At 38.0% G+C, this 144,179-nt stretch overlaps 3 protein-coding genes across 4 annotated transcripts in view; 2 read left to right on the top strand and 1 right to left on the bottom strand.

Moving 5' to 3' along the window:
* Window positions 1-6,769: 6,769 nt before the first annotated feature.
* LOC121401550 (tetratricopeptide repeat protein 24-like) lies at window positions 6,770-22,497 on the top strand. Its single transcript, XM_041586762.1, has 5 exons — window positions 6,770-7,432; window positions 8,663-8,878; window positions 9,692-9,820; window positions 16,079-16,200; window positions 22,061-22,497. Exons 1-5 carry the CDS (start codon window positions 6,775-6,777, stop codon window positions 22,124-22,126), a joined length of 1,191 nt encoding a protein of 396 aa, XP_041442696.1. The 5' UTR covers window positions 6,770-6,774; the 3' UTR covers window positions 22,127-22,497.
* A 30,080-nt stretch (window positions 22,498-52,577) lies between these two features.
* Window positions 52,578-126,925, top strand: lipc.L (lipase, hepatic type L homeolog). 2 transcript variants are annotated; one of them, XM_041586761.1, is made up of 10 exons: window positions 52,578-52,639; window positions 55,016-55,128; window positions 99,711-99,901; window positions 100,176-100,355; window positions 106,618-106,735; window positions 107,924-108,148; window positions 111,342-111,584; window positions 121,146-121,266; window positions 122,349-122,567; window positions 126,707-126,925. In XM_041586761.1, the coding sequence occupies exons 2-10, from the start codon at window positions 55,047-55,049 to the stop codon at window positions 126,822-126,824; spliced, it is 1,497 nt and encodes a 498-aa protein (XP_041442695.1). In that variant the 5' UTR covers window positions 52,578-52,639; window positions 55,016-55,046; the 3' UTR covers window positions 126,825-126,925. The 2 variants fall into 2 exon arrangements, with proteins under 2 accessions (XP_041442695.1, XP_041442694.1); XM_041586760.1 differs by lacking the exon at window positions 52,578-52,639 and adding an exon at window positions 54,818-54,844.
* A 14,580-nt stretch (window positions 126,926-141,505) lies between these two features.
* The window catches only part of LOC108711361 (disintegrin and metalloproteinase domain-containing protein 10-like), an 83,845-nt gene continuing 81,171 nt past the window's right edge, over window positions 141,506-144,179 (bottom strand). The window contains exon 16 of the mRNA XM_018253026.2: window positions 141,506-144,129. Within this exon, the coding sequence (XP_018108515.1) occupies window positions 144,035-144,129 (95 nt within the window). The 3' untranslated portion in view covers window positions 141,506-144,034. The remainder of the gene's footprint in view (window positions 144,130-144,179) is intronic.

Genomic DNA, 144,179 nt, shown 5'->3' with positions numbered 1-144,179 from the left:
AGTAACACTGCTATGGAAGGTGTATGCCCCCTTGATTGCTCTGCTGCATAGACATTCAACTCAATTGGTAAAATAAATGCAGTAGAAAAACTATGAGTAGGGACTATCCTGGTTGAGTTTGTTTTCTCTAGAGAAGAGACATTTGGTATGGGACATGATAATTTTTTACAAAAACGTAAAGGTCATTATAGACAAAGTATAGCAGGGGAATTTTCTTACTTATAAATGAGCAAATGAAAAAAAGCTACCCCTTTAAACTGAAGGAAAGGTATTTTCACCTGAAGCAATGCAAATATTTGTTTACATGAGGGCAATGAAGCTATAAAGTCCTCTAACTTTGGTCCATTTCTGGGGGTAATACTGCCTGAGGCTATTGCCCCTCTCCTCTTACATACCTCGTGCTCTGGAAGGGTTGAAGTGGGGGCAAATCACTAGTGTGGACAGCACAATTGCTTTTTCTGCATTAGAAAAGTTAACTTGTCGGTTTAAATATGTAAATATACAGCTTATAAAGTTAATAGGTGAGATTTTGGTGCACATTTTTCACCTTTCCTCATGGCAGAAACGCCTTCACTTTAACTGTTTTTTTGCGTTCTCATGCTGTTCCACTAAGGCATCAATTAAACCAAATGGCTGCATCAATTGTTGCACCACCTCAATTGTGTGTTTCCTTTTGTCACTTTTGTGACTGTGAGTTTGTCCATAGGGAATGTAGGAACTGGCACTGTGCTGACAGGTATTCTACTTTAAGCCTTTTTCTATGCATCACTTAGAATTGCTTGTTAGACAAATGAATCATGCAAACACAGCATGGCCAAAATTAGGGGTAAGCAGAAAAGGCTTCTGTCTTGGGTAGTGAAACGCTAGGGTGCCCATCTTCTCCTAGCCAGAAATTAACTGTATTAGCAATAAAATAAATATTTATTTTAAGCACCTGCCTGAAACCCGGCCAAGGAGCACAAGTGTTTGCTTGTTCTACTGATTCTTCGTCTTATACAGCTTGTTTTGCAGCTGTTTACCCATTAGTAGAAACAAGTGCTTCTGCTCCTTGGTGGAGTTTCAGGGGAGCTTAAAGTAAAGATTACTTTGATAGCAAGTCAGGGGGTGTGCTGTTGTTGCAGGTGAAAATTCAAGGCAGAGCCAAGGGGTGTCAGTTGGTGACGTGGGTGCCTTGGTGCCATAGCACTTTGCCCCTTTGCTGAAACACAGAAACTTGGTACATAAATATCCAACTTTGTCTATATGTGTTTATGTTAAATCTGCCTTTTACACAAATGGATTGTTCACAAAATATACTTTTTTTTTTTTTTTTACTACTGCACTGGTTGTGGTTAATTGTTGTACAGATAATGAACTACAAGTCCTCCAATCCTCTAATTGCTATTATTGCACCATAGCAAAGATTTATAACTTTCCCTAAAATAAACCAAAGTACTTTGCTACATCCCAGTTCACCTATCTGACAAGTATGTTTGTTTTGCTCTTGGCTCATTACAATGCAGAGCAGCTAGAAAGTTGCTAAGGGAGCTGTCATAAACATTTCATTAATACTACAAATGTGGAAGCTGTTTCACACAGAGCTTTACAGTCAGGATCAATGTTATGGGTAATAGTAGCGTACCTTAAGGAGAGTTAAATGGTAAGTATATCTCAATGTTAATTAGCATAGATGTGATCTTTATGTCTTGTACACAGTGAAGCATGTTAATTTTGTTTAGATGTCCATATCCATTTTTTTACAGTAACTGCTCTTTCCATAGGAGACAACAGCCAACCACATGCTAGCAACAGCACTGTGATTCACTGGCAATAGCTAGGGAGACCCAGCAGTAGTCACATCCAGTACAGATTTTTTTTTACTATTTTATATGTAGGCCATATATGTATACCATGTAACATTAATTCCCCAACCTCCATGGAAACAGTCACATTATATATTCAGTAATACCTGTATAGCACTGTGTAATACATATATTCAGATTTTACTTTAGTGTCAGCGCCTGTTAAGTGGCAGGTTGAGATCTAACTAGCATGATCCATACAGCTATTTATAGACATATAAATCCACCCCTAATCTCTGTATTTTTAGCCAAACTGAACAATGAAACGGTAGTTTTGCGATATGCCAGAATTTAAAGGGGTTATTTATCAAAGTCCTAATTTATCTCAATATTTTCTGCTACAAACTCTGATCAAATCCGCTCGCGATTTTTACGCTTATTTATCATTGCATTTTCCTGAAAATTTGCTTTGCAGGAAAAAAATCAGATTTTCAGGATTTTTTCAGATCTTTCAATCCGATTGTCACGATTTTCACGATTCACCCGAAAATTATGGGGTAGTGCACGAAACCCAGCGCACATCAAAAAATCAGTGGGACTTCTCCCATTGGCTTACCGGTATATGCAACCTCACTTTCAAAGGAAAAAATAAGGATTTTGGAAATTCACTCCCATTGCCGTTTTGTAACCGTTCTCCAACCGGTAGAAATATACAAACAAATACAAAAACCTGAGAAATGTACAATAGTTTATACGGAGCACTTGGTGTATTAGTTAAAATCTTAATTTATTGAATATAGTTTAAAGCATAAATAAAGCTCATATGAATGTGATCAATATCCCACGCTTGACGCGTTTTGTGGCCTTTCACCACTTCTTAAAAAGCATAAGATATTCAAACCCCTCTACCCAGTAGAAATAGAATGTCTAAGTGTATACATGATAGCACTGGTGTAATTAGCACCCGTGGTTCAGGTGTCGGTGAGTGCTCGCTATTTGTGTTTTTTGCCTACAAAAACTTGAGAAGCCTTTGAAGAAGTCGGAAGTGACAAAACGCGTCAGGCGGGGCGGAGTGATGTCATCCAGGGTGCATCCAAGAAGAAACAAGGGAAAGTTGTGCTCACCACTATTTTTTAAAACCATTAGGCGGGGGTGCAATGAGGCTGTGACCACAAAATACAAATAGTCAAATACAAGAGTCCTCTGCACTCAACCCATTATCAATATATTTAAGACAGCGACATTTTGTGCATACTGCTACTAAAAAATGCCTTACCCTTTAAACAAAACAGGGATTGTTTGTCCATATATTGCAATATATTTAAGCTGGCCAACTACGTCAAAGTCATCCCATATCTGGCCAGTCCTATGCTCAATTTTATCTGATTCATTAAGAATTCTATTGCTTCATTATACATTTTACAAAGGGACTAGGTATTACCTGCAACTTAACTTGCTGCTTTCAAAGTAAACCTCCATACTTGGCTGCTCCATACTTGGTCACAGCCTCATTGCACCCCCGCCTAATGGTTTTAAAAAAATAGTGGTGAGCACAACTTTCCCTTGTTTGTTATAGTTTATACAGGAGCAGTGACCAGCCCCATGTTGTAGCTCCCACCCTTCCCAGCTATAGTCAGGTGATCCCACTGGTGTCTAATAAAAGGGCAGCCAAGTATGGAGGTTTACTTTGAAAGCAGCAAGTTAAGTTGCAGGTAATACCTAGTCCCTTTGTAAAATGTATAATGAAGCAATAGAATTCTTAAGGAATCAGATAAAATTGAGCATAGGACTGGCCAGATATGGGATGACTTTGACGTAGTTGGCCAGCTTAAATATATTGCAATATATGGACAAACAATCCCTGTTTTGTTTAAAGGGTAAGGCATTTTTTAGTAGCAGTATGCACAAAATGTCGCTGTCTTAAATATATTGATAATGGGTTGAGTGCAGAGGACTCTTGTATTTGACTATTTGCATCCAAGAAGAGACATTCTGTGCGAAACACGAGATTCCGGCCATTTTTCTCTTGTCCATCCCTGAGCTTCTGTGAGAAGCGCTGTTTCACAGGTTTTTGTATTTGTTTATATGCAATCTCAACAGGTCGGATTTTTAGATTCAGACTTTTCCATCCCCGGGGTTTAATACATTTCAAAAAATTTGTGGTTTTTTAAAAGTCCAATTTTATTAAAAAAGAACGTACTGAAAAGCCAAATGATACATGATAAGCTTTTCTAAGTATGGTGTAAATTGGCCTGCTAGTAATATGAAATTAAATGTACTGATATGGGAAAATTAAATATGATTAATTTTTTTTCACATATTTTCCTTATTGCTTACAGTATATGTGCTCAAACAAGTTAGTTTGCGATTTAACACTTTTCTTCAATACATGCTCATTAAAACTTCGGTTAGTAAGTTTAGCCTGCTCTGATGATGAATTGCCACCTCCAGAAAACCCTACAATTAACACCTGGTTTAATGGCACTAATCCCAGGGTTCCCTTGTTGGGTTTAGTGATGTATACACTAATGCTGACAATGACATCATGCCCCAGTGATGCAATATGAAAATATCTGTGCCACAACTTACAAGCAACTTACAATATCAGTATCTTATTTGTGTTGTATGATCTTTTGCATTTGCCTACAATGTCACTTTAATTTTGAGGGAAAAAAACTGTATGGTGGGTAAACAACATGGCAATTCATGTTTGAAATTCGCTCATCATATGGACCACTGCGTCAATAAATGAGCCCTCTAGTGTGTTAATTATACTGCTATGGATATTAAAGAAATGCAAAGTGCAAAACATTGGTGCAGTTCCCAATATTTTTACCCACTATGCAACATTATTTTACAGAATTCCATATTATTATTATTAATTAATATTACTCTTAATAATATTATTAGTAAATTGTTAGTATTATTAGTAATTAGTATTATTAGTAAATTGGACAAAAATGGGAACAACTTGTGCCTGTAAGAGAACTGGGCTGACACACCATTTTATTGCATTCAATTCATCTGGAACAACATCAAGCATCTATCTAGGGAGCTTACCTACTGGACAAAAGAGATGTTGCTGTAAGTGCAACGCTCCCTTGCACAAAGGCATGGTACATTTTGTGCCTCGTGCACCCAATAAGGTAGCAAAAATGTAATTTTTTGCTGAAGACTATCCATAGAACACATAGCCTATTTTTAGCAATGTACTTAATTTACCGCATTTCTAAATTTGTATTGACTCATTGTATTGATTCCCCGATGGTCATTTGCTTTTGAAAGAAAATCAAAGACAAAAAACAACTAAGTGAAATGAAGATGAGGATCTTCTCTTAGCAACCAATGTGTTATGTTGACCATTTTAAAACATTTTGTAAAGATGCCTGCCCCTTAAAGGAGAAGGAAAGCTCCAAGACAGTTTATTGTCAACAGATTAGCCACAATAGTGCAAGATAGAACGCTATATTTATTCTGCAGAATGCTTTACCATACCTGAGTAAACAGCTCTAGACACTGTCTCTTTGTTTAGGATAGAAGCTGCCATATAAGCTTGGTGTGACATCACTTCCTACCCGAGTCTCTCCCTGCTCACTTACAGCTCTGAGCTCAGATTACAGCAGGGATGGGAAGAGGGAGTGGGAGAGGAGCAAACTGAGCATGCTCAAGCCCTGACCTGGAGGTTTATGCTGAAAACAGGAAGTCTGATACAGAAGCCCATGTGTACACAATAGAAGGAAAGAAATACTGTGTTTCTTTTGACAGAGGACTCAGAGCAGCACTACTTTGAGGGTTTACTGGTGTATTTATATAGACCTTTCTGATAAAGTTTACTTAATTTTAGCCTTTAGTGATGGGCGAATTTATTCGTGTGATTCGCCCATCACTATTAGCCTTTCCTTCTCCTTTAATGTGCTCTTTGTAAGCATTATTTTTATCCACAGATTCTGTGCAATGCAGCTTTGCTTTTATACCTTTCCCTTTTAATGCCAGGGGATCTCTACCATACCTCCCAACTATCCCATTTTTCGCTGGACAGCTCAGCCCAGTCCCAGTTTGTCACTGATAAGTCCTGAGTATCTCTTTGAATAAGTACTGAGTATCTCAATTACAATGTTTCTGAAACTTAATTAAATAAGACACTTTTGGCAGATAGCCCAGAATGCACCTGAATTGCTACTATTTAAGATAATCAAAGATACAATTGTAACTATTTAAGATAAGCAAGTCTCTTGGGAGAACTGACTTGCAGCTTAAAAGAGAATCTCACCTTCATTAGAAAAACTGTAATAATGCATAAAACATGGCCCTAAAACCCCCACATTTTGTAAAATGGTTATTTAGGGGGTGGTCATAAAATGGGAGTGGTCAAACAATTTTTATGGCAGATGTTTTGGCTTACCATTAGTGATGGAGAATCTGACCCATTTCGCTTCGCTGAAATTTTGTGAAACAATGAAAATTTGCTAAAATGCATTGAAGTTTAGGTGCGTCAACAATTGTTTTCACCCATTAGACTCTATGGGCTTTCTTTTTATTATTGAAACTTGCTAAAAAATGTTGCTCATCTTGACTTTTTAAGCCACATTCCCTGCACTGAACTTCACTTTAGTACTGAAGATTAGCCTGAAGCACCTTAGAGGAAGAAAAGCAGAAGACATATTCTGTGCATATTTTAAATATCCATGGGTTGTGATAGAGCTGCATGTGTAAGTGAGAGTGAACAGAGAAAGTAATTTCCAGTAGTATTCTAATTAGTGGTGCAAAGTGTTCACTACATACTGTAGCATCGCCTTTCTTTATTAATAAATGGGTTGAGCCCATAACTGATTTTTTCATGGGTGGTGGCTGCTGTCTGTCTATTTTCTCCCCCATCCCCAGGGTATATGGCTATTGCTCATACATTTCTTGCATCAGTTGCACAAGTGATATGTATGTACCAATACCGTTTTATTTATTGTATTGTATTTTTTCTATGCTCAGAAAATTTAAAATGGAAGCCTCCATAGCCAAGAACCTCTCAGACACAGGCTCAGTAAACCGTGAACAGGATGAAATACATTCCTTGTGCAAAGTTGCAACTGAATCTTTCAAAAACGATGACATTCAAACAGCACTGGGGAAATTCAAAAAGGCGTATATGCTATCCTGTAAGGTGCCTGACAAAAAAATCCAAAAAGTATGTTTATTTAATCTTGGGGCAGCCTACATTTGTGTTGGAAAACCAAAGAAAGCCCTAAAGTGTCTTCTTAAATCAACAACTGACAGTGGAGCAGAAGACAGAACTGGTGATCTGTTTTTCAACTTAGCGGTCGCCTATGATGAAATGAAAGAACATGGAAAAGCAGTGAAGTTTTATGAAAAAGCCATCAATGAATATGGATTGAGTGAAATAAATAACATTTCAGATGCGCTGATCAAGCTTGGTTACTGCTTTGTCAGCCTTGGGAACCTTCCCTCAGCAGCACATTCATTTAGGCTTGCAGGTCATTCATATCAAAAGATTGATTACATGGAAGATACTGCAATGGCCATGAGAGAGGCAGCAAATTATATGATAAAGAGCAAAACCTTTTCAAAGACTGAAATTCTCCAGACCTTGGATTCTTGTTTAGTGTGGTGTAAAAGACTGTCAGACAAGCAGCTACTGGGTAAGTCTAAATAAATATCAATATTATTTAGTTATTCGCCAAATGACATTCGTGTGTTATTCTTGGTAAGTAATTTTAGTTTTAGTTCACAACTTTTTTGAGGAGTCAAGTGCCTTTTCTAGCTGTCTACATGCCTAAATTTGAAACACATTGTTATGAAAAATAAGATTGTTGCTTTAAAGGAGAAGGAAAGTCTTCTTGCACTTGGGGGTGCCAAATGTTAGGCACCCCCAAGTGATTGTATTGACTTACCTGAAACCCCAGGGCCGGTGCTCCTATCAGCAGAAAACTGCACCTGGTCAGGGTTATTCCAGTGAGCACCACGGAGCGATCCACTTCCATTTTCCTCTTTCTTTGCACTGCTGCGCACGCAAAGTAGAACGAAAAGCAGAACTTTAACGTAAAAGTCGACTATTTCGTTCTACTGAGCATGCGTCTACCCCAGGAAATTTGAAGAAAGAAGAAGCCAGAAGAGGATCGCTCCTAACATTTGGCATTCTCAAGTGCAAGACGACTTTCCCTTTTCTTTAAATAAATACTGCACAATAATAATAATAATAATTTCCCAAGTTAAAAAAAGTGTAGAAATCTTTTTTCCTTTTGGTTTTGCCGGTACCATATGTGACTCCATATTGCTTACATAGTTGTGATGTAAATGATTAAAGAAAATACATTTGCAATACATAAATAGACACTCCACACCATAGAATTTAAGAAATTGTTCTTATGCTCTGCCTTTTATTTATTGAAGTGTAAGTGCACCAATCCTCGTTTTGGTTACGGCTGTCCTGATAAAAAGTGGTTGAGGCGAGCACTCAGAGAGCAGGACTGCCGTGATCAAGTTTTTAATTCATGACTGCATAATTATGTAACCACTTTTTATAGACACTTCACACCATATGTGTAATATACTTAGTCAAGTTTATTGCTGATTAAGTTTTCTATAACATGTAAACTTACAATGTACTACCATTCCACTCTAATACTACTTGTTCTTTCTCTGTACATTTTAATAAACAGAATTGAGAAAAAAAAATCTGAAACTGTTCTTTTTTACCACTTGAAAAAATAAAACCAAAATCCTTTCTAGCCCTAGACTCAATGCTTTGATTGAAATTCCACCAACCAACCAGAATTTACACAGCAAAATAGTGTGACTATGAAATGCATAAGGCCTAAGTATTTGTGTTTGCGTGTGCTATTGTAGCTTTTGTTTGTCTTGTGCTTTAGGGATGCTTTATAACCACCTGGGCCTGCATTATGCTGAAACGGATTGCTTCAGCCAAGCCAGAAAATGTTTCTATGAAAGTATGAATCTGTGCAGAGGTACACAATTCTCTGTTAGAAAAATGGCTGTGTTACTGCAAAACCTGGGAGCAGTGGACAATGCTCTTAACCAGTATGAAAAATCTCTCAGGTGCCATGCAGAAGCTGCAGATATGTATGGTAGGTACTCAAATCACATTCATTATGTACTATATGTTGTTACATTTAAAGAGCCCTTTACCATGTGTTCAGTTATGAGAAGTATTGCAAATTCTGTTTTTAAAATAATATTAAAATATATTAAATCAAGGTTCTGCTTTTTATAGACAATAAAGGAAACTACACAGATATCTGCAAACTAATATGTACCCCAATGGGCCTTATTTCACTTTGTATACAATTTGTATACATGACCATAGGGACACAGAAGGCCCCATATTCTGTACTTCATTACTTATTCAGTTCAATTATTATAATACAAATTCATTGGCTATACAGATAGATGTTAATTTGGGAGATTTTTTGAAATACAGGAAAATAGTACATTGATTAGTCCTAGTGAAAACTGAACAAGAGATCAGAGAAAGAACATTAGTACTGATCGGCCAAAATGGCAACCCAAGACAGCCTTTGACCCCACTAGCAAATGCATTAAGTCATGCCATAGTGTTCCTTATGTATAATAAAAATGTAGTAGAAGAACCTTTTATCACAGTCAATTACTGTGTTTATTTAGAAACAGTTAGCCTTTGGACATGCATGTCTTTTCTCAGGGATGAGGCCAGGGTGCTCTGAGAAGGAGTAGAAGAAGGTAAAATGGTTAGCATTCCGTAGCATAAACCATACTAATCTGCAGCAGTGTTGTATGGATACTGCCAGTACAGCATGGTGTAGTATTGGTGACCTGCCATGAATAAAATTCATAAAATAAATAAATGTTATGCTCTGGTGTATGCATTCAGCTTTGTATCCGATATGTTCTTTTTTATTTAGGAACTCTGGGTGAAAGAAATGCACAGGGACAGTGCCTATGCAACTTGGCCTTTGCCTACAGCCAACTGAGAAACTATAAGATGGCAGAATTCTACTACCAACAGGCAATGAATGCATTTGTGGATGCAGGTAAAGTTGCAAGATATTAGTCAAAATAATACTCAGAAGCTGCACTTCTTAATAAATTCATAATTCGTGTTATAGATGTTAACATTGCATTCATTTTATTAAGACATCTGTTTAAAGGGATTCTGTCATGATTTTTATGATGTATTTTTTATTACTTAGGGGCAGATTCACTAACTTCGAGTGAAGGATTCGAATGAAAAAAATTCGAATTTCGAAGTATTTTTTGGGTACTTCGACCATCGAATTGGTTAAATTCGTTCGAATTCGAACGAAATCGAACGATTCGAACGAAAAATCTTTCGACTATTCGACCATTCGATAGTCGAAGTACTTTCCCTTTAAAAAAAACTTCGACCCCCTACTTCGGCAGATAAAACCTACCGAAGTCAATGTTAGCCTATGGGGAAGGTCCCCATAGGCTTGCTAACCTTTTTTTGATCGAAGGATTTTCCTTCGATCGTTGGATTAAAATCGTTCGATTCGAAGGATTTAATCGTTCGATCGAACGAAAAATCCTTCGATCGTTCGATCGCAGGATTAGCGCTAAATCCTTCGACTTCGATATTCGAAGTCGAAGGATTTCAATTCGAGGGTCGAATTTCGAAGTATTTTTAACTTCGAAATTCGACCCTTAGTGAATCTGCCCCTAAATGTCACTGTTTACACTGCAAATAATTCACTCTAATATATAAAATGTAATTCCTGAACCAGCAAGTGTATTTTTTTTAAGTTGTAATATTGGTGTGTAGGCAGCCATCTCAGGTCATTTTGCTTGGTTATGTGTTTTTAGAAAGAGCCAGCACTTTAGGATGGAACTGCTTTCTGGCAGGCTGTTTTCTCTACTCAGTTTAACTGAATGTGTCGCATTGGGACCTGGCTTTTTCTATTGAGTGCTATTTTTAGATCTACCAGGCAGCTGTTATCTTGTGTTAGGGAGCTGTTATCTCGTTACCTTCCCATTGTTCTGTTGTTAGGCTGCCGGGGGGGAGGCGATGATATCACTCCAACTTGCCGTACAGCATTAAAGAGTGACGAAGTTTATCAGAGCACAAGTTACATGACTGGGGGCAGCTGGGACACTGACAATATGTCTAGCCCCATGTCAGATTTCAAAATTAAATATAAAACAATCAGTTTGCTCTTTTGAGAAATGGATTTCAGTGCAGAATTCTGCTGGAGCCGCAATATTAACTGATGCGTTTTGGAAAAAATATTTTTTGTCCCCTGACAGTATCCCTTTAATATTAGCTTAGTCAAGCAGCCAGTTATTAGTTCATTTTGTGCAAGTATGTCCTTATCCTCCAGATACAATGGATTTATTTAGCATCATCATGATTGGTTCAGGTCTTCTACATATTTAGCACATAATTTTTTTTCTGGGTTAATGCCATCTGGAACTAGTCCAAATGCTTTTTATTTTCTCAAAAGTGTTGTGGAATAAAGCACACTGTCAAAAATATGTTCTTACCTTTAGATAAGTTTTACTTTATGACTTTATGTTACTTCTTTCAGTATCTGCTATATAAATGAATATCAAAATGGTAGACATCAAAATGACCCCATGGCTATCTGTGAAAATAACTAGGTTCCAAAGGCACATGCCATATGTTTTGACCAGTCAAACTTTAGTAATAATAGAGATTGTTCTTTGTTGTCAAGGAGAACATCTGAAGCTGCCTTATTTTCACAGCAGTCTATGTGGAGTAAAATATATGTATGGTATAACTAAACAAAATTCATAATATTTAACTCTTGGTTGTTGCTGTTCTTGATATGAGACACAGAAGAGGGACTTGTGACTCACTACAGGTAGCTAACCTACAACTTCTGTCAGTCCCTAGCAACCAAATGGGAGTTCCTGGTTTCAGATAATATTATCATAAGAGAAACGCAGAAGGAGTATTTGTCAAGCTGCCTATCTGACTCATTTGTCCTATAGATTCGATTTATCCTACATGAAACACACATAGGACAAACTGAAATAGTCTTGAAATCCCCCTGAGCTACATATCATTACCGTAAGGCCTATGCTACACATTGAAATTATAAAATGTAATTTGTCTCTCTGTAAGAGCATAAAATACTGCTTGACACACAGAAAACAATGAAATGTATCTCTAGCCATGTGAAAGTGTCAGCTATACATCGTATGGTGTCACATAAGGCTTAATAATCCTAATAGAAGTTACCAAATTCTACACCTAAATCTTTTTATGCCCCCCAAAACTCTGATATGATGTATTCCTTCAGTACTAGCACATTTTTATATTGGGTATAGTATTTTTTTTCCTCAAGGGTCACTTGTATTTAAAGGGGAACTATAGCAAAAATGAAAATATAACATACTGAAATAAGAAACTTTCTAAATACAATCAATTAAACATTCTGTACCATTTCTGAAATAATCAGGTTTGTCTTCACTATTCCTCTATCAGCATGTTTCTCCTTGTTCTGTCATTCAGGAGTTGGGTGTCAGATGACTGATCCAATATATCTTATAGGTGGGCTCTTTTTCCTAGAAGATGTATTAGAGCTCACTCTATTAAAATCACCAGACCAATTTACTTACCTCTGAAGTTGCGACAGCGTTGACTTCATCGCACTTCGCCGCACTTCGCCAGGCGTAGATTCGCCATGGCTGCGCAAATTCACGAAGATCCGAAGTTGCGCACAAGTTACAGATCTTTTGCGAAGTTGCGCTAGCGATGTTATGATCAGCAGTTCGAAGTTACGCTAGCAATTTGGAAATTTGCGTACAGCTTGCAGTTAAAGTACAATGGGCATATATGCAGCAGCAAACACATTACACTTCACAAGGCCAGGAAACTTTAATAAATGTTTTCTAATGCCCTACACATGTGCCCACAGAATCATTTAGGTGCCACGTGTTATCAAATGTAGGGGGGAAGGAGGGTACCCTAAAAAAATTTTCGATCTTCTTCAGCCTATTACCCTATAAAAAGTAAAAGATGCCAGCGTGTTTTTGGGAAAAATTTCAACTTTTTTTTTAACCAATCCCTATCTACTCTATTGCAAAGCCTGGTGCAAGAGGTAACGTTCACGTAAATCCTCAAGTTAGTGAATTAGCGCAGTTACGTCCCTTCGCCATATCGCAACTTCGTCCGGCGTAAGGGTGCTAAGTAGCACTAGAGTAGGTCCCCTTCACTAGCGAATTTACGCCAACACCCGTTGGCGTAAATCGGCGAAGTGACAAAATGACATCATGCTGGTGAATTTTCCCTAGCGTTAGCCACTTCGTCCTTTAGTCAATTTGCCCCCCAATTTGCCCCCTACAAGCAGAATTTGTGCAAAAGGCAGTTATTTTGTTAGATTTTGTTTACTGGAATCAGGTATTGAGTGAGCTCTAATACATCTGTTAGGAAAGGGAGCCTTCCTATAAGATATATTTGGATAATTCACCTGACACCCAACTGCTGCATGAAGAGAAAATGAAGAGAAACAGATGCTGAGAGAGGAATAGTGAATATAAACTTGATGATTTTTAGAAACAATTAATCATTTTTAATTGATTGTATTTAGAAAGTTACTTACTTCAGTATGAGGAAGCTTATATTAAATTTTCATTTTTGCGAAAGTTCCCCTTTAAGGGGCCAACTTCCCTGTGACTAGTAATGGTGGTAATAAAGGAACACAGCAACAAAACTCAAACCAGTTCAATTTTGCTCTCATTCACCTTCTCTTCTGTTTTGTCCCTTCCTTCACCTTCCTCTTGTCTTTTCTACCCTCCTCTCCCATATGTTATGCTCTTCTCATTATATTCTGCTTCTCTCCTACTACTTTCTTCTTGCCAGGAAAGGTGTTTTCCATCTAAATTATAGGGATCCTGTCATGAGTATTGTGGTGTAGTTTTAATAAACTATGTACATTGCAATAAATTGCAATAATTTTATTCCTGAACCAATAAATATATATATATATATATATATATCATCATCATCATCATTTATTTATATATCGCTGTCAAGATGCGCAGTGCTTTTATAAATATATATATATATATATATATATATATATATATATATATATATATATATATATATATATATATATATATTCATATTGTCTTTAGGCTCAGTCAGCTATTATGTTCCTATTATGTATTCTATGTAATATTGGTAAGTAAGCAGCCATCCCAGGTCATTGTGCCTGATCCTTTGCTTTCAGAAAGAGCCAACACTTCACAATGGAATTGCTTTCAGATAAGCTAATTTTTCTCCTACTCAAATTAACTTATATTACTTGGGTGAGATGGATTTGGGTGTTTTTTGAGTGCTGTTCTCATATGTACCACTAGGCCATGGGAGCATTTTTAGCAATCAAGGAGCTGTTATCTTGTTACCTTCCCATTCTTCTGTTGATAGGCTGCTTGGGGGAAAGGAAGGGGAGTGATTTTACGCCAACTTGCAGTACAGCAGTAAAGAGTTACTGAAGTTTATTAGAGCATAAGTCACATGACTAAAGGAACCCAGGAAACTAAGAACATGTCTTGTCCCAAGTCAAATTTCTAAATTAAATATAAAAAAAATAGTTTTCTATTTTAATATATGGTTTTCAATACAGGATTAACTAGTGATACACCAAATCCACTATTTTGGATTCCACCGAACCCCCGAATCCTTCACGAAAGATTCTACCGAATACCAAACCAAATCTAAATCCTAATTTGTGTATGCAAATTAGGGGAGGAAAGGGAAAAACATTTTTTACTTCCTTGTTTTGTGACAAAAAGTCACGCAATTTCCCTCCCCACCCCTAATTTGCAAATTCAAATTAGTATTCGGATTCGGTTTGGCCAGGCAGAAGGATTCGGCTGAATCAGAATCCTGCTGAAAAAGGCAGAATCCTGTCCGAATCCCGAACTGAATCCATGATTCGGTGCATCCCTACTACAGATGCATTTGATAAAAACATTTTCCCATTGCAGAATCCCTTTAACCATAGGCCAGTGCAAGACATAATGTCATAATACAAAAATATAATTTGACAATGATAAGCCTATGATATAAAATTGCACTACAGGCATAGGAGGATACTTTCATGGTCTATTAAAAGGCCTGCCTTTTGGGAAAAAAGTTTTAAAAAGTACTAGAACCCTCTGGATCAGAATCCTCATTTTCCTATTGAGGGGATGCACCTGAATGTTACACAAGAGTGACATCAATAATTGTTTATTTTTCTGGTGTCCCACAAAGGGTCTTTATAAATCCACATAAACCAACCTCAGGGGCTGCTTTATGTTTTGTATGCAAAAAGTGTCCAAAACTGTAAGCTAATATACAGTTAAGCATGCAGAAGAGAGCAATGTACATTGCTTTCAGAAAGAGCCAACACTTTACAATGGAATTGCTTTCATATAAGCTAAATTTTTTCCTAGTCAAATTAACTGAAATGACTTGGGTGAGATGGATTTGGGTGTTTTTTGAGTGCTGTTCTCATATGTACCACTAGGCCATGGGAGCATTTTTAGCAATCAAGGAGCTGTTATCTTGTTACCTTCCCATTCTTGTGTTGATAGGCTGCTTGGGGGAAAGGAAGGGGAGTGATTTTACTCCAACTTGCAGTACAGCAGTAAAGAGTGACTGAAGTTTATTAGAGCATAAGTCACATGACTAAAGGAACCCAGGAAACTAAGAACATGTCTTGTCCCAAGTCAAATTTCTAAATTAAATAAAAAAAATTGTTTTCTTTTTTAATACATGGATTTCAATACAAGATTCTGCTGGAAGAGCACTATTAACTAGTGATACACCAAATCCACCATTTTGGATTCCACCGAACCCCCGAATCCTTCACGAAAGATTCTACCGAATACCAAACCTCATTTTCCTATTGAGGGGATGCACCTGAATGTTACACAAGAGTGACACCAATAATTGTTTATTTTTCTGGTGTCCCACAAAGGGTCTTTATAAATCCACATAAACCAACCTCAGGGGCTGCTTTATGTTTTGTATGCAAAAAGTGTCCAAACCTGTCAGCTAATATACAGTTAAGCATGCAGAAGAGAGCAATGTACATTGCTCTTAAACTCTGGGAAGTGTAAGCTTAGGTGATCCACAACAGTAATGGTATAGACGGAGAGCTTTGGACTATGAAAAAGAATCGTAATTTCTGTTGTACAACGTAGATCTATATTAAATGGCTCATAATAGTGCACACCAGTATATATAAACTGTAAAAGCTGAGTTAACTTCAGAGAACATTTCATCATCGTAATACTGTTTGCCTTTTTGACAGGTGATTTGCTGAAACAGTGTCAAGTCAGTGAGGGACTGGGTGCCACACATTTTTGCCTAGGTAACCCAGATCAGGCCATATTCTACTACAAACAAGCTCTTACTCTGTTTGGAAAGTCAAAGGTAATTTCTGTTTGCACAACTTGTTTGTTTTGCATAGTAAACAGTAAAGATTGTGTGAGGACTCTGATGCAGTGCATTTTATATTTCGAGAAAATTGTTTGCTGACTTTCGATCTAAATATGAATCTATTGTGGGCCAATGCAGTAGTCCATAAAAAATATCTAGACTGGTCTGGCCTTTCCACATATGCTAAACCTTATGTATTTGTCATCTTTACAATACGATATTTAAATGCGTGAAAATGTATGTGATCTTAAAAGAGAAAATACGTGCATGATTCAGCTGGAAATCATTGCCATTCACATTAATTAATGATCTTTCACATATTTGTATGCTCCTGTTTATTTTAAAAAGGCTGGCTGAGTGCAATCAGTTTCCCAATGAAACAACTATTACCTCCCATTGGTGTCCTTCTCAGACGCACAAACAGGAATTCTGGATGCCAGGAGTACTTGAACCAATAATAAATGATCATTTATCCCACAAAATAAAGTATTCACATAGTATCACTGATAGAATTGAGAAAAGAGGTCACAGTAATATACAGTTGCAAAGCATATCACACACTCCCCTGAGGACAGACTTTGCAGGAACTCACTTCATCTCTGTGACACCCTTTAGTGAATTTGTTCACCTCCAATTTTAAACTCCAGAGAAATTCTCTGATCTGATTTCATTTTCACCATAATCCCTACATTTACAGGAACTGGGAGAGATACTTCCAATCTATCACTCCTATTTTGGAGCTCAGAATTGCTATTTATAGCTCAATCTATCTGACTATTAGGGCTTTAGCACTTGGGCAGATTCGGGGAGATTGTCGCCCCGAAGAAGTGGCGATTAGTTGACAGGCGACTAAATCTCCCCGAATCTGCCCGCGTGCTAAAGCCCATTCCTAGAGTGTGCTAAAACAAGAGCTCACCTACAGATGAAGCCACTTTAGTTTGTGTGTTTTTTTTAAATTTGGGTAGTTTATTGAGTGAATAAAAGCAAGTAATTTACAACAAATAAACAAAACAAGGGAAGATACAGTGTTACATGTTACACGTCTAAATATAGCAAAGAGAAAAAGGCATAGCATACATCAGACATTCCGTCATAGCTTGACTTAAACTGCTATAGGTTGCCTTGGGTGTTGGGGGTAAATGTCGGTCCAGGGACCCCAAATTCTATCAAATTTGGTGGGGATTCCCTTTTTTAGGTACATTAAAAACTCAGTATTGCAGGTGTCCTGCATTATCACTTTCCAAGTAGAGAAGGTAGGAGGAGTCACAGCTCTCCAGTTCTGAGTGATTAATCTTTTAGCTAGTAATAATGCCTCAAGGAGAAAGAGTGTCTGGTATTGATTTAACTTAAGGTCTTGTATTATGGGCAAGACACACATTTTAGGTGTTCTGGAAATTGTCACCTGTAGCACCCCCTCTAAAGTATCTAGTACTTCCCTCCAGTATAAAGTAAGTTTAGTTCAGCTCCACAGCATGTGTATCAACGTTCCCCTGTCCAAAGCATACCTAATGCAAAATCCAGGGTGTTGGCATTAATCTAGTGGAGTCTGACAGGGGTGTAGTAAGCCCAGTGGAGAATATATAACTGAATCAGCCATAACCTATAATTGGGGGATACTAACTTCTTGCCATTCCTCATCTAGGATTGAGCCCACATCCACCTCCCATTTACTTTGTAGCCCATCTAGTTTCTGTGCACTTCTTGTAGCAACTTAGCATATAATATTGTGACCAGACCTTTTGTATGTCCCCTCTTGATGTATACCAAAAGGGAGTGTGTGGACAGTGATATGTCGTGACACTTGTGTGTGACACTGAGTGCACGGCTGAGCTTGTGAAATGTCTGCCATTGATTGTGTGGAATCTGGAATTGGTCTTTCAATTTGCAAAAGAGATTAGTTTACCATCGTGCCACACATCCCCTAAAGTAGTCACACCACGGTCTGACCAAAGACTCATTGGGCCTAACTTTACCAACTGGGGATAGTCATGGTTATTCCATATTGGCGTAAGTGGGTCCGTGACAGGGGATTTAATAAGTGTATTCACCATTTTCCACACCTTATGGAACCTTAAGGAACTGAATTATGCAATCCTTCCATAGTTTGTGTGTTTGACACAGAATAACGAAACCCTGATATCCCACTTATCCCATTTAACACAGAAAATTGTGTCACAGTATACCATCTAATTATATAGTTCACCATTAGTGAACAATGGTGCTTTGGTATGCTAATGAAAAAGTTAAATGCATTAAATGAGTTAAGATGACTGTAGATAACACTGTTTCTTCTTATTATTTTGAGTCATGACGCATTTAATATACAAATCCAAGTGGCTTCATCTGTACCATTGTCTACATACGTCATTGATAGGGTCCCTGTTCCCTGACTTCACTAAGGGATTAACTCCACTAGGGCCTTCCTTTATTGGAGCCTTGCTGTCCCAGGCTCCCCAGCTGCATCCACTCCATCCTGAAGTGGAAGTCCAAAGAGGAGAAGCAACCTGCTCTTACTTATTATATCAAAGTCAAAATAAGTTTGTCACAACCCACCCAGATCCGTAGGGAACACATCCCAACCAGGTATCAAGGATATAGGTATTAGTACTTCCTAAAAAAAATACAATAGAACCCCCATTTTACGTTTTTCAGGGGACCAGAAAATAATTATGTAAAATCCAGGAAAATGTAAAATGCATAATATATAGGTGGGACCACAAAACAACAATGTAAAATGAGGGAAAACTTAAAATCAGGGGATGTAAAATGGGGGTTCTACTGTAGAGGGATTTCCCAGTCAGGGCTAACACTGGGATAAATTGCACCAAAATCCTGGTTGCATCTGCTTTATTTGGTGCATGGTGCAAAGTATAAGGCACAGGGATGTCAGCGAGCCCTAGAATAAACACCTGCCTTCAGGAGATATTACACAGGACTGCTTTGCACATATTGTATCTCACACTAATGCCTTTTCAGTTGATTCAAGCATCACCACACCAGAAATGACACAATTCACAGCCACACTGGCACAATAGAAACACAGCTACACCTTGATTTACCAGCATATCAGCATTAAGTTGCTTGCAAGTTACAGCCATATTACTTGGCCGGTACCCACAATTTACTATAATTTGGGGAAATATTGCTTTGTTGAAAAAAAAAAATGGCACATTTAATTTATACTTTTGTGATGAACCTTTGATGCATTATTTATTACTGATATGTAATTGAAATGCACAAGTAATGCACCAATCGTAATGCACTTTGTATATCCATAGTATACAGTACATGAAAATTAAAAGCATTAGCTGCGAACAGTGAAGTGCTATTATTGGCCCAGTACTGTTATTTTCTGCTCTGCATCAAGATACTCATAGCTGGACTGGAAGTTTTATTTCCATAGTGGTAGGATTATTAAAACACAAATTAACCTATTGTAAACATTTGATATCCCTGAGTACCTAAGCTTTGTCCACAATAGATTTGTATATTTAACCATCTTATCTGGGTGATAACAGGCCTACTGTGGTGGGAATTCTTTTATGCAGCAAACTATACGCATTGTCATTTCAGATAAATCATACCTAATAGGATTGTTATGAATTAAATGTATCAGCATGCTATCAGTGTTATGCCTAATCAGCCAGCTGAAAATAACAGTATCTCAGCAGCGCCACTTACTTTGGCACTCTCAGATGAATGGCTAAGAATACCATGACCTCATAGCAAAGCATGTTGGTTATTACTGGGCCTCGCATTGCAGCAACTCAACAAGAAACAATTCTACAGAGGTACTGTATATAACAGATACATAGAAATAAACACCTTCCTGGCCCAGCAAAACAACAGTATGAATTCATATTATTATTTTTCTTTTCACCATCTCAGGGCTAAGCATAGCTTTTATGTCTGTCTTTTTAGATGAAAAATCTAGGAGCATTATAGCAATTTATTCTCACATGTCTCTTATATGCTGGTTTTCCTCAGGGTGAGGAGAAGAGACTGGAACCAGTTATTTTTAAATTCCAAACTAGGGGTTTCATACATACCATGTGTTCTGCCTAAAACCCTTTTTGTAAAATAACCCCCATTATACACTAAAGACTGAGACTTACCCACTAGGGGCCAGAGCACTATGTTGATTGGTTTTCCAAATGCAGACTGGCTTTACACTTATTTGCGCAAAGTGTTTTCCAATCAGCATATATAGAGCTAAAACAGATCCACTAGAAAATCATTTCAGTTTCACAGGGCCACGGGGTTCATCACCCTGGAAACATGAATGCACATTTAAAATTTGGCAGGAGGCCATTGTTGCTCATGATCCCAAATTCCAAATCCTATTTTTTGCAATTTCAGGAGACTCTGCTCAGCAATGTGCACTCAGACATATTGACAAACCATCATCTTCTTGTATTACTGAGAATAACTAAACTAAAATGTGACAATTACCACTAGAGTTTAACAGTCCATAATGGGGTATTATATGTATTATATATATATAATTCCATAATGGGGTATTATATATATATATATATATATATATATATATATATATATATATATATATATATATATAAATATATATATATATATATATATATATATATTCATATTGTCTTTAGGCTCAGTCAGCTATTATGTTCCCAGTAAACAGTGTTCCCAACTTAAAGCTTTAAAATACATAACTGCCACAAGAAGGCACACTTCATACAGTTCTCTTTGAATATGAAGCTACTGTATGGAATAACACTGTTTATTGTGTAAGCCACCAGATATCTTCTAACTTTATTTCCCAGCAGATAATGAAATATATTGCCTTTAACTGATTATGCAGAATGAGATGTCACAGTTTTCATGTATGGCCCGAATGTATGAGGCAATAAATTAGCTGTATCAAACAGAATGACAGGTCTGATTTATTTGATACAATCATAGAGGACTTTCACTAGGGAGCAAGGGGATTACTAAATTAGTGATCCAGTCTCCCTAAAGGTGGCCATAGACTCATCGCCAAACGAGTGGATCTTTCCCCGATATGCCACTAACGGCATGACTATATCGGGGGTAATTCGAACGTTCGGCCGTATGGCCGAACGATCGAATTACGATGCGCCAAGGGGCACCGATGGGTCGGTCGGTTAAAAATCAAACCTTCCCGATCGATATCGTGGCCAGATATCGATCGGGAAGACCCGTCAGAATCCCCCATACACGGGCAGATAAGCTGTCAAATCGGTCCAAATGACTGATATCGGCAGCTTTATCTGCCCGTGTATGGCCACCTTTAGACAGAAAAATAAGTTTCCTAGCTAAAGTCAGTTCACATTACATGGTATTACCAATACAAATGTATTATAGATGCAGAACACACACATCTTGAATGTTAAGCCATGGCACAGAAATAAACATAAAACGATGTATTATCCAGAGCTTTATTTAAATTCCTCCATGCAGTCCATTAACAACCTTCTATATTTACTTATTTTCTCGTTTGCCTCTTGCTTTATATGGTCTTAATATTTAGCTATATAAGTAACAGTTTCATCTACCGATCCTTTGATGAAAGTTCCTGGAAATTATAGATGACCTTGACAAAAAAAATGTATTTTAAAGGGTGAGTGTTCGATTCACTGTTTAGCCTATAACCTCAAAACCTTTAGCAATAGTGTCTGGTATCTGTACAGTAATCGGCATAATCTGTACCAGGTTTAATAACCTATATAGCAACCAATCGGATGTCTAAAGGTTTGGTCCGAGCAGTGCTTTATAGCGTACACACATACAGCTTCAATCTAGATATTTATTGATGAAGTCAATTTTTTATATGATTGTGAGATTCTTTATTTTACAGGAAACATCTAATATTCCCAGAGAGAGGATTTTGGCCAAACTTACAGATGCCATTAAGTATAAATGACAAATGAACATTCAGCATCAGAGTGAAAACATATCTTGCACAATAGCAGAAGCGAGTCAAAGGTTCTGATAACATGGCTGCTGATAGAAGCAATAAATTAATTTTGATTTTTAGTTCCAGTGAGTGTTTATACCATCACTTACAAAGGACACTGGATATCCCATTATCCATATGATTTAGCTGTCCATTTAGGCAGTGCAAATTTTTGCCAAGATAACCATTCACTAGAAAAAATACTTTATGCTGAGCAGAGCAAAACCGACTCAATGTGTATATATTTGAAGCAAAGCTCATTTGCATACTTCATACTCATTTTCATACTTTTGTACAGTTATGGGACCTGTTATTCAGAATGCTGTGGACCTGGGGGTTTCCAGATAAGGGGGTTTCCATATTTTGGATCTTCATACCTTAAGTCTACTATAAAATCATGTAGATATTAATTAAACCCAACAGGCTGGTTTTGCTTCCAATAATGATTAATTATATCTTAGTTTGGATCAAGTACAAGGTACTGTTTTATTATTACAAAGAAAAAGGAAATGTTTTTTTAAAAAAATTGAATTATTTGATTACAATGGAGTCTATGGTAGTCTTTCAGTAATTTGAAGCTTTCTGGATAACAGGTTTCTGGATACAATTATAAAGAAAAAAGTACCCCGTAGGTAACGCCTTAATCAATATCCAGCATAAGTTAAATCTCTTAGATTTGGTTGAATTAATTAAATAACTTAGTTAAAGTTCAAAATTAATTAATTGATCAACTAATTGGTTTTAAAACAGTTCATAAGTAATATAAAGTGCCAATTAGTGCATAATATCCATTGAGTGTTTTAACCAATTATCACTCTCAAATTAAATAACAATTCATGATTGAGCTCAACCAGAAAAAGTTAAAAAGTTAAAAATGACAAAGTTCATCTAAGGAGTGCAGTCAATTTGGAAAAGGTGCTTTAAATTAAGTGAATTAATATTTAGAACACATCAGAAAATTATACTAAATTAATAAAGTGCTAATATTTGTATAATGATTGCTAGAAATTACATTAATTAAAAAGATCCAATTAGATTAAAATATGACCACAATTGGGTGAGAACAAAACCAATGCTACGGTCAGCAGAAAAGAGAGAGGATATAATGAAATATAAGAGGGTGGAGTTGTCCCAAAGCTAACTGCCTGTTGTTTTCTAAGTCTGGGACACCACAAAGAGGAAGGCAGGACAGGGTAACCAAGACTGTGGCCTTGGTATATTAACTTGCCCTGATCTTAGAGAGACTAAGTTGACCCTAATAAACCACAAATCACCGGCCCCTTAGAATGGAAGGATGATGAATAAGATTAAAAAAAACGTAGCAATAAAGATTAAGTCCAATCCCAGTAAAAACACCAGGAAAAGTGTGAAAAACAAGAATTTAGCGACTCGCCAACGCGCGTTTCGCTTAATAGCTTTCTCAAGGCGAAAAAAAAAAAAAGGTTTCTGGATAACTAATCCTATACCTGTAATTGTTTATAAAATCCCTGAGCCAGTTCCTAGTATGAGCTGGTTGCATAGTTTTCCAAGTCAATCCACAGCTTTGAGCCAATATGGTGCAAGATGCAGTTCCAACTTGTTTCCATCTGATTGGAGGGAAAGGGTTAAAATAGTTGATATCGTAAAAAGATGTACAGGTCACTACTTTATCTTACTCTCTCATGGCCATTTAATCCTGAAAACTTTGGATACTTTATCTATAATTTCATTTACTTTCTTTGGGTGATAGAAACCAAAATTCAATATCTGTCTTTATATAATGAATAGTATTGCACATGCAGCCAGGAGGCAGACAACTCAAAAGCAGTGTTAAGTAAAAAAAAATCTGGCATACCTGGAAGGCTGACTTTGGACACAAATTTATGTGCAGTAATAAAATTAACTCTTACAGCCAACTTTGCTTTGAATATAATGTTTACATCATTTCACACCAGCTGAAATGACACTCAGCTCCTCCCCTCCATTTTTTTAACCCTTACATTTTATTTTAGTTTGTAAGCTCTAAGGGGCAGAATATGTTGATAATAAGTAAGTGTTTATTATTATTATTATTAGTAGTAGTAGTAGTAATAATAATAATAATAAATAATAATAATAATAATAATGCCCGTAATAATTTTTAACTTGCGTGTTTATAAACTAACGGCATTTACATTCAGTTTGCTGGAATTATTGGAAATTGTACAATTATATCTTTGTAAGATGTATCAATTAATACAAACTGTTAATTTTATGAGAAAGTAATAAAAGTAATAAAATTAAATATGAGTGCTGTTTCTATCCTTTTCTGTATTTTGATTAAAAATGAGTGTCTTCACAGGATAAATATATGAATGTAAATTCATCAGTTTAATTGATGAAACTCTCACACTGGCCAACGCTGATTAAATCGAATGTTCTGCCAGCTTACACACCAGTGAACTAAATATACAATATTCACCAAGGGTGCAGTAAGTAAGAGGTCCCACTATCAACCAGTTGTGGCAGTATTTATTATATTGACTGTGATGGACAGCAGAAAACTCCCAAGCCAGCAGCAAAACTAAGTAATGCCCCAAGGTATCCTCAGTTCTCTAAGAACAGATGTCTACTATATAAGTGCAGGGTTTAAAGATATGAAGAATCATATACTGTACCCAGCAGCACTGAAGACCGAGAAGCTTGGTAACATGCAATAAATAATTGACCCTAAGTAACCAAGTATAAGAAACACACAAGAACCCTACTTTTACTTCTCTTTTGCATGTGTCATGCTACTCTTTTCAGTGCTGTGATTATTATCTCTTGCATCATAAGTAAGGTGAAGCCTCACAGTCAATGTGCGTTTTCAGTTGCTGAGTAGGTGCAGGACAGAAAGGCTAATCATTTGAAAAAACAAAACTTAAAAAACTATGCTCAAATGGAAAGGTGCTTGGAATAGGTCAATGTATAATGTACCACGTTTTAAATATGTTACAGTTTCCAGTAAGAATGTAAAGTACCTTGCACAGCTCTCCAGAATTTCACAGTTCAAAACCCCAACCCAATGTCAAACCTTTCATCTGTGTTACAATTTAAAGGCACTTTGTGTGCCTTTGTTACACTGCACAATCACATCTGCCACCCATTTCATATAACATAGACTTTTCTGCCGTCATTACATTGCATATACAGCCATACTTTCCAGACAACCTATCTGTATATGTTAAATAGCAATGGCTGTTGTTGGCTAACCCTTTCTGCATAATGGGCTAGTTTTTAAATTATATTTGTCCCTCTGGCTGAAAATGGAACTGCCAGTGGTTTGTACTCTGTGCACAAAGTGCAAAAAATAATGCACAAAGACAAGGTTTACCTATACAGCTATGGGATCTGTTATCCTGAAACCCGTTAACCAGAAAGCTCAGAATTATGTAAATGCTATCTTCCATATACTCCATTTTATCCAGATAATCCAAATTATTACAAAGGTATTCCCTTTTTCTCTGTAATGATAAAACAGTACCTTGTACTTGATCCCAACTAAGATATAAGTAATACATACTGCAGGCAAAACCAACCAGTTGTGTTTATTTATATATAAATATATAAAAGTATGGAGGAGTGTGTGTGTGGATGCTGGGTTTTCATTTGGAGGGGTTGAACTTGATGGACTTTGTCTTTTTTCAACCCGATTTAACTATGTAACTATGTAACTATTTAATATTTACATGATTTTCTAGTAGACTTAAGGTATGAAGATCCAAATTACAGAAAGATCTATTATCCAGAAAGCCCCAGGACCCGAGTATTCTGGATAACAGGTCCCATGCCAGTAAATCCCATCCTGCAATTTACCAAGTAGAACAAAACAAGCAGGATATTCCACTTTTTTTGCATAAATGCTGATAGCATTTGCATATTACACAAATGTGTTGATGTCAGTTATAGATTTTAGTATTATACTCTTTGAAGAAGTGCAGAACAGAACCTCTGGTTTACTTAAATCACTGCAAATACGTTTGTTCTGCAATTCAGGAGCAGTCAGACAATCAATCTCCCACACAGACCCAGTGCAGGTAGTATAATCCTGATACAGTAGTACAACTCCAATTACTAAATGATTTGCAAATAGCATAAGAGAGAGAACAATGACAAAGTCTAATTGTATTTAATACAGACTGCCAAAAGAAATTGCTTTTCTATAACAATCTCCTAGCAACTGTGTTAGTGATGCCTACAAATCAGTCACCTCTCAATATTATGAATGCTGGTGAGTTACTGAAGAAACACCTCGACAATACATTTCTCGAAATGGCAGGCTTGGAAGTAACCTTGAGATTTACAGTCTTCAGCTCCACATCTCAAATTCCTAAGCCACAGAAGATCAACTTTGATTTAAAGTTTCAAATCCACCAGGAGTTTTTTATTTTTTTTGGTATAAAAGTGGTCTTAGTTCAGTTTCCATTGTACAATTGGAAACCCAAGCAGATTAAAGGATATGAGATATAATCAATGTATTTTAGTGCTGAAACAGCAGTTAACCTAGAATCATACACTGCAACTCTCCATAATGACCACTAGATGTCACATTCAATTGTTTTGTGATGGCACCTGAGATGGTCTACTTGCTTATATTAGAAATAAAAGCACAGTTCTCAAACTCTTGCCGCTATTGAATATGTTTATTAGCACATAAATGCTATGATTCAAATGCTGATTCCTTCTTCAGTCATTATTTCATATTTAAATGGGGTTTTCGCTTTTAAATCAACTTTAAGATTGATGCAGAGAATGATATTTTTAGACAATTGGTTTTCATTTTGATTGTGGCTTCTGAGTTATTTAGTAATATTTAGTTATTTAGTAGTAGTTTATTTAGTAGCTCTTCAGTTTGCAATTTCTGCAATCTGGTTGCCAGGGTCAAAATAACCCTAGCAACCATGCATTGATTTGAATTAGAGATTGCAATATGAATAGGAAGAGGACTGAATGGAAAGATGAGTAATAAAAAATTAACAAAAACACTACAGCCTTTACAGATTACATTTTTGACCAACTAACTATATTAGAAACATTTATATTTCACACAGTGTATTTAAAGGGGTTGTTCACCTTTAAATTAACTTTTAGTATGATGTAGAGAGTGATATTCTGAGACAATTTGCAGTTGGTTTTCACTTTTTATTATTTGTGGTTTTTCAGTTATTTCGATTTTTATTCAGCAGCTCTCCCTTTTGCAGTTGTTGCAATCTGGTTGCTAGGGTCCAAATTACCCTAGCAACTATGCACTGATTTGATTTAGAGACTGGAATATGAATAGGAGATGCCTGAATAGAAAGATAAGACATAAAAAGTAGCAATAACAATAAATGTGTAGCCTTACAGAGAATTCGTTTTTTAGATGGGGTCAGTGACCCCCCATTTGAAAGATGGAAAGAGTCAGAAGAAAAAGGTAAATAAATCAAAAGCAATTAAATATAAATAATGAAGACCAATTGCAAAGTTGCTAGGAACTGGATATTTTGTAACATACTAAAAGTTACCTCAAAGTTGAACCACCCCTGTAACCAGTTTTGTTTTTACACTGAACTGTTCCTTTAGGGCGAGGTCACACTGGGCGTTTTTACGTTGTGTTTTTAAAGCCACATATTCAATTGCAAATAAGTACAAGATGAAAATAATGGAATACGCACTATATCGATTCCCATGCATACGAGCAAACATCTGCCACACGACGCCAGTATTTGCGTTTTTCAGCAGAAACTCCAAGGAAATGCAACAGGAAATGCAGGTTTGGAAATACACTTCGCTTCACATATTTTCAATTTGACTGTCAAACTCTCATGAGATGGATTGCGCATATGTGTATTTGCGCGTTGTATGCTGGTGATGTAATTATGTTGCGTATTGACAATCAGTCCAGCTACATTTTGCATGTCAATTGGTTTTCCGCTTGGCTTTTTTTAACAAAAGTTTACCAAATTCTTCTGAGCGGAATTGTGGGGAAGGAGAAAACCCAGAAATTCAAGTTGGGGAAAAAAACACAACAGGTTGAAAAGCACATACTATCATGCGCATGTGGTTTCATTGGCGAATTTACGATTGTTCGCGAGTTTTTAAAAATGCTGCATAAAAACGCCCAGTGTGACCTTGCCCTTAAACACACTCCTAAAATAAAATAACATTTATTAAGAAGGCTTGTGAACTAAAACTGTGCATCACTCAGAAGGCCATTGGACCCTCTAGTCTAGCTCTCAGTATTGCTATGCCCATGGTTCCATTCATAACACTATACTGGGCTCCCTTGTGCTCCTCTATTCTGTTACCTCAACTTTAAACAAGCATTATTAGGGCCTTCTTAATAAAACTTGGCCCTCTGCAGACACCTAACTGATGTTTAGCTTAGGTGTGGGCCTTTTTATGGCTTACACATAATTGTTGCAGATATACCCCACAATTTGTATCCCTTCTTTATTCATAGGAGACCTAAATAACACATTCTACACATCCTGATTCTTTTGTGAAAGATTGGACAGAATACCAAATGCAAACAAGGGGGGAAAGAAAACCACGTGGTTCAAAAATTTTTGACTTGTTTGTGTGACGAAAAGTCACGTGATTTTTTTGGATTCGAATTTGGTTCAGTCAGGCACTTGGATTTGGCCGAATCTGAATCCTGCTGAAAAAAGTAGACTTTTGGCTGAATCCCGAACTGAATGTTGAATGCTTCAGGGGAATCCCTAACACGTTCAAATCAAAAATATTGCAGATTGAGCAATACTTGTGTTTGATTTAGGGGCCGTCCTTTTTTACTAATTGGAAGGCACACTGATGTTGCAGCTATAAGCTTTACATTACTTTAGACAACTGTTCAGACAGTATAGATTTGTATAGTGCTATACAGTAAAGCAAGCAACCAGCCCTGATCAATAAATCTACTGATCATAAATAGAATGAAGTCATAACAGTATGATGTAATAAAGGTAATGTAATCCAGGTCTAATAACACACAGCAACCAAAAGGAATTATTTCAAACAGCAGACCAGTATTGGTTTGTCTCACAGGGTGTATATCATCCTATTAATTACAAAGTATTTAAACACTTAACCATGGCTTTATTTACCAGAATACTGCACGATCCTTCTATAGGCTTGAGAACTGATTACATTTCTACTCCAGCCTACAGTGGGATCAAGAGATGCCCAGCCCCGTGTGACTGAGGGGCCTATTTATCATGCTGTGTAAAGAAACAGCTATAAAATACACCACACATCACCAGGCATCACTGTGTAAAAAACTTTGTATTTGTCAAGCAGTGTATTGATTTTCAACGATGACGTCCATCTTTGTAAACAGAAGTAGGCAAAATATGGTGTTCATCCATTGCAATTTTCCTGCCAGTACTTACTTGCTACTTGGATTTTTCCCATTGATTTTAATGGAGTACACAAGGTCTGCAGTGGCGTCAAATATATAGTTTGGGAAGTGTAAAATAAAACACACACCTTGATAAATTTGCCATATGTTTAACACAGCTTTTTACACCATTTTTCTGGTGTCGATTGTTTTACACGTTATGATTTATAGGCCCCTTAGACCCTTAGAAGTAACTCTGGACAAGGAGCATAAGGGAGAGATTAAAATATACAGTAGCTGTCTTTATCAATGACAATATTCTATTAATTTAGGAATGTGTCAGGTTAACTTTAATAAAGCACTAAAGAGAGAAAGTCAGGTGTAATTTTTGAAATTTAAATTTTATTGATTTACTACAATACAGTATAGAATGCAAAACATGGTCCATCAAGGAGACATCAGCATATGTAACAACACTGAAAGTATCGAACCAGCATATTATGATATTTAGTCTCCGTGAAGAGGCTATCCCAGTAGAAGTGCTAAAGCGACTGTATCGTTAAATAACAAGGGGGGGAAGAAAAGGAAAAAAGATAAGAAGGGGACAGGAAAATGGAAAAGAAGGAAAGGGAGTCGAAAATAGCGATAATGCGTTCATCTATTTACGTACATCAAATGTGAGGCAGCATACCCTGCGCAACCCATGGGCACTATCTCACAGCACAGCAGCTGTCCCCGTGTTAAGCAGTTCCAGGTACTGGGTCCAAGGATGCCACTCCAACTCCTCCTCATAACACCTGTCCAAAAGTCTAGCTCGTATGGATTCCATCGCTCTGATCCAATTTACTTTGGTAATGAGTGCCTGTAGTCCTGGGATTCGTGTCTGTTTCCAATTTGCTGCTAGTAAAGATCTTGCTGCCTTTAGAACATGTGTAACCAGCCTGTGTGAACTTTTGGAATGTATGGCTTGGATTCTCATGCCTAAGAGAAACGTGTGTGGGGAGGCCTGTATAGAGAGGTGGAGGATCTCGGAGAGCAGAGTGGCTACCATCCTCCAAAATTCCTGGGCTACTGCACATGTCCACCAAGTGTGTAAGAAAGATTCCTGTCCCCCACATCCCCTGAAACAGTGTGCATGGTCGGGATTACCACTAAGCTTACTTATGCGCATTGGGGAGTCAGGTGTAATTTAATACCATAGTGTCATAGAGCTGAGGTGCACTTCTATCAGTGCACTACCTCTAGGAAAAGTAAATAATTCAGCTCTGAACACATGCTACCTGCTTTCCCTTGTGTGCAAGCATATAACAATGTAGCTCCCCCCAGAGATGTTTTCCTGCTAGCTCATATGAACAGGCCAGCCCAAATAGCCAAGGGCAGCAGTACACGGTTGACTTGGCCAGGGCACAGAGCTTAATGATTTTCTTTTCACAAAGCAGGTCTTGTAAAATTATATATAAGCTCTCTGACGAAGGTTCATTATAAAGCTTGCATTTCTACAGTGGTTTTCTTGCAGATTTAGATACAGGCTGACAGCTTCGCCACTTGATTGTGCAAAGGTACAAGGACAGGATTGGACATACAGCATGTGTAACCTATGCCCTTCCTAAGCATGAGGATAATAACTTTTTATTTACAGGTGTTTTATAGATATACATACAACATAGGAACACTTCTGTTTGTGGGCATTTTCTCTTTGTTATGTGTCTTTGTCATAGTTTGTGTGTTCCTTCTTCATTGCTCATTAGCAATGATCTACTTCTTATTATTGACTAAAGAGAGTGACTACAACTTAGTATCTGGTAGTTATTGATCCACAATGTTTTCTCCACAGTTATAAAAATATGAATATTTGCAACAGAATTGATTTTGGAAACTTGAAGAAACTTCAATGAAACTGTGTAAAGTAGTGGGTACAGCACACAAAAATTCTATTTATACAGAGCACAGGGATAATATTTAACATGAATAATATACTAGCAATGTAAACATAAAAAATGACAGCATAGCCCTTCAGCAGATATGTTGTGGACTAACACAGTAGATCCATTCAAACATTCAACAGTATATTGAATATATGTATATGGTAATTTCAAGGCCTAAAAATGTTCAAACAAGCATTAATAGGCATGCTAGATGGACCAGCTGGTCCTTTTCTTCATTAATTTCCACATAATTAATGTCTCATGGGATACTGCAGAACTCACTTGTTTTGTTTCCAAGCGTGGTTATATATGAGAAGAGCTAAGTACTTAGCTGTAGACCTAGAAGTTTAACATCATTTAAAGAGCATGAAGTTCTACTTTTATGGGAACACATTTCTATTTATGCTCTCTAATACCTTGGAGATAGTGTCACAATGTAGTGCATAAGTCTGCTTTTTTTAGCAACCTCCTCACCGAATGCAGTCTGCTTTTTAAAAATATAGTTCTCCGTCACTCGTCACCAAGCTACGAATCGTGCATTTATTATGGTGGTGAGTCATAGCTTGAAATGGCCGTCTCTGCTGCTGCTGCTGTTGGCACAATTTTTCATTAGACTCGTGCTGTGACTTCTCTATATTATATTAATAGCATGACAGCTACTTTTTCTGGACACATACAGTCACATACCCACATGATGTAGTATGCATTTTTAGCTATGTAGAATACTAGCTGTAGGAGGAGGATCGTCAGAAGGATGCCTCTTGATGCCTCTTACAGTATTGATATATTTAAAGGATCAGATAGAGCCCATATTTTATAAAAATGCTATCTAGAGGATGCAAAAAATCTAAAACCATTGATGATATGGGATCCATTATCCGGAGACCCATTGTCCAGAAAGCTCTGTATTAAGGAAAGGCCATCTGTCATAGTCTCCATTTTAATTATATAATTTCAAGTTTTTAAAATGTTTTCCTTTTTCTCTGTAATAATAAAACAGTACCTTGTAATTGAGCCTAACCAAAATATAATTAATCTTTATTTGAAGCAAAACAATCCTATTGGGTTTAATTAATGTTTAAATATTTTTTTAGTAGACCTATGGTATGGAGACCCAAATTACAGAAAGACCCCTTAACTGGAAAACCCCAGGTCCTGAGCATTCTGGATGTGTACACTGTGACAGAATGATATGTTAAAAATATAGCTAGAAATGTTAAGGTCTCCATATACTATAAGATCCGCTCATTTGTCGAGGTCATCAAACAAGCAGATTTTTCCCCGATATGCCCACCAAAGGTAAGGAGATATCAAGCTAATCCGACCATTCGGCCCTAGGGCCAAACAATCCAATTACAATGATGGGAATAGGCACTGACGGGATGTGGTCCTCGACCTCAGAGGAAAATCAAATCTGTCCAATCAATATTTGCTCAATCCACTTCACATTATAGGATTTTACATCAGAATGATCCTTATCATGATATACACAAATTAATCCACAGCAGATGCAGTTAAACAGTCTATTTATTAACAAAGGAATGAGTACAGATATGGAACACTCCCTTATTAGTAAATTCCACTAACATACATTAGTAAAGTCCTCTATGGAACAGCAATGGTCTTTACAGCAGGCAATTTACTCTCTTTTCAGTCCACAGCACAACAGAGGCCACGTTTCATCCAGTTATTACTTCCTCTTCCTACTTCCTTCTCTTCTGGCAAGTTGTTTATTCACAGCCCTGAATGGGAGCAGCACACTTATGACCTCACCGAGCCAGACAGTAACCAGCAGCCCTCTTGGGTACAGTAACTCCTGCAGGTAAAACATTGGTACACACACACATACAAAATACACTCAGTTGAATCTGTTTGGTCTAATTAACATCATTATACAGAGCAAGATAATTTGCTGATTGATTTGCTTCACTGATTATGAATTCCCTGTAAGGTAAGGCTTACAGAGACTTCCCCCATTTTACCAGAATTTCCTCTCTGTCCCCTAGTCTCCCGTCACTCTGATGCATTCCCCTGATTTCTAACAATCTCATGTAGGGCTACAGAGGGTCAATTCCCCTCTGTTCTTGAAAATCTGAACAACATGGTGGAAATCCCCCCTGAAGATAAAGCAAGCTGCAGGTGCTTGGTTAAAAGGACTTCATCGCTGTGGATGCCTGTTCCAGCTCTGTGTGAGCTTTCCCATCTGTGTGAATCCCAAGGGTGGGTTGTGCCTGAGGGAGGGTAGAAAAAGAAAAGGATCCAGCGGGTCTCCTGTTGTGATACAGGCTTTTTGTGTGCCTGCCATGTGGGAGCAAATACCTTGTCCAATGGGAAAGTTATTTGGGCAGCTAGAGCTACCTGGGGAGTGGGACACTGGTAATCTTTTGGGGAAAAGGGACTGAGGCACTTTGTCTGCCAAAGGGAGTAGTGCGAGACTTTGCCTGACAAGGAGGTGCCAGAATGGACTGCCACAGGTTCCCAGGGTAGTGGGTCATTTATGTTGATATAAATGAAGATTAACTTTGCCTTTAAATTTTGCATAAAGTTATATTTGGTACACAATAAAGTGTGTGTTGAATGTTTTCCTAATGGGGCCACCCGAAGGTGTATTCCCGGATCCCGTTAGGTGGAGGCACTGCCAGGAGAAGACATTCCTAGTACCCTTTCACTGTGCAAAGGGGGGTCGCCAAGAGGGTGTTACACAATTTCTAACATTTTTTATGCACATGCGCACAACATTTAAGTTACATCAGTGGAGCAATGTGCACATGCACAGAGCAGTTTCGGCAGCTTCAGGAGAGAATATAAATTTCTTTTGAAACTTGACAGCTCTGGGCTTGTGATATAAAAAATGGGATAAATAAAATGTTATCCCACCAATGAATAATACACATGCAGAACTATTCAAAAGTTTCTTTGAACCAAACTACTCAACTGTCAGTCTTTAACTATACGTATATATGACTTTTTTTTACTTATATTATTATATTCCTTCAAAGCAGCATTAAAGATCTCAGCTAGATGGTAACAGTGTCATTAATAGAGACATAAATTAGTAGCAAAATCTAGCCTTGCATTATATATCTTCTGCTCTGCACAAACATAAAATGCTCACTCCAGTTATAGGGATACCTAAAATATATCAGAAAATGAAGGGTATTAATAATAAAACAGCATTTTTACTGTACTGTGTGTGTGCTTCGGCTGCAAGATTTTGAAGAAAGAAGAAGGGAGGAAGAGGATTGTTCGCTCACATGTAACCCATGTTGGTGCAGTTCTCTGCTAACAGGAGCACTGGTCCGGGGTATCAGGTAAGTGATTATGAACCTTGGGGGTCCTTTCCTTCTCCTTTAATTGTTTGTAATGTATAGGTTTTAATTTATTTTCCTTTTTTATTTTCTTCTTTCAAGCTCTCAGCCTCTGGCACTGACCCTGGCAGCCTAAAACTATTGCTCTGTGAGGCTACAACCTTATTGTTACCTTTTGTTACTTATTTTCCTATTCAGGCACTTTCCTATGTATCCTCCAATCTCTCACTCAAATCACTCCCTGCCACTAAATAAACTTGGATCGTAGCACCAAATGCTGCTGAAAATTCCAGACTAGATAGTTGCTGAACAAAATTATATATAATTCAAGAAACACAAATAATTGAAAGACCAATTGCAAATCACTTTATATTACAAGTAATATAAATGCAAAATAACCCTTTAACACTTTTTATTGCGCCTTCAGCTAAGCATTTGACATACAACTCTGATCACTCATTGGCAGCCGACAGTGTTGTAAACTGTAGTTCAGCAACAGCTGAAGGGCCAAACATCCACCAGTACTATTTATACCACTAACCTTGGACATTGCTCCCATTTGCCTCAAAGCAGGTGCTTATTTTTGAATTCCTGGCTTGGAGGCAAGTTTTGGTTGCATAAGCATAATACTGCCAAACAGAGTCTACTGTAGGCTGCCAGTCCATAAAGGAGCTACCAATAGTCAATCACAGGCCATAATTGGTACTATCAGGTACTTTTTGCATGCTAGTGTTGCTCTCCAACGTTTTCTACATTTGAATGTGGCTCATGGGTAAAAAAAAGGTTGGGGATCCCTGATTTATACAAGTAACGGGTACACGTAAAATCTGCTTGGTCATGGTGCCACAACCAATACATCCAGTACCTTGGCAAAAATACGTGTTTGTAATATTAGTATAAGCAATAATAAAAGTGAATGCCCTAAAGTGCTGAGATGACATTATCAGTTCCCTAACTGAACAATACAGTAGAGTGTAAAAGGTCTGACAGTGCAAACACTAGTATATCGGATTGTTACATTGCTTAAGCCCTCCTGTTATAATTACCACTGAGAAAGGATACACAGTGCTGCATTTATATGTATATATTGCATTAGCTATGGCTGTTTTCATCAAACATTCATAAGTATGACTGAACCAATAGTACAACCCTCAACATTTCTTTTCACTTTCTCCCCAAGGACTTCCATATAAATGAGTTTTTTTTTTCTTTTCAACATCCTGTTTGGCAAGGAGAAAAAAAACATGAATTCTTCAACAATTCAGCAAGAGGATACAAGAAACTACAAGTAAAAATACAGCATAGTACAGAAATAAGCAGACAAATAACGGTGTTAACTTGGCAGGACTGGATAATATTTAAAGTGTTGGAATAATACAATATTTCTTAGTTTATACCCTATAAATAGTGATGGGCGAATTTGCGCCGTGTCGCTTCGCCGAAAAATTCGCGAATTTCGCGCGAAATTTGACGCCGGCGCCCGTTTTTCGAAAAAAGTTTTTTGACGCCGGCGAATTTTTTCGGCGAATTTTCGCTGGACGCGAATCGCGCAAATTCGCCGCGAATTCGCGCCTGGCGAATAAATTCGCCCATCACTACCTATAAACTGTGAATTGTTTACTCTAGACTAAACTGGATAACAGATTTCCCCCTAGACTGTCAGGAAATAAACCATGACAAAAGTCACACCATCAAAATAAATTAGGTCCAATATTTTGTTGATGTCACCCTTGACATCAAGTCACATTATATATAGCATCTGACACTACAAAGTCATTTCCTCAATGTGTAGTAGATTACTGTCACATATCGTTAGCCTCTGCTTCACTTCCCCGAGATACAAGAAAGCTGACTTAAAAGTAATCCTGGTGATGAACAGGCTCCAGGAATTCTTTAGGTGAAATGTTTATTAATGCAGCAAGTGGATTCTAGCTATGCAGCAGTATATAATAAATATTGCAGTAACATAAAATGAAAGGATTTATTTAGTTAGAACTACATTGAACAATGTGCAGTAATGGCGTTTTACATTTGTAAGATAAAGGAAAGAGTGATCAATTCCGTTGATTTATTAATTATTATTCCGCTGAGTACTTCCTTAGACTGAGGACACTAAAGTATATTGCTAGATGTCTACCTGTCCACAACCAGGGCACTAACCCTGCTTTTATAAGCTGTTGTTTCTTTTGGCTACACTTTAATTTTGCCATTTCCCCATTAATATTTCATTGCTCATCTTGTTTATCTCCCATGTTATCTCTCCTTTATTCAGATTTTTTTTATTTCTTCTTCTCTCTTGCCAGCCTTCTATTTTTCTTTCAACCTCCATTCTTTTTTTCTTTGTCTCTGGCTGCCATTTTTTCTTAATTTGTGGCATTAATGTCTCCTTTTCAAATTCCTTTATTCATACAGGTATAGAATCCGTTATCTGGAAATATGTTATCCGGAAAGCTCTGAATTATAGAAAGGTAGTCTCCCACAGATTCCATTATAATCAAATAATTCAAATTTTTAAAAATAATTTTTTTCCTTATAGTAATGAAACAGTACTCTGTACATTATGCCAACTAAGATAATCCCTTATTGAAGGCAAAAAAATACTATTGGGTTTAATATTTTAAAGATTCTTTATTAGACTTAAGGTAAGGAGATCCAAATTACGGAAAGATTCCTTATCCAGAAAACCCCAGGTCCAGAACATTGTGCATAACAGGTCCCATACGTACTGTATTTTATAGATGTCTACCTATGCACAACCAGGGCAATAACCTTGCTTTTGGATTTTCCCTTGTACTTCATTTGATTTCTATTAATTCTACTTCTTGACCTCTGCCTTCTTGATGTAGCTTTGTGATGCGAGACCTGATCTTCCAGACTGTGTGGATTCTAGCTATGCAGCAGTATATAATAAATATTCTAGTAACATAAAATGAAATGATTTATTTAGTTAGAACTACATTGAACAATGTGCAGTAATGACGTTTTAGATTTGTAAGATAAAGGAAAGAGTGATCAATTCCGTTAGAGTTATTAATTCCGCTGGGCCCGCCCACCCCAGCCCCCAAGCCCCATCCCAGATCCCACCCACACAACAGTCAAAAGACCACACAGACAACAGCGTTAAACCCCCCACACACACACATAAGTTATAAAAAGCCATTGATGGTTGGGGCTCCCTTATAAGTAAAAAGAAACTGTGGCACCAGGGCCCCCCATAAAAGTTTTTTTTAAAAAATTGGTGGTCAAGGCCCCCCTACAAGTTAAAAACAATAATTGGTGACCCAGGCTCCCCTATAAGATAAAAAAAAACATTGGTGTAAAAAGTTTTTTAAATATCTTTGGTGGTCAAGGCCCCCCATAAATTTAAAAACATTTTGGCACCAGGGCCCAACATAAAAGTTTTTTTAAAAAAACATTGGTGCCAGCCCCCCCCCTTACAAGTTAAAAAAAACATTGGGGTCCCAGAAAATATTTTTTTTTAAAAACATTGGTGTCAGGGGCCTATAGAGTATTAATACTGTATAAAACATTGATAGCTAGGGGGTTTAAAAAAATGAAAAAACACACATTGGTGTTCAGTACAACTGAACTTGTGGCTTCAGGACTTCAACTTCGGCTCCTGTTGTGACTTTTCGTGGTTTTAGGACTTCAAGTTCAGGCTCCATTCGTGGCTTTGGGACTTCAAGTTCGACACCTTTTGTGGCTTCAGGTCTTTTCCCGGCTCCAGGACTTCAAGTTCAGCTCCTTTCATGACTTTGGACTTTCGGGACTTCAGCACAGCCAGGCCCCCCTTTAGGCTTAGGCCCGGTACAGCAGTACCCCCTGTTCCCCCTGATGGCAGCCCTGTGTGTACATATACAGCTATTCCCTTGCCTTCTTCATTCCAAACTCTGCCCTTTGAAAAGCTCCTGCATATTTACATTTTAAAAGAGCTGACTCTGTTTCCTTTTCTTATATACGTTTACTGTAATAAAGAAGCATGTAGAGAAAGAAATTTTCACTTTAAATGCTTATAAACATCAGAATATCTTAACAAGAAGAAAAACTGCACTGCAATTTCTTTTCCCTTGACTATGTACAGAGATTCACTCCAGCAAGCACAATTTATTCACAGCTAAAATCTTCCATTCCTCATGCAGCAGGTTTCTTTTCAATTTAATGTCAGCGTGTTGAAGCTTTGTAGGGAAAAAAATCTCCTTCCAAAACTAGAATAAAAATTGTATTTCACAGGCTATAATCTCGCTAAACATTCTTCATTCATTCAGTTTTTAAGAAAATGTATGTTCAGCTTCAGAGCATTTTAAATGTACATTTCTGATTATCCAAAAAATGGCCTAAAAATGAGAACTGTATGTTTTATTGGGACTATTTCAGCCAAGGTGTAAAACCTTTATGAAGAAGAAGTGGCAGGCACCCTCCTGTATTCTGTACATCAATGTGATCATCACTTTTAACACTCCACAGATGACAGGTTATGAAGTGTAACTACAGTTAGTTACAGAATGAATGCTTCTAATACTGATGATCCACCACTGCCGAAGAAGCTTTCTTCTGACTTAAACGTTCCTTTCATTTTCTGGCTTAAACATCATTTTAAACGACAGTCCTCAAACACCCCCTTGTGCTCTCACCTAATGGTCCCTTTCACGGGCAAAGTCAAAGGTGACATCACGCAAAGTGACACTTGGACAGCAGAGAGACTGAACACGGAATATAATAGCAAGATCACAGAATTGACCATTAAGTCGGATATCGGCTAGATTCTTTTGTGGAACTTAACTTTACTTATTTAGATTTTAAAATCTAACTATTCACTAGTTATGCAATTACATAATTATTGTAACTTATTACAATAATTAATGCATATTAACAGCAAACAAGACTAGAATTAACCTCACATATTTATGTGATATAAGCTGTATTTAAGGTTTCTATTATACATTAAGGGGCCGATTCACTAACTTCGAGTGAAGGATTCGAAGTAAAAAAACGTAGAATTTTTGTGCTCCTCGACTATCGAATTGGCGTAAATTCGCCTGAGTAGAATGATTCGAATAGATCGAGCGCAAAAACGCTGCCACTATTCGCCATTAGATAGTCGAAGTACTGGATCGAGCACAAAAACGCTGCGACTATTCGCCCATTCGATAGTTGAAGTACTGTCTCTTTTAAAAATACTTCGACTGCCTACTTCGCCACCTAAAACCTACCGAATTGCTTTAAAAGCCTATGGGAAAGTCCCATAGGCTTGTTTTCCATAGGCTTGTTTTCCAAGTTTTTGATCGAATAAAAAGGCATTCGATTGAATGAAAATCCTTCGATTGAATATTCGATCGAGCGCCTATTCGCCTGGCGAATAGTCGCCAATTCGACTATTCGCCAGCGTGTAAATTCGCCCGAATTACATATTCGATTCTATTCCCCAGTCGAATTTCGAGGGATTTAACCCCTCGAAATTCGACCCTTGATGAATTTGCCCCTAAATTTAAGGGTACAAGATTGTGCTTTATAGGTTAACTCATAAGCAAAATCTTGTTAAAGAGATTAAAAACCTTTTGTATTTTTTTGGTATTTTTTTTACTATCTAGAATAACATATTCATTTATATGTAACACTGCCCTTTTTTAAATTATGAATATATGAATAGATACTGAGCCTTTTAGTGGACTCATCTCTACAACATAAATGTGTTCATAAATACAGTATGCTTCCACTCTAGATAAACTATAAAACACTGGAGCGAATTGCCACTTTATGATTTTTAAGAATTTGCTGCCACATTTTGTGCAACGAAAAATGAAATGTGAGAACACCTAAAAGAATCACCTGACACTTATAACATATATATGCAGTCATATGAAAATGTTTGGGAACCCCTCTTAATGCTTTGGAGTTTTGTTTATCATTGGCTGATCATTCAAAGTAGAACTTCCTTTTAATATATAACATGCCTTATGGAAACAGTGACATAAAGTTTATTGGATTAACAGAAAATATGCAATATGCATCATAACAAAATGAGACAGGTGCATAAATTTGGACACCCTAACAGAAACATTACATCAATACTTAGTTGAGCCTCCTTTTGCAAATGTAAAAGCCTCCAGACGCCTCCTATAGCCTTTGATGAGTGTCTGGATTCTGGATGGCGGTATTTTTGACCATTCGTCCATACAAAATCTCTCCAGTCCAGTTAAATTTGATGGCTGCCGAGCATGGACAACCTGCTGCAAATTATCCCATAGATTTTCAATGATATTCAAGTTGGGGGACTGTGATGGCCATTCCAGAATATTTTACTTCTCCCTCTGCATAAATGCCTTTGTAGATTTCGAAGTGTGTTTAGGATCATTGTCTTGTTGGAATATCCAACCCCTGCATAACTGTCATGAACAGCACCCAAAATCCAGAATCAGTGCTAAGTTCCCTGGTCTCGGCTCTTGCTTCTGCCTTTAACAGCCGCTTTTCACCTTGGGAGGAGCCCTCGGCTAATTGGATGCAGCCAGGTCTTACTAAGAGAGGAGCAAAGCTACAGGTTCTGGATGAGCAAAGGGGCACGATCGTCTCACCAAGGATACTGCATGGAAAAACACAACGTGGAAGGCAGAAAAGACAACTCAGCGTGGATCAGGCAGGCCGGGCCAGCACAAGCAGAGTTAGAATAGTCAGACATGACGGATCAGGATTGGAGAGTGTAGAATAGTCAGACAGGCAGGATTCAGCTTGGAGAGCTCAGAGTAAACAGCCAGGCAAGGGTCAGAAAAGCAAGGGTCATTACACAAAAGATCAGGCAGGTTTCGCAAGGAATAGCACCAGGAACGAACTAATTGAACCTAACAACGGGCAATGTGTTTAACTACAAAGTCCCTTTAAATAGTTTACATTTCGGCGCCTCCGCATGCCAACAGGTAAGCCACTAGACCACCAGGGAAACTATTTATGGTTACAATAAATTCAACTTCAACTTTGTGACTGATGCTTGAACATTACCCTGAAGAATTTGTTGATATTGGGTTGAATTCATCGGACCCTTGACTTTAACAAGGGCCCCAGTCCCTGAACTAGCCACACAGCCCCACAGCATGATGGAACCTCCACCAAATTTGACAGTAGGTAGCAGGTATTTTTCTTGGAATGCGGTGTTTGTCTTCCACCATGCAAATCACTTTTTGTTATGACCAAATAACTAAATTTTTGTCTCATCAGTCCAAAGCACTTTGTTCCAAAATGACTGTGGCTTGTCTAAATGAGCTTTTGCAAACAACAAGAGACTCTGTTTGTGGCGTGAGTACAGAAAGGGCTTCTTTCTTATCACCCTGCCATACAGATGTTCTTTGTGCAAATTGCACTGAAATTGTAGAACAATGTACAGATACATCATCTGCAGCAAGATGTTCTTGCAGGTCTTTGGAGGTGTCTGTAACCATCATACCTCATATGCCGCTCCTGTATTTTTCTTGGCCTGCCAGACCTGGGTTTTACAGCAACTGTGCCTGTGGCCTTCCATTTCCTGATTACATTCCTTACAGTTAAAACTGACAGTTTAAATGAAAGACATACAACTGGTTTTTGTTGAAAGTGGAGTAAATTATTATGCAGGCTGAGAGGGGTTCCCAAACTTTGTCATATGACTGTATATTACCTGAAAATGCACTTTTATGTCACATTGTATGCCTGCTAAAAGTTTGGTGGCGAAATACCTCGAAATTGCCCACTTTTATAATTTTATTCATACAGGGGCTAATTTATCATTGTTCTGTAGTTTTTGTTTGCATTAGCTTTTATAAGCAGTTGTTTTTTATTGGCTACACTTAATTTTCCCATTTCCCCATTAATATTTCAGTGTTCATCTTGTTCATCTCCCATGTTATCTCTCCCTTATTCAGATTTTTTTTATTTCTTCTTTTCTTGCCACCCTTCTATTTTTTTTCTACCTCCATTCTTTTTTTCCCCACTGATCTGTCTCTGGCTGCCACTTTTTCAGATTTTTTGGCATTAATGTCTCCTTTTCAAATACCTTTATTTCTAAAGGTCTAGCTTAGTTATCTGGAAATCTGTTATCCAGAAAGCTCAAAATTATGGAAAGGCAGTCTCCCATAGATTCCATTATAATCAAATAATTCACATTTTTAAAAACGATTTTTTTTTTCTTACAGTAATGAAACAGTACCTTGTACTTTATACCAATTTAATTGATAATAATTCCTTGCAAAACAATCCTATTGGGTTTAATTCACATTTAAAAGATTCTTTATAAGACTTATTCAGAAAACCCCAGGTCCCAAGCATTCTACATAACAGGTCCCATACATGTACTGCATTTCACATCTCCTATAGTTCTATTTTCTTCCTTTCTCTGGATGTTGCTTAACTACCTTCACACTCATCACGTATCTCTCTTTATCCATATGTCTTTATTTCCACCATTTGGAACATCCACATGGCAGGGTATCTGGGACCTTGCAGTCTTGAACCTCAAAGAGGTGCTAATATATGGCTACAGGCAAACCTCAACTTTGGTTCAAAAGGAAGTGACCATTTCTCGCCCCAATGTAACTAAAGGGGATGCCATTTGTAGTTATCAGGAAGTTGCTATGCCTCCTCTTCTATTTCTGTGTTGCATAGACAGGGTCCTTTCCCTCTAGTCCATACATTTGCTGCATTTTAACCCATTACAGATATCAAAACTATATTACTCCCAATACATTTTTACCAAGCACTTAATGATTATTTTACACCTATTGCATATACTGCAAGCATGTGGCCATTTGAAGTAAGTGTTTCAGCATAGATTTGGTCTTAAACTAATTTGTTCAGCCCTGTGTAAAACTGTATCTTGAATGATGGTACATACTGTTATTATAATAAATCCTAATAACTATAAAGAATGGTGGCAGAAGACACTACATATTAATCAAACCTGGTCTGGGATTTATAATTATCCCCATAACGGATTGCTCATCATGGACATCAAAGACTCTCTACCTCTGTGCAGAGTAATTTATTGCATTTAATTCTTTACCTTTCATTAAAAATGAATTGTATATGAAACATCTCCAGTTACCTGACAAACCATGTATTTCTGCTTTTTATTCAGTGCAATCTGGAAACTGTCTGAGCTCAAGGACTTAATCTGTGCGGCTTTACAAAATAAATTAAAAAGAAAAGTGCCCATGTGAATAGACCTGCATTGCAAGGAGCAGAATTTAATCAGTTAGTCCATTGCTATAGGTGTAAAATAAATCTAACTGGTATTATAAATCAAGATAATTGAACTAGCTGAGTTTTTCTGTTGGGATGCATGAACACCGGGAAGGATTTATTGCTTTCATGTAACTGACTTTTTTGGTAACAGGCTCAAGACCTAAAAAATGTGCACATAATTCTTTATAAGTAAATAAGTAATGCCTTAAAAAAGAACAGATTTTAGGCTGCTTATAACACATTTTACAGGCTTCTAATTATCAACATTGTATTAGGTTTTGCAAAAACAGTATTACTTAAGCCATGGAGAATAAATAATGAAGTTGAAAGGTTGCTTAGAATTTGCCATTCTATAAAAGCTAACCTAAAGATGAACTACCCCTTCAAATATGTTCTGTAATCTTCACTCAATCTCTGCTCAAGCAGAGAGAACTTCTGCCCAGGGTTGAGCTGTGCTCTACCTATATCTTTCCATTTAGCAAAAAGAAATGTATCATTGACTAGCAGGACCGTTATTTGCAATAAAATGCCAGTTGCATTTGGGATTTTTATATATCGTTCTTCTTAAATAAAGAAAGGTGTTAGAATTATTCTTCCAGAAATCTATGAATTCCAAGCGTATATTATTAAGAAGAATGGTTATGCTCTACTTCATATGTGATTTACATGACTCGCTTGAGGAGGGCTGAGATTCTATTTTATTTTTCATTTTTTCCTCTTTGCATCTTTATTATTGGCTCAAGCAATAAGAGCAAAAGTGGATTCAGATATTAAGTGGCTCCTTATCGTCTCAGGGAGATTCTTTGAAGAACTCCCATTCCTCTTATCTGTCCTTTGAGCTTATTTCTCTCTTTAAACACCAGAGCAATGGTCTTTTTAAGCCAAGTGATTATCTTTATGAGGCTTTATCCACATGCCTACTACAATCATTAAAGAAATTAGCATTTCTGGCAAATTCAAATGTACTGCTCAGGTATTTAATTCTAGTTTAAAAATATCTCCTAAAAAAACAGTGATAAAGCAGAGACATATTTCAGTAATAAATATAACACCAACAGTTTGAATGGCCCTTAAAACATTTCCTTTCTACAAAAATTGTGTAAGGATAAGTGCTACATTTTAAAGGGCTAGTGTAACCAAAAAGAGAGTCTCTTTTATGCAGTGGTATATAAAGGCAATGGCATATCGTTAGTTTAGACTCCCCACCAATATCCATCAAAGCAACAAAATGCTCTGAATCGCCTCTCTTGCATGTCTGTCTGGACCAATAAATGTACTCACAGGTCAGGTGATTGTCCCATTATGGCAGGGGTCCCCAACCTTTTATGCCCGTGAGCCACATTCAAATATAAAAAAAATTTGGAGAGCAACACAAGCATGAAAAAAGTTCCTGGGGGTTCCAAATGAGGGCTTTGAACAGTTATTTGGTAGCCCCTATGTGGACTGGCAACCTACAGGAGACTCTGTTTGGTAGTACATCTGGTTTTATGCAGCCAAAACTTGCCTCCAAGGCAGGAATTCAAAAATAAGCACCTGCTTTGAGACCACTGGGAGCATCAGTCAATGGGGTATATTTATCAAAGTGTGAAGTTAATAGTGAAGTTCTGCCACTAGAGTGAAATTCCGCCACTCTCCATTCATTTCTATGGGATTTTTATAGGCGTATTTATCAAAATCCCATAGAAATGAATTGAGAGCTGCGGAATTTCACTCTAGTGGCGGAACTTCACTCTTTGATAAATTTACCCCAATGAGTTGTGGAGCAACATGTTGCTCACAAGCCATTAGTTGTGGACAGATTTCACCGTCTCCAAAATGTAACATTTTTTAGGATTTGAAAAAAAAACTTTGAAAAAACCTTTATGTTAACTTATAGTATGTTATAGAATGGTCAATTCTAATAAAAATGTCAATTGGTCTTCATTGTTTATATTTTCTATATATCCTTCTTCTGATTCTTTCCAGCTTTTGAATGGGGGTCACTGACCCCATCTAAAAAACGAATGAACTGTAAGGCTACAAATGTATTGTTATTGTCACTTTTTATTACTCCTATTTCTATATAGCCCACCTACTATTCATATTCTAGTCTCTTATTCAAATCAATGCATGGTTGATAGGTTAATTTGGACCCTAGCAACAAGATTGTGGAAATTGCAAACTGGAGAGCTGCTGATAAGAAAGCAAAATAATCCAAAAACCACAAATAATAAAAAATTAAATCAGTGTTTTTAGCTTAGAAGCTATCACCATAAAGCATTAAGCAAAATAAAAAAAGTGTAGTACAAAAATAAAATATCATATTGTTATGTACTCTGCACAGTTGAATATCACTTTTTAAAGACATGATTAGTTGAGAAGATTTTTCACAAATAGCTTTTCCAGTAAGAAATTTTTCCTCTCCATACACTGTGCAAAATAGAACGTTATAATATTGTTTCTAAATTTGTATATTTCATAAACATTAATAAACTAAAAAGAAAAACTGTTTTCTCTTCTTGTTAATGCCTTTTATTACTTTCCTACAAAAGCAGACTGCCTTCTGGAAATGTTCTTAGATTGGACAATTGAGTTTTTCTGAAATGGCTGTTTTGGTTAAACAAGTCTACTGCTGATGCTTTCTATCAGTGACATTGAATGAGGCTATATACAGTATTAGAATCTATTTCCTGGGGCTCCTCTTAATTGAATATTTGTGATAAGTGGTTTTTTTTTGGTATCACAAAATCCAAAAGAGCACATTTTCTTGTTGGAGCTTCTGCTTCCTGAGATATGAACTGCTCCTGCTGCAAACTGGAAAAAAATGTCTTTTTTTCTTTGATGTGTTAGCAATTTCATAACCCCAATTAAAATCTTGATAATTAAAGTGCCCCATGAGTAAGATTTGGCCAAGTTGTACAATCTTTGTCTAAATGCTAAAGGAGCTTTGCCTCCTTCTCTTCATTAATTTGATATGGTCTGAAAAATACTCCTACAAAGTAGTTTTCTTACATCCTGACTAAATTGCTCCCTATAAAGATTCATCTAACCAGTCACAATTTATTTCTCTGTTTAAATGAATGCATATTGGAAAGTTAGAATTACATTTTCATTCATTGTTAAAAAAAAAAAAAAGTTTTAGGGTAAGGGCACACGCTAAGATTCTGGGAGATTTAGTTGCCTGACTTTTTGGGGAGATTAGTCGCCTGTTGAAGAGTCGATTTGTCTCCGGGCGACTAAATCTCCCCAAATCTTAGCATATGCCCTTACCCCAAGGGCAGATTTATCAAGGGTCAAATTTTGAATTTGAAAAACTTCTAACTTTTTTTTGCGATGAAATAGGTCCGTTTTCGATCGAATTCGAAACATACAAATCGAAGTAAAAGCGCATTTGATCGAATTTGATTTGAAGTTTTCCAAAAAAAAAAAACTTTCCACCAATTGGCTCCAAAAAGGTTCCAGGAGGTCCCCCAAAGGCTAAAACAGCAATTCTGCAGGTTTTAGATGGCGAGTAGTCGAAGTTGAATTTTTAAAGAGACAGTACATGATAAATTTCGAAATTCACATTTTTTTCAAATCAAATTTGGACTATTCCCTAGTCGAAGTACACATAAATGGCTCAAAATTCTGCCCCTTAGTGTGGGTTTTCACTTACAGGGTTATTTACAAAACCTAGAATTTATCTGGTCAGGCTTTTTGTAGCAAAAACTAAATTTTTTGTGGAAAAAATACACCAATGCTGCGAAAAAAAAGAATCCGAAAATCTGCCATTTCAGACCTATCGAGGTCCTGTATAAGTCAATGGGAGAGGCACCTATCTCAATTTGAAGTTTTCGTGGTCTGCACTGGGTTTAGGCTGAAAATATGACTTTTTTAGGGTTTTTGGGCAAAAAATCAAGCAATTTAGGGAAACAGCCAAAAAAATTCTAGCGATTCTGGTTTTTGCTCAATTTTATCGAGTTTTTACTCAATCAGACTAATTTGGGGTATTTTTAATAATAAATAAGGTCTAATTAAGGATGGGAGTTTGGTTGTGTTTTGTTTTATAAAATAAAATATGAATTCATATTTTAGTAAGTAACCCCCTTAATATTGTGGTTTCTGTATAAACAAAGGCATTTTGTATTGAGATTGTTTTTGTACATTGATATAAAATTGGCTGAAATATTGTTTGTAGAGCTATAATCTTGGACATTGTGCTGGGGGTCACCTAAAAAGTGCCCTTACACCTTCATTTTATTTACCTATTTATCTGTAATTAAAGTGAAATTGTTTTTATGCCGTGTTATAGTTTACCACTAGCAATCTATTAGGTTGGCATTGGGAAGGCATCATATAGACTGAGTTACTGGGAACCAGGGCTAATTAGCATGGATAACTGTCATCCAATCAAGAATATTAGTGGGGAAGTTACTCTTTTGAATGTGTCTGACAATGACAGTAGAAGAAATCATCATCATCATCATTTATTTATATAGCGCTGTCAAGATATAGAAATAGAAGAAACAAATGTAGACACCATAAAAACTAAGAACATTTACGGTGAAAACATGGGTTGCAATGAGCTATAATAGTACCATAGAGAATGCAACTGGAAAGACAATTCAAAACAACGTTTCCCTTAGCCAGATAAGTCAACACTCTGTACAGCATTGTGTCTACAATTGACTCATTATCAGTATTTAAAGACAGTTGAATGAGCAAAGTGCCTGAAATTGTGTTCAAGCAGTGTCAACTGTATTACTAAAGCTTCATACAGAGCCACATAAAACTTCAGTCAGTGTGTACTTTTGCAAATAAATTTAAATCCATCCAGATTTAATAAGGATGAGTTAATCCTCCCACTCTCGATGTTTATCAGCGCTTTTCATTTGGTTTTCCAAGGACGACATCAGACTAAATGAAAAGTGCAGAATGAATTCAATATTATCTTGAAAACGATTGAGAGATTTGGTGTAATTCTGTACTTTTTGCAGCTACAATGTCTGCCTTTAGATATAAATATATGTTTTAGAACCATATAAACACAATTTGCTAATATCATAATAACATCATTTTCTTTTGTCCTGTGAATTTGCCCTAAAGACATTATTTGGAGGTATGTATTAAAATGTCCTTTAAATAGTTTTTATAATAACTGCGCTTCAATATGGCTGACCAGAGAACCAAAACATTGCTTTTTTAACCTGAACTAGTTTCTAATTATATTAGTCTTTGCATAGTAATCTCATCTCAGTGATGCTGATCAATATCTGTGCAGAAGTTGGTGTTGCACATACATGTTAAATCTATAACTATTTTTGGACCCTGTGCTATCGCATTGTTTTTTTAGTGTGCAGTCCTAAAATTGTATTTTGTAATCTACTTAATTAGCCAATAAAATGTACAGTTCCTCTTTTGATCAATTCATGTTCATTGTATGCTGAATGAGTGGGCTGGGGATCAAATTGTAAATGCTTCTATGCAATATCCTTTATTAACATTATATGCTGGTATTGAGCCACATAATAAGTGATGGTGAGAAGTGTTTGATGTATGTATATTAGCACCCCAAATAGCTACAGAAGCACCAATATATTAGCTAGAAGTCATTAATTAAATTTGCTTTGCTAAGGGGGTTAATTATCAAAGTCCGAATTTAACTCAATATTTTTTGTTACAAACTCCGATCAAATCTGCTCGTTTTTTTACGCTTATTTACTATTACATTTTCCTGGAAATTTGCTTTTCCGGGAAAAATCTGATTTTCACGATTTTTTCATCTGATTTTCACAAATTTCAAGATTTTTCGGAATTTTCAACCGAAAACACTGAACACTTTGGGTTATTGCACAAAACCCAGAGCACATCAAAAAATCATTGGGACTTCTCCCATTTACTTATATGCAACCTCGACAGGTCTGAGATGCTGGATTTTCCGATTCAGACTTTTCCATCCTCAGGGTTTAATGAATTCCGAAAAATTTGTGATTTTTTTAAAAGTCTGATTTTATATAAAAAAATCACATATTTTTCATGATTTTTGCATTCGGAGTTTAGTAAATAACCCCCTAAAAGTCATTCAATATATAGATGGGACAGGCCTTCAGTATCTCACACAGTTCAACATGTTGCAGATCAACATCATTAACTACAACAGAAAAAAAGACTATACCATGTTGCCCTATGCTGGTGTAATGCACTATTAAACACTACTTTATCTCTCTATATTTTTGGTTTAAACCAAATTGTTTTGCAACAATAAGCCATGGAAAAATAAAATTAGATTAAAGTTTCACTGTCAGCTTTACCCTCTATTACCCTGTTTCTAAATGTGCTCCCAGATTGACCGGAGAGGCCAATCATTTTAATTTAGCTGACTGTGTATTGGGTTTTTCAGAAGCTAATTAATATAATCCAAAATCCAGAAAGAAGATAAGAAAGAAAAAATGGCACCAAAACTAGCATACTTCTGCTAAATTGCAATAAAAAAGTCATTTTCCTGTTTTTATGAACTGATTGATGTGGTATCAAATCCTTGACCTTTCCCCCAACAGCTACTTGATATGTCTTATTTTGCAAAAACATATCTTCATCGCCTTTTACACAACTCCTCACTCCGTTGGATAAACTGTGTCCTTAGAAACCCTCAGTCTTTATTGCACCTTAGGGGGCATGTCTTGTCTTGTGATTGTCCTTAAATGTCCAAACCTCACTAAAATAAATTAAGGCATGCATGAAAAGTAAAGTCTTGCCTAGTCTATAAGGCAAATAAATGGTAAACAAATCTGTATGTTTGCTAATTAAAGGAACAGTTCTGTGTGAAAATAAAAACCGTGTAAATAGATAGGCTGTGCCAAATTGTAATGTATAAAGGCTGGAGTGACTGGATGTCTAATATACTGTAATAGCCAGAACACTACTTCCTGCTTTGCAGCTCTATAACTTTGAGTTAGTCAGTGACTTAAAGGAAAACTATACCCCCAAAATGAACACTTAAGCAGTAGATAGTTCATATCATATTAAGTGGCATATTAAAGAATCTTACCAAACTGGAATATATATTTAAGTAAATATTGCCCTTTTACATCTCTTGCCTTGAGCCACCATTTCGTGATGGTCTCTGTGCTGCCTCAGAGATCACCTGACCAGAAATACTTCAACAGGAAGAAGTGTGGAAGCAAAAGACACAACTCTGTCTGTTCATTGGCTCATGTGACCTAACATGTATGGTTTGTTGGTATGTTTATGAGTACAGTGAATCCTACGATCCCAGGGGGTGGCCCTTATTTTTTAAAATGGCAATTTTCTATTTAGGATTACCCAATGGCACATACTACTAGAAAAGTATATTATTATGAAAATGGTTTATTTACATGAAGCAGGATTTTATATATGAGCTGTTTTATGCAATATCTTTTTATAGAGACCTACATTGTTTGGGGGGTATAGTTTTCCTTTAAAGGGGAGCCACATGGTACATATCAGTTCAGTGAGTTTGCAATTGATCCTCAGCTTTCAGCTCAGATTCAAAAGCAACAGATATGACCCATGTGACCCCCTCAAGTCTCTGATTGGTTACCGCCTGGTAACCAGGGTAACCAGTCAATGTAAACCAAGAGAGCTGAAAAGCAGGAAGTAGTGTTCTGGCTATTATGTTACACATCCAGTCACTCCAGTCTTTACACATTATATTTTTGCCTAACTAACTATATTAGAAACATTTTTTATTTTGCACAGCCTATCTATTTACCCAGTTTTTATACTGAACAATTCCTTTAAGGCAAGTGTTTCACATGCGACTGTCTCCCAGTGTAACCAGTAAAATCACCAATTGTACATTAACCCACACCCAGCCACTTATGGTTTTGTGAAAACCGTCATCTTAATTTTAAAATGTCTGAAACCAAAGTAAACAATTCGCCTATATGCCTCAAATTATGTATCTTCATTAATTGCTTCAAAGATAAGGAGAGTCTCATTTGTTAGGCGCCCCAATAAATATAATCGTTTACCTTCCACCCACCCAGGGAACACTTGGCTGACCAAGGTGCAGCAAAAATAAATAATAATAAATAATTAATCTTTGAATATTTTAGGGTGTTCTAAAACGTTATTTCTATTTATTCCACTACCTGTGGTACATGGTAAGCATACAGAAGTGTATATTGAGCCTCCAGGCACTGCACTTTGTGTATCTTATGGCCCTGAAGATAAGCTATGGTTCCAGAACCCAAAATTTTAATTTTTATTGAATGTGGAGCTGTAGCTTGACAAGTTATGTATCTATAACCAGGGCTTAGAATAGGTCAAATTAACAATATTTTGGGCCCTAAATTGAATTTGCCATAGGGCCTAGTAACATCTAGTTATGCCACTGTCTATAACTGGATAATAAAAAAAAACTTTTATCTATTTCTTTTGTGTTTTATCAAGCTAGCTTCCAGTATCCTGTGTTTGGTAGGACAGTTGTTATTATATTTTTAGAAGAAGCTCATGTAATATGTATGTATCTGGGAAATATTTTAATTAAAACCAGTTAATATTTTATTCATAATGACCACTTTACATAGAACACAGTAATGTACACCTTTGATTTTAACTTTGCAATAATCATAAATAAAAGAATAGTCTGTATTTGCATGTATTCTGTTTGTAAATTAAATATTCTTGCTTTTCTTATATTCTGCAGGGCTCGTTTGGAGAGGAACAGCTTGAAACATGCTCATTATTTGATTGTCTCTATGAGAGTGTACAAATAAAACAGGTAAATCCTTTGAACCCCTGTGGCTATGTTTACCTCCAGTGAAACATCTGAACTACAATGAGAGACATGGAATGAAAATGGTTGGAAATGTTTGCAATGGAATAAAGGCCATTTGCATTACATGAATATTGCACATTTGAGCTTCAGGTTTCCACATCACTATGCTGCAAACCCATTTCACACATAAAGCCCAACTGCTGACTATATCAAGTTTTTTCTTTCTTAAACTGTGTGGATTAACTCATTGACTGCTGAGAGCAGCCAGTCTATTACTCTAAAAACAGACTTCAGATTTCACCTTTTAGTTGGCCTCCATGCTCCATATACATACAGTATACTGTATAAAAGCAGCACTGGCACTGATATCACATTCATTTTGATTGATCACTAACCGGAATAATTATTAAACAGGTGATTTAATATACATTAAGTTAGCCACTGAATAGTAGATTTTAGCAGTAGTAGGGGTTCTTTGGTCTTTTCTGTAGAAACGTCAGCTCAGGGCCTACTCTCCTGTGACTGTCAATTTCACGGAAATCAATGTATTTTCAGAACTACAAGCAGACCAAAAATACAGAGCAACTTTCCTCTTCCATCCCTACCCATCCTATTACTTGAGAGCAAGTTAAGCATGTAAGTTACAGGGCACTGGTGGGTGCAGGCTACACTCTGTACCACCTCTATGTAAAAAAATATAGGACAGGGTGAACAGTGCAAAATTTGCAGGTAAATATTAGTTAGTACCAGCTGGTGGGAAGAAACTGGGAGATGGCCCATGAGTTCTGCCTTGGCACCCAGGAGAGGATGTTTAAGACTTAATGAATCACTAGAACCAGCTATTTTGGATGTAAAAAAAACTAGTGATTGGCTGCAGCAAATGTTACTCCATGTAAACTAACCATTTGGGAACATGTCTGACTTGGATACCCATAGATGTCAAAAGTGATTTAAACTAATAAATATATATAAATATATATATGAATGGTGATTTCCACAAGATGTTACAGCTGACTGAGGAGTAGACAGATATTTATCCCACTTTATTGTGTGGGGAACATTTTTGGTGTTCACTATTCATATTTAGACCAAAATAAACTCAATTCAGTTCAGTAATAATATGTGAAAATAATTTGTTAGAAGTAGGAGATCTTAATCAATGACATCAGACATCAAGTTTTTTTTTACAAGATGGTTTTGCAAACAATGTTCTAGAATAATATTTGATTTCAAGATGTTGGTATATTTATGATGCATCAAACTTAGATTGATTGAAAGCTTCATATTCCTAGATTCGATCTACAGAGACAATATGTAAATCAATGGGAATTTAATATTTTAGTTTTTATCAGATTTTTTTCAGATTTATAGAAAATGTCACTCTTTGCTTTGTGACTCCTCAAATGAGTGGAGAATGTTGGAAATGCAATTAATTATACTGTAAAATCACAACACACATCTTTAACCTTTTCCTATATAATTTCTTCAATTGACCTCAATCATTCTCGAGATTTTTTCAAACCACGAGAGTGAGAAAATGATGCACATCACTCCATTTTTGAATAAATGTTCTTTGTGTTTCACAAGTGCATGTCTAACCTTTTAGGGTTTATATCTCTGAATAATGACTTGTCATTCAAACAAATAATTTTATTTGTGACCATTTTATGAGTATAAAGACACATTTTCTCATAAAGGAGATATACCATTTTTTTTTACGGTTATTACTTATTATTTTTCAAAAAGGTTAAATTTTTTCATATTATTCAGTCTAATAATATGGTGACATTTGAGTAAATTAGTGCAAACTACCCTTTACCCATACTCCTTTACCAGTTTCAATGTTATTTTTCAACTTGAGTGATTTTATAACAGTATTCCCCAAAAAAACAAATGTCCTGCATGTTAAATTTTATTTTTATTTTTTTAACTTAACAAAATACTGTCCTGTGAAACAGAGTTTCTTCACCCTAAAATAGGCGAAAGATCATCGTTCTGAAGCAAGTTAAGAATTTTAAAAAAAATACAGAATGCATTATGTGAACTTTTTTCCCCTAATCATTGTGTCTCGGTTTGGCAATGTCACAACAGAATCAGAGGAAACCATTGGTCAGTCAGCCTCCAATCACATGACTAAAGGCTAGCTTTTAAAAAGGCTTGACACTATTTGTCTTTCTCAGAACTGAAGCTTTCTACTTGGAAAATCAGGTATCTCCAGTTAGAGGGGTAGAATCAAATGACTGCCGTGTAGGTGTATGATGAAGCAAATGTACAAGGCAGACAGCAGTTTCCAAAATCAGGGTTAAGGTTATTTATTTAATGGTTAATTTTTAACATGGCAGTGCTCTGACTGATGTACATCTCTCTTTCTTTACGTAGATGCCTGACCTCTGTTCTCAGCCTCGTCATTATGGGAAGAATACAGCTTTTGCCATTTTTATTGATTCTGCTTCTTACTGAGCAGACATTGACTCAAAAAGGGAAACAGAAATGTAAGTAAAGTTCTACTTTTGTTCCATCTAAGGTGTTTCCCTACAATGTACAGAATTCCTAGTAGGATGGGCAACCTAGCTGTGACTCCAAGCCCACGACCTGTATTTAAGGTGAACGTTTTTCATGACCTTTTATCTTCTGATGTATTGCATAAAGTTGATTTTATTTCCAAGTATTGTGGACTTTTCTCAATGTACCAAGATTTCTAGGAATTGAATGCACATTTGCTGCATTTGTAATCAATGACAGTCCTATGTTACACTTTATTGTTATAGGTTTTCTTTATGGAGTATTTTTGTGATTCTGGACTATATGTCATTTCTAAAAAGATAGATAATTCCTAATTAGCAATAGCTTAACATGTGCAGTCCATTATTAAATGGTGCTTAAAGATAATATAATAAATGCACTCATGCTATTTGAGTTATATTATTATTAGGAATGCACCGAATCCACTATTTTGGATTCGGTCAAACCCCAAATTCTTCATGAAAGATTTAGCTGAATGCTGAACTGAATTTGCATATGCAAATGAGGGACGGGAAGGGAAAGAGTGTAAAAAACTGTTTTATTCCTTGTTTTGTGACAAAAAGTTAAGGGATTTCAATTCCTGCCCCTAATTTGCATATGCAAATTAGGATTTGGATTGAGTTTGGCCAGGCACAATGATTCAGCCCAATCCTGCTTAAAAAGACAGAATCCTGGCCGAATCCCGAACTGAATCCTGGATTTGGTGCATCCATAATTATTGTCTGACTGATATATACAGATATTGGTAATAATTATGCAGAATTTTAGATTATGTGCATTTAGGGCATACTAGAAACAATACACATATATAATGATGCTGGCTGAGTATATGTAAGGCCATGATGAAAAAAGACATGCGTTATGTACAATAAAGGATATTTATTTGAAAAATATAGGTTGTGGAGCTGCACTGGTTCCATTACAGCCCTATAATGTGTCTTGTTATTTACTATACTAAATAAAAGCAACTTGGGAATAGCCCAACAACAAAAAAAAGTCAAAAGCTAACCTCCTCCGTTTTTCTATGATCATTACAAATTAAATTTATGGTGAACATAGGCTTGATGGTACCAGGTTGTTTGACCTGCAGTTCACTACTGTTTGCTGTTGTATTACGTTTCCTGACTTCCTCCTGGGGGAAACTAGAACTTGCAGTAAAACAATTTGCAGTTCTCCGTGCCTGAATATTTTTTTCAGGATCTAGAAAATAGCTTGTTATATCTAATAAAAAATAAAATTATGCTTGCATTGTAAAATGATGTACTTGAGCATCTTTACAAAAGTGCCTATAGTTTTCTTTCTACAAGGTGCTGTGTGTGTTACAGCTATAACTTTATTTTTTTTATTCTATGTGCATTTATGTATTTTTATATAGAAAAATACACCCCCAAACAAAATCCTAGTTCCTACTGTAACCAAAAAAAATTATATGATACAAAAAATATTATATGATCAAAAATTAAAATATATACATATATTTCTACTGTAAGCAATATGTTATACTTATTGTGTGTAATCTTTAGCTCAGACCATACACTTTCTCTGTATTCCAATAGCAAATGAGCACAAGGACAACGGTGTTTGCAATTGGTATTTGTACATTAATGGCATCAGAAAGTGTCTTATATGTACTACCCAAAAAAAATATATTTGTGATGATTTACTTCATGTATCTGTTCTTAGCAGATGCTGTTTAATCAATGCACCAAAAGCCTGCTATGGCACATTAATTTGTAGAATATCTCAGTTACACTGCTGGACACAATAGGCATCTAACATTCAGTACAATGCTTGAGACTAAAGAGAATAATGGGCAGGTATAAAAAGTAAAAAGCAAAGTTAAAATAAAATCCCCTTGCTTTCAGATGTTCTTCCCATTGCCCTTTCTATAATTGTCTTGTTGTGTCTGTTTGGTTCCCAATGGCTACGTGATTTGAAAAGTACTTTTTGATCTTGTTATTACATGTTATGCTGCTTAAAAAAAAACCTATTTCATAAGAGACCACTGCAGATCGATATTTGAGAAGCCTGATTTGAAAACAATGAAAGATCCTTTGGAAAATAAAATACTCTGGAGAGCATTGTGTAGAAAGCATTGTTGAAATCTACTTTGAGTGACTTTAGCATATCAGAGAACACTGCCTTAGTGAACAGTAAGATGGCTCACAATACAAAAATCAATAGTGCTGTTTCATATGTGTAAACATGCTGTGAATGGAGAGGAGAGATTGTAAGACATTTGGCTGGCCTTTTCCTATCCACTTTATAAACTGTAGTACTATCTTTGCTTTGTATACTAGTTAATGCTGAATTTAATTGACTCTCAGGGGCAGATTTACTACGGGTCGAATATCGAGGGTTAATTAACCCTCGATATTCGACTAGGAACTAAAATCGTTCGACTTCGAATATCGAAGTCGAACGATTTAGCGCTAATCCTACGATCGAACGATCGAAGGATTATTCGTTCGATCGAACGATTAAATCCTTCGAATCGAACAATTCGAAGGATTTTAATACAATGATCGAAGGAATATCCTTCGATCAAAAAAACGCAGGCAAGCCTATGGGGACCTTCCCCATAGGCTAACATTGACTTCGGTAGCTTTTAGCTGCCGAAGTAGGGGGTCGAAGTTTTTCTTAAAGAGACAGTACTTCGATTATCGAATGGTCGAATAGTCGAACGATTTTTAGTTCGAATCGTTCGATTCGAAGTCGAAGTAGTAGTCGAAGGTCGAAGTAGCCCATTCGATGGTCGAAGTAGCCAAAAAAACACTTCGAAATTCAAAGTTTTTTTAATTCGAATCCTTCACTCGAGCTTTGTAAATGTGCCCCTCAGTATTCGTACCTCTGATAAAGAAGAACCCCAGCTCGTTGCTTAATGAGAATTGTTACTGATTCTTCCAAGAAATGTTTTTTTGATAATTAATTTCTTTTGACTCTTGTACCTTTGACTGCTACACGGCATACATTAATCACTGGTACAAATTATTATGATTATAATGTTTACTTGTACCAAACTATAATATACTGAAGAATATATAATCTACAGATATATATATATATATAGCTTGATATCAAGCTTGATAAAAGGCTGCATTGCCTCAAACGTTGCTGTGATGCCCTAAAGCAATAATAAAGGCTTTTAAAATAAGAAGAATACTCTGCGGTGCTGTTCTAAAGAGTTCCTACTCGCAGGGGCACATTTACTATTGGTCGAATATCGAGGGTTAATTAACCCTCGATATTCGACCGTCGAAGTAAAATCCTTCAACTTCGAATATCGAAGTCGAAGGATTTACCGCAATTTGTTCATTCGAACGATCGTAGGAAAAATCGTTTGATCAACGATTAAATCCTTCGAATCAATTTAATCCATAGATCGAACGATTTTCCTTCGATCCCAAATTGCCTAGAAAGCCTATGGGGACCTTCCAATTTTTAGTTAGAATCGTTCGTTTCGAAGTCGTAGTCAATTCGATGGTCGAAGTAGCCAAAAATTCGAAGTTTTTTTCCTTCTAATCCTTCACTCGAGCTAGTAAATGTGCCACGTAATGTCAATGAAAAGTGGCCACTGAAGAACATGCACTACCTCTACAAAGAAGTGATAACCATTGTGCTGACTGCTTGTTTGTTATACTTATGTTTCTACATGTGCATATCACCAACCTACATAAACTAGTTCCACTAGACGCTATGTGAAAATTGTTAGAGAGGCTGGTTGGATTTGATTGATGCCTGTTTTTTCCAAGCTCAAAAACTCTATTATTGTATTAGTCTATGTATTATATGGTAATGATTGTTCTAAAAAGAAACATAGGGGGACATATAAAATGTTAGGGGCCGATTCACTAACTTCGAGTGAAGGATTCGAAGGTAAAAAACTTTGAATTTCGAAGTTTTTTTTGGGCTACTTCGACCATCGAATGGGCTACTTCGACCTTCGACTACGACTTCGAATCGAAGGATTCGTAGCAAAAATCGTTCGACTATTCGACCATTCCATAGTCGAAGTACTGTCTCTTTAAAAAAAACTTTGACCCCCTAGTTCGCCATCTAAAAGCTACCGAACTCAATGTTAGCCTATGGGGAAGGTCCCATAGGCTTGCCTAACTTTTTTTGATCGAAGGATATTCCTTCGATCGTTGGATTAAAATCCTTCGAATCGTTCGATTCGAAGGATTTTATCGTTCGATCGAAGGAATTATCGAACTATCTGCACTAAATCGTTCGACTTCGATATTCGAAGTCGAAGGATTTTAATTCCTAGTCGAATATCGAGGGTTAATTAACCCTCGATATTCAACCCTTAGTGAATCGGCCCCTTATAGTCTTTAAAATACAATGGTGCAAAAACAGTAGCAAATGTCTAGAATGTTGGTTTTAGACTTTCATAGTCTATTTCTTTTTCGTATCCTTTTTGTAGCTATCAAGAGACAATGTAATAAAACAACATTTTCGCAGATATAATATCCCATAGCAACCAATTAACAGGAAGCATTTACTGGTTACCTGTCTGACACTTTGCAGGGCATTTGTTTTTTAGATGGGGTCAGTGACCCCCATTTGAAAGCTAGACAAAGTCAGAAAAAGAAGGCAAATAATTCAAAAATTATACATAATAAAACATGAAGACCTATTGAAAAGTTGCTTAGAATTAGCCATTCTATAATATACTAAAAATTACTTCAAAGGTGAACCACCCCTTTAAGCTAATATATTAATATCTTCTGCAAGTAATATTTACATGGTGTATGTCACTGATGTATGTGGAGGACTATTTATCAAAGGAAAATTTGATAATGGAAAAATGATGCTGAACGATGCACTAAAAAATACGAATACCTTGAAAATTCTGAATTGATTTAAAGCGGTCCAATAGGATCAGCGCAGCTCCCACTGACTTCTATAGTACCTCAACAACTTTTACCTGACAAAGTGGTTTCATGGTTTTGGTGGTTTTTACACTTAATACATATCAAATTGTTAGAGCTTTTTTAAAAAAAAATGAAAACCACACATTTTTAGAGATTCATGGAAAAAAAATCTAAAATCGTTAGTTAGGTAATGGACAACTTAATGTTAATGTTTCAGTACTAACCGCCTATTTCAATAACTCAGATGGTGCACACTAATAGCCATTACTGTATAAATCCTATTTCCAAAAAAAGTTTTAGTAAATATCCATAATATTTTGGGTACATGTAGTAATGACGGCATGAGTTACATACAGGGAAAATTGTTTGGTTGAAGAGCACAGCAATATCCCATTTATATCTCTAGAAGTATAAGAAACAAATATTAAACATATTTGCAAAAAAAAAGATTCAGTAACTATTCACAATATTTTGGGTACAGGTATGGGACCTGTTATCCAGAATTCTTGGGACCTGGGGATTTCCAAATAACAAATCTTTGCATAATTTGGATCTCCATACTTTATCTACTAGAAAATCATTTAAACATTAAATAAACCCAAGGGTTTGCCTCCAATAAGGATTAATTATATCTTAGTTTGGATGAAGTACAGGCTACTGTTTTTTTATTGCAAAGAAAAAGGAAATTTTAAAAAAAGTTTTCCGATAAAGGATCCCATACATTTCATTCTCTTATTATTACAGAAAATAAGGAAATAATTTTTTAATTATTGAATTATTTGATTAAAATGAAATATATGGGAGATGGCCTTCCTGTAATTCAGAGCTTTCTGGATAACGAGTTTCCGGATAACGGGTCCCATATCTGTACATGTTTCTAGCTATAATTGCTCCAATTTAAATTGTTTTTTTTTGGAGTAGTTTTTAGTTGATATGGGGGATCTACATTAACATGAATCTATTATAGTACCTGCTCATGAATTTAAACCCGGTAAACAGTAAACATATACTTCTCATTAGTAATGTTCCACAAAACTGTACATTTCTTCAAGTGCAAAATAATGAACGCTATCAGCCTATCTCAGGACTGAGTGTTTTATTATGCAGCTTGCAGTCTAGACTTTTGATGCAGTTTCCTGCATTTTATTGCCGCCTCTCAGATAATTATAAGGCTTAGGGAAATGCCTAGAGCATGCATTGTTTGTTGGGGAATTATATGTAAAAGTACTGAAGCATTTAATTGGATATTATATATCCACAATAAGTATGTTTTTGCCTTAAAGACATGTTACAGTGGTGGATTCAAAAGAATAAAATCCTGTCAAATTAAGTGTGGAGTCAATCAAAATTTAGATTACTTGTAAGGTTGTTAAATGAAATTGGATTTTTGTAAGGTTTATTTCAGGAAGCTACACTTTGCTTATAAAAGCAATTATAATAAACAGGGAGACCAATAAAGCAATCCTTGACACCTACACAATTTGAGTTAACATGTGCCTGTTGTTATATACTGGAGCAGCTGAAGCATTTTGCAGCCCACTGAACTTGCTTATCCAAAAAAAGACTTGGCAGTATGTAGACATTGTGTATTTAAAGAAGAACTTAAAGGAATTCTGTCATGGGAAAACATGTTTATTTTTATCAAAATGCAACAGTTAATAGTGCTGCTCCAGCAGAATTCTGCAAAGCAATCCACTTTTCAAAAGAGTAAAGAGATTTTTTAATATTTAATTTAGAAATCTGTCATGGGGCTAGACATGTTGCCAGATTCCCAGGTGCCCCCCATCATGTGACTTGTGCTCTGATAAACTTCAGTCACTCTTTATTGCTGTACTGCAAGTTGGAGTGACATCACCCCTCCCTTTCCCCCCAGCAGCCCACCAGCAGAACAATGGGAATGTAACAAGATAACTGTCAGGAGTCAAGGCGAGTCCGAAGGTAAGAGCCTCCCCCACGCTTCCCACTGAGCTGCGCCCTGAGGGTTGAGACAGGACGTTCCCAGATAAGGAATAGCAGGAGTGCTAGATGAGCCCACAGAAATAACAGTTCGTAATAAGGGCTAGCACTTATCTGCAGGAGACGAAGCGAAGTCTGGAACAGGCCGGGTCATACACAGGAAGGATCAATAAGCAGGTACCAGTTGAGGGAAATCCAGAAGAGTAGTCAGAAAAGCCAAGGTCGAAGTCAGACGAGCAATACAGGAATCCAGGGATAATCAGAAGAGTAGTCAGTAACAAGCCGTGGTCGAAATCAGAATAACATCAGTAATAAATGCTCAGTGTCAGTAAGACGATCACCTCGCACTGGGCCTAGGTCGGAGTGACCTTTTAACCCCAGGACGCATGTTGGCGTCAGAACGCGCGCCTGCGTCAGAACGCGCGCGCGCACGTGAATGCGCGCCCGCGTCAGAGCGCGCGCCCGCGTCAGAACGCGCGCGCGCACGTAAATGCGCGCCCGCGTCCAAACACACGCACGCATCAGGACACGCGCTCGAACCTGCAACAAGCGCCGGAGTGGAAGCACAGGCCTGGGGAGATGTCGGCTCAGCTTGAGCCAGATCTTCTGGATCCCGACATTGCCCCCCCTCAAAATGCAACCTCCGGGTGCATGTGGAAGCCGGTCTGTCAGGATGAGATCTATGAAATAACTCAATAAGTTGAGGAGCATGTAAATTACTCATGGGTTCCCATGAATTCTCTTCTGGAGGAAAACCTTTCCACTGGATTAAATATTGAAGCCGACCTCGCCGGTACCTAGAATCCAAGACGGCCTCCACTTCAAATTCCTCAACACCTTCAATGGTTACTGGAGCTGGGGGACTGTGGTCTCTTCCCGAAAAGGTGTTCTTCACCACAGGTTTCAATAAGGCTACATGAAAAACAGGGTGGATTTTGTAAGTAGCAGGTAATTTAAGTTTGAAAGTTACCTCGTTCACCCGTCGAATAATGGGAAAGGGACCCAAAAATCGTTGACCCAGCTTCTTAGATGGACACGGAAGTTTGATGTGCCGGGTAGACAGCCAAACCAGGTCTCCGACTCGAAACTCAGAACCCTTCCTTCTCTTACGATCAGCAAAATCCTTGAAGTTGTTCTGTGCTTGGGCCATTGCTTGTTGGATTCTTAGGGTATTGTCCAGAAGAAAAGAAAGTCTTTCTTGAACCGCGGGCACCTCTATACCTTTAGGAAGATTAGGAAGCACGTGCGGATGGAAACCATAGTTAGCGAAAAAAGGAGTTTGCTTGATGGAGGAATGAAGGGCATTATTGTAGGAGAACTCGGCCAATGGTAACAGCTCACTCCAATTGTCCTGGAGGAAGGATGAAAAACAACGTAGATATTGTTCCAACGTTTGGTTAGTCCTTTCCGTCTGCCCATTGGATTGTGGATGAAAAGCCGTGGAAAGAGCCAGCTTGATCTTTAAAGCTTTGCACAATGCCCTCCAGAATTTAGATGTAAACTGTACTCCCCGATCCGACACAATCTCATCTGGAACTCCATGGAGTCTGACGACTTCCTTAATAAACACCTCAGCTGTAGAAGGTGCAGAAGGTACTCCGGAGAGGGGAACAAAATGTGCCATCTTGGAGAGTCGATCCACAATTACAAAAATTGTATTGTATCCTTGCGAGGGAGGAAGCTCTACAATAAAATCAACGGAAATGGAACCCCACAATCGAGTAGGCACTGGTAAAGGACGTAACAGCCCCAGGGGTTTAACATGTGAATCTTTAAACCGAGCACAAGTCTCACAAGAAGATACATAATCCTTGCAGTCCTTAGCCATGTGAGGCCAGAAGAAAAACCTTTGAGCGAGATCTAAAGTCTTAACATATCCCATATGACCCGCCAATGGGTGATCGTGAAGTAATTTTAGGGTCTCTAAACGAAGTGTTTCTGGAATGAAGACTTTGTCCTTCAAAAAAAATAACCCATCACAAGCTTGCAACTCCCCGTGTGGAGATAAAGAAGAGGATGCCTCCTTGATCTTTGAAAAAAGTTCACTCTGAAGAAGAAAGAAATTCTGGGGACGAAGTATCGTATCCGGGGGCAAAAGTTCCTCTTCTTGACTGTGTAACCGTGAAAGTCAGCTTTCTTGTTCTTAGAGCCAGGCCTATAGGTTATATGGAAATTAAAACGGGAAAAAAACAATGCCCACCTGGCTTGTCTTGGTTTGACATTTTTCAGTAGCAGTATGCACAAAATGTCTCTGTCTTAAATATATTGATAATGGGTTGAGTGCAGAGGAATCTTGTATTTGTCTATATGTATTTTGTGGTCACACCCTCATTGCACCCCCGCCTAATGATTTTTAAAAACTAGTGGTGAGCACAACTTTCCCTTGTTTGTCTTGGTTTGAGACATTTGGCGGTTCGTAAATACTCCAGATTCTTATGGTCTGAAAAAATAATGATCGGATGTGACGCTCCTTCTAACAAATGACGCCATTCTTCAAACGCTGCTTTAATGGCCAAGAGTTCACGGTCAGAAACATCATAATTCTTCTCTGAGGTGGAGAGTTTCTTAGAAAAGAAAGCCACAGGATGAAGAGCATTGTTATCGCCGGTCCTTTGGGATAAAATAGCACCAATAGCAGTTTCAGATGCATCAACCTCTAGAATGTAAGGCAGAACAGGGTTAGGATGCTTTAAGACAGCAGCAGACGTAAACAAATGTTTTAATTGCTCGAATGCTTCTTGAGCTTGTGTAGTCCACTGAAAGTGCTTAGTGGAACTGGTTAAGTCAGTGATAGGTGCGATGATCTTAGAAAAGTCCTTAATAAACTTCCTATAAAAATTTGCAAACCCGACGAAACTTTGTACTGCTTTCCGAGAAGAGGGAACAGGCCAATCAAGAATAGCGGACACCTTCTTCTTGTCCATGCAAACTCCGTCAGAAGAGATCACAAACCCCAGGAACTCCACTGAAGACTTGCAAAATTCGCATTTCTCCAGTTTGGCATATAAACGATGAGTTTGCAGGCGGTTAAAAACCTTCCTTAGTTGCATCTCATGGTCCTGTTCGGAGGAAGAAAAAATTAAAATATCGTCTAGATAGACAATCAGAAATTGATCCAAAAAATCTCTGAAAATATCATTAACAAAATGCTGAAAAGTCGCAGGAGCGTTGCACAAACCAAATGGCATAACGAGGTATTCATAATGTCCAAAACGGGTTCGAAAAGCCATCTTCCACTCATCTCCTTGCCGAATCCTTACCAAATTATACGCCCCTCGCAAGTCTAATTTAGAAAAAATCTTGGCCCCACGAAGGTTTTGGAATAATTCAGGAATAAGGGGTAAAGGGTAACGATTTTTTACAGTGATCTGGTTCAAGTGTCTGTAATCAATGCAGGGCCGTAAGGAATGGTCCTTTTTCTCTACAAAGAAAATACCTGCCCCTGCAGGTGAGGTGGAAGGACGAATAAACCCTTTCTCCAAATTCTCGTTGATATAATCTTTCAAGACTGACAGTTCGGGCTCAGACAGAGGGTAGATACGTCCGAATTGGAGCCCCTGGAAGCAAATCTATAGGACAATCATAAATTCGATGAGGAGGTAGTGTGTCAGCTCCTTTTTGATCAAAAACATCTATGAAGTCCTGAAGAAATGAAGGGATAGCCTGTAAACGAGGATCTTGAGATGAACACAAAGCAAATGCTTTAGAAGTGGTCTTGGGCATGAAGAAATGAGAAATACAAGCCACAGACGAAAATTGTAGTACCCCAGTGCTCCAATTTATTGAAGGATTGTGCAATTTCAACCAAGGAAACCCAAAAATTAACGGGAAAAGAGGAGAGGACACCACATCAAAAGATAAAGTCTCAACATGATTAGAGTCAGTGATAACAATAAGTGGTATTGTCTCTAACAACACTGGTCCGGAGGAAAGTTGGGAGCCATCTGCTTTCCTCACCAGAAATGGTTGCGTCTTGGGTCGGGTCGGAATATTATGAGCTTTAATAAATTCTTTATCGACAAAACAACCACAGGCTCCCGAGTCTATGACGACTTTACTCTCTAGGAACCCTTGGGGCCACTGTAGAGAAATAGGGACAATGAGCATAGGCAATTCTCGAGAGGAGGAGGATGGAAAATAAGTCGGATGAATATGCTTACCCCCTGGTCGGGTAGGACAGTTCCTCAAAAAATGACCAGACAGACCGCAGTAGAGGCATAAATTGTTCTCCCTTCTGCGGGACCTCTCCTGGGCAGAGATAGCTGTTCTTATAAGTCCAATCTGCATAGGTTCAGGAGCAGTAGTTATAGAAGCAGGGGGGGAGATGGATGACGAAGTTGCAGAGACGTATGAAGACAGAGGGGCTTTAGGAAGTACCCAGGATGCTCCAAAAGAAGGTGTTGCAGCTCTCTCTGCGCGTCTCTCCCTTAGACGACGATCAATCTGTACACACAGGTCGATCAAAGACTCCAATGAATCAGGTACTCCTACTCTGGCTAACTCATCCTTCAGAGTAGGACTCAAACCCAAGCGGAATTGATGTCTGAGGGCCTTGTCGTTCCACTCGGTGTCGGTGGCATAAGTGCGGAAATCCGTCACATAATCTTCAACTGGGCGTTTGCCCTGACATAGAGTCCGGATTATAGTTTCAGCAGTGTCGGACCTCTTAGGATCGTCATATATCTGAGCCATAGCTGAAAAAAATATGTCCACACTAGCCAATAGGGGGCTTTGGGTTTCAAACAGACGATGAGCCCAAGTCTTGGGTTCTCCGGATAATAGGGACATAATCACTCCCACCCTGATCTGTTCTGTAGCATAAGATTGACTTTTCAAGGAAAACATAAGTCGACAGTCATTTTCAAAAGCCCTGAATTTAGCTCGATCTCCAGAAAAGCGTTCAGGGAGTGGTATCTTGGGCTCGGGCGTCGGATGTGAGGACGAAGAAGCTACTCTGGGAAAGCAACCGAAACTGGGGGTCCAGGAGGAGGAGCAGCAACAGTCATGTCTTGCATCTGGGTCTGTAATTGTTGATAGCCCCCTTGTAAATCTCGAACAGCCCGAGTAAGACCAGCTAATTGCTGAGCAACAATTTCTAAAGGGGAAAGAGCTGGTTCTTCGGACTCCATGGCGAGGTGATACTGTCAGGAGTCAAGGCGAGTCCGAAGGTAAGAGCCTCCCCCACGCTTCCCACTGAGCTGCGCCCTGAGGGTTGAGACAGGACGTTCCCAGATAAGGAATAGCAGGAGTGCTAGATGAGCCCACAGAAATAACAGTTCGTAATAAGGGCTAGCACTTATCTGCAGGAGACGAAGCGAAGTCTGGAACAGGCCGGGTCATACACAGGAAGGATCAATAAGCAGGTACCAGTTGAGGGAAATCCAGAAGAGTAGTCAGAAAAGCCAAGGTCGAAGTCAGATGAGCAATACAGGAATCCAGGGATAATCAGAAGAGTAGTCAGTAACAAGCCGTGGTCGAAATCAGAATAACATCAGTAATAAACGCTCAGTGTCAGTAAGACGATCACCTCGCACTGGGCCTAGGTCGGAGTGACCTTTTAACCCCAGGACGCATGTTGGCGTCAGAACGCGCGCCTGCGTCAGAACGCGTGCGCGCACGTGAATGCGCGCCCGCGTCAGAGCGCGCGCCCGCATCAGAACGCGCGCGCGCACGTAAATGCGCGCCCGCGTCCAAACACACGCGCGCATCAGGACACGCGCTCGAACCTGCAACAAGCGCCGGAGTGGAAGCACAGGCCTGGGGAGATGTCGGCTCAGCTTGAGCCAGATCTTCTGGATCCCGACAATAACAGCTCCCTGATGCAAGAGAACAGCTCCCTGGTAGATATGAGAATAGCACTCAATAGTAAAAATCCAAGTCCCACTGTGAATCCTCCAGTTACATTGAGTAGGAGAAACAATAGCTTATCTGAAAGCAGTTCCATAGTGCAGCACTGGCTCTTTCTGAAAGCACAGAATCAGGCAAAAATTAGATGACCTGAATGGCTGCCTACACACCAATATTACAACTAAAATAAAATACACTTGTTGGTTCAGGAATGCCATTTTATATGGTACAGTGAATTATTTGCAGTGTAAACAATGTAATTTAGAAATAAAAACTAGATCATAAAAAGCATGACAAAATCCCTTTAACAAACATTCAAGATAGAAATGCTAAACCTTGTATTTTGGGATTATGTATAAGAGCAAAGCCACCACAGTCCCTTTATAGGAAAGATCTGTGCCTGAGAAATAATTAGTATTCATATTGTGTGAAAGCAAATTAAACAGGGCATTCTGCAAAAGAGATGATTAACCAACACTGTAGCATCAGCTTCTGTGACAAATGTAATCTCATTTTCTGTCATTGTTTTCACTGTTTCCCATGACCCTTAGGGTGAAAGCACACACATGTTTTGTTGCGCATGCTAAATCTCCTCTAGTGTGGATGCCAGCAGTAAAATATATGTAATGTGTAAGCACCAAAAAATGCTACACTTGATACAGGTTTTGCCTTACAATATGTTGTGGAGATGTTGTGGACAACTTTGTAGGCATGGATCATTACAGAGTAAGTATATAAAATACAGTATTTATAGCCAGATTCATTATTATTTTATAGATTATAGCATATGGGTCACATAAATGCAAGCAACAGGATCCATGTCATACTTATTTTCCACCCCAACACGTGCAGCAAAATATGAATACACTCCATCCCAGTCGAAAGCAAAAAAAAACAGTTTTCTTCCCTTCTCTTCTACCTATGAAATTAAAATATTCATGTTCTAACCCTTGCCTAACTCACCACAACCAGCATAATATTCATATTATCACGGGGACTCCTAAATTGTCCAATATCTATTTTGTTTGCAAATAGTATGAACAACTTTCTTATGTCTAAATATTTGCAGTCTTTGCAGTATCACTTCTCCCAGGTATTTTTTTCATACATTAAGGGGCCCATTTACTTAGCTCGAGTGAAGGAATAGAATAAAAAAAACTTCGAATTTCGAATGATTTTTTTGGCTACTTCGACCATCGAATTAGCTACTTCGACCTTCGACTACGACTTTGAATCGAACTATTCGAACTAAAAATCGTTCTACTATTCGACCATTCGATAGTCGAAGTACTGTCTCTTTAAAAAAAACGTTGCCACCTAAAACCTACCGAGGTGCCATGTTAGCCTATGGGGAAGGTCCCCATAGGCTTTCTATCAATTTTTAGGTAGAAGAAAAATCGTACGATCAATGGATTAAAATCCTTCGAACCGAACGATTCAAAGGATTTTATCGTTTGATCAAACTATTTACGGTAGATCCTTCGACTTCGATATTTGAAGTCGAAGGATTTACATTCGGCAGTTGAATATCGAGGGTTAATTAACCCTCGATATTCGACCCTATGTAAATCTGCCCCTATGACAAAGCAACGCAGTTGTATGGTGACACAAAATCATTTATGGTCAAAATGAAATACCCTTCGAACAAAACATCTTGAAATGAGGGGAAAACATACTATTTTAGGTCAAGAGGAATCAGCACAGCCAGTGCACACCTTACTAGAAAAAACATCTATTTTCCTGTCCCAGTCCTCTTACTGAATCAGCCAAATCCAACAGTATAACAAATACTTTGTAAATAGAAAAAAACTTAGCTAGGGTATGGTAATATGAAAGGGTCACTATACAATCCTACAGTCCACGGAAAAATATCTAGATGTTCAGGGAGTTTTCCTGCTCATAAAAAGTGCCATATGCAGCCCCATTCAGACAACCACTACTTGCATTACAGTGTATTATTAGCAGGAAAAAGTACTTCATTGGGAGTGTGAGTTTGGGAAAAATATTCTACTGATTAATAACAAACAAATGCAGCAGAGTCTATTGCAAGTTACTTTGCAATGTATCCTTGAGCTTAAACATGCCCAAAACCTCTACTGGTATATAATTTGTGATGTACAAGTAGGTGTCCCTGCAGGGTCAAGTCACATGTTATCTACAGGGTTCCCTTACAGCCTTGAATTCTATGCTAGGTATTTCAATTCAGTTATGGAGCAGAATCCAGCTGCACTGGGGGTATAAATGTGCAATGCTTATGTGCATGCACAAATACACACGTTTCAAAACATTGCTAAACAATCTCCAAAACCAGACGACTATATCTGTAGTTGTTTGGATGTAAATATCTTTAATCGGTGCCAACATACATTGTTGTATTGAAGGAATAGCAAATATTTATCATGATGATGATTAATATTATTAGACATTAGGATGAAATGCTATTTGCCCTCTCGGTTTATTATGGGGGTTATTTACTGAAACTCAAATTTTTCTCATCATTTCAATCAAACAAACTCGACAAAACTTCCATCCACAATTTTACCGTATTTTTTAATAAAAATTTGGGTTTGGTCTCAATAAAATCGAGCGAAAACTAGAATCGCACGAGTTTTTCAAATTTGACGGCCCTAATTGCTTGAAAAAACAGAAAACCCTGAATTTTTTGGATTATGGTACGAAACCCAACGCAGATCACGATATCTTCAAATTGTAAATGGGGCATCTCCCATTGACTTACACATGACCTCGACAGGTTTGAGATGGCAGGTTTTCAGATTCAGACTTGCAGCTTCTGGGTATAATAAATCTAAGTCATGTCAAGTTCACAGAGACCCAAAACAGCCCCCCCCCCACTTACTGTAGTCACCGAAGCCATCTCTAGTTGCATTAAACAAAACATACAATCTCCCACACAAAGCATGGTGTCACTTTGGTCTGTATATCTATTTAGCTTTCTTTGAGCAATGAAGTGTTATGAGGCATGTTGCAGTCCATAAATAAAGGTGCGTCTCTAATGTTCTCCTTCTTTCTGAATGGTAAAACTGAAACACTGTCGGACAGACTGTAAATCTTGTTGCCTTCATTCAATTAGTTTAAATGTACAATAAAGTGTTTGATCATAAATAGCTTGTGCAGAACTCTATTTCATTTCTATCAGTGGCAGCCTCAATTAATGTAAAGCGGTAATTACAAATAAGCTCTTGGAAATAAATAAGGGGAGTGTGTAATGCTGCCTCGGTTTTGGATAATTAAAATTCATGTGCAATAGTAAAGTGTGTTAGTAGTCTATTCTAAATCCACTGCTGAAATTGCAGACTGTACAATAATTCTCCCAATAGCTCTGATTCCATTTAAAATACCTTCTGCCCCTTATACCAATGTCTGTGAGCTATAGGTAGATTTAAAGGATATATAATCATAATCAAAATTAATTGCTGATTTGCTGGTATGGGCAATTGCGCTGGTACAATTTAGTAAGTGAATGAACCTGTATATCTATAATGGCTAAACATAAATTAGAAAATGCATGTTGGGCAATTCATCTGTTACACAACTCCAGTCTAGATCAGTGTTTGTCATGTTAAAACAAGGACAAGCGTAACTTCATTGATGAAAAGAATGACCCTGCAAAACTTGATAATCTTGGTTAAATAGGATTAAATAATTTAAAGGTCTTGTAAAACCCTGTCCTGGGCAAATATTGTGAACTATAGAGAAATGTACAGATTGCACAGCAGGAAACTTGTGGGCGCACAGTACGTTTTGCCATCAAAATGTTCTATGTATTTACCTGCAAAATAACTAGCTTCACCTTAGCTGATAATAGGGTAATTTTCCATTTCAATGAATGTTTTAGAAAATCACTTTATAAACAATGGTTGAAAATCTGAAGTCCTGTACAGTTCTGCTCAGAGAGACTTGGATGCGAAGAACGGGACAAGAGTTGTGTCAGCTCAAGCCTCTGTACAAATCAGAGGGGATATACTGTATTTTTGATAAGTAAATATATACCCCCCTTCTTTAGGTTTTGAGTCACACCTTTAAGAGACACCACAGGGTTAACTATCCAGAGTTGTGGGCTGGACATCCAATGGGTTTTCTAATGAAATGAGCCTCAAGATGAATGGGTGAGAGAGAGAAGGAATTCACGTGGTTGTAACTTGGTTTTCACTGGGGAAAGATTTTCTGAAAGACAAGATTATTTACTCCCTGCATTCTGGACACTGTGGGGCTCATTTATAAACAGTGGGCAAATTTGCACCTGGGCAGTTACCCATGGCAACCAATCAGATTATTGCTTTCAGTGCCCAACCTACAACTGTTTGAAAAAAGCTAATCACTGATTGGTTGCTATGGGTGAGTGCCCATGTGCAAATTTGCCCAGTGTTTATAAATGAGCCCCACAATTTTGCTGAAGTGAGCTATTTTATATTTTGAACTTGTGTTGCTGAATTCAAGCCTATTTTTCTGTTGCCATTTTACTGCTACTGGTAAAGTTCTTTTTAGTTAAAAAATAAACAGATTGTTTTTCCTTCACGCTGGAGTGGCCTGCATTTATGGTGCAAATCCCAGGGTGATCCACCGAAATTTCACACCTCACACAAACTTATTACCTGTCCGGGAAAACCATAAATTTAGAATAATAATAGAAGTATGTCACCCAATACTATACTTTTCTAGGGGAAAGTACACCACCTCATTTTCTAAACTATTGGTAAATTGAGTGACAGACCATTATGAGGCTTGGAGGGAGCAGTTATGGCATGATTCTTTCATCCCAGCTGCCAAGTGGTTCAGGAAAGAAGAGTTGGCAAGAGTCCCTCTTCTCCCAAGCTTATGCCAATGTCATGTGTTTCACGGCTGTCACAACCTGCTTTTTCACCTTTTGTGATGATACAGTTGAGTATTACTTCACATTCTGGCAACTAGGTACAGTGAGAGATGGTATCATTCTACCTTTCCCTTGTTTATTTTGTAGTACTCCCATTCCATCTACCAAGAGGGTCAGGGAAGGATGGTACACACTCCCATGGATATATAAATATCAGGTATTGCTGAGAGTGTCACAACATGCTTCACCCTTAGTGATCTAATGAGCATCAATACAGCTTATTTTACTCTACCTTGCACCTTCTTACCATATACACCCATATTATTTATTTTCTTTGAAAGTGATTGTAAAATCACATTAACTAGTATGCCATGTTTTTATTATTTACATGTATTTTACATGTCATCTTCTTTCTACATATATAAATTGTAAATGTATCGACATTATCACTGCTGCTGGAATACAGAAAGTCATATAGAAACAATTTTTAATGTCATAATGGTACCTTCAATTATAAAATACTTCAGAAAAATATAAATAGTAACATGGGAGTCCATGCCACCAAATAATCTCTACATGAAGGTGTGATCAGATTTTATTGGGGTTAGATTATACTGTTAAAACATATTCTAGAACAGTAATTATGTGTAACGTAGCTGATCCATGGGGTTAATTCCCCTGTGCCCTGGGTGTGAAAATGTGTTTAGACCATGAATAGATGAATCTATAATAGCACATAGTGTGTAGTTGTTCCCAGGTTGGACTCACTAAGTGTAAATAAACAGTTAATGTGGTTCCAGAACCACTGGTGCCCTTCATTGTTTTAACACAAGCTTCTTCTAACTCCTTCTTTGACCTTAGCAAGGACACACAGGAGAGAGAGTTGTAAATGTAATGGTGTTCTGCCTCAGAGCAGCTGGAAAATTACACTTCCATAAACTGTAATCACTGGAAATTGAAAGTAAGCTGGATTCATACAGGCAGATCTGCCTATGACCCAAAAAATAAGCTAAGAGACTATGGGCCATGTTTGGCTAAATAATTTGATCAAGTGGGTAATGTTTTCCATAACAATAATCAGCCAAATGGATTTTCCAAAACATCCAAAGTATTCCTGCACAATTTTGTTGATTCTGTTTGATATCTGTGTAAACCAGTTGTATAAACCAGTAAAAAAAGGGGGGCAGATATACTCCAAGTTGGTCAAAAATTGGCCAAATCGACTATAATTATTCATCCTAAAATAATACAAAGAATCACATATATGTAACACAGCATAGTTTAAAATCCAGAAGGAGAAGTATATACAAAATGGCACCGTAAAACCATTTAGGGGCAAATTCACTAAAGCACGAAGCGCCTAACGGTAGCGCAAATTCGCCAGCGTCATGTCATTTCGTTACTTCGCCGATTTACTAATGGGCGCTGGTGTAAATTCGCTAGCGAAGTGGACCTACTCTAGTGCTACTTCGAACCCTTATGCCAGACGAAGTTGCGCTATGGCAAAGGGTCAATGTAACTACGCTAATTCACTAACTTGCGCATTTTACTGAACGTTACCTATTGCGCCAGACTTGCCTTCGTCACCTCAGACCAGGCGAAGTGCAATAGAGTAGATAGGGATTGCTTCAAAAATCGCGTTTTTTCCTTTTTTAAGGGTGATAGGCTGAAAAAGATCGTAAATTTTTTTGGGGGTACCCTCCTTCCCCCCTACATTTCCTAACATATGGCACCTAAACTATACAGTGGGCACATGTATAGGGCAAGATAACAACTCTATTTTATTTTATGAAGCTTTCCCAGGCTTGTGTAGTGTAATGGATTTGCTGCTACATATACGTCCATTCAACTTTAACTTGGCGCCGTATGCAAATTAGGCATCGCTAGCGTAACTTCGCTTTGCTTGACGAATTAACGCTTGCGCAAATTTGCTACCGTTCGCCTCCCTAAGTGCAACTTCGGATTTTAGTGAATTTGCATAGCGCTGGCGAAACTACGCCTGGCGAAGTGCGGTGAAGTGCGGCGAAGTGCAGCGAAGCTGTCGCTGGTGCAACTTCGGATCTTAGTGAATTTGCCCCTCTAAAAGGTGTTTTCTTTTTGTACTTTGTTTCACCTTCATAAAGTAGCACAAAATACATTGGATATTTAGAAGCCTGAGAACAAGTTAGCTGTTCAAAATAAACCAACAAGATATTGTTAGATTTGAACCTGACAGTATGAATAAAGGGTACTGAGAATATAGCAGGTCGCTAAAACTGTCTGATACAAAAAGAGACCTTCTTTACACACTAGATTTCACACAGACATTTCCTTCCCTGGAGTCCATGCAGCTATTAATATAAGTGCTAACGTACCACAGGATTGTCAGGCAGAACTGTTTAAGAGACATCTCTCAGGACAAACAAAAAAATAGAGAAAAAGAGAGCAATCAAAAGGAAATAGAGGTGTTTCACTCCTATTATGAAAATCATTGATACAATATTTATGAAGTAAAAAATATTGCACTTGCAGATTTTGGCAAAATAATTAGCATATCAAGTCCAGATAGGTAGCCCAACGTGTTTCCTCTTGATTCAGACTGAAGCTCATGTTGATTCCACACTCTCTGGTATAGCGCCACTTCAAAAATATCATTATATTATCTTATTTGGGTTTATGGCCACTTGGTTGGACTTAATTGGTCTAAAACAGTATTTCTTCATCTTTCATGACTCAAAAAATTGTTTGTGAACATGCCATTGAGATTATTATATATCACAACTAACTATTTTCTATTGTACGAAAAAAGACCACATTATTAAAGGGGTTGTTCATCTTTAAGTTAACTTTTAGTCTGAAGAAGACAATTCAAAAACTATAAAACGGAAAAATGAAGGCCAATTGAAAAGTTGCTTAGAATTAGCCATTCTATAACATACTAAAAGTCAACTTTAAGGTGAACCACCCATTTGAAGGGGATCATGGGGATCACAACACAATGGGGACCCATTTAAATTATAGGTTAAAAATCCCTGTTCTAAAAGAATTCTTCTGTGCCACCTCCTCAAAACGTCATCTAAATGACAGAAGCTGAACAAGGTAAGCAAGTTGATGATGCATTCATTAATCTATCAATCAAGCACCTACACTCCTGTACAAATATGCACTCACATTGCAGTTATGCAAAAGAAATGGTTTTCTTCAATGGATATTACAGGATTTCCCAAGAATGTTCCAAAAAAGTGTTATCTGCAGTAGAAAAGTACAATTTGCAGAGATTTACTATTATGAAATTCCTGCAGTAACTCATTTACACAATCCTGGCTAACAGCCACTGTAACCCCGATCACCTACATACTAAGAATTTCATGATGAAAGATTCCTGTTAGATGTTACTAGAGTATGGGATCTTCCTGAAACCCTTTGTCACATAGGCCAAAATCAATACAGTCAACACAGTTTTCAAGACACTTCTATGTATTCTGCTATTTAAAATATTGTATGTAAATATATTTATTAATAAATACACAGATTTAAAGGGACCCAATCACCACAATAATGACATACACTAGAAAAAAAAATAGAGTTTCATTAGATTAGTAATTAAAACATTTTTTTACAATGAAATGTATGGGACCCTTTATCTGAAAACTCTTGTGCAGAAAGCTCCAAATTGCGGGAAGGCGGTTTCTCATAGACTGCATTTAATCCTAATAATTCAAATTTTTTAAATTTCCTTTTTCTCTGTAATAATAAAACAGTACCCTGTACTTGATCCAAAATAAGATATAATTACTCTTTATCCTTTTTGCACTTTGTGATGTCCTCAGCTTGTGCTTTTATATGGTTATGGAAGTTCTTGGAGACTTCTTTACACAAAAAAGTATGGAGTGATATATCCCCTATTGTAGAATACAGGTATGGGACCTGTTATCCAGAATGCTCGGGACCTGGGGTTTTCCGGATAATGGATCTTTCCAAAATTTGGGTCTTCATGCCTTAAGTCTACTAGAAAATCATTTAAACATTAAATAAACCCAATAGGCTGGTTTTGCTTCCAATAAGGATTAATTATATCTTAGTTGGGATCAAGTACAACTACTGTTTTATTATAACAGAGAAAAAGGAAATCATTTTTAAAAATTTGGATTATTTGGATAAAATGGAGTCTATGGGAGACAGCCCTTCCATAATTCGGAGCTTTCTGGATATTGGGTTTCCGGATAAGGAATCCTATACCTGTATAAGAATATTGTATAATAGGGAGTGTATGACACCTTGTGTTTTTTTTCTAAAGAAAGACAGTTGTGTTGTGATATAAGAGAATAACAGTTTTTTTGGGTGAAGGTGGCCATGCAAGGCTGACTCCTGACTTGGACACTCTTAATGGAGTTGGTGTCTTAAAAACCTGTGTAAGAAATTCCCCAGCTGATTCTCCAATCTGATCAGTGCTCATTTACATATTGACCAAGGACAAATGGATACAAAACTCTCCTAAAGCACCTGCATGATCCCCATATGTGGTCCAGTCTCTTATACTGGGGCCAAATATTTAGATCCAAATGAATGAATCTACCCAAGTACAGCCAGCTTGGGACTGAGCTACAATAACGTGACTTGAAAAAAAAGTAGGCCCAACTTTACCAAGAAGAAAGAGCAGAAGTTACATCTTTTTTAATATTTATGCTAATTATTGACTAAACCATGCATAATATATAAAACAAATGATTGTTATTTTGATGACAGCATACTTTTTAACTGTAGACAGGTATTTGGAAAATATAATAGGCCAAGTGCTTTTAACTTAAAATTCTTTTGAAACATAGTATTTGTTTCTGCCCCTAGCCTACAACTCCATGTCTGCCAGTGATCTTCTTGAACTTGTCGCCTGCCAGAATTCCTTTACTGAAATACTCATTAGTAGTCATCTCTTGTGTTTTCTTCTAGAAGCAACATATCACATGGCCACTTTGATTACTCATTAGTTTACTGTCAGCTACATTTAACGGCTATTTTATTGTACCTCCCTCCAATATAAAAAAATTAGTGTAGTTTAGGGAAAAACTGGTTAGTTTAAAGAATAAAATGTGATCATGTGTTCATTCTGGCAGTACTGTCTGTAAGTATTTGTTCTGGCAGGCAGCTACTATTTAAATGTATTTAACAGCAAATTATCCTTTATATCAAATGATATTCAATACTGGAATTTCATTTGCAGCATGTCATGGGAGTGTGTTATTGGAACTGTGGGAAGTTCTGGCAGAAATGTTGTGTTTTGTGGTTGTTACAGTATGAGCAGGGCCCTCTTTAATTTCTTCTTCTGTTTTGTATTATTATCTCTGTATATTTCCCAAGGTTTTGCAAATGTATGTAGCTAAACATCTACTCTATATTTTAAAGGTTCAGCCTCATCTTTATGTTGAGCAGTAGCTATTACCCATGGACACAAGCTCCAGCAAATGTTAAATGTCTTTTTTTTAACATAAAGCAGTAGCAGATGATTAGTTAGAGGACTTAAGGTGGCCATACTTATTTACATACATTATTTTTCCAGGAAAGATCATTCAGTTTAATACACACGTGTAAAGCTGAATCGTCAGATATACAGGTAGAAACAATAGTATTCTACCAGTTTCTTACGATTCAGCACTAACAATGGCCGATGTTCTGGTGTCAGCCAGCCTGATTGACGAGCCAAATGATATCCAAGTCTTCTGCTTATATCGGTCAGCTCGTCTCCCAACATACACGCACTGAATACCTTTTTGTGCTTTTTGTACAATATTATTGATGCAACTATGGCCACATAGACCTATGAGTGCACTGCTAATTTGATTGCAAGAACCAGGAGGTTGGAAATTTTCCCAATTTGCTCGGTTTAGCTGAAAAACCCCATAAATTGTTTTTAATTAAAACAATAGAGATAACCTATGACTACCACAAGTCTTATTCGTTGAATTCATGCTGAGCTAGGGGACTACTGGCCTTTTAATAGCTACAGAGCTATTCATCACTTTTGTCTAATTTTTAGCTATTGCTCCAACCGACCCTGTCAGCACAGCATTCATAATGCATCATAGGACACAATACATTTCCACATACACGAGCCAAAAGACTTATACTTTGGGAATTGTATGTGTCCTATTTATGTTTTCCAGAACAATAACTGATTAAATAATCCTTATTTAGCCTTGTGCCAACAACTGTCAGTGGGATGCTAGAAGCTGGGAGCCAACAACATCAAAAGGGCATCACGTTGTCTGTCAATTTTAGGCTATGTGCTTGAAAGTACAAGATAATGTATTCTTACTGGGTCAGCATCAGGTTTGCAAATAAATGTGAAAAATCCAAAATAAAGTCTAATTGAATGATAACTGCCATAACACATATACGTTAACAGGTATTTTCTTAATATTTTCTGAGAAAATTCAGTGTAAAACTCACATATTTCCTATATTTTTCCATGTTAGTTTCTTATACAGAAATCTTCTTGGCCATGGTGCCTTGCTTAAAAATAGATTTTCTTTAGATGTTTGGTGATATGTTATCTAATTGCTGTCCATAAATGAGCAACAACCTTTGGACCTATGTCAAGTAGTAATTACAGAATTATGTGTGTGTGATAGGAACTCAATGTTTGACCAGAGGAATAAGGGACAGGTTGAATCTAAATGGAAAAGTGATTCTTCTAGCACATCCCCAGAACTACCCAGGAGTTGTACACAATAAGAACAGCATGATGTGCTTTAAGGCTCAGCCACAGTGTTTGGCTTTTTCAGAGCAGGACCTGGGGGATTTTGCAACCTAGGTGCTCCCCTGACCTACTGAAATTACAAATATCCTACTTGCCCTACATTCAGAAAATCTTTTACAATGACACATGCTCAATGGGAAAAGCTTGTCTTGCAATGAACTTGCTACTTCCATAGCCACAATCACATACATATAAAATAATAGCAAAACCCAAGATACGCCTATTCATATGTTATTCTATATTTCACATGAATGTCACACAATTACTTGTTTTTTTGGAGAGATGCATCACCTTCCTTTCCATGTCTTAGGGAAACAACATTTTCTGTGCACACAATAAGCAATATGTTATTGTCTATTGCAGTGATCCCCAACCAGTAGCTCGTGAGCAACATGTTGCTCTCCAACCCCTTGGATGTTGCTCCCAGTGGCCTCAAAGCAGGTGATTATTTTTTAATTCCAGGCTTGGAGACAAGTTTTTGTTGTATAAAAACCAGGTGTACTGCCAAACAGAGCCTAAAAGTAGGTTTACAATCCACATAGGTGCTACTAAATGGCCAATCACAGCACTTATTTGGCACCCCAAGTTTTTGTTGTATAAAAACCAGGTGTACTGCCAAACAGAGCCTAAAAGTAGGTTTACAATCCACATAGGTGCTACTAAATGGCCAATCACAGCACTTATTTGGCACCCCAAGAACATTTTTCATGCTTGTGTTGCTCCCCAACTCCTTTTACTTCTGAATGTTGCTCACGGGTTCAAAAGGTTGGGGATCCCTGGTCTATTGGATGCGCTTTCATGAAATACCAAATTTGTATTGAATGATAATCATCTATCATGAAAGTGCCCAAACAGTTATCTAGTATACAGAGGAGTAATTTTGTGGTCAGAAATTCAATATATGGGGATGAACACGTGTCCTTCTGGGACCCCCATCCGTTTGGCCCAATCTACAGTTACAGGGTCTGTTCCCTCTGTTGTTATCACACTGTATTTGCTATCTGTCTGGTTTTACAAACCATCTTTAGTAGATGCTGCATGGTTTCTAAGCGCAATCTTGAGTGCAGGTATACATGCACTGGTGTAGTGTCTTATAAATCAATTATAAATCAAGTGCCAGGAAGTACCTTTAGCTATTTAATTATACATTTTCAGGGCAAAAATTGGGTCTCCAGCTGGACACATTGCAGGCTCTTGGATGTACTTTTGATGTACTCTTCTGATGTACTTTGATAGACTCTTTTGATGTACATTTTGGGATCCTAGGTGATTATAGAACATAATGTATCCATTTATTGAAGCTTCAGGTAGGTTTTTAGGCACTTCTTTCATATTCATGTGTAGATACAAATCATTATTCAATAACTTATTCACTGTAGTGTATTGTCACTGTGTTAAATGTGCACTTTAAATGGAAAAAGAAAAAACTAGAGGCAGTCAGATCTCAACATCACTGTTCATCTGCCTACTGTTGGGTACTTAGATGCTCCTTTGCTAAAGTGATTCTTGTGATCTCCTTTGGCGTCTACTCCCCATGTAGCTCCCGAGTAATTCCCAGAATTTATTGCGTTTATTTTTGTCACTTGCAATATAGTATTCCCCATGTCACATCTTTGTCTGCCAACTCCTAGTTATATATGGAGGTGATAAAAGTGTGCTAATGTTTTATCAGGACTTGAGATCGTTTGTGGACTAAGCTTAAGGCTAGAACAGCTGTTAACTAAATGGCACAATGTCGTTGCTGCTTTGCATAGCAAGGCGCTGATCTCTCTTCATGTCGACACCAATTTAGCACTAGCAACACAAATCATATTCTCTAGCCCATTTGTTTATTGACATATTTTGCATAAAGACAGACTTCAAAGAGACTGCAGGTGGCAGGCATAATGCAAAGCTTAGGAACTTATTTATTAAATATCCTATATTCAAGTATTCCAGCTGGGTAAATTGACAGTATCATATTTAAGCTCATGCTAGGATTGGCCTGCGCAGCTGCCCGGAAACATCGTTTCTGTGGGTGAGTAGACCTGGTCACTTTGTACTTTTATTGAGACCTGAATTTGTGAGAAGGTCTGCTAGGGTGGCACAATTTTAGCGGTGGTATGTTGCCCAGCTACATCTGTTTTTTTCTGGAGCACTGGGGAATGGGTGAGCAGAAGTGAATTCCCCAGTTCTCTAGGATCGAAGAAGGAATGCTTGTGAATGTGCAAAGCCAGTAGGCAGTGTGTGTCTAGGGAGGAGCAACTGTCCATGTAAGCGGAAAGAGGTTTGCAGTGTAAGGCAGCCAGCCTAGAGGCACACTTGGGGGGGGGGGGTATTTGCTAAAACTTGAATTTATCTCAATTTTTTTATTAAAACAAACTTGACCTAACTCTCATCCACAAAATCGTACGAAAATTTGAATCGTACTACACTTTGACACTCAAACCGCTCAAATTTTTGGAATTGTTGCCCTGAAACTGAGAAATTTTGAGGTTATTGTAGGAAACCCAGGACATCTGCCATTGACTTCTACATGACCTCTGCAGGTTTTAGCTGGAAAATTTCGATTTTTATTTTTTTTTCCTCTAGAAAAAAAGTTTTCCCCTTTAAAAACTTGACCAGAAAAAAATCAAGCTTTAATAAATAGGCCCCTTATTGTAAATCCAGGGCTGCTTTTACTATATTACCCAGTACTCATAGGTGCTTAAAGGGCACCAGTCACCCCCTGTTGCTTTTGACATCCACAACGATTTAGCTATCAGATAGCACTGCTGTTCTGTAGTAATGTAGTACAAGGTGCAAAGTTGGATTCACATTCTTATGCCTCTTAAATGCCTCTTAAATTAAAACTACATCCCTGAACAATGAAGGTCTCTATAAAAATATATTGTATAAAAAAGCTCCAATTTAAAACCCTGCTTCGCGTAAATAAACCATTTTCATAATAATATACTTTTTTAGTAGTGCATGCCATTTTAAAAAAAAAAGGGCCTCCCCTCGGCATCCTAGTATTCAAGGTGCACACTAACAAACCAAACATGTTAGGTCATGCAAGCCAATTAACAGACAGTTAATTGGCTTGCTGTTAGAGTTGTTGTATTTCTGGTCAGGTGATCTCTGAGGCAGCACACAGACCATCACAAAATGGAGGCTGAAGGCAAGAGATGTAAAAGGGCAATATTTACTTAAATATAATCTGTTTTGGTAAGATTCTTTAACATGCCACTTAATTTGATATAAAATATCAAATGCTTAAGTATTAATTTTGGGGGTATAGTTTTCCTTTAACAACTGTGGAGCTGAGATTCTAACATAAGGCCTGCTGACACTGGAACTTTGAGTTGCTTTACCAGCCATCCTGCTTATCAGACCCCCATCTCCAGGAAGAACTGACTAATTAGAAGTCCTCAAGAGACTTTGCCCCAATAGATCCTACCAAACCCAAAGAGGGTTTTGCTAGCATATAGACCACTTCCTGGAAGTGACATCACTATAACCCAAAGCAATGTCATGCTAGGAGTCTGGATTGAAGTCATTGGTGTTTTAGATTAAACAGAGGACCTGTGCCCATTATAACTCCCTATGCAAGAGCATGCTCAAGAAATCATGGCTTTTCTTCTCAAAACAAGAATTCTTTATGGATAATTCAGTGGGTACCAACCCAATACAGAAAAAAAAATTGAATGCAAGCTTTACCAAGGCAGGGACAGATATGAAAGTGAAGTGTCGCTTGTAAGATATTAATAATAGTGTTCAGCATCCCTTATGAAAATCACTATTCAGTTGGTAAGCATGAGGCCCAGTCAATGTCAAAGATTTCACTCGCAAACAATCGCTTTTGCTCTAGACCAGTGCTACTGTTTCTACCCTGCAAATAAATCGGCTCTGGGCAATCTGTTCCGCTATAGTGTAAAGTAGCTTCACTCGTGCCATTCACATTATTCTCTTTCTAAACACAGAAGCCTACCTGGGTTAGCACAGTCGTGTTCTAATGAGAAGGTCAGATTAGGTTCGAAAATCCAATTAACGATATTTATAGAAAACACAGTTACAATGCAACAAAAGGCTGGTTTAAAAAGCTTCAAATGTTGCTTAGCGGGGTAAAAGCAAAGATAATTAGAGGAATTAAAGGGTCACTTCATGCTCAGAATATCAGTGGAAATGGACTAATATAAATACACACCAAAGTAACGACAGTATTTGATGACAGAAGAAAGAGTGGCTGCTATAATGAATGTAAAGACATGATTCCATTTGTAGTTCTGGCATTATTGAAAAATAATGATTACACCTTTGAGGCAGCCAAGCATATCTTTATATAAGAAAGATAAAATTCCTAGCGTGCTTAGAATTAATTAATAGAACTTGGACTGCCTCTTAGGATGTCTTTGCTATAAAATGAGGTGATCGGCTTTAATGAGCTGATTTGAGAAAATGAGAAGGATAAAGTATGTTATGACTAGAAATACCATTTCTGCTTAATCATATTGGCTATTTAGCAATAACAGGGCTTTCTCGGGATTATTATTATACCCTCTGTCTCTGCCCTATAAATGCAACTTTAGGTATACAAGGGAGATTCTGTATTTCTACTGATCAGTGAGAAAATAAGAGTAAGTGATGTCAGTGATAAGCCTGCTCTGTAAAAGATATTAGGGCTCATTATAAGCCTGCTCTGTAAAAGATATTAGGGCTCATTTTACAACTGCAAATGCAGTGAGCAAACTGCAATTTCACACAGTTGCCAAGTTTTTCCCAACAATGCAGCATTTTGTGGGCAAAAAGGAGAGTTAAACCTGGCTCTGGAGTTGAAACTTTGCTTCACTGCAAATTTGGCGCAATTGTGCTGAAGTTGTCATTTCTGGAGTTCAGTGAGAGTGGCATGTGCACCCCATTCTTTTGGCACAACTGCACTCCCACGATTGATAAAGGGCACTGTGGGAACCCTGAAACTACAGCCTGGTTAGAAGGAGGCAGTAGCCCCAGACTGACTATGAATGGTATTTCCCAGCATGCCCACGAGCTGACAACTGTATTACTATGCTGATTGCTGTAGATTACAGTAATTGCATAGTAACAGCATTACAATACTGGAGTCCTTGGTTCAATTACAGCCAGGCTACTATTTATGGGTATTATTTGAAAGAAGCACTTATGTTCTCCCTATGTCACATTGTTATTTTGTTGGTTTTTGTGCTAACAGTAAGCAAAGTTTCTACTAAACCTGGCTAATGCATCTAGTCACTGATAAATATTAGTCAGTTATTTACGTTAAAACAAATGTATCTATGAGCCAACCCAATAGAAAACATAATTGCAACTCTGCTCTTCCTCTAAGCAGTTCTTTTAGCACTGGTTTTACACTCAGAATGCTGCATGGTGTTTGGCTACAGAGAAATAAATTGAATATGACTATGACTAGTCCTCTAGCTTTTAATAATCTGTAGGGCAATCAATCAAGGAGGGATGTGTTTGGGCAATTTGATAACATGACTCAGTAGAAGATCTTAAAGTCTTTCTGACTGCAGTTTGTCTTCAGAATGACTTGACGATAAAATCAGAAAGGCAAAAATAAGTCTAGAAACTGAAAGCAATTTATTACAGAAGGGGTAGGGTCCCAGATGCTAGAATGAAATAATACAATTTAAAAAGCTACCCAAGGTGATAAATGAGTTTTTCACATGATGTACACAAGTGACGATTGGAATGAGAAATGTGTTATATTTTTCATCAGTTCTGTTGATTCCTATTTCTCTTACAGCTTAGTGCACATCTCTGAAAGATCAACCAATGGAAATCACATTGTTTTCTGCTGCCCTCCTACTCTAATAATATTCTATGACAGACAATTTATTCCTGACTCCAAGATGGATCAGACCAGTCCCTGGATCAACTTTGTTTTAACAGTTAGGGGCAGATTTGTCAAGGGTCGAATTTCGAGTGTTACAAAACCTTCGAATTCGATCCTCGAAGTAAAATCCTTTGAATTCGAATATCGAATTAGAAGGATTTTAGCGCAAAAGCTTAGATTGAAAGATCGGATAAAAATCGTTCGAAACTAATGATTCTAACGATTTTAAGTGATTAATGATTTTTATTCGTAGAGAAGTGCTCTGGAAGGTCCCCATAGGCTAACATTGCATTGCGGTAGGTTTAAAGGGACGAAGTATGAAGTCAAAGTTTTTTTCAAAGAGACAGTACTTCGATTATCAAATGGTCGAATAGTCGAACGATTTTTACTTGGAATCGTTCGAATCATTCGATTTGACCAATTCGATGGTCGAAGTACCCAAAAAAATACTTTGAAATTCGAATATTTTTGCATTCGAATTATTCACTCAAGTTTAGTAAATCTGCCCCTTAATTTCAGTGACTTTGTATTTCTAAAAAAACATACAAGCTTTTCTTAAAGTTATCTAATGTATTTATCAGTGCACCAGCCTAGGGGAGAGAGTTCACAACTTCACAGCCCTGACTAAAAACCCCTTTCTGCATATTAGGTGGAACCTTTTTTCTTCTAATCTGAATAGATTAGAAACCCCTATCTGACACCCTCCACTGGCACCCCTCTCTGCTTCCTCCCCACATAGTCTTCTACTAGAAAAAGTGTCCCTGGCAGCAACATTTACCTATCTATGCAGTAGTAGTGCAGTGGAGGCGCCATCTTCAGTAGCTTCGGATTTCTTTGTGAACTGACACTTTTGGCGCAGGCCTGGACTGGCAATCTGTGGGTTCTGGCAAACTGTCCCATAGACAGTCACTATATAGTGGGCTGGTGGAGGACTATTTGGGCCTCTGAGTACTTGGAATGCCAGGGCCTATTTTGACTCCCAGTCCAGACCTGTTTTGGCACATGCGAAGTTGGAGCCAGTCTGTATTAGTGCCAACTGGTTATTCACCGGAAAGCTCTGTAAATTACAGAAGAGGATGTGAAGATACAGAAGCTAGCGAATATGGCTCCCATGAGCTCCGCTGCTCTACTTCACATAGATAGGTCAGTGTTGCTGGCTATGAGGGGAGAAAGCTGGGAGGGGGCCAGTGGAGAGTGGCAGATGGAGGCTTTTAACTTTAAGGGGGTTTTGTTCTCTTTTAAGTATCTCTTCTACATCTAAAACAACCCAAACAAGGGCAGTTTTTTTTAATAACCAAGACTTTCCATTCTTTAACTTTACTTTAACACCTTAGTTTGTTGTGTTCTCTTGACTCTCTCTAATGCAATAAAATCCTATTTGAGCACTGGAGACCAAAACTGCATGGCATATTCTAGATGGAGCCTTACCAGTGCTTTTTAAAAATAGGCAATTACCCTCTCCTGCTATGAATCTGTACCATTTTACTACGGGTGAAAATATCAGTTTAGGGGGTGCACACCCTAGAAAACAATATTGAGGTGCTAATCCATAGTAGGCTTCCCATGTGGGTCTCCAAACTACAAAAATCAAGTGAAGGATTGCAGACTCAGTTTGAAAATGAAAGAAATATTTATTGCATCAAGAGGAAAAAAGGTTACAAAAAATACGAAAATAAATAGTGAGCCCTCACTACCTATTTTGGTATTTTTTTGTAAACTTTTTTCCATTTTAATACAGGACATTACCTTGCAGGCCATTTGCATTACTTGCTACCACTAAGATTATAATCCACCGGTAACCCCTGCTCCTTCTCCAGCAAGGATCTGTCTATTCAGTCATGTTAAATAGTGTTGTAGTCTAAGATGCTCCATAAATGTTTGATGACAAACTTCTAGATCCTGCTGTTGGATATATGACTGAAGCAAATTGTGTAACTTCGAGTTACAACACAGGCATCATAGTGTCTAAAATAGACACATACGTTATTCATATGTATGGATCCATTCGTTTTACCTGATGATGTGTAAAATGGCTTCAACTGGACTGTACAACATTAGTACACTTTTTAAATGCTGCAATGTGCTACCAGTAACAAAGCACATATGTGTGTTCATTCTGCAAGAAATATATATAGTGTACACTGATCCTCTCTCCCCAAGCATCCAAGAAACTCATAAGTTAACTTTCTTTTATTGCTTTCCTCTTTTATGTACTTAAAATAGTTACATTATTTTCCAGCTGTAGGGCGTCATTGGCTTCTAACTTACTTTACTAACACAGGCTACCTTTTTCTTTACCTCCCATTACCCCTGAACTCACAGGTACACCAGGCTGTGAGAAGCACATAAACATCTACTGTAGTTTGAGCCTTCCCAACTACATAATCAAAGCTGTAAATATAAGGAGTGAAAAATATTGTTTCATTGTGTCAGACTTTCAAATGGGAAAATGTCATGGACTATTGGTCAGCATAGAAGTGGCTTTATTTTGGAAGCACAAATGACATGTCTTCAAGGAGTTGAAAATGAAGAACAGACTTAATTCATATGAAAAACAGTTCTGGGTCTAAACCAGCTTGCATGTGCCGAGCGAGAGCTTATTATCAGCATGAAATACTGTTCCACGGTGATGGAAAATATCTGCCTGTTTAGTTAATGCCACACCAGCTTTCCTGCAGTTTTTATGTCATAGTATCGAAAAACCAAATACAGATCAAGTCGCAAAGCCTATTTGACATCCCATTAAATGGAGCCCTAAAAAAAGGGGCCCATAATTGCATTCACAGAGGCACACAAAGTCGTTCTGTTGAAAGACTGCTGAGCACAGAATTTGTCAGGGAACTGCTGGAGGTTCCATTTATCACCTAAGAAACCCTACTGTTTATACACTGCTAAGCTGCCCCTCTTTCAAACCTAGCCAAAGCCATGCTTTGTTTTTAAAGATTCAAAGAAACAGATAGGCATATAGCAAAGTGCTTACGCTTCTGATCACCGTATATCAGTACTGTCGCCTTAATTACCAGCAGAATAAATGCACGTGAACACTTGTTGCTTTTAGCAATTAAACACTCTTTACTAGAGATGTCGCGAACTGTTCGCCGGTGAACTTGTTCGCGCGAACATCGGGTGTTCGCGCTCGCCGGAAGTTCGCGAACGTCGCGCGACGTTCGCCATTTTGGGTTCGCCATTGTTGGCGCTTTTTTTTGCCCTCTCACCCCAGACCAGCAGGTACATGGCAGCCAATCAGGAAGCTCTCCCCTGGACCACTCCCCTTCCCTATAAAAACCGAAGCCCTGCAGCGTTTTTTCACTCTGCCTGTGTGTGCTGAAGAGATAGTGTAGGGAGAGAGCTGCTGCCTGTTAGTGATTTCAGGGACAGTTGAAAGTTTGCTGGCTAGTAATCGTTTTGATACTGCTCTGTTATTGGAGGGACAGAAGTCTGCAGGGGTTTGAGGGACATTTTAGCTTAGGTAGCTTTGCTGGCTAGTAATCTACCTTCTACTGCAGTGCTCTGTATGTAGCTGCAGTGGGCAGCTGTCCTGCTTCTGATCTCATCTGCTGACTGCTGCAATAACAGTAGTCCTTGTAAGGACTGCTTTTATTTATTTTTTTGTTGTTTTACTACTACTACTACTACTACTATAAGAGCCCAGTGCTATTAGTCTAGCAGTGTTGGGGAGTGGGACTGGTGTGCTAATCTGCTGCTCCTAGTAGTTCAGCAGCACCAACTTTAATTTTTTTTTTTAATATTCATTTTTTTTTTATTTTACTTTTTTTTATTTTACTACCGCTGTAGTAGTGTATAAGTTGACCTTTTAGGCATTATTTGCCCTGTAGGCATTATTTGCACACTGTTTTCTTCAACCCGCCATCTAGCTGTGTGACCTTGTTCACATTCTGTCTAAATATCCATAATATTACCGTCTCCAGAAAAAACACCGGAGTGACTTTTTTCAAGCAGCCATAATATATTTTACGTAATCCGTATCCACCGCTGTAGTAGTGTATACGTTGACCTTGTAGGCATTATTTGCACACTGTTTTCTTCAACCCGCCATCTAGCTGTGTGAGCTTGTTCACATTTTGTCTAAATATTGATAATATTATCGTCTCTAGAAAAACCACTTGAGTTACTTTTTTTCAAGCAGCATTCATATATTTTACGTAATCCGTATCCACCGCTGTAGTAGTGTATACGTTGACCTTGTAGGCATTATTTGCACAGTGTTTTCTTCAACCCGCCATCTAGCTGTGTGACCTTGTTCACATTCTGTCTAAATATCCATAATATTACCGTCTCCAGAAAAAACACCGGAGTGACTTTTTTCAAGCAGCATTCATATATTTTACGTAATCCGTATCCACCGCTGTAGTAGTGTATACGTTGACCTTGTAGGCATTATTTGCACACTGTTTTCTTCAACCCGCCATCTAGCTGTGTGAGCTTGTTCACATTTTGTCTAAATATTGATAATATTATCGTCTCTAGAAAAACCACTTGAGTTACTTTTTTTCAAGCAGCATTCATATATTTTACGTAATCCGTATCCACCGCTGTAGTAGTGTATACGTTGACCTTGTAGGCATTATTTGCACACTGTTTTCTTCAACCCGCCATCTAGCTGTGTGAGCTTGTTCACATTTTGTCTAAATATTGATAATATTATCGTCTCTAGAAAAACCACTTGAGTTACTTTTTTTCAAGCAGCATTCATATATTTTACGTAATCCGTATCCACCGCTGTAGTAGTGTATACGTTGACCTTGTAGGCATTATTTGCACACTGTTTTCTTCAACCCGCCATCTAGCTGTGTGAGCTTGTTCACATTTTGTCTAAATATTGATAATATTATCGTCTCTAGAAAAACCACTTGAGTTACTTTTTTTCAAGCAGCATTCATATATTTTACGTAATCCGTATCCACCGCTGTAGTAGTGTATACGTTGACCTTGTAGGCATTATTTGCACACTGTTTTCTTCAACCCGCCATCTAGCTGTGTGAGCTTGTTCACATTTTGTCTAAATATTGATAATATTATCGTCTCTAGAAAAACCACTTGAGTTACTTTTTTTCAAGCAGCATTCATATATTTTACGTAATCCGTATCCACCGCTGTAGTAGTGTATACGTTGACCTTGTAGGCATTATTTGCACACTGTTTTCTTCAACCCGCCATCTAGCTGTGTGAGCTTGTTCACATTTTGTCTAAATATTGATAATATTATCGTCTCTAGAAAAACCACTTGAGTTACTTTTTTTCAAGCAGCATTCATATATTTTACGTAATCCGTATCCACCGCTGTAGTAGTGTATACGTTGACCTTGTAGGCATTATTTGCACACTGTTTTCTTCAACCCGCCATCTAGCTGTGTGAGCTTGTTCACATTTTGTCTAAATATTGATAATATTATCGTCTCTAGAAAAACCACTTGAGTTACTTTTTTTCAAGCAGCATTCATATATTTTACGTAATCCGTATCCACCGCTGTAGTAGTGTATACGTTGACCTTGTAGGCATTATTTGCACACTGTTTTCTTCAACCCGCCATCTAGCTGTGTGAGCTTGTTCACATTTTGTCTAAATATTGATAATATTATCGTCTCTAGAAAAACCACTTGAGTTACTTTTTTTCAAGCAGCATTCATATATTTTACGTAATCCGTATCCACCGCTGTAGTAGTGTATACGTTGACCTTGTAGGCATTATTTGCACACTGTTTTCTTCAACCCGCCATCTAGCTGTGTGAGCTTGTTCACATTTTGTCTAAATATTGATAATATTATCGTCTCTAGAAAAACCACTTGAGTTACTTTTTTTCAAGCAGCATTCATATATTTTACGTAATCCGTATCCACCGCTGTAGTAGTGTATACGTTGACCTTGTAGGCATTATTTGCACACTGTTTTCTTCAACCCGCCATCTAGCTGTGTGTATTATCGTTTCCAGAAAAACCAACTGAGTTTTTGTTGTTGTTGTTGTTTTTTTAAAAATAATGCCAGGCAAAGGCAGGCCGCCACGCAGAGGCCGTGCTAGGGGCCGTGCTGCTATGCAATCCTGTGGCCCTAGCAAATTGCCCAGTTTTAAAAAGCCAATGACCCTGAACTCCCAAAATGCTGAAGAGGTAGTTGACTGGCTTACACAGCACACCCCATCCTCTACCGTTTCTAACTTTACCACAACATCCTCCTCATCCTCCACTGCTATGGCCACCCCACGTAACACTTCCTCCACCACCGGTGCCCCTTCTTCACTGGGGTCAGAGGAGTTATTTTCCCATGAGTTTCTTGAACTGAGTAATGCGCAACCATTATTGCCAGAAGAAGATGAAGGAGATGAGGACCTTACACCAGATTTAATTCTGGCAGAGAACACGATAGAGATGGACATAATGAGTGATGAGGAGGAGGTCCCCGCTGCTGCTTCCTTCTGTGATGTGTCAGAAGAAATTGATGCATCTGAGGAGAATGATGATGAGGAGATTGATGTTTTGTGGGTGCCTAGTAGAAGAGAGCAAGAGGAGGGTAGTTCAGATGGAGAGACGGAGAGTCAGAGAGGCAGTAGGAGAATAAGACTTAGAAGAAGCAGGGAGGACAGCCCGCAGGGATCAGTAGGGCAACAACATGTATCGGCACCTGTGTTCAGCCGGCCAACGCACCCGCCATTGCCGCCAATGCCGCCAACTTCTACTGTTACCGCCAGATCGCACACTTCCAAAAAGTCAGCAGTGTGGGATTTTTTTAATGTGTGTGCCTCTGACAAAAGCATTGTAATTTGCAATGAGTGCAGTCAGAAACTGAGCCTTGGTAAGCCCAACAGCCACATAGGTACAACTTCTATGCGAAGGCACATGAGCGGCAAGCACAAAGCACTTTGGGAGCAACACCTCAAAGGCAACAGGCAAACTAAAAGCCACACTCCTTCTGGTCCAGCATCTTACTGCTCTACCTCTGCTCTCCTTGACCCGTCTGAACCACCCTCCACTCCGCCTTCCACCTTGACCACCTGTTCCCATTCCCAGTCATCTGCCACCAGCCAAGTTTCTGTGAAGGCCATGTTTGAGCGTAAGAAGCCAATGTCTGACTGTCACCCCCTTGCCCGGCGTCTGACAGCTGGCTTGTCTGCCCGCCAGCTTTTACCATACCAGCTGGTGGACTCTGAGGCCTTCCGCAAATTTGTAGCAATTGGGACACCGCAGTGGAAGGTACCCAGCCGCAATTTTTTTGCTAAAAAGGGAATACCACACCTGTACCAACATGTGCAGAGCCAAGTTACCGCATCTCTGTCACTTAGTGTTGGGCCAAAGGTCATATGACTACTGACGCATGGTCCTCCAAGCATGGTCAGGGCAGGTATGTCACCTACACTGCCCACTGGGTGAACTTGGTAATGGCTGGGAAGCAGGGAATGGGTAGCTCAACAACAACAGTGGAGTTGGTGTCACCGCCACGGATTGCACGCGGTTCTGCCACCACCTCTACTCCTCCATCGCTCTCTACCTCGTCTTCTTCTTCTTCTTACTCTGCTGCTGGGTCCTCCTTCTCCTCCTCCACACCTGTGCACCCCCAGCTCCCCCTAGGCTATTCGACGTGCCAGGTACGCCGTTGTCACGCTGTCTTGGGGATGACGTGCCTGGAAAGCAAAAACCATACCGGGATCTGTACTCCTGTCATCTCTGCAGTCACAGGCCGATCGGTGGCTGACCCCACACCAACTGCAGATCGGAAAAGTGGTGTGTGACAATGGAAGCAATCTGTTGGCAGCGTTGAGACTAGGCAATTTAACACATGTGCCCTGCATGGCACATGTGTTAAATTTAATAGTCCAACGTTTTGTCTCCAAGTACCCAGGATTCCAGGACGTTCTCACCCAGTCCAGAAAGGTGTCGGCCCATTTCAGACGTTCCTACACAGCCATGGCACGCCTTGCTGACATTCAGCAGCGCTACAACATGCCAGTCAGGCGTTTGATTTCTGACAGCCAGACTCGCTGGAATTCAACGCTCCTTATGTTGGAACGTCTGCTGCAACAACAAAGGGCCGTCAACGAGTACCTTTTGAACTGGGTGGTAGGACTGGATCTGCACAGCTGGGGATTTTTTTCCCCCCTTACTGGGTGCTTATGCGCGATGCCTGCAGGCTCATGCGACCTTTTGAAGAGGTGACAAATATGGTCAGTCGCACCGAAGGCACCATCAGCGACCTAATACCCTTCGCTTTATTCCTGGAGCGTGCCGTGCGACGAGTGACAGATGAGGCTGTAGACCAGCGTGACGAGGAGCTGGAAGCGCACGATTTCTGGTCGGAATCACCAGAACGAACCCAGGCACCTGCTGCAACGCAGGGAGAGGTGCCAGAAGTGGAGTCAGAGGAGGAAGGTGGCTTTGTGGAGGAGGAGGACCAACAGGAGCAGGCTTCCCAGGGGGCTAGTGGTGACCTTTTGGGGACCCCTGGTCTTGTACGTGGCTGGGGGGAGGAGACCGTGGATGATGCAGTCCTTGATAATGAGGAAGCGGAGATGGATAGCTCTGCATCCAACCTTGTGAGAATGGGGTCTTTCATGCTGTCATGCCTGTTGAAGGACCCCCGTATCAAGAGGCTTAAGGAGAAGGACCTGTACTGGGTCGCAACGCTACTAGACCCTCGGTACAAGCATAAAGTGTCAGAAATGTTACCAACATACCACAAGTCCGAAAAGATGCGGCATTTACAAACCAGCCTGCAAAACATGTTGTACAATGCTTTTAAGGGTGATGTCACTTCAGGAACTCATCAACATTCCAGGGGCAGAGGTGCCAGTAATCCTGCCACGAGCACACCTGCAAGGACAAAGCCCTTTGGCCAGTCTGTAACGTCAGACATGCAAATGTTTTTCTGTCCAAGGCAGCGCCACAACCCTTCTGGATCCACCCTCAAAGAACGCCTCGACCGGCAGGTAGCGGACTACCTGGCATTAACTGCAGATATCGACACTCTGAGGAGCGATGAACCCCTGGACTACTGGGTGCGCAGGCTTGATCTGTGGCCAGAGCTGTCACAATTTGCCATGAACCTCTTGTCTTGCCCAGCCTCAAGTGTGCTCTCAGAAAGGACCTTCAGTGCAGCAGGAGGGATTGTAACTGAGAAGAGAACTCGCCTAGGTCACAAAAGTGTCGATTACCTGACCTTTATTAAAATGAATGAGGGGTGGATCTCGGAGGGTTACTGCACGCCGGAAGACTTGTTCTGACTTCTATGCAGCTGTCCTTCTCTTCAAGCCTCATGACTCCACACACAGCTGTCCTTTAGCGTCCTCCTCCTCCCTCCGCCACCGTTACAAACTAGGGTGCAAACCCTACTGGTTTAATTTTTTCTGGCCTCTGTGCTTCAGTGGCTGCAACCAAAAAACTGGGCAAACAATGTCTACAAGGTCAACGTATGGCAAAAAATGACTATTTTCAGCATTTATATGGCATATTTTTTCTGGCAACTGTGCTTCAGTGGCTGCGTCCAAAAAAATGCATATTTTCTGCATTTATATGGCATAATTTTTCTGGCCTCTGTGCTTCAGTGGCTGCAACCAAAAAAATGCATATTTTCAGCATTTATATGGCATAATTTTTCTGGCCTCTGTGCTTCAGTGGCTGCAACCAAAAAAATTTATATTTTCAGCATTTATATGGCATAATTTTTCTGGCCTCTGTGCTTCAGTGGCTGCAACCAAAAAAATGCATATTTTCAGCATTTATATGGCATAATTTTTCTGGCAACTGTGCTTCAGTGGCTGCGACCAAAAAAATGACTATTTTCAGCATTTATATGGCATATTTTTTCTGGCCTCTGTGCTTCAGTGGCTGCGGCCAAAAAAACTGGGCAAACAATGCCTACAAGGTCAACGACGTTGACCTTGTAGGCATTGTTTGCCCAGTTTTTTTGGCCGCAGCCACTGAAGCACAGAGGCCAGAAAAAATATGCCATATAAATGCTGAAAATAGTCATTTTTTGCCATACGTTGACTCAACGTATATGGCAAAAAATGACTATTTGCAGCATTTATATGGCATATTTTTTCTGGCAACTGTGCTTCAGTGGCTGCGACCAAAAAAACTGGGCAAACAATGCCTACAAGGTCAACGTATGGCAAAAAATGACTATTTTCAGCATTTATATGGCATATTTTTTCTGGCAACTGTGCTTCAGTGGCTGCAACCAAAAAAACTGGGCAAACAATGTCTACAAGGTCAACGTATGGCGAAAAATTACTATTTTCAGCATTTATATGGCATATTTTTTATGGCAACTGTGCTTCAGTGGCTGCGTCCAAAAAACTGGGCAAACAATGCCTACAAGGTCAACGTATGGCAGTTGTTTAAAGAGAACAGTAGATTACTAGCCAGCAAAGCTACCTAAGCTAAAATGTCCCTCAAATCCCTGCAGACTTCTGTCCCTCCAATACAGAGCAGTATCAAGCAGATTACTAGCCAGCAAACTTACTATCATCTGTCCCTGAAATCACTAACAGCTCTCCCCCTACACTATCTCTTCCAAGCACACACAGGCAGATTTTTCAGATACATTTTTGCCCTTGATCCCCCTCTGGCATGCCACTGTCCAGGTCGTTGCACCCTTTAAACAACTTTAAAATCATTTTTCTGGCCAGAAATGTCTTTTCTAGATGTTAAAGTTCGCCTTCCCATTGAAGTCTATGGGGTTCGCGAACCGTTCGCGAACCGCTCGCGTTTTTGCGCAAGTTCGCGAATATGTTCGCGAACTTTTTTTCCGATGTTCGCTACATCCCTACTCTTTACTACTAGTAAATTGTAACTCTTGTCTTATTACTAGTAAATTGTGGCTCTGAGATTGATAGAATCCTGATATTATTGTGCAGCTATTTAGACATACCTTCCAAAGTCACCTAGTATAAATGTATGAAATCAACTTCCATTTAAGATTTATGAACATTAATGGCAGAGGGGAATTTTAAAACAGAAAGTGTCACAGATAAATAAATCTGAAATATGTAGACTTACCTTAATACACAGAGGGATTGATTAATTCCTTGGGAGATAATCATATAAGCCTATTGTTTTCTTGCCTTTTCTTCCTGTGGATTATGTAATAAGATTGTGTATATAGTTATTGAGGCTGAGACTAGGGTCTCTAGCTGTCTCCCTTCAGAGAAAAAAGAGACACCCAGGTTGAGATGGAGCACAGCTTTTATTAAGTTACATAGCAATAAGGATTAATTCTATCTTAGTTTGTATCAAGTACAATGTACTGTTTTATTATTAGAGAGAAAAAGGAAATAATTTTCAAAAATTCTGATTATTTGGATAAAATCGATTCTATGAGAGATGGCCATTCCCTAATTCAAAGCTTTTTGGCTAACGAGTTTCCGGAAAATGGATCCCATACCTGTAATAGAATCATAAGATATAGTATGACTAAAATCATTATAGTATAACATAATGAATAAAATGTATACTAAAATCATCCACTAAGTACATGATGAACGCTAAGGCCAATGATACAAATAAGGAGACAACATCTTCTTGTGGAAGGCATCCTACATTGCATGCATTTCAGAAGAATAAGGTCAGAAGGCAACAAACATGGCATAAAAAGTTAAATAAGTGTGTTTAACTGTATTTAACTGCCCTTCCTTGCATTTTTTAACACATTGTCTGCCTTGCAGCACTGGGGTCCTGAGTTTAATTCTGGCTTAGGCAACATCTGCAAGGAGTTGTATGTTCTTTCTGTGTCTGCATGTGTTTCCTCCCACACTGCAAGAAATATACAAAAAATATACAAATTAACTTTTGGCTGCATTTAACTGCGACAGGAACCTCAGATTGTAAGCATCACTGAGGCAGGGAATGGTATGTAAAGCAATGTGTAAATGTGACGGTGCTATATAAATAACAGATAATAATACAGATACAGGGGAATGTAATAAAAGTCGCAAAGAGCAAAACAATTTGCACAAATAAAAATAAAAAATTGCATTTCACAATGTAATACTCTTCCTTAAGTTGTTATTGCATTGCAAACATAACTTTTTCAGTAAGAAGTTTTATTGCATTCACTGCACACTGGTGCTAAATATAAAATTCGCAAACCTTCTTCCACTGTCGGAAGTCACAAAAGCTATATTAAATTCGCACAAAGGCTAATTTGTTCGCACAGAGGCATAACTTTTCGAATTGCGAATATTTTTTCCATAACCGACTTTTATTACATTCCCCATTAGTGTCTTTGGGTTTGCCAAAGGGGATAAGTTAGCAACATGTATTAATTATGAATAACCACATTGTTACTGGATTGAAAGTTTATATGGCGTCGTGGCTGGAAAATTAGGTAGTTGAGTACTGCAGCAGACACAATAACAACATCTCTGAATAGCAAATTGGAGAATATAATAAAAGTCAGTAATGGAAAAAAAATGTGTACAATGTGAACTCTTATTTCTTTGTTTATCACCAGCTTTGCAGATCTTTAGCGCCTGGTCCGCCAGCAAGAAAATGTTTTACATTTCATACTTTGTGTCAGATCATGCTGTATGTAATCTTCATATGGAAAAACACACAAAAAAGATATTCCACCTACAAGAATGTCTTTAAAAAATGGATATGTACAATTTAAATTCTCAATGTAACAACAATCCAGTGAAGAATATCACAGTTTACTATTCAACTTTTTGTTCTTAAAGATATACCAACACTAGGAATAGCATAACATTGTCTTTGCATGACATTTATAATTCTGCCATAAAAGTATTTGCCCAATACTTTTACATTACACATCTGATCCCCCATGTTCCATGTGGGGGGATGCTGCCAAATTTGTACAGCAGTAGTCAGTTAGTATTAAAAACTCTGACAGGTTGAGAAGGGACAGTCAGGTTGGCAAAACAGGTTTAGGAATTTCAAGTAACAATTACAGGTATGGGACCTGTTATCTAGAATGCTCAGGACCTGGGTTTTTTTCCAGATAATGGATCTTTTCTTTAAGTCTACTAGAAAATCATGTAAACATTAAATTAACCCAATAGGCAGGTTTTGCTTCTCATAAGGATTAATTATATCTTAGTTTGGATCAATTACAAGGTACTGTTTTATTATTACAGAGAAGAAAATCCTTTTTAAAATTTTTATTTGATTATAATGGAGTCTATGAGAGGCAGCCCTTCTGTAATTTAGATCTTTCTGGATAATGGGTTTCCGGATAACGGATCCCATCCCAGACTTATCCATGAAAAACAATCAGCATCACCTATATTGAATATTAAAGGAAAACTATACCCCTCAAACAATGTAGGTCTCTATAAAAAGATATTGCATAAAACAGTTCATATGTAAAACCCTGCGTCATGTAAATAAACCATTTTCATAATAATATACATTTTAGTAGTATGTGCCATTGGGTAATCCTAAATAGAAAACCGTCATTTTAAAAAATATGGGCCACCCCCTGGGATCGTAGGATTCACGGTGCACACAAACATACCAAACAAACTATACTTGTTAGGTCACATGAGCCAATTAACAGACAAAGTTCTGTCTTTTGCTTCTTCCTGTTACAGTAAGAGCTGCAGTATTTCTGGTCAGGTGATCTCTGAGGCAGCACACAGACCATCATGAAATGAGCACTCAAGGTCAAGAGATGTAAAAGGGCAATATTTACTTAAATATATATTCCAGTTTGGTAAGATTCTTTAATATGTCACTTAATTTGATATAAACTATCTGTTGCTCAAGTATTCATTTGCGTTAATTGGCTCATGTGACCTAACATGTTTGGTATTCTTGTGTGCACTGTGAATCCTAGGATCCCAGGGGGCGGCTCTTATTTTTTTAAATGGCAATTTTCTATTTAGGATTACCCAATGGCACATACTACTAAAAAAGTATATTATTATAAAAATGGTTTATTTACATGAAGTAGGGGTTTACGTATGAGCTGTGTCATGCAATATATTTTTATAGAGACCTACTTTGCTCCTTTAAGCAATAGCACACCACTATAGATCTACACTGTTGTATCTTTGTTTTATGTCTGTGAATGTACAATAAAATGTATGCAAATTGTCTGCATTCAAAGTGTTGTACATGTTTGAATATTAGCATAATCATCAATAATCCATATTTTTTAACCTTGCCATCCAATGAAATTCAGTAGGAATGCACTGGATTATGCAGCTGTGTAAAAACTTTATTTATTTTATATTTTAGAAAGAATAGTCCCTCAACCTTTAAAACTAATTCATGCTTATGTTTAAGATAAAATTAAGTAGATGTTGTGAAGGTGGAATATGGTTTCAATTCACCAAAAGCAATATATAGTTAATGAAAATATTAATAGTAAACAATCTTCCTGTATTAGCCTTAATGTAATAGATGTGATGCTCTTTACTAATAATACAGGTATGGGATCCCATATTCACTCATTAAAATTAGACTGTCAACATATGCTTTATGTGTGATGGTTTTACAGGTAAAGAAGAGGAACATGCCCTGGCCATAAGAATAAAAAAACATCAGAACACACCAGAGACAAAGTTTAAGTTTTATGAGGAGGGAAGAGATGAAGACTTATGCCAGATTCAAATATTTCAACCAGAAACTCTTGAAAAGTGCTCATTTAATGAGTCACTTCCGCTTGTAGTCATTATCCATGGATGGTCGGTATGTATTTAAATATTTCTCTTTACAATACAGTGTCTCCCAACTTATCTAAATTCATAATCATATTTTCTTAATACAGCAAAGGAAGAGAAAATGTTACCAAACATTGACCTGATTGTCAGTTAATCTCCTATTCAGGAATAGAAGTAATAATGCAATGACAGATGAAAAACAAATAGATAAAGTGAATGCATTACCAGGTGTGTGTTTTGGTAGGTTGCCAGAAACAATCCCATCTTATATATTGTGGTGTTCTTATATACCCATTGTTTAGGTTGATGGGATGCTGGAGAGCTGGATCTGGAAGATGGCTGCAGCGTTTAAATTACACAAAAGCCAATTTAATGTCGTCATCGCAGATTGGTTGACCTTTGCCCATGTTCACTACCCTATTGCCGTGCAGAATACTCGTGTTATAGGTCTAGAAATTGCTGAATTTCTGGAATGGCTGGAGGTAAAGTCTTAAATCTGTATATTTTATATGTGTGGGAATCTTCTGAACATTTTCACTGCACCATAAGATGCAAATACAAGGAGCAGTAAACCCATTGCCTACATGAATGTATAATGTAAGTCAGTGCTGTCCAACTTCTGTGGTACTGAAGGTCAGATATTATCTTGCCGATAATGGAAGCCAATGTTAACCACTCCCTGTTTGTAAACCACATCCATGTTACCACAAGACCATGTCCATATTAATGGTGGTAGCACACCAAAAAACCAAATGTTTGGTGCTCACTGCAGGGATATCACTCATCACTCGTAACATAGGACAGATAGAGTATGGCACACACAGGGAACATAGGGCAGGTAGAGTATGGCACACACAGGGAGCATGGGAAAAAAAGAGTATGGCACACACAGGGAGCATAGGGCAGGCATAGTATGGCACACACAGACAGAGTATGGCATGCAAAGTATGGCACACAGGGAGCATAGGGCAGGCAGAGTATGGCACACACAGTGACACAGTTTTGGTGCCCCTTTCCGAAGTTTGTATTAGGTGGTACAGGTGAACAATGTGGTCACTTTCAGTCTGGGTGTGAGGTGTGAACAGTACAGGGACAGTACAAGTTGGACAACATTAACATAAGCCATGGATTTCACAGTATGTTACTGTGGGTTAAGATGTATAAGCCATTCTGGTGCAATGCAATGTCTGCATATTTATAAAAGTAAACAATTCCATTGATTATTAATTACTTTGCACCAGAATTATTCGTATTCTACCTGTCCATATTTCATGTGGTTTTATCATCTCCGAAGTTGGCTGATTGAACATTTTGTGCCTAGTGTTCAAATTTGTACATTGATTTTAAAATGTAGATGATTAAACATTTACTAAAAGGGGACCATGTGTAAAGAATAAAGAAAAGCAGGAACAAAATGTTTCTCCCTGTATCTACTCCCAGGGCAATGTTGAGTGCAAATCTGTGCATATGCACATGTACCTGATCCAATTGAGCAAATATTTGTACCTCATAAAAACAATTATTCAAGATCATTAAATAACCAGGAGCAAATGCTGGTTTTCAATTTACGCAGATACTGCAGATAAAATTAAATGAATAGGTATATATTTTATTCATATTAAAAGTTTTTTTTACACAATATTTGTAGCTCTTGGGAGATGCTCAGAACCCCATATCCCTGGGGATGTCGCTGGGTCCCACAGGGAAAAGCAACTGTATTATGGTTATTCAGCTTCGAAGAGTTTCCTGAGAACTCTGTAGTGGTGAAACTTCCAGTGAAAGTTCATGATTGCATGTGGCAGAGCAATTCAGCATACCCAACTGTCATTTATAGGAAAAATGGCTTTTATTTTAGCCAGAAGCAGAACCTGAAAAATAAAAGCTGTTTTTCTTCTACAAAAAAGATCAGCAAATAATAAAACAGCTTTTCTCAGCAGTATAAAAATGTACATCCGATCAGAGCAGTTCTGCAAAACTACTCTTCATCAGTTTCCAGTTTACAGCAGACTAAACAGACTCTGTTCATGTTCTAAGCACACCCCAATCTCCCACTGAAACTGACCAGCGGGATAAGACCCATATGGCAAGCTAGTCGACATTGTACCTCCAACTTTCTATGGTTTTAAGTAACAATTACAATAGGTATCGGATCCGTTATCCAGACAGCTCCGAATTACAGGAAAGCCTTCTCCCATAGAGCCGGTTATAATCAAATAATTGAAATGTTTAAAAATTATTTCCTTTTCCTCTGTAATAATAATAGAGTAAATTGTATTTGATCCCAACTAAGAAACAATTGCACCTTGTTGGAAGTAAAGTTGCTGTACCATGTTAGCCAGTAAAAATGTTACAGGGCAACCCTTTTGAAATGAAAAATAACAAAAGTGGTATAAAGGTGATACCTTTATTGGCTAACTAATATAATTAGGCTAACTAATATATATTAGTTAGCCAATAAAGGTATCACTATTTTTTATTTCAAAAGGGTAACCTTATTGGAAGCAAAACCAGCCTATTGGACTTCATTTCAAATTTAAAGGAATTTTTAGTAGACTTAAGATATGGGGATCCAAATTCCTTATCTGGAAAACCCCAGGTCCCAAGTATTCTGGATACCAAGTTCCATACCTGTATTTAACAATATGTTTTTCTTTACAATTTAGTCTACAAATTCTTGCCTTACATGTTACTCTTCTCTATTCCTTACTGAAAAAATTGCTGTATACATTTTAATGTGTCCTTTTGTATACCCACACAGCATTTGATAAATCACTAAAAGAAATTCCAATACTGGTGTATTAATGCATGATGGTGAGGCAAACAGTCTTATTTATTACATTTTCTAGCAGATCTCCCAAAGATTAGATTTCTCTTACTGAGAGGAAAATGCATTCATCTCTTTATCTTGGCGCTTTCCTTTCCTTACTGAATATGGGAATATGGATTTGGTACTGAATCTTAACTGCCATAATGTTTCAGCTCATTCTTAGATAATGAAAGTGGCATGTCTGAGACTATGTTAAAAGAATAGTAAATGCAGAATATACTGTGGTTCAGTTCCATTCGTGTTTCTGTGTTCGTTAGGTGGTTTTATATACATTTATCTTTCCATAAAGTTCATCATTTTCTCACAGCATACTTATTAAAGTGTCTACAAGATTTATTTTGAGATTTTAAAAAAAAGTTTCAAATTAAAGGGCAGCTTGAAAAAGCTTGATTTCTAGCCAATTATCCTCTCATTCTTGACTTGTATTCATGACATCACAGTAAAGGGGGGATCCAGGAGCAGGAACATTAGGCTTTCACTGGCTGAGGTTGGCAACAGGAAAAGATGCTAGTGCAGGGATAAAATGAGTCAAGAAGAAAAGAAAAATTCATAGACAGTGCCAGTTTATGCAGTCTGCCAAGTATCACAATAGTTTGCAGTCTGCAGATGATGACATCACTAACCAGTTGCAAAGGCAAAAACAGAAGAGAATGTTGCTTTTACAGCAAGACCTCCAGAAAAACAACAGTATCACATAATAGTATTTTCTTCCTTTTCTCAGTTAGACACACATAGGTCGGGTATGTATGAACCCAAGCAGCTTTTCTTGAATTTACCTAAATTAATCAAAAACCTTGGCAAGCTTCTACAGAAGTCAGTAGGAGTTGTATTTTTAACATTCAAGCTATTTTATGTCCCATCTTTTTAACCCGTCAACTTTCAACAGACGCATTGAAAATTAATGAAACAATGCAATTTTCATTGCCATCATTGCAATCAAGTTTTTCCATTTTGTTTCTTCAATCAAGATCAAGTAAAAGAAAACTAATACGAAAATGAATTAATCGGCAAAACTGAATCTACCATTTTGTGACACATTTATGGTTGCTTCAGTATTTCGGCTCAAGCAATCTTAAAGGAAACCCCACATGCGTTTCCTAACTAATGCTAGGTTTCAGGACAAAAAACCCTCAGCAATTCTCCATATTTTCCACAAATGGGCGTGTGTAATGAATAAAAAATTCAGAACCTAAAAAGCGTGTTCATGGAAAATAACAGATAAAAAACGAAAGGTTTGCGTAATCATAAATAGGCCCTTTATTCTCAGATTAGAATATACATAGTAACATAGTAAGTAAGGTTGAAAAGGACTCATGTCCATCGAGTTCAACCTTTTTTTCTTTTTATTAACTACCTATCTGCCAGTTGATCCATCTGAAGCCTCTCCAATTTGCCTCAGAGGGGGAAAAATTCCTTCCTGACTAGTAATCGTACTAGTCCCTGGATCAACTTGTACTATGAGCTATCTCCCATAACCCTGTATTCCCTCACTTGCTAAAAAGCCATCCAAACCCTTCTTAAAGCTATCTAATGTATCAGCCAGTACAACTGATTCAGGGAGAGAATTCCACATCTTCCACAGCTCTCATTGTAAAAAACCCTTCCAAATATTTAGACGGAACTTCTTTCTTCTAATCGGAATGGGTGACCTTGTGTCAGCTGGACACCTACTGGTGAATAAAGCATTAGAGAGATTATTATATGATCCCCTTATATATTTATAGATAAATATAAGGGGATCATATAATAATGCCAATTAGTGTTCACTTTGGTTCATTATAAAGTCAAATCTCTTTATAGGATTTGTTAGTGAGCTAAATCCTAAATCTCTACTTTCTTTCTGCAATCCTATATTGTGGGATATAAGCCTATATGAGTCTACACTCCATGCACACCTCTAATCATTTTCTGCACCAGTCACCAAGGTACACATCCTACTTCCACACAAATTAAACTAATTTAATGTTTCCCTGTGTCAGGGAGCCGGGAGCTCCCTCCAGGGAGGTAGTCAGGATCGAGGAGGAAGCCCTCTTGAAGGAGCAAGGTCGCGGTGTCCAAAGGGTTAAACAAAGGAGTAGTCAGAATCCAGGCAAGAGTTCACGGGCAGGCAGATAACAGCAAAGTCCAAAGTCCAGGCAAAGGGTCAGGATAATAATCAGGAACAAGATTTAGCAATAGAGGCTCACAGGGAACCCAGAATACACACAGGAAATGTTTCCTATACTTGGGCGCCATTCTGGCGTCTAGGTAGCGTTTTTATATTCGAATTTGGCGCAATAGTGACGTCATTGGCGTCCTTGCGCCGACGTCGGTTCACTGACGTCATCGCGCCAGCGCCGCTACCCATGTGGCGGCCATGGGCGCCGCCATTTTGGGAGCGACACTGGCAGGGAAGGACACGCCACCGGAGCTCGTGACACCCTGGTATCGTAAAGAGTAACGAGAAAAATGGGCAGTATAATGGACATTAGCCTCCTTAAGCTAATAAACTTTCTACAATATGTCCTCGCTGACTCATATGCCCCCTGTCATGAGAAGGGAAAAATATTGATATTCACTTATCTGTTACAGGAGCAATTCTCTACTTTACCAGCCATATAATTAGCATAAATATGTTCAGTTAGGCAAATTATTGCACTGTGTATTCTGTTGCCAATACACATTTATATGTAAAATTTATCAACATTATATAATTACCTTTGCTTCTTTCTTCAACATGATGTTGATGTCTTTTGGCTACTAAATATCAGTTCTTGCATGGAACAACACAATTTTCTGTTTTTCATTCCTGCTCTGAATTTAAATATATGATAAAGCAGAGCATCTTTCTTGTGATTTACAGTAAAATGAACTGCAGAACAAGGAAGATGTTAATTGTCCTTACGGGAAAAACTAAAAAAAAGTGTAGCTCACTGCCTTTTGGGGCATATGTATGCATTGCGGAGTCAGTGTTCTCGATGCAATTATAACGGGCTATAAATCCCAGTTAATAAAGTGAATTCCCTTAAATGTAAGCAGAATAAAAATGACACCACATAATAATATCTCGAGATTAAAGGACATTATCTCTAAATAGCCCATGACTAAGTGCCCCAAGTGGGTGCGAAACGCGCAGGGCGGATGGAGAGGCAAATAAACATTTTTTAACTTTGTACAAATAAAATATATATTTTTTAACTAATTTTCTCTGGTCCTGTGGATCTGGCCCTGCTTCTTCTTCATACCTTCATCATATATTTATAAACAAGATTTTCGGATACAAATGTAAAGATTCCCAGGATATATTTCAAATTAAATCAAATCTTTGGGCAGTAATTTTTACAGTAAAATCAACAACTGATTGCTTTCAGTGAGTTACTTCGCTACATAATATGGGCACCTTTGTTAGTAAATGATCCCCAAAATGGAGGTATGGAAGAATGGCATGGAATTCCTTGTTACTGTTGTATTTCTTAATATATTTCTTAATATAAAATGTAATATTATATAGTACAACAAGGAAGAGTCTCATTTTAAATATAGAAATTATGTATTTTAATGGGACTGATGCCTTGTCAATTGCAGAAGCATTAGACTTCTCTTGGTCTCTGCTGTCCACGCCAACTACATTTTATGGGCTGCTCTTCTCTCCTTGGCCCTGCACATTTAGGCCCTTCAGATGAGCATTGACATAAAGTGCAAAAAATCAATAAATGTTCTGGAATATGTTGGCTACACTAATACTATATTATTTACAGAAAATTTTTAGAACATCCACAGAATCATATGCTCCCTTCCTGTTATTGGTTTTTATTATCTTAGCATAGTATTTTGTCATATTGTTTTGCCTTTTTCGCTATGTTTTATATGATTCAGTGCATTAATGCCATCCCCATCCCTGTGTATTAATTAAACATGTAAATCATGTTGTTTTCCAGTCCTCTATTCAATTTCCAAGAAGTAACGTCCATTTAATTGGGTACAGCCTTGGTGCACATGTTTCAGGATTTGCCGGCAGTTACATCAGCGGCTCAAACAAGATTGGGCGAATTACAGGTAAAATATATATATTTGTTTATAATCTTTGTAAAACATAATATAAATTCAACACACACACATTGATTCATGACAGTGGAATCCATGTATGTTGTAGACTAAAAGTGAATGTAAAGTAATGTGCAGGGATCAGAAACAAGTACTTTGACTTCACAGTATGGTCAGCGCAGAATGACCAAGGAGGGGTTTCATGTTAATATCTATGGGCAATTGGGCATTGACTGTAATAAAATATTAATTATTATTTCATTTCAGCAATTCTGTCTGTTCTAGTTATGTTTATATATACTGTATTGCTAGTGATAAATAAGAACTTGATTAAGTGATATAAATTAACTTTATTTTTGCACTGTTGGTTTTATTTAAAAATTGACAAGTAGATGAATCACAGCATACAAATAAGCAATCATTGTAATTAAAAAAAATTCACACTCACATTTTCCACTACAATAGGGTATTCATATACGATACGGTAGCACTCAGCAAAAAAGGCCAGAAGTAAGAGTGTCGGCTGCTCCGGAATAAATCATATTTAGCTGAACTGGAAACCTACTGTCATTGGAAATGCCAGGGGAACAGCTTCATAAGTAGTTTGTCTTTAACAGTAACATATTAAATATCACCATTTGCAAGACAAACAGAAATGTTAGGTAGGAGGTATATCATAGTTTACCCTAATGGAAAATATACAGTATAATAGTTAATAATAGTTTAATAAATAGTTTAATAAAGCATTAAAGTTGTTGGGAAGAAATACACACACTCAAAAATACAGATAGATATATACATGATGAATCATCCACAGTGATAGATAGATACCGTAGATAGATAGACAGACAGACAGACAGACAGACAGACAGATGATCCTATCATAATGTGGGTATCCTTATTGCATTTATAGAAAAGTATATATTTAGTAGGATTTAAACCCAAAACTGGCCCCACCTTTTTGTTAAGTGGTTTTAGTAACAAAAAGGTGGGACCAGTTTGGGTATAAATCTTCATGATCTGGTGGGGATCATTAATGCCTATGACTAAGTACCAGGGGGTAGGAAACGCGTAAGGTGGAATACCATGTGGTCTTTATACCTAACTTTTTAACATGATTTTTGAATAAAGACTATTTTTTTAATATAATATGGAGTTTTGGGATAACTTGTTTTAATCCTTATTGCATTTGTCTTACAGGACTTGATCCAGCTGGACCATTGTTTGAAGGAATGTCATCTACAGACCGTCTGTCACCAGATGACGCTAACTTTGTTGATGCCATTCACACATTTACTCAACAGCACATGGGATTAAGTGTTGGTATTAATCAGCCCGTTGCCCATTATGATTTTTATCCCAATGGAGGCCATTTTCAACCTGGATGCCACATTAAGAACCTCATTGCAAACATTGGATTCCATGGTGAGAAGTGGTAAAAGCCATTCTGTGCTTCTGTTATAATGCAATACATGGGCAGTTTTAAAAACTGTTATGTATATTAGTTTTATGTTACATATGTGCTAAATGTTGAACATAGAAGAAAAATGGTATTTGTATCCGTGGGTTTATTCACCAGTTCTAGTAATGTGAGTCAACCAAAACTCCAATGTTAGAGCGTTCTGATCAAAATGTCAAAATATGAAACTTTTATAAATTGCCGATTAGCATGAACGTGATGACTATTTCTTAGGCCAATATGGTTGAAATATACTTGAGACATGGTATGTTTTTCTTTTCCTTTAGACATTCAAATATAATAATTTTAGTTGATACAGAGCTATTAAGGCCTAGAACAAGGGACATGGTATTAATAATCTAAATCAAATGGTCCTATATTTCCTGCAGTGGTGCTTGAAAGTTTATGAACCCTAATATTTCTGCATAAATATGACCAAAAGCGTGATCTGGTTTTCAAACTAGTCATAAAACCAGATCATCATAACCCAGTTAAAAAAGTGATCCAAAACATAAAGCTTGTTTATTTAATTTACAGAGTTATATATTTGTGTGTGTGTGGCAAAGGTATTTGAACCTGTGCTTTCAGTAAGTGGTGTGCCCCCCTCTGGCAGCAATAACTGCAACTAAATATTTTCAGGAACTGTTGATCAGTCCTGGACATCAGCAATTTTAGCCAACAGCTTCAGTTCTATTTTGTCTGTATCCTTCCACAGAATAGCCTTCCAATAGCTTTCTGACTTATCCCCTTGGTCTTTAGCAAATTGTAGCCAATCACCAATGTTCTTTTTGGATAGCATTGGCTTGTTCCTTGCAACCCTGCTCTGCACAACATTGTTGTTCTGTTTTCTCTTGATTGTTGACTTATTGTTGACATGTAAGTGAGGCCTTTAGTTTCTTAGACGTTAGCCTGGTGTTTTTCTTCTCCAAAAAATTATGAAGGCACACTTGCAGCCCACCATGTAGCAGGATTAATAAAATAAGTTTGTAGAATAAAATCCATATTTATTTAGGTACTTCACCAAAATCATTACACAAATGACTAGTTGTTTGAGCAGAAAGGGGAGCGCACACTTGGCGCGTTTCGTGACTGTGCTAGTCAGTTCCTCAGAAGCCTAAGCGCCCTCTGCCTATATAACATTTATATAGACACATAAATAAAATCATTGGTCTAAAGGCTGTCACACAACACAAATAAAGGTAAGAATTGTTATTGTAAATATAATCAATAAATCGTATCATAATAATATATGTAACAACTGTGATCCTACGGCAGTGAGCAGTATTTAAAACACTGGATTACAGAATTATAAATATATACGTAATGATAACAATGTTAGTCCAAACGTAATTCAAATATAATTAAAATATAGTTTAATTTAAATATAATCTAAATATTCAGACATAATCATTGGTATAAATGTGAACGGGAAACAGACAAGAAATGATTTTATTTATGTGGCTATATAAATGTTATCTCGGCAGAGTGCGCTCAGGCTTCTGAGGAAGTGACTAGCACAGTCACGAAAAGCTGTGCGCTCCCATCTGCTCAAACGAATAGTCTTTTGTGTAATGATTTTAGTGAAGTACCTAAATACATTTGGATTTTAATCTACAAACTCGACTTATGAATCCTTCTACATGGTGGGCTGCAAGTGTGCCTTGATGATTTTTCGTGTTACACCACGTGACCAGCGTGGAATAGCCATTACCAACAGCAGTTGATCCCTCACCATCTTGTCTCCGGGTCATGGACTCCCGTGTGTTGTGTTCCCTTTGGCTTTGGCGCACCGTCTGTTCTTCTTCTCCAGGAGTATTACACACCTTGCTCTTGGTGCAATCTTTTTTGGTAACAGTTGTATGGAATGGCATTTATACACAATCTGTCTGACACTTGGATAGTAAAGGCCCAGATTTATGTTCTTTACATAAAACAGGCCCTCCCAAACACACACACTTGAGTATAATCTCATTGAAGCTCCTGACTCTAATTTCTCCTTTAATTCAACTAAGAAACCTAGAGGTTCACACACTCTGGTATCCAGTACTTTTGTTTAATAATGTGCTAGAAATAACTGATCACACATTATTCAGTGGTAGGTATGTCATGTTATTATCCATTACCCTCAGTGTGCACTGGATCCTGCCCAAACCTTCCACTTCAGCTGCTGCCAGGGTTCATCTTGCAGCCACAAGCTGGTGTTAAACTACACTTCTCTAATCATTAGATAGCCAAAGGCATTTCGTGGGTTCTGTCTTAATAAATGGGTGATAAATTAAACAGGGAAATTGAAGCTACTCGACAAAAATGACAATGAGTTTGGATTCAAAGCCCCTTAAAATATTCAAAATTCGAGCCAAACGCGATGACGTCATGACGCTCGCGACACGTAAAACCCGCGAAGTGTGTGCCGCGCAAGCCATAGGGAAACCGGCAAGTGAAAGAAGAGGATCACCGTGGCGGGCCCACTAGACCACCAGGGTACATTACAATATATATACAGTATATATTCTGTACATTTATGTGTGCATGGGTCGATGTGGGTCAAATTATAACAAAATTGGAAAAGCTGTGAGAATTCTTTCTTACAGAATCTCTGTAACATATTAATTTTTTCCCCAAGAGTTTAATTCTAGAGGAAAATGAAACTGGAGTAAAACATTTCCGGTTACTATATATTAAGAGGAAACACAGTTGTGTGGCTTCAGTTTAGAGGTCCATATACCATCTAAAGCAGTGATTGGCAAGTGGAGACCCTCAGTAGTTTGGTGAATGGCCAGCACCCCTTGAAAACATTTGGCCCCTTGGGGGGGCATAAATCAAAGCACAAAGGAAAGATATTGTGCTATATTTTATCATATACTTTAGGCTGGTCAAACTTGCAGCCCACCAGCTTATTGACTTGAGATACCAAGAACCCCAAAGGCAAGAGGGCTACAGTTTGGACTGATTTACTGTTTTCTCCTTAGATAGAAGCCCCAGGGTTCCTGCCAAGAGTCCCAAACTCTCTAATTCAGCCCTGTATTTTTGGTACACCAGATATGAGAATAATGTAACCCAGGTATTTTTGTCCAAAATATCCTGCAAACAATGAGAATATTATGAACAACTGAAAATATGTTGGTAACATTTAGTTTTCTGCTTGCTTCTAAATGTCAGGCATTAAAGAAACAGTGAAATGCGCCCATGAGAGGTCAGTCCATCTGTTCATCGATTCTCTGTTGAATGACGACAAACAGAGCATGGCTTACTGGTGCAAGGACATCAATACTTTTGACAAGGGTGTGTGCCTGAGCTGCCGTAAAAATCGATGCAACACCTTAGGTTACAACATCAAGAAGAAGAGACTCAAGCGGGCAAGGAAGCTCTTTCTCAAAACACGATCCCACATGCCATATAAAGGTTAGTGATATTAATGACAATTAATGGGATAGAGACATGTTGCTGTACTAAGCACTTTGTGGAACAGTTTGGATACACAGATCATTCAACTTGTAAAAAGATACCAAATGTGCTGTATATATTGTCATTCATATTGCAGCATGGGTTGGGGCTGCTCATTATTCTGTCAGTGCAAGGAAAGGCAGACGTGCACTGAGTACAAGAGACAGCACTGTTCACCCTATGGATCTAGAAGGATAGAAAGAAAGATTAAAAACAAACTTGGTGTAAGGTTGTCAAAGACTCCAGTAATCAGGGGAATAAAGGAATTAGTAACAGAATTCTGTCTGTTCCATGACCTGACAGGGCAATGTGACACAGTCTGTATAATAATATACACACTGTTATGTGACCAGCCAGCAGGGGTATAGTAAAAGGAATTCAGGCCCAGTTGCTGCTAGAAATCCCAGGATTGTGGAGGGTCCCGGCTGATGTGAAATTGTAATCCTGTCTTGTATACTTTCATGAAACAGTGTTAAGAAGAGACAAAAAATATTCAGCTCAAATAATGGAGTGGCATCTTCCTACACTTTGCCCAGTAAATACTGTGACCGCAAACTCCTGTATACTTAGGGGTTATTTACTAAAACTCAAATTTATATTGTATCTTTATTAAACCAAGCTCGACCAACCGCCCATCAACAATTTCATCTTATTTATCAATAAAAAAAAACTATAAAATAGTCTGGTCCGAGAAAAACTGAGCGAAAACTCGAATTGTACGATCTAATGCCCGAAGTTCTTATTATACTTTTGGGTTATCATCCAAAAACCCTGAATATTTCTGATTATTGGACAAAACCCAGTCCAGATCATGATATCAAATTGTAAAAGTGACATCTGCCATTGAAATCTTCATGATCTCCACAGGTTTTTCAGATTCAGACTTTTAGCAGCTTCGAGAGTATAATAAATCTCGAAAGATTCAAGGTTTTTTTTTTCAAGTTTTTTTTCTACAAATGAGAGTTTTTGCCCAAAAAACCTTGACCAGAAAAAATCGAGGTTTAGTTATTAACCCCTAAGTCTTGAATCAGCCAAATAAGGGGTTAAGGAGGTTATTTATTGAAAGTCGAGTTTGTGAGGTTTGTGAGGTTTTTTCTACCTCTAATAAACTCACAATTTAAACAAACTCAACTGTGAAAAACTCAATTAAATGCAACCAGAGAAAATACTCTAAAACCTCAAATTTATCAAGCGCAAACCAGCGTAAAGAGGAGAATCACAATGCAAAAAACATCTTCAAATGGTTGAAGGGACCTCTGCTATTGACTCTGACATGAATTTGACAGGCTTTAGATGGAGTATTTTCGGATATAGAATTTTAGCAGCTTTGGGACATAATAAATCTCAAAAAAATCTATTTTTTTTCCCCTGAAAACTTAGAGATTTTTAGTGAAACTAACCTTGAAAAACTCAAATATTTAGAGAAAACACAACTCGACCTTTATCAAATAACCTCCTAAGTCTAAGCCCACAAAGTGAACAGGGAATGTTGGAAACTGAAGTGGCAAACAAAGGGGCTAATGTGTGTGACAGTCAATAGTCGATCCTGGTCAGCTATGCTATAGGCATGATTTCAAGCATTAAGCAGCAAAGGAGTGATGTAATAAAAGATGCAAAGTTTGCTACTGGTCTAGTAACCCCTAGCAACCAAGTCAGGGTTAATATCTCCCAGAGTCATGTTTAAGCATTCTATTGCTCCTCGAAGAAATGCTGCAGCACTAATAAGTCATTTAGCCCAGGAGATCTAATACTCTGAACAGAAATGGAATGAAAAACTGAACAAATCCTGGCATTTGCCGTTACTTGCTGATAAATATGCTGAGTGAATGGCAAAGTTCAAAATCCCTTTACGAAAACATATGGTGAAATTTTCCCTGAACATTAACTTTTCAGCCAATAATTTGTTTTCCCAGACACATAAGGCAGCTGCCGCTCTGCTACCCTCTGTCCAGAACATATGAAATATTATCTGTGACATTTACAGAAAGATAAAAATACTGGCAGAAACAGACAGATGTGTTTGATGTTCAGAAATGCTGCATATTCAGGCACTAAATAACACAATCCTCCTTACCGTAAGGAATTTCCAGTGATTTTTTTAGATAAAACATTAGCTATGAAACATTTGATTTGTTGCTCTTCTGGAGATAGCAGTGAAGCCATCGCTTTCATTTATCAGGTGAGTTTCGCAGATAAAGTAGTTCAAAGACTCATTTTGTATCTTCAGTTGCAGGCCTTATTATTAATTAGTATTTATAGTCATCGGTGTATGGTCTGAAGAAATTAAATTATATTTCTCATACCTTGTACTTTCCCAGACAAGGTTGGCCCGCTTAGCATCTGAATCTTGGATTCCCACAATTGATGTTAAAGTGCAGTTGTATACATAAAAAGAAGAGTGACCCCTCAAAAAACAGGCAAATTCTTTAGTTAACTCAAAAATGTATGAAACTTGAAATCTCTCCAGCAGCGTCCAAGCTAAGTAATTGAGGGTGCCCTACAATAAAGATTGTGTATAAATGTTTTAGTACCTGTAGTTCAGTAGGGATAAAAGAAGTGACTGTGGAATAGCAACTATAGTAGGGTAAGCAAGTACATTTAGCAGTAGCACAGCTAGCAAAGTAGACCTACTCTAGCACTACTTCGCACCATAACGCCAGGCGAAGTTGCACTATGGCGAAGGGACGTAACTACGCTGATTCACTAACTTGCGGATTTTACTAAACGTTGCCTCTTGTGCTCAGACCAGGCGAAGTGCAATAAAGTAGATAGGGCTTGCTTCAAAAAAAGTTGACATTTTTTCTAAGTCCCAAAAAACTGGTGTCTTTTACTTTTTTAAGGGTGATAGGCTGAAAAAGATTGTAAATTTTTTTTGGGAGTACCCTCCTTCCCCCCTACATATGCTAGCATACGGCATCTAAACTATACAGTGGGCACATGTATAGGGCAAAATAACACCTCTATTTTATTTCATGAAGCTTTCCCAGGCTTCTGTAGTGTAATGTATTTGCTGCTACATATTCGTCCATTGTACTTTAACTTGGCGCCGTATGCAAATTAGGCATCGCTAGTGTAACTTAGCTTTGCTTGACTAATTAACGCTAGCGCAACTTCACTACCTTTCGATTCCCTGGGCGCAACTTCAGATTTTAGTGAATTTGAGCAGCCTTGGCGAAACTACGACTGGCGAAGTGTGTCGAAGTGCGGCGAAGTCACCACTACAAAAACAAAACCTCCAGGATTTTTTTTTGTATCATTCACAAATAGATTTTGAAAGCAACAGACTGATGCCCCCTCTGCCTAGAAGGTTCAGACATATTTATTAATTACAGCCTCATGTCAAGTTTTTTTTAAAATTCAATCATATTCTAATCCTGATTTCACTTGATGCCCCCAATGTAAGGCAATATGAAGGGTCTATTTGGTGGGTAAAGCTTAGGGTTGCCACCTGTTCCGTTTTTGTAAGGCCTGTTTGGGTCTGAACTTTCTGTTCGGTTTTCAGCCTTATGAAATCTGAACAATAATCTGGCCAATACTGTACATGAAAAGCATTTAAATACTAAGATTCTCATCTTTCTTATTATTACAGATATAAAAAAAGCAAATCAATCAAAAATAAGAATGTTTTTTCTAAATTAACATTGCTGTATTTCAGAGCTTTCTGGATAACTGATTTCTGTTTAATAGATCTCGTACCTGTAATTAAAGGATTGGGCTTAATCATCAAGCAGAATATAGCTAGAGATAGGGTTGCCACTGTGTGGTTTTGAACTGGGCATCAACACTTCAAAACATTGGATAGAAATCCAGCCAGTTGCATCTAAGTGATGCAATAACCTTTCCCTGGTGTCATAACTCCACCAACATCATTGTGTCCACCTCTGATGTCATCATGCCTTTTTCTACATCACTTCCCCCCCCCCCGTGTTCAGGTTTAGCCATCAGCAAAGGTGGCAACACTATTAAAGTTCTGAACCAATAGGCATGATTTTGGCCTATGCATCACTTTTCTGGATTGCTGGGGGGAGAATAGTATCACAAAAGTGGCCTTGGGTGGCATTAAAACTGAACACATTCTTAAACACAAAGAACATTTTGGGGACTATTTATTATGCTGTGTAAAAAAACTGTAAAATAAATGGGGAACTTATCAAGATGCGTGACATTATACGCCATACGAACACCAGATTTTTCATCGTTATTTTCCACTGCTTTAGACATTTATAAGTAATTTCCGGCAGAAGTTACTCAAAGAAAAAGCACATAAAAATGATGCAATTTCTACCCTGTTTTTTACACAGTGATGCCTGCCAAATTATTCCACAGTATTTTATACCACATAATAAATCTCCCCCTTTGTGTTTATCATTTAAATATGGAGACTAACTCCACAGAGGGGTTTGTCATACAGGACAACTTAGTCCATAGGGGTACCAAACTGAAGGTCCACCAACCCTTTAGGTCGAGGTAAACTAATAGACTTCTACAGGGTCAGACTGGGGTATGAGAGGCCCACCGGGGCTTTTAACGCAGTGCACCCACACCTTCTGTGGGGGGCCCCCACCTGCTCACCTACCACAGGCTCCTCCCCCCCATGCACACCATTCTTTTCCAGCAATTGGAGGAAGGGCAGGCAGCAACAACAGAAGGCAGGTGAAGGAGCGGGGAATAGATTGCGCAGGGCAGGCAGGGATTGGGTCTGGGTTGGTGGGCCCCACGAGGGCTGGGGCCCATCAGGTTTTTTCCCAGTGTCCAGTCCAACCATGGACTTCTTTATTTTTACAGAACTTTCTCATACAGAGATGAGACAGGAATGCGATAAGGAAAGTGGTTGAGATTCCCTTTTCTGCAATTCAGGCTGCTCTGCACTCGGGCAAAATGATTTATAACTGTCATATTATTTTAAAATACCTGTATATTCAGCATAGCTACAGAACATGGATCAGTGATCCATGACCTAGAAAAATGTTAGATTGTTATAAAATTCAGAAATATCAAGAATAAAGAGCTCCGTTCACAAGAGCTCAAAGCCTAGAAGAGATGAGGCTACAATATGTGTTGAAACTAAAGTGCCATGGAGTTAAATACTGCACCTCTTCCTTCAGTATCATGGCTATATATAACTTCATTATACATATATGTTTAAAGGTGGCTCCACGGATAATATGAAGGGGCCGATTTATCAACGTTTGAATTCAATTTTTACCATGATTCGATTTTTTTCTTCTAAAACGCACTTATATCCAAAAATCAAACAACCGAATGTAAAACGTAAAATTTGAGGTTTTTCAAATTTCCTAGTTTGTAGACCCATTGAAAATGTTGAGTAGAATGCGTATTCAATATAATCGAGGGTTTTTTAGATTGACTGTTTTATATTTACATTTCTTTCATAAATAAGTACACTTTTGAGTTTGGTAAGCTTCCAAATTTATTTGAATTTGAAAAAGAAAAAACTCAAAATAGGTATCCCCATGGGTGGATCTATGTTGGGGTGAGTATAAAAATGGAGGAAGTTCGGTCAATACAATAAATTGACAGTGTTTGTATAATAAAAGACAAGAGTGATGCATTTAAAGGACAATTTGGTCACAATTTATTTTCAAATTGTTCCAGACCTGATTGTGTGGTATTGTTGAAGTCTCAGCAAAAAGAATTTATATTGGCAGACTTAGTACTCTGCTTATTTGCCTATAAGTTGTTACAAAAAATGTGCAACTTGGTGCATATTATACAGTCTGCTTGCTACAACTGTACAACTGTATAACTTGCATGAAAGTATTATTCACCGTGTGATCCTTTTAGAACATCATCTTCTGATGGGATTTGGGATTCTATCCCCTAGATAGCAGCACAAATTCTTTCAGCACAGAAGTAGAGACAAGGTTAGATCTTGTGGCTGTTTCCTCTGACTTTGAAGTTGGGGAACAGAACCACAGCCTGTTCATTATAAACCTGGCTAGATTATTTTCTCTGCTTTAGCCTCAGGCAATAATATAATTCTCACAGAATCTTATTGTACCAATAAATTCAAGCATGTAATCTAGTTTGTACATTGTCTGCTCTGTGTGAGAATACACAATACAAATTGAAATTAGGAGCACATATTGAATTGAAGGGATATGGAAATGCAATGTATTATCCAGTAGCCACAAGTTAGCAGGTATTGGATAATATTGTGTCGCCTTTCATAAAATGAGTTTATTAGTTTGATTTATTTGCTGGCTTTTTTTTCTTAATAATCGGCCTTGCTGCCTAAATGTTTCCAACATGACCTAGATTTAGTCTTGTGATTCAATATACTGTAATATGCCAGTTTACTTCTTTCACTGATAACTTTCTTCATCACTTTAATTAAAAATATACACTTTGGTCTAATCAAATTGCATTTCCAGTATAAATATAAAGACAAGGAATGGCTGGCTGCATCACAATATAGAAGATAGTCTTTTCACATCTATTTGTGAGGTGGTAAGAAAATACAGGTATGGGACCTGTTATCCAGAATGCTTGGTTTTCCTGATAATAATGAATCTTTCCATAATTTGGATCTTCATATCTTAAGTCTACTAGAAAATCATTTAAACATTAAATAAACCCTAGTAGAAAGAGGGAGAGAAGACGCGCTCTATTTTTCAAATAGTAAAGATAGCAGCACCTCAATAAATGGATCCACCAATCCTTGTATGAGTTAAAAAGCAAAAGAGGGTTTTCGGTGCGCTTACTAATCAGGGATTACAAAAACCTTTTTTACGTTCAGTTAGTACTTAAATTATATATAAAGAGAGTCCTGTGCTTGACTCCAGATAGATTCACCGGGGATCCTTGAAAAATAACTGCTACAGGCTTCAGTTGATTTGATCGGCGTGGTAACCTGTCAGAAAAGAAACTAACATAGCGCAGAAGAGTCGACCGGTTGAATGCGGGAAAGCAGTTGGTATATGCTTACCGGACGTGGATGTTTAATAACACTCTGAACCTGTGATGGAAGCGGTCCTGTAGCGCCTTCCTCCTGAGTTTTTTTCCGGATCCGTTAGGCGGCGAGGGTTCGTCTAGTCGGTCTGGTCGTTGTAGTACCTGTCGGAAAGAAAGCTCGCATAGCGCAGAAGAGCCGGCTTGTGGATGCAGGAAAGGCGGTGGGTATATGCTTACCGGATGCTGATTTTTGATGGCAATGTAAACTTATGCAGGTAGCGGTCCTGTCGTGCCTTCTTCCTGGGGATACTTTCCCAATCTGTTCTGCAGTCTGATTGCCAGGTTGCTCTCTGTTAAAACCCAGACGTCTGTAAGTTTTTCTGAGTAATAAAGATACATACATATTCAACAGCACTTGGTTTGAAAACCATGCATCATGTACATGCCAACATTTACAGTTGTTATTAGTCTACTAATTGTTCCACATATCAGGCAGCTGCAAGGGAAAAATCAAGGTTGTAGATTTAAAATGAATATATTATTAAAGGCAAGGCAATGACACAGTCCGACACTTCTTTCTGCTCCTTGCAAATAACAAACTCCTTTATTAAATTAAAATAGCATTTGACCTTGTCCTCCTGCGAATATGTGCTGCAAGATAAAATCTTAGGCTGCAGGAGGAACAAAAGTGATGTTAAAAGAACTCTACAGTGAGTGTATATATATATATATATAATACACAAAAGCCAAGAATATCTTGTAAACTATTTCCTTATAATACACAAAAGCCATGAATATCTTGTAAATTATATCCTTATAAACGGTGAGTTCTGATGTCATCAGTTATAAACGGTGAGTTCTGATGTCATTTCTGTCACATGACTCACCGAAACTTGTGTATTATAATAAATAAAGTACCCCCAGTTGCAAAATATGAGGATATTATAAGTTACCTCGGAGTTTCCTGACCTGTATAAAAACACTCGGCCTTCGGCCTCGTGTTTTTATATGGTCATGAAACTCCTCGGTAACTTATAATATCCTTATATTTTACAAAAGGGGGTACTTTATTCACTATATAATACACAAAAACCATGAATATCTTGTAAATTATATCCTTATAATACACAAAAGCCATAAATATCTTGTAAATTATATCCTTATAAACGGTGAGTTCTGATGTCATCAGTTATAAACGGTGAGTTCCGATGTCATTTCTGCCACATGACTCACTGAAACTTGTGTATTATAATGAATAAAATACCCCCAGTTGCAAAATATGAGGATATTAGAAGTTACCTCGGAGTTCCATGACCTGTATAAAAACACTCGGCCTCGTGTTTTTATATGGTCATGAAACTCCTCGGTAACTTATAATATCCTTAGAATTTACAAGAGGGGGTACTTTATTCAATATATTTTTATATATATACAGTATATGTGTGTGTGTGTGTGTTGATGCAATACTTTAAGTAGCAAAGAAGAATAATGTCTTTTACAGATTTAATAAATAGTTTGTGATATATGTAGTTATTATGTAAATCATTATATATGAATATTTTTATATGCTAGAAATAATGTTCGACTACTTGACAAATGAGCAGAACAGAAGTGTTAACATTTTTTTCATTCCCTAGCTCCTTTCATTGTCTCTTCTCGTTATTTATTCCTTCTCCCATCCCTTCTTCATCAATTCTATTCGTCTCTCTTCTTCTCTCCGTTTTCCCCTCGCCACTTCCTCTTACTGGGGTGTTACCTTTCTATCCCCTAACTGTTCCCAGTACTTAGCCTGCCTTATGTTCTTTGGTTCTATCTTTTTCTCTATACAAACACTACCCTTTATCTTTATCCCAAGGGCCATAGCTTGCTCAGTTGTGCTCTTAAAATAGTTTTAAGCAATGAAATACAGTTAATCAGGGTCAAGGTGTTAATGTTGAAGTTTTCATCCAAATAACTGTGCAGCAGATGTACACTGGATATATAAATATCTGCCCATTTTATGGTTATGCAAACCAGTAGTGGGACTTTTCACTAACAACAGTATACAGTATCATATGCCATTTGACTATTGAAACATAATTTTATGTGTTAGGGATGTCAGTATTTTCTGATTATAGCAGAGATAATCAAGGTGATGTGCACTAACGTTGTGTGACAACTTCACTTGGGGGCTCGCTTACTTCCAGAGCTATTGATCATAGCAGAAAGAAATAGTGCCTGAGTGTGCATTGGAGGTGCAGGATAATGAATCAAAGTGATTGAGTGGAGATTTACAGCTACAACTGTTCATTCTTAAAGGTAGTCGTACCTGAAACAGAATTTAGAGGCTGTAGGAATTGTCCAGAACCGGTTCATTCCTGGTGCCTGCTTACACTGTAGCTAAGAAATATATATCAAGAAGCTAATCTGAAACCCAAATGATTATACGGGTTATGGGTTATACGGCTCCACTTCATCTCTCTTAATTATACAACTGAATGCAGCAGCCACACAAACACTTGCAACACTGGTACAAGTTTAAAGTATTATTCAAGCCTATGGACTACTTTACTAAATGAAGATGCATTCAACACTGACATTTTTATTCATACATGTGTTTTGCAGTTTACCATTATCAATTCAAGATTCATTTTATCCACCAAACTAAGGATATACAGCTGGACCCGACATTTACACTCACTTTAATAGGGACCAAGGAAGATGTTGAGAATGTGCTATTCACTCCGTGAGTATTGTTGGGCTGCCACGTTCATAGTAGCAGTTTCCCTGTTTTTAACAATGAAGTGTAACTAGAAAATCCTTTTTTGCTTTATTGGATTGTCAGGAAATGTAAAATAAAAATGGCATTATATAATCATCTGTCTTGTAGGCTTTGTATAGAAAGAAAAGTGAGCTTGAAAGCTGATAGCGATTGTCAGAGATTTAAGGAAAGAACAGAACAGTGTATATTGAAGATTACTCACCATATACAAAAGGTAACAGAGGGTAGAGAGTGGATATTAGAACCCCAGTAGTGGCACAGGTATAATAATATTTTTAATAGGCTTTAGTCCTTTAATACATCTAGAAGGAGATTATAATACAAACCAGACCAGATCTCACGAATGCATTAAGCTTTAAGTCAATTCAATCATTTATCTCAATTCAATCATTCATTTGGGGATATTGAGTTATTTGGCTTTTTATTCAGCACCACTACAGTTTGCAATTTCAGCAATCTGGTTACCATGATCCAAATTACCCTAGCAACCATGCACTAATATGAATAAGAGACTGTAATATGAATAGGAGAGGGCCTGAATAGAAAGCTGAGGAATATTAAGTAGCAATAACAATAAATTTGTAGTCTAGTGACCCCGAATTTGAAAGCTGGCAAGAGTCAGAAGAAGAAACTATAAAAAATAAAAATAATAATAATTGAAAAGTTGCTTAGAATTGTCCATTCTATAACATACTAAAAGTTAACTTAAAAGTGAACAACCCCTTTAACTGATTTGCTTTGAAGGTATTAGGGAACATTGCTATGGTACTTATATTTTGATTCCCACAGTGGTCTCAGGGAGAACCATAGTGGACAACATGTCAGGCACACTGATATAAATATCACTTCATACAACCTGCTTAGAACAGTTGCTATCATAAATTTAAACGTGGGTAATCACTGTAGTAAAGCTATGCTCTGCTCTATGCATGGAGATCAGCATGACATTCATTTCATTTGGACATTACAATTCTAATGCAGCAGAGCAACTGTATTTTTGTGTAAAAATGAATGCAAAATGTGTAACTTTTCTGCTGACCCCATAGAGATGATGGAATAAAGGGCAACAAGACTTATTCCTTCCTTATAACACTGGATACAGACATTGGAGAGCTCATGATGATCAAGTTCAAGTGGGAAGGAATAGATGTCTGGGCTAATATATGGGACACAGTACAGACAATCATGCCTTGGACCTCAGAAGCTGATCGCCCTGGACTACTTTTAAATACAATCAGAGTCAAAGCTGGAGAAACCCAAGAGCAGTAAGTCAGTCTGGAGATCTTTTGTTGTGTTGCTCCATGACACCTACCAAAGAACAACACTTTGATTACATTTGATCACATTTAATACAGCAATATATATTTACAACAGCCTTACCATTATTGCCCTGGCTTGAAACTTTCAATGACTATTATTTGTCATTGCACAAAGAAAAAAAAAGGTTTTCTAAAGCTCTTGCCTAGATCCGACAGGTCACCCCCCCCCCCCCCGTGGCCTCAAAGCAGGTGCTTATTTTTGAATTCCTGATTTGAAGGCAAGTTTTGGTTGCATAAATACCAGGTGTACTACAAATCAGAGCCCCCTATAGGCTGCCTGCCACATAGGAGATACCAAATAGCCAATCACAACCCATATGCAACATCCCGAGGACTTTTTTCATGCCTATGTTGCTCCTCAATTCTTTTTACATTTCAATGTGGCTCATGGGTAAAAAAGGTTGGCCACCCCTGATATTAGATAACAAAGTGGAAATGTAAAAATAAATTATATTGCATTAATAACATTAGGCTTTTGATAATGACCTACCTACAAAATTAAGCAAAGTATGATTAAGCACACTAGCACAACATAGGTGCAAATTAGGCCTAAATGATTATCAGCAATTTGGAAACTATGCATTGATTATTATTATATTACATCTTTCAAATTTGTATAGAATAAGCAGTTGGGACAGGAACGTGTAAAATAAGTACAGGTATGGGACCTGTTATCCCGAATGCCTGGGACCTGATGTTTTCCAGATAAGGGATCTTTGCATAATTTAGATCTTCATAACTTAAGTCTACAAGAAAATCATGATTACATTTATAATAAACTCAACAGGCTGATTTGGTTTCTAATGAGGATTAATTTTATCTTAGTTTGGAACAAGGTCAAGATACTGTTTTATTATGACAAAGAAAAGGGAAATTATTTGGATAAAATGGAGTCTATGGGAGACAGCCTTTCTGTAATTCCGGATATTGGATCCCATACCTGTAGCTGATATTAGGGTAAAAATGGAAGAACACATCTTGAACAAAAAACCATAAAATATGGAGTACATGATAACAGCAGCATTGGTTGGTACAAGTTAGAGAACTGATCTAAGGTTGTTTGCAAAATTCCCTAAAGTTCCTTATTTTGTCCTATACTTTCAAGAATCATATTGCTTGACCTTGACACTTTGGCACTGAAACCCCCAAAAACCATGCACAGGTGGTTTATCAGATATTCAGCACACTACTAAATATGTTGCAAAACAATCTCCTAATACATAACCCAGGGAAAGGACACACTAGCAAAAGCTTTATTCTAGCAATATTGTAGTTTTTTTGTCCTAAGATCCAAATAAGAACTTTTCGAATTTCAAACAGTCTCATTTGGATCACAAAAGGCAGAGAATTATTAAAACAGCCGATAAATCTACCTTTAAAATTAGTCTGGATGAAAGAATAGAAAACCTCTGTAGTATGAATAATATTATTTAACTTTTTTCTCTATCATTACCAGGATTTTTAGCAATACAGACTTTATCTAGTTTCCCTGAAATGAAATGCAGTGCCCCGTAACGCTATATAGTTACATTATGCTACAGTATAACATTTCATGTAATAATGGGAGCAGTTTCTCATCTGTACTATTTCAGCTACTGATATCATATCTAAAAGCATAAATATTAATAAACTGAGCAAAAAAAATGCTCTTCCACTAAAGGATTTAAAGAGACACTGTTAAGGATGCAATTGTTTGATGAGAAAAGGGGCATTTGCCCAAGGGCCACCAGGATAACAGGCTCACATCACACTTTCATCTGGTAGAAATTTTAAATGACACATACCCCAGAAATGGCAGATCCCCTCAAAAAACCATTTGCCTTTCATTTCTAGTTTTCAATATAATTTTTTTTGTAATAAAAAGCTGTTATCTCTATGAAGGTTTTCATTCATCCAGGTCATGGTATATCTATTAGAAGTAAATCTTCCAGTAAGTCAATTTGCTCTAGATTTACTTATAATAGATAAAAAGCTGTTATACTTAGTAGAAACATATTGTTCTTGTGGTATCCACATTTATGATAATGGTTTATCTACTTCCATGGCTGGTGGCCCAGGCAGCCATACATGAAGCAAAGACAAAGTCTTAATTAATTGTCTTTTATATATTTAAAGGAGAATGAAACCCTAAAAATGAACATGGCTAAAAATGCCATATTTTATATACTGAATTTATTGCACGAGGCTAAAGTTTCAGCTTGTCAATAGCAGCAATGATCCAGGACTTCAAACTTGTCACAGGGGGTCACCATCTTGGAAAGTGTCTGTGGCACTCACATGCTCAGTGGGCTCTGAGCAGCTGTTGAGAAGCTAAGCTTAGGGCTCGTCACTAATTATCCAGCAGAAAATGAGCTTCCCCTGTAATATAAACTGATGCTACAGGTTTGCTGATTATTAAATTCTGTTGCTAATTTCTGTGCTTCCATTTAGTAATTATCTGTATTAATGACTAATCAGCCTTATATTGTGACATTTCTATTCTATGAGTACTGTATATTGTGAGTGGGTCCCTAAGCTCAGTAAGTGACAGCAGCACAGATCATGTGCAGTGAATCAGCAGAAAATAAGATGGGGAGCTACTGGGGCATCTTTGGAGACACAGAACTTTACTGCTAAAGGGCTGTGGTTGCCTTGGGCTGGTACAGAAGCACAAAACATCATGTACAACATTTCTAGCTACTTCTTTAGTTAGGCTTTAGTTCTCCTTTAAGTTCACCCACTTGACTGTGGTTCTTTCACAAAATCTTGATGCAGTAGGATCCCACCAATAAGATCTCTGCCTGGCCCTACTGCTACCTTAAATTGTCCCTAATTACTTGAATAAGACTTATAGGAAGATTTACAATCCTATAAACAATCTGGGATTTATGAAACCTCCAATTTGAATTCAACTGAATTGGATTAAATTCAAAACTGAATCTTATTCGAACCAATCGTCAAGAAAAATGCAATTGATTAATATTGATACTGACTGAATGCATAGAAAAACACAATGCAGTTTTTTCCATAATTCTAAAATAAATTCTTATAGTAATATGCAAGTCTGATTTCCAGCTGTCTGGGTAGGATCAAAGTTATACAGGATAACGCCTTAATGTACATATATTAGGGATGCACCGAATCCAGGATTCGGTTCGGGATTCGGCCAGGGTTCGACCTTTTTCAGTGGGAATTAGATTTGGCTGAATCCTTCTGCCCGGCCAAACCGAATCCAAATCCTAATTAGCATATGCAAATTAGGGGCAGGGAGGGAAATTGCATGACTTTTTGTAACAAAACAAGGAAGTTAAAAATGTTTCCCCCTTCCCATCCCTAATTTGAATATACAAATTAGGATTCGGATACGGTTCAGTATTCGGCCAAATCGTTCGCGAAGGATTCATGGGTTCGGCCAAATCCAAAATAGTGGATCTGGTGCATCCTTAACATATATTAAAAAAGTAAATAGTTTTTCTGTTACTAGCTATTCCCTATGTTTTCAACCTGACTTCTAGTGCTCGGTAAAGAGCCAGGCTGTAAAAACAGTCAAGATGAAAATTGCCATTTCTGATTTCTGGCACTTTGAGGCACTTTTGCTTCAGTAAAAATTGGAGGTGTCAGTATTACTTTAATAACAACATCTTATTAAGACTGTCACAATATATTTTATTGAATCTGCTAAAATTAAAAGCATATCATGGATGAGACCTTACAAACCATTTATAGAAGACATATGCCAGTATGTGATGTATATATTAGCAGCAAAGGTGTATTCTATGGCACAAGAATAGCATTTCAGACAACTATTTATTTTTTGAGACATTCATACTGTGCTGTAAGCATGACAATAGGACCTTTAGATATTTAAACAGCTAAAATGATGAGCACAATGCTGGGTCTTTCATTCAGCTAACTTGCCTCCTTTAAATTAGCTTTGTAAGAGTTTCTTCAATACCCAGAAGATTCCTTCATTTCTGAATCAGTGTCCATACCCATTAATACCCATTAATACCTTATATATTGCCTTGTCAGGTCGTAGGAAAGGACACACAATTACATCCTAACAATTCAATGGCTGTTTTCTAATTTCATCTTTTATTTTTCAGGATGACATTTTGCTCTGAGAATGTCGACAACATCAAGCTCCTTCCTGCCCAAGAGAAAACCTATGTGAGATGTAGGAACAATGCGAAAAAGCAAGCGAGAAAGGCAAGGACAAGTTGAGCCAAGAATTAAAGCTTACAGAAAACAATAGGCAAATGACTATGACAAGTGTGTGTTTTTTGTCAAGTTTGTACAGTCAGAAATACAGAGTATTGCACTTATGTATATGTATTCATTTTATTTGTTTACACATTCTACGCATAAACATATTTTCATGACACTTTGGCTAATTCTGCACCCAAACAATGTCACTGAGCCCCGTAACTGTGTCACTGTAAACTATAACTGATACTTTTCCAGGAGAAACTGCTGTGAGTCATTATAAATCATTCCTCAGTGGCTGAAGTGCCTGAGAAAAGCTAACCAGTGCTGGGGCCCCATATTACAGAAGCCCATCTCCTTCACTTAGGTGATTTGGATAAGTTTATGTGGCAGCCAGTAGGGTTATATATAATTCTGGAGCAGGCAGTGGGTTCTGCACTGCACCATATATTACCAGTGGCAACATGAATACTGTTCATGCATTAAATAAATTAAAATAATTGTTACATAAGAGCAATGCTCTCTCTTTCTTCTTAAGTGTGGTACCCAGGGCAGCTGCCACTATAAGGATGGCTTTGATTACCGAAATAATAAACAGCTTATCCCTTTAAAACAAATCAAACTTTTTTTTTGTACAAGACAATTGCTCCGATCATTAGAGATAGGCTTCTTTTCTGTGTCTCCATACCTAAATTAGATATTATTTTCTCCCTTGTCTCTTGATTTCAGTTTTCCCTTGTTGCAAAGACTTGTTTGGTCAGATTTCTCCTGTATATTGATGTGGCGATTACTATGGTGAAGTAGGGTGGAGGCTGCATTATCAAGTATTTGCTTTGGAGTGTGGAGGCCCAGAGGCCAACCTCTAAAGCTTAACAAGGAGACATAAAGTCATTGCTTCTCTGATTTACAGTCAGTGGTAAGGGGGGAAATGTATGTCTTTATCTAAGTCAAAAAGCTGCCACTGCATTTACTTGGTTTTGGTTTAGGGCTGGTCTCTATTTTAAAAATGGAAACATATGAATGCACCTCAGCAGGGGCATAATATTAATTCTCCAGGATCCTCCTGCAAACAGTGGCTACAATTCAATCCAACACCTAGGGAAATGGACAACCCCTCTGACCTTTGGTCTCAGGTACTGTGCTACTTATAGTTATCCCACTGCATCTCTGTTACATGTTGCTTTGCCTCACATATAAACCTTGTGGTAAAATGGTTAGATTTTCCTCCTCCTTTGCCAAAACAAAATGACCATTAAACAGTTTAACACTCAGGTCATTATCCCAGCACAGAGGTGATGGTCATGAACTTCAATTTCTGTGGAATGAGGTAAAAAGAGGATGTCCAGAAGCTCTCACTAGCTACTTTTGTCACATACACTTTCTTCTTAAAGGGACTGTCACGGGAAAACATGCTTTTTTCATAATTTATCAATTAATAGAGCTGCATCAGCAGAATCCTGCATTTAAATCAGTTTTTCGAAAGAGCTTTTTTATATTACACTTGAAATCTGAGATGGGGTTAGACATGTTGTCAGTTTCCCAGGTGCCCACAGTCATGTGACTTGTGCTCTGATAAACTTCAATCACTCTTTACTGCTGCACTGCAAGTTAGAGTGATATCACCCCCCTCCCTTTTTCCCCCCAGCAGCCAAACAAAAGAACAATGGGAAGGTAACCAGATAGCAGCTCCCTAACACAAGATAACAGCTGCCTGGTAGATCTAAGAACAGCACTCAATAGTAAAAACCCATGTCCCACTGAGACACATTCAATCGCAGAACAACGGGAAGGTAACCAGATAACAGCTCTCTGACACAAGATAACAGCTCCCTTGTGGAAATGAGGATAGTTCTCAGTAGTAAAAATCCAAGTCCCACTGCAACTCCTTCAGTTACATTGAATTGGAGAAACAATAGCTTATCAGAAAGCAGTTACATTGTGAAGTGCTGGCTCTTTCTGAAAGCACATGACCAGGAACAATGACCTGAGATGGCTGCCTACACACCAATATTACAACTACAAAAAATACACTTGTTGGTTCAGGAATAAAATTGTCTATTTCCAGAATTATTTCCAGTGTAAACAATGTAATTTTGAAATGAAAACGATACTATAAAAATCATGACAGTCCCTTTAAGAGTATTTCAGACCTGGGGTTTTGGGGGTAATGTTCTGCAAGTCTAGCCATTTGTAAACTTTATTTCTGTAATTGCACTTTTGATAGAATATACTAAGGGTGGATATTGGCCGTGTTTTTACTGTTGGACAAGGTACCAAAAACATCAGCACTATTGAGCTACCATAGCAACGTCAAAAAGACTACCAAAATGAATGCTAAGCCAAATCCTTCAAACACTTTCTGGGCTACCAAGAACATTTTCCTAAAAGTGAGGCAAGTGTTAAAAACTCTGATAAATCTCCAGACAGAATTGTTATAAATCTGCCCAGTTAAGTAGTATGGATTAAGGCATTCCAGGAAGGCAAGGGTCTCAGTATAAGGAGGAAAAGAAATGCAACTTAGAGGTGTCCAACTTGTCCGGCTTTTGGCTGAGATGCTGGAGGGCTGCAGGTTGAACATCCCTGATGTATATTCTAAAATTCGCCCAAGACCCTACCATAAACTGGCCCTGTTTGTGCATATAATATACGCACACAGCTTTGGAATTGAAGTTCCAGCAGAATGCTACCTCTGGCTGTGAATATGGAGATTGCTATCTATATATCTGCTTCATAGCCAGGGATTTAATTATGTGCCTAAAGAGAAGCACTCAAACATAAATGCATGGCTGAAATCCTACATCCATCAGGGCTGATTGCAAGTATAGCATCCACGATAACTTTATTAAGCTGCCGACTAATGCATCTGTGGTGTAAAAGCAATTTTCTGTTTCATATCTCAGATCACTGTATGTAGGATGATTCCATTGTTTTCCTTGTGACTTAATGACTTCCCTTCAGCTCTGACATGGGAAGGAGGCATGTACGGCTGTGAACATGTCAAATAATACTCAAAAGTGTGACAGGATCCAATTGCCTCAGTAATCTCAAGCAAAGCAGCACTGCCCCCCTAATAAATGTTTTATGTATATACTGTCTTTTCTGATGGGTTAACAAACCAGTTCCAAGCTGTTGCATTGGATTCAGACAGCCATATGGGTTCATTTTATTTTATTCAGTGAAATCTCTGCTAAGAAGATTTGTAAAAAGTGTCATCGTTGAAAATTGAAGTATCTAAAATTTGACTTTTATATAGAAATGAAAACAAATGTTATTGTGAAAAAATAAATATGATTTAAGGCTACTTAAAAAAGAATGTGCACAAAGCACCCATAAAGTTATATATAAAAGCTGGGTGGGTCTCGGTCCTTGTGGGCCCCACTGATCCAGATGCATGGGGGGGTGCCATGGGGGGTTTTGGTGGGGGACCAGGCCCTGGACCCCCCCCCCCAGTCCGACCCTGCATTTATTTCTTAGACGTGTCCCTGAATTTTTCAGTGATCTCGTAACCATACCCAAATCACAAAAGACAGCACCAGACCATTATTCCAACTCCACCAACTTTACAGTCAGCATTGCACATATAGGTAGAGAGCTTTATCCTGCCATCTGACAAACCCAGACTTTATGTCATACTGCCAAAGTGTGCATCATCAGTATACAAAATGTGTTGGCAGTGACCTTTACTTAAAGGAGAAGGAAAGGTTAAAACTAAGTAAGCCTTATCAGAAAGGTCCATCTAAATATACCAGTAAACCCCCAAAGTAATGTTGCTCTGAGTCCCCTGTCAAAAGAAACACTGCATTTCTTTCCTTCTATTGTGTACACATGGGCTTCTGTATCAGACTTCCTGCCTTCAGCTTAAAGGAGAAGGAAACCCCCAGGGCGCTAAACCCCTCCCCCCCTCCCCTGTGCTGCCCCCCCTCCCTCCTCCCCCCAGGCCTACCTGTCCCCCTGGGCAAATGCCCCTAACTTTTTACTCACCCCTCTGCGCAGGTCCTGTCCACGGAGTACGCAGTCGCCATCTTCTCCCACGCGCGTCTTCTTCCTGCTCTGATCGGCGTTTTCTGGCGCATGCGCAGTAGGAACAGGTACCGGTACGGCTCTACTGCGCATGCGCCGAATGTCACGAAGTTTTCCGATTTCACTTCGTGACATTCGGCGCATGCGCAGTAGAGCCGTACCGGTACCTGTTCCTACTGCGCATGCGCCAGAAAACGCCGATCAGAGCAGGAAGAAGACGCGCGTGGGAGAAGATGGCGACTGCGTACTCCGTGGACAGGACCTGCGCAGAGGGGTGAGTAAAAAGTTAGGGGCATTTGCCCAGGGGGACAGGTAGGCCAGGGGGGAGGAGGGAGGGGGGGCAGCACAGGGGAGGGGGGGAGGGGTTTAGCGCCCTGGGGGTTTCCTTCTCCTTTAAACCTCATTGCCCTGGGCAAGAGCATGCTCAGTTTGCTCCTCTCCCCCCACCCCTCCCTTCTCTACTGTAATCTGAGCCAAGAGCAGGGGGAGACTCAGGCAGGAAGTGATGTCATACCACATTAATACTGCAGCTCCTATTCTAAACAAACAGAGAGTTTCTAGAGCTTTTTACTCAGGTATGGTAAAACATTCTACAGAATAAATATAGCATTCTAGCTTGCACTATTGGCAATAAAATGCCTCTGTAGCTTTCCTTCTCCTTTAATAAAGCTGACCCTGGCTAATCCTTCGATCGCACAATCAAACTATTCGCGCTAAAATCCTTCAACTTCTTATTCGAAGTCGAAGGATTTTAATTCCCAGTCGAATATCGAGGGTTAATTAACCCTCGATATTCGACCCTTGGTGAATCGGCCCCCAAAAATAGCTCGAAATTCGAAAATTCAAAAATTCACCTTGACCTGTGATAAATCTGCCCCTTAATTGATACATTTCTCATCAGCATCTCTGGAATATTAGCAACTATTGTATCAATTCTAACAGCTGCCTTTAATGAAACTCAGGGATTCTGCTCAGCAGGGACAAAGATAAGAAATGTATCAACTAAATGTATCAATTTAGAACAGTTTACAGGATCGGCGACCCACCCCCAGAGCTGCTTTATGAGGTGAAAAATAAAACTTCACACTTCAATATTAGAAAAACATAAAAAAAAGAAAGTAACTGAATAAAAAGCTTTTATTTCTGGTGAACTATCGGAAAACAACTGACCTGAAAAAAAGTGTTTGAAGGTGAACAACCCATTTAATAGAAATACGTTTGCACTACAGATGGATTCATTTTATTTTTACTATGGTTATTTCAGTGCCCTGACCTCATCAGGCAGCCCAGCTCCAATACCCCAGAAATCTACGCTGTCATAGGCCACACTCTACACATGACACCCAAGAGTGCGCTCACGATTAAGCACCATATATACTAATTTCCAACTAATTAACTTTCTGCCCATTAGCAAGAACAAGTAGATCTGACAGAAAGAAAGGGGGAGTTGCAGCTTATCTCACTTCTTTGTCTCATCTACAAAATGCACCATTCACCCATCATGAAAGTGCATTAACAGATTCCATTTTTAGGCCAGACAGAGTTAATACAATCTGGCAGGAATGAAGAATGGTCTGCTAAAAGATATTAAGATTCAAATGTAATTTTTTTGTTTGGTTCTAAAAATGCTACATAGGCATGTAGGTGTACAGCCGGATTCTGCCCTGTCTCCAGCTTCTTTTGGTTTAAATATAAAAGTTAATTTTATTAAGAATGCTCTAGGCGCAATGTTTTGTGTTTGTTGTTTTGTTAACAAATGGTATTGAAATGCATTTACTTCCTACATGTTAGAACGCCATACACACCGGCAGTTCTCTCCGTCAAATCAGTTAGATATACATTGCGTATGAATGTATATCCTTCTCTTTTCTTTAGTCAGCTGCCAATGGTATTTATTTGTTCTAGAGTTCCTGCTTACACTTAAGATCTTTGCCCCATTTGGCCAAACAGATAGTGGGACAAATCAACCTGATTTAATGTCTGGCCTTGAACCAATGGTCATTCACATGGGAGGCCTGTGTAGACCCATCAGGGGAGGAGCTCATCCAAGACAATCTCCAAGCAGCATGGAAGTTCCAATTAGTGAAGGAGTTGAACCCAAAGCCAAACATTGCTGCAGCAGGTTAAAGGCATACACGGGAATGGTTAAAAACTGAAAGACGGATTCTGTCACAGGAAAACATGTATTTTTCAAAATGTATCAGTTAATAGTGCTCCTCCAGCAGAATCGTGCATTGAAGCTTGTTTTTCAAAAGAGCAAACAGATGTTTTTTATATTTAATTTTGAAATCTGATATGGGGCTAGACATGTCAGTTTCCCAGTTGCCCCCAGTCACATGACTTGTGCTCTGAAAAACTTTAGTCACTCTACTACTGCACTGCAAGTTGGAGTAATATCACCCCCCTGTTTTTCTCATCAGCAGAACAATGGGAAGGTAACCAGAAAACAGCTCCCTGACACAAAATAACAGCTCCCCAGTAGATATGAGAATAGCTCTCAATAGTAACAATCCAAGTCTCACTGTGACTCCTTCTGTCACATTGAGTTGAAAAAACATTAGCTTATCTGAAAGCATTTCCACCATGAAGTGCTGGCTCTTTCTGAAAGCACTGGATCAGGTACAATGACCTTAGATGGCAGGAATAAAATGTTATATGGTAGAGTGAAATATTTGCAGTGTAAACTGTGTAATTAAGAAATAAACACTACACCAGAATCCCTTTAAAGGCCCATACATCAACATATTGAATTCCATACTGCTTATCAGTAAGTCGGCTGATTTACTAGATTTGTTAATAAATGGACACAAACTCCCACATATATAAAAGAATACATCTTACTAAGGTTTATTGTGTAAATGTTCTTTAACAATATTAGCAATCATCGTTAAGGAAATAAATTATCAGCATACAATCAGTTTGTCTCAAATAAAATATAAATAAATGGCAATTAATTAAAAGAAATACATTTTCCTCAGACAAATCAAGGACATTAAGGGCACATCTACTAAAGGGTGAATTGATATGCAAATTAAAAATCATGTACATCTTTCATAATTAGCCTTGATTTGCACATGGGAAAATGTAGGTTATCTGGGTCTAAACAGGCATGAAAATGCCTATATTCATATCCCATAACAGGTTTCAGCTCAATCCATATTCATTAGCTGTACCAAGTATTTAAAGTGATGTGTAACATACTAACCAGGGCTAAAAAAAGACAGGAAAAAAAACCTGTCTAACTGCTAGTTGAGCCAGAGGAAGGCAGTTCAAGACCTTATTTGCCCTTGATGCTGCTGATTGGTATTGCTTGCTACAGCCAAGTTTATTATCTACAAGGACTCCAAGGTCCTTTTCTATTATGGATTTGCCTAGTGCAGTCCCATTAAGGGTATACGTGGCTTGGATACTTTTACATCCCAGGTGCATGACCTTACATTTATCAACACCGAATTTCATCTACCACTTAGCTGGATAGATTGCCAGTTTGTCAAGATCGTGTTGCAAGGATGCCACATCCACAATGGAATGAATTGGGCTACATAGTTTTGTGTCATCTGCAAACACTGATACATTACAATTCCCTCCTCTAAGTCATCATGAATAAGTTAAATAAAAGTGTCCCCAATACAGAGCCCTATGGGACTCCAGTAAGAAACCTACACCATTAACAACTACCCACTGTACATGAGCCCTCAACCAGTTTCCTATCCATGTACAAACAGCATTACTTAGACCAACAGACCTACTGCAAACACTCTGTTCCTTCCTATTTACTACATCAAAAAAGCAATAAAATTTGTCTGACATGACCTATCCTTATTTTTACTAATAATGCCATTCTCCAGAACATAGTCTTGAATGTGATCTCTTGACAAATCTTTAAATAATGGCCACCAAAGATATCAAATTTACAGGCTTACAATTATCAGCTTTCCTCCAATCCAAACAGAGGACTGGCTAAAACTGAACTATGCTCTCTAGGAACCCGAGGGTATATTCCATCAGGCAATGATGCCTTTACTTAATTATTTGTTGTTAAAAGACTTGTCAGATCTAGCTTATGATGGCGTTTAGGCCGACTCAAAATATTGAACCTCTTTGCAACCCAATCCTTATGTACCATGAAAATTACCCAAACAGCTCATCTGAAGGCTGAGAAAAAAAGTTATTTCATGGTTCATTGCGTGAAAACTCATGGACAAGATTAAATTTAAGGAGAAAAACGTTCCTCCAAATTCAGTCCCAGTTTTATCCCATGGACTTCAATGGAATTTTCACATGATAAACAGTGAGATGTTTTTCTGAATTGCATCTCAAATTCAATCTAGTCCATGATGAACCTTTTTCTCGCCAAATTGAATCTGTCCCAAAGTCTGGGCTGCTAGGGCATTCCAAGGGTGTGTAGGTTATATATCAGGCACCATGTTGGATGGGACCTTTCCAATATTAACCAAGCAGCATTTGTACATGTTCAAGGATGAAGAATTTTACTGAGTTCACAGCAGATATTTTGGGGGGGGGGGGATCTCGCTTCCTCAAATGCTATAAGGGGCAGCTAAATCTCTGCCCTGCAAAGTAAGAAGAATAAGGCTCTAATGTAAAATGTAATGTAAAAAAACTTATCTTAATAGACCATCCCCCTCATGTCTAAAGGTGGCCATAGATGTAACAATTATGATCTTTCTTGAAAAAGATATTTCCAAGAAAGATTGTTTGTTTCAGTACACACGTGTAGAGCTGAATCGTCAGATATAAAGGTAGAAACAATAGAATTCTACCTGTATCTGACGATTCAGCATTAACAATGGTCGATGTTCGGGTGCCTTCAACGAGCCGACTGATATCCAAGTCTTCTGCCGATATTGGTCGGCTTTTTTCCCACCATACACGCACCAAATATTGTACGAAAGTTTGTTTTGTACAATATTATCTGTGTGTTTATGACCACCTTAAATATGTCATTGATCCATCCTAAAACATGTCCACTCTCAGAACACTCCACCCATTTTTGGACCCCTGCATCTGGGACCCTGACAAGACTCTTGCCTATCCCACTATGATAAGCCCTGCAATGGAGTCAAGGACTCTTCCTTCACCAGAGTACTTGACATGACCCTGATATTTAGTAAGTAATTAGTTAGTAAGAACAAGAAGTGCATGTGATAACCCGTTCTTTTCATTACTTTGTCCATTTTTTCTCACAGTGCTGCCGTTAATAAATCCTGTGTGTGCAGTTAAAAAGAGAACGGTATCCAGGGAAAATATAACCAAGATTGTATGCAAATATCCATTCATTTCACTATGAGATGTCATTTGCTGCCTGAACGACTGCAATCTTCAGGGACACAGATTCTGCAATCAAAATGCTTTCAATACATTCCCATTGTCAGAAGACTCATGTGAATGGCTGCAGTTTGTACATAAACTGCCTCATTCTCTGTTTTCCCACATATCACTGTTACACAATTGATTGCTTTAGATTTATGGCTGAGCCAGGGACTCCAGATCATTTTCAGTTGTTAGACTTCTTTTAGTGAATTTGGGGAATTGTAACACAATTGCAATGGGATGTGTGCATGCAATTCTGGAGTAAACTTACACGACCTTTAGGGTACAGCTCCACAAGCGTTTTTCGGTGGATCGACACCCGCTGACAAAACGCCTGTGATAAATCGAATGGAGTTGCACGCGTGAAGATATAACTGGACTGAACAGAGGCAGGCCAGGCCGGCTGGGCGCCCTAGGCAACCCAGCCGGCCAGCTCGCCCCCACTCCCATCGCGCGGTGACGCAGAGGGCGTTCAGGCATGCACAGTGACATGATTTGCGCATGCTCGGTGACAACGAGCTGCGTTCGCTCACATTCAATGCCAGGTGAGTCTGGTCTAGGGGTAGGCAGAAGAGGTAGCTGCCCAAAGCCCCCCAATCATTGCGCCCTAGGCAGCTGCCTCTTCTGCCTACCCCTAGTTCTGGCCCTGGGACTGAATGAAAAGTCGGAGTTAACAAATACACGGTCCGACTGTCGGATGAAGACGCAGCTTTCTGTGTAGTTGTTACCCCCGACTTTTCATTCACTCCAATTATATCTTCACGGGTGTGACTCCATTCGACTTGTCGCGGGCGTTTTGTCGGTGGGCGTCGATCCAACAAAAAATGCTTGTGTGGGTTAAAATATAATGGGACTGATACAAAAATCAGATACGTAAACTACATGTAAAATTTTCCATCCGACAGTCGTCACTCTGCATGCTGCGTCATCATCCGACAAGATAAAAACAGATGGTGTCAGAAAGACTTTTTTTCCTCATTGAAATATATTGACTGTCGGATGTAAAAGCATGAACAAAAGACTCCATCCGACTTATCTGATTGGACTTTACATTCTAACCTAGGGACATCAGATTTTGTACATTCTATAAAAGCTCGTGCAGTTGTGTGGCGTTGCGGAGCGTTGCGTGGTGTTGTATGGAGGATCAGATAAAATCTGACCCACAAAATCTGATCAAAATCTCCCATGTAGTTCTACCCTTACACATATTGTACAAAATTGCAGTAAAATCCAATTGTTGCAATTCTGAAGCTTATGCTACTTCTTCACATAAATTATTTTTAAGGGATCTACATACAATTACAAGAGAGGGGCCTAAATGCTCAAAACTAGGTCAATGTGAGCTCAAAATCACATCACATTGAACCACATATTCATTGCATACCAGCTTGGCAAGGTAGTGATGGTGGTGTGCACCCTGTATAACTGTTATCCCCAACGAGTGGTTTGTGAGTAACATGTTTCTCTCCTACTCCATGGATATTGTTCCCAGTGGCCTCAAAGCAGGTGCTTATTTTTGAATTCTTGGCTTAGAGGCAAATTTTGGTTGCATAAAAATAGGTGTACTGCCAAACAGAGCCTCTGTAGGCTGCCAGTCCCCACAGGGGTTACCACTTGCCAATCACATCCCATATTTTGCACCCTTAAATTTTGGAATGATTATGTTGTAATCCACCTTTTTTATATTTAAATGTGGCTCACGGGTAAAATAAGGATGGATACCCCTGCTCTATAATATTAATAATTAGTATACCCACACCCCACCCTCATTGCATTTTGATATGTAGGGCCAGGAATGTTTCTTTGTAATTGAGAAACTGATATATCCAAACACATACTTTCAGCAGGACATCCCACTTAAAGTACATAAAGGCTACAATCATCACAATTATATTGAAAAGAAATACTTTTCTTTAAAGTAGATATTGGAGCTAGTACTGTGGCTGTAACCTATAGGCCCCAGAGTAATATTTAGTGCAGCACACTCCAAACAACTGACACTGATTATCCACTTATATCCCTAGTCCACTATATGTGAGATTGTGGATTGATCCTGTCATTGTGGCTGTATTTCTTCTACAGTGAAAGAAACAATACTTTGTGGCTATATGGCCCCTTTCAGTTCCTATTTCTAGGTGATATTGTCTTAGACTCTGTTATATTTAATTGAGAATGGTTCCAGACAGGGACCAAAAAGTTGACAAATGCTAATCTGTTACTTCGAGTGCACCACACTTGGGACTGTATAATATTATATAAGAAAATACAGGCCACCATGTTGATTGGTGAAGCTCTAAGCAGCAGTACCCAGGCAGGGTAACTATCATCCATGATTATAAAATCTATGCACAACTGATCCTCGCCAAGGCATACATCCAAACCCATCTGGGAGCAGCACCTCACTAAGCAACCATTCTGGGAATTCCAAAATCATGTCCTATATGACTTGAACACACAGTAAGGCCTGAGCTTACTTTTCTGCTAAGTAAATCTCAGTTTTCTGATGAGAAACCAGAGGAAGACTATAGGAGCCTACAACAGGAGCATGAAAGGAGCCGATGTCCTCAAACTATAAAAATCAGACTTTCAGGGGACCTGTAACAGAAAGAGTCTGCTTCTTCCGTTTTCTCTTCATTCAGGTCAAGGCAGATGAAAAGCTTAACTCTTTCACTGCACTGAGAATACATATGCGTAGGCCCAAGGAAAAGAAGCAGAAAAATATTGCGGCACATTAGAAGCACCCTGGGGATAGTGCACTTTTAAACAAACAGGAGCCTGGGGTATCAGTTAAGTGATTATAATCACAGGGGGTGCCTAAGATTTGGCACCCACCAGCAATTATAGTGTTCTCCTTTAAAGTTAACTTTTAGTATGTTATAGAATGGCATAAGACACTTTTCAATTGGTCTTTATTATTTATTTTGTATAGTTTTGTAATTATTTGCCTTCTTCTTCTGACTCTTTCCAGCTTTCAAATGGGGGTCACTGTAAAAACAAATGCTCTGTAAGGCTAGAAATTTGTTATTGCTACTTTTTATTATTCAGCTTTCTTTTCAGACCCCAATTAATATTCCATATTCTCATTCAAATCAATGCATGGTTGCAACCCCTTTAAATACGAGACTTCAATCTAGTTAGTGATGCATGGAATCCATATGTTTTGAATTCAGCAGAATTCTGTACCCTCAGCAAAAGATTTTTCCAAATGACAAAACAAATCCAAACCATAATTTGCAATTTTCATCTGAAGCCATTCATAGCAAAAGTACATAAAAAGTTGTTTTTTTTAAAGATATTTGCCGGCTTAGAATTGTTCAAGAGGTATTGTGATAAAAGGTGGGCGATAAGCAGAAATTGCAAAAACAAGGTGGGCTTGCATTTCATATACATTTCATAGAAGAATCCCATTTATTTATTCCATGTCACCAAAGCCACCTCTGAAAGACCCCATTCTTGAACAAACCTCCCCTGCCATCCCGTGGGCCTGTAACACAACCTTGGAAATGAAATATGAAGGACATTTCTTGAATCGTCTCCTATTGTGTGTTCACTGGCAGTCATACAGAGGGAACATTTTAGCAGATAATAGCAGTGTTCAGATTCAAGGACATTAAAAGTAGTTCAGTAAAAGGTTGACAAGTACAGCAAATGGGGGGGTCTGTAAGATTAGTACAATAAGCAGGTGAACAACTGGAGAAATGTGCCTAACCTTGGCCCTTAACTGTTACATTATCTTTCAGGGTAAAATGACTTTACTGGTGGCATACTGCAGCTTCATAGGCTTACCTAAAACACCAGAAATTATTGATCTCCCATGAATACTGTATTCAGATAAACAATTCTACTTAGCAAAAGTGAATACCTAAACTAGCATAGATATATGGCCTCCCTCTGTATAGGGCAGTGATTCCCAACCAGTGACTTGTGAGCAACATGCTGCTCACCAATCCCTTAGATGTTACTCCTAGTTGCCACAAAGCAGGTGCTTATTTTTGAATTCCAGTCTTGGAGGCAGGTTTTTGTTCCATAAAAACCACATCTACATGTACTGCCAGACAGAACCTCCTGTATGCTGCTAGTTCACATAGGGGCTACTGAATGGCCAATCACAGTCCTTATTTTTCACCAGAAAACATTTCTTGTGCTTGCTCCCATCTGAATGTGGCTCATGGGTAAAAAATGTTGGGGGCCCCCGGTATACGTTTAGACACAATTAGATTTTGTGCCAATTACCAGCCAAACCCACAGTGGTGTCAGACCACACTCAGCCCCCATGCTGGCTTCACAAATGATGACAAGGCTTTCCAACTTTATGTATTCAGTCCAATTCCAGCTCACAAATGGCTCGTGTAGCCACCCCTTGTCTACATGCTTGCCTGTGAAAACAGTCTTCCTATTGCTGGTTTTCCCAAGTTCTATTGCTAAGAATTTAGGGGCACTGGGAGACAAGTGTACCGACAGGTGTGTGAAGCTCTTGCTGCCTGACATATTTTTAAATCAGTGATCCCCATCCAGTGGATTGGGAGCAAGATGTTGCTCTCAATGGCAACAAAGCAGGTGCTTATTTTTGAGTTCCTGGCTTTAAGTCAAGCTTTAGTTGCATAACCAGGTGTACTGCCAAACAGACTCCTGTAGGTTGACCAATTATAAATCACAATCCATAGAACCTTTTGCATGCTTGTGTTGCTCTCCAGCTCTTTTCGTATTTGAATGTAGCGTCGTGAAAACATTTAAAAAAAGTTTGGGGATCCCTGCTTTACATCTAATCCAACATGATTGATCTAGTTTATTTTGACCATCATTGTCAAGTGATAATTTGTAGAAATCACAATTGGATGAAAAGACAAACAAAGTTGTACAAATCTTTGTTTTGTAAAATTTTTAGACCGTGTGTGGCTCATTCCGACAATTTTCATTCCATGGTGATCAGTCGTTTAGTCGATTGGACAAGTTAGAAGATTTCTGTTGGCTAACGATAACATCTCTACATGTATTGCCTATCTGACGATATCAATGGATGACTATTTTTTCACTACTACTTTATATCACTACTATTTGTTGGACATAACTTCCGTACGATTGCGGTCTGTCAATTAATGGCCTGAGCATCGTCTGATTTGTTCTTTTTACTACGGTAGTTTTATTTAATCTGAATGGTTAGTGGCAGGTCAAGAAATTGCAACGAATGAGCATTAGTCGGGAAAAAAAAAGATACATCTGCACATCTATGGCCAGCTTAAAATACCTACCTTATTACTGTTCTCTTAAATTCCAAGAAAGCAAAATCATTCAGACTGGATCACCTGCATTCACATATTTACAGCACAAAAATAGTCAAGACAATTGGACATTTTCATCAAGTCTATTTATTAATGCATTTCAAGTTTTGGGAAAAAATTACATATCGTTGCACAATACTTTTTATTTATTTTGCAAATTTTTAGTAAAAATTTTCAAAGTGAACAAAAAAAAAAAATACTGTATAAAACACAGTGGACATTAAATTGACAGTAGTATTAGATTGAATTTATTTATTTATTTCTCCAGCTTTGCTTGCCACGTCTTGACTTCTGTGGTTCAGTGCATTTCCCTGTTCATACAATTAAAAATAATAGCGAGCTCTTCCCCAAACCTTACCACAGAAAAAAATATCTGAGAAAAAAAAAAATATCTACACAATTTATGGTTCTTCCATTCTGAGATTACAGAACAACCCCTCCCTTTGGAAAAATCAAACTATTTCCCCACCATTTACCTAGTCTGAAAACAAGAGAAAGCATTCAAATCCTAGTTACCTAGGATTGATCCAGAATTATTTATAGTTCCTAGCTACTGTACTGGGATTTCATGTACAAAATCTGTTTCTAAACCGTTGTACAAAAAGATGTGTTTTTGAAAAAAATTATCACACACTGTACAATTTACAAGGGAGTTTTTGTTGTTGTTTTTTAAGTTTTCATTTTTTTATGTTTTTTTTTTTTTTTTTTTTAACCTTGCTGGCGTGTCATTGGGAGCATGAATGTGTAAACTTTATACTCGAGAGATTAAAGGGGAACTGTACACATAATCCAAGTTTCTTCTATACAGAAAAGCCTTTTGTACATTTTGTAGACACGGATTAAAACCTTGACGGAACTTGAGATATATGAAGAGACCGTTTCAATTTGTTTGGACATTTTCTCATTTGCAACCTTCTATTTCTCGTGTTTTTTTAATCATTAAAAGCGAGTTAACCATTTAAACTGGAGGAAGGAGGGGAAAATGCTGCAGTAGATAAAAAAATAGCAACACAATTTCAAATAAACTTCACTCCGTAATTGCACATTTACAAGTATGCTTTTTTAGTTAAACAAAGCTGTTCCAGTTCCAGGTTTCCCTTAAATTCTCTTCCTGAAAAAAGAGGACTGCGTGTAACATAGTTTAATCCCTACAGGAGAGACATTTGCACCGGATAGTAACTTACAGTACCACCACTGAGTAATGCAAAGCCTCTCTATGTAAGTCAAGAAAATGGTCACCACAAGGGACACAACACCATACTCACTCCAAGATACTGAAGAAGCAGATTAAAAGGGGAGAAGCATTTTAGTAATGGCCAAATATTTACATGCATAGTGTCCGATGCATGGATACTTCATATATTATTTGCTATACATATTGAAAAGGTTAACAAGCCTCTGGCATGTCTGAATTGGGATTAGGGCAAAAGTAGATGCCACCAGTGTGTGAAGAAATTGAAAACAGGCTTTGTAACACATTTCTTCTCGTAAAATCGAAAGACACAAATTTAGTGGTTATACATTTATCAGCACACTATTCCATGAAGGATTTTGCCCAAAAATTCACAGAAATCCAACCGTCATCCATACACATTACTAGATATGCCCTTCTTGTAACACAACAGGTGACACAGCACATGTACAACAATTATACCATGGGATTTCTTACAGATGGATCAGATAATAGGCCTGTCTTTTTAGAAAATACATGCCTAAAACATGTAATCATCCAGGCTCTTCTCACCTGAATAAACTGGGAGACAAAAAAATAATCTTCAAACCCAGAGTTGTGTCTGTTTTGTACATTTGTTGCTTGTATGAATCCAAAGAGAAGTCTTGTGTGCCACATCGAATAGCAGCTGGTTGAAGGAAATATATGAAATGGAGACTTTCAACCAACTCTGTTTCTAAGACTTATTAAAAAAGAATGCAGATGGATTTGCTTTCCACACCAAGTAGAAGCAATTTCCGAAAAAATATTCAGTCTCCTTTGAACACCAAATCCTCTGTAATCCTGAGTATGTCACTTAAACAGTAATGTCTTCATTAACAGTGGAAAAAAGAGCTATAATACAAAGTAACATATCCACATTGCAATTATTTGTTTTTACAATTGCACATAGATGTATGCTCGTACATTAGAGATACACATCTGCATATATTAATGTATACACAATGGCAAGAGATGTCTCCAATGCTGAAGTGGTCTATCTTCCTAGCCTCGACTGGCCGTAAGAAAAAGAAAGATGTAAGCTTGGTAAGTGAGAGATCAATTGAAAGCAAACAAGAAAGAGAAAGGAGAGGGGGGGGGGGGGTCAGGAAAATAAGATTGTGGTATTCTAATACTTTGTGCCGTTAGGTTAAAAATATCTGTTAAAAAAAACCAAGAGTTAATTTCTTCATCCAGAATTGAATGTTTTAGCAAGTTAAAAACAGCATCACCACGTGGGAACACTGATTGGATCTTGCCTTTCGTTTCTCATTTTGATCTTATTTTTGCTTTCTTACTGGGGGACTGTGACCATTGGTAGGTATTTCTTTGGAGTGAATCTTTCCTATGGTAGGCACTAGGAAGAACCAAAGGCAAATAAGCTCCAGTTAACGTCTCATGTGTCCCATCTGGTAACTCTCCCGAGGTCTCTGGCGTGGAGGTTGTTGAGTTGTCGGTGGTGGTCTCCTTCTCTTCAGAGTGCCTGCAACATAACAAAAAAGGTCACAAGATCACCACCACAACAACAACAAT

This window comes from Xenopus laevis, chromosome 3L (genome assembly GCF_017654675.1).
Source record: "Xenopus laevis strain J_2021 chromosome 3L, Xenopus_laevis_v10.1, whole genome shotgun sequence".
Classification (NCBI taxonomy): domain Eukaryota; kingdom Metazoa; phylum Chordata; class Amphibia; order Anura; family Pipidae; genus Xenopus; species Xenopus laevis.
Note: the sequence above shows the minus strand (reverse complement) of the source record. Positions and strands in the feature narration are given on the sequence as shown.

Bases quoted from the DNA above. Each gene is read 5' to 3' on its own strand.
- LOC121401550 (XM_041586762.1), top strand. From the start codon at position 6,775: ATGGAAGCCTCCATAGCCAAGAACCTCTCAGACACAGGCTCAGTAAAC. The intron at 8,879-9,691 runs GTAGGTACTCAA...TTTTTTATTTAG, and splicing joins AGAAGCTGCAGATATGTATG to GAACTCTGGGTGAAAGAAAT. The intron at 16,201-22,060 runs GTAATTTCTGTT...TTTATTTTACAG, and splicing joins CTCTGTTTGGAAAGTCAAAG to GAAACATCTAATATTCCCAG.
- lipc.L (XM_041586761.1), top strand. From the start codon at position 55,047: ATGGGAAGAATACAGCTTTTGCCATTTTTATTGATTCTGCTTCTTACT. The intron at 55,129-99,710 runs GTAAGTAAAGTT...ATGGTTTTACAG, and splicing joins TCAAAAAGGGAAACAGAAAT to GTAAAGAAGAGGAACATGCC. The intron at 108,149-111,341 runs GTGAGAAGTGGT...TCTAAATGTCAG, and splicing joins TGCAAACATTGGATTCCATG to GCATTAAAGAAACAGTGAAA.